This window comes from Podarcis bocagei (assembly GCF_964188305.1).
Source record: "Podarcis bocagei genome assembly, chromosome: Z".
NCBI lineage: Eukaryota > Metazoa > Chordata > Lepidosauria > Squamata > Lacertidae > Podarcis > Podarcis bocagei.
The window spans coordinates 3,176,918-3,320,258 of NC_138140.1; the positions used below are offsets into that span (position 1 = coordinate 3,176,918).

The 143,341-nt window shown below is 46.5% G+C and overlaps 2 protein-coding genes and 1 long non-coding RNA gene across 6 annotated transcripts in view; 1 reads left to right on the top strand and 2 right to left on the bottom strand.

Annotated features, from left to right (window-relative positions):
- Positions 1-7,269: 7,269 nt before the first annotated feature.
- ABCA2 (ATP binding cassette subfamily A member 2) lies at positions 7,270-113,358 on the top strand. Of its 2 annotated transcripts, XM_081179576.1 has the most exons (50): positions 7,270-7,387; positions 7,615-7,887; positions 35,287-35,380; positions 40,825-40,936; positions 42,187-42,353; positions 43,813-43,940; positions 45,596-45,694; positions 46,407-46,592; positions 48,584-48,802; positions 50,885-51,213; positions 54,418-54,577; positions 55,338-55,466; positions 56,741-56,908; positions 58,377-58,473; positions 62,226-62,399; positions 63,411-63,513; positions 64,626-64,740; positions 69,019-69,209; positions 70,581-70,731; positions 71,540-71,744; positions 72,531-72,695; positions 73,306-73,486; positions 74,615-74,827; positions 75,699-75,895; positions 76,944-77,126; positions 78,581-78,765; positions 82,113-82,233; positions 82,852-83,142; positions 85,906-86,118; positions 87,124-87,226; positions 87,828-88,156; positions 88,896-89,109; positions 89,734-89,839; positions 90,836-90,947; positions 91,525-91,585; positions 93,536-93,710; positions 94,441-94,556; positions 95,207-95,354; positions 95,870-95,993; positions 96,965-97,097; positions 98,922-99,039; positions 100,414-100,592; positions 102,520-102,661; positions 103,402-103,536; positions 104,759-104,862; positions 105,078-105,170; positions 105,764-105,866; positions 106,710-106,847; positions 108,542-108,748; positions 110,132-113,358. In XM_081179576.1, the coding sequence occupies exons 2-50, from the start codon at positions 7,822-7,824 to the stop codon at positions 110,165-110,167; spliced, it is 7,518 nt and encodes a 2,505-aa protein (XP_081035702.1). In that variant the 5' UTR covers positions 7,270-7,387; positions 7,615-7,821; the 3' UTR covers positions 110,168-113,358. The 2 variants fall into 2 exon arrangements, with proteins under 2 accessions (XP_081035702.1, XP_081035703.1); XM_081179577.1 differs by lacking the exons at positions 7,270-7,387; positions 7,615-7,887 and adding an exon at positions 22,218-22,492.
- LOC308579103 lies at positions 31,244-34,611 on the bottom strand. Its single transcript, XR_014004287.1, has 3 exons — positions 34,378-34,611; positions 32,576-32,652; positions 31,244-31,720 (listed from the first exon to the last, which is right to left on the bottom strand). It is a non-coding gene; the product is annotated as an uncharacterized lncRNA (long non-coding RNA).
- Positions 113,359-127,613: 14,255 nt separating the features above from the next.
- ODF2 (outer dense fiber of sperm tails 2) overlaps positions 127,614-143,341 on the bottom strand; it is a 33,519-nt gene continuing 17,791 nt past the window's right edge. For all 3 annotated transcript variants that reach the window (XM_081179713.1, XM_081179712.1, XM_081179714.1), the window contains 10 exons: positions 141,530-141,715; positions 140,590-140,699; positions 138,552-138,687; positions 137,465-137,575; positions 135,490-135,594; positions 135,055-135,213; positions 132,784-132,884; positions 130,630-130,792; positions 128,878-129,003; positions 127,614-128,555 (listed from right to left, as the gene is read on the bottom strand). In XM_081179713.1, coding sequence (XP_081035839.1) covers positions 128,382-128,555; positions 128,878-129,003; positions 130,630-130,792; positions 132,784-132,884; positions 135,055-135,213; positions 135,490-135,594; positions 137,465-137,575; positions 138,552-138,687; positions 140,590-140,699; positions 141,530-141,715 — 1,371 coding nt within the window. In that variant the 3' untranslated portion in view covers positions 127,614-128,381. The remainder of the gene's footprint in view (positions 128,556-128,877; positions 129,004-130,629; positions 130,793-132,783; positions 132,885-135,054; positions 135,214-135,489; positions 135,595-137,464; positions 137,576-138,551; positions 138,688-140,589; positions 140,700-141,529; positions 141,716-143,341) is intronic.

Sequence of the window (143,341 nt, forward strand, 5' to 3'; positions counted from 1 at the left end):
GGGGGTCATGTACACCAACTTGCACCTGTTGGAGAAAAAGGTGGGATATAACTGTGCCATGAATAAAGTAAGTTTCATGAATTTCAGACGTGAGAGAGAACTTGAATCACTGTCCTCAGATTAATCGCTGGTTCCACATTTTGGAGCAATATTTCCTCCCTGCAGCTGCCCTTGAAATGTTGACCATTGATGACGGTCCTGGTCAGGTCATCCAGATGAAGCAGACGGGTTTTTAATAGTAGAGTGTCATGATTCTTTTGCCAGTCACCGGCATTTCCTACCATTCCCCCCAGGAGGCGCTCTTGTTCCTGAATTTGGCATTCAGCTCTAACAAAAGTAAGCCCAAAGTGGCAAATTCATTGGCAAGAGCGCCACCTGCGAGAAAGAAGGGGGGAAATTCCCTGTTTTTCACAAAGAGTGCTAAAAACTGGGTCTGCATTTGTTCGTTTGCTTTGTTTACCCCTGATTTCCCTTGCACTGTTGTTTCCGCGGCGCTTGGATTTCGAACTGTAAGTTCCTGGGGCTGAGAACTATTCCCTTTTGCTCTGTTAAAAGGGTCATGTGCACTGATGGCCCTACAGCAACATTTTTTAAAATGACATTTCTGGGGGGTGCAGGGAGGAGGAGAGTATGTTTGCAGTGGCAATCCTTGAAAACTTGCTGGGATGTGCCCCTCCTTATCCTCTAGTACCATTGTTTAATCTCACGAGGGTGAATGCAATTTCTTCTTTATCAGATTCCCCAATGAGAACAAAAATGCTGCGCTCACGCTGACCCTTCTGCAGCCCTCCCCTCCAGAGCACGAAAAGCAAAATGCCACCGCAAAGCCACCACAGCTGGCCTTGCCTGCTGCAACATCCCGGCCATATCCATCATTCTCTGCCCAGGTGGGTCACTCCCCAGGGTGCCCACTCTCTGGTTCCCTGGAGGACAAGTCTCTTCTGCACATGATCTTTTACACCTGACCCAGCACTTCAGCTGGGCGCCTGAGCCCCCAGAGGGAATAGCAGCTGGGAGGACATGTTTTGTGACTGCCCTAAATTGGCTGCCGAAAATCTGGAGGAAACACGTGAAGGTCGTGTATGACCTTAAGATTATTTTTAAGGAGCGCCTGCCTGGGTTGGATCAAATATCCACCTGGTTTCCAGCTGCTGCCGGATATCTCCAGTCCAGAAAGTTCCTAGTCAAGGATTAATCAGACATCCATCCCTGCTCTTTCCTCCTAGCACCTGCTGTTTAGGGTATATTGTATAAGAACCTAGGAAGAGCCCTAGTGAATAGGGCTGAAAACCCACTGAGTCCAGCATCCTGTCTACACAGTGGTCAATGTCAAGCCAGCAAGCAGGACCTGCGCACAAGAGTCCTCTCTCCTCCTGTGGGTACCTGATACAGTGGTACCTCGGGTTACAGACGCTTCAGGTTACAGACTCCGCTAACCCAGAAATAATACCTCAGGTTAAGAACTTTGCTTCAGGATGAGAACAGCAGCAGGAGGCCCCATTAGCTAAAGTGGTGCTTCAGGTTAAGTACAGTTTCAGGTTAAGAACGGACCTCCAGAACAAATTAAGTACTTAACCCGAGCCTTCCAAAGAATCTGGGAACTGTAGTTTCTCCATCCACAGAGCTACAATTCCTAACATCCTTAATGAAGCACATACAGTGGTACCTCAGGTTACAGACGCTTCAGGTTACAGACTCCGCTAACTCAGAAATAGTACCTCGGATTAAGAACTTTGCTTCAGGATGAGAACAGAAATCGTGCTCTGGCGGCGCAGCGGTAGCAGGAGGCCCCATTACCTAAAGTGGTGCTTCAGGTTAAGTAAAGTACAGTTTCAGGTTAAGAACGGATCTCCGGAACAAATTAAGTACGTAACCCGAGGTACCACTGTATTCAGAAGCATTGCTGTCTCTAACAGTGGAGACAGAGCAGAGCTGTCATGGCTAGTGGCAGGGCTTTCTTATTTTTTTTTTTGCTGGAACTCACCTGGAACTCAGTTCTGGCACCTCTCAGGTGGGTGCTGTTGCCATTACAAGAGAACGAGGGGGGCCTTCATGCTGAATTCTGGCACCTCTTTTTTCTAGGAAAAAATAGCACTAGCTAACTAGTGGGCACTGATACCCTCCTCCTCTGTGAATTGGTCTAATATTCTTTTAAAGGCATCCAAAGTTGTTGGCCACTGCTGCCACCTGCGGGAGCAAGTTCTGTAGTTGGAATATGCACTGTGTGAAGAAGGACTTCTACCTGTCCTGAACTTCCCCTATTCAGCTTCATTGATTGACCATGGTTTCTAGCATTGAGAGGGAGAAAAGCTTTTTTCTGTCCACTTTCTTCATGCCACATTTAATTATATACACTCCTACCAGGTCACATTTTACTCACCTTTTCTCTAAACTAAAAAAGGTCCAAATTCATTTCCCCATAGGGGTGTCGTTCCATCTTCTTGATATTTTTGTTTACCCATTTCTGACCCTTTTCTAACTCTACAATAGCCATTCTGCGGTACCTCTGATCATGGACATGAAGGCCAAATAAACTGTCCTTGTTTGAAGGAACTGAAGGAAGGGATTGAAGGAACTGTTGTCTGCACCACAAAATACCCATTTCACAGAAGGAAAAATGGTGATGGCCAGGATGCTGTAATGGTTAGAGTGTCAGAGGATGACCTGGGAGACCAAGGTTCAAATCCCCACAGCCATGGAGCTTACTGGGTGACCTGGAGGGACCAGTCATTGCCTCTCAGCCTAACCTCCCTCACAGGGTTATTATGGGGATTAAATGAGGAGTGGGAGAACCATGTGACCACCTTGAGCTTGAAAAGAAAGTGGGATATACATGCAATGCAATGGTGCTCAGAACGCCTCCCTTACAGCAGGCAAAACACCCCCACACCCCCAAAACAAACAGACAGCAGCAAACACAGGGGAAACAATAACACCTTCCTCTCCCTACTCCCCCCCCCCAAAAAAGAGGGACTCAGGCCAAACCACACACCAACCTACTCAATTAAGAAGAAATAGTGTTGGGCAGAGGGTTTCGGTGGGTCCCCAAAAGCTATATGTGAGGTCACTGTGGTACCCAGTGGGTGCCACGTTGGAGGCTACAGAACTAGAGGCTGTACTTTGCTGTCACGACTAGTAACCACCTCAAATCTGGCAGTTCTCAACTGGGAGAGAGTGAATCTGTTTAATACCAGGTTGCTTTTCGTACTACAGACAGAGCTTGAATGTTCTCCCCCCACAACAGTGGGGGAGAGTTTGACTTTTAGAAAAGGATGCCAGCGTCACTTAGCTGTGAAGAGCCTCAAATGCCTCTGTTTTCGAAGTGCAAGGCAGTCCATAAATCCCCAAATGACAATAATATCAGGAACAAATAAAAAAACATGTTTTACCTTTTCCCTCCCATGTTAATGTTTATTGCTGAATTTTGTTCTTCCTCTCTGCTGCGTTGAGGATAAGCATCTGCAAGACGCAAGTGAGAAGCAAATAATGAATTGTACTAATAGATAGGAAGGCTTGCATGATGCTCACTGCGATGTTCTCCCAGGGCCTGGCAGAGGCATTCCCACATTTCCATTAGTCTGGTTCTTCCAGTGCAGTGTGAGCAGGTTGCAATCAGGCATTTGGATGCTACATTTATTTTCATGCTGGCTGGGATTTGGTTCTGCTTTCGGTTTTAAATTAATATTTATAATGGATGCAGTTTTCCAAAAGGTTCCCCCCCCCCCCGAAAAAGAACTCCCTTTTAGAGTATTATTAATTTAGAATTCCTAATAAAATAAACATTAACCAGTATTATAAATATAAATTATCATCCTTATCAATTAAACAACAATTGCAGGGGGTTGGACGGGATAATCCTTGGGTAAATTCAACTCAACAGTTACACGATTCTAATTTAAAAGTACAGCAACATTAAGAATGAGCTGTGCATGCAACACAGCTATATTTAAAAGTAAACCCACTGAAAATATATTTAAAAAAATTAAAAATTGTCCAGTAGCACCTTGTTGTTGTTGTTGAGTTGTTTAGTTGTGCCCGACTCTTCATGACCCCCTGGACCAGAGCACGCCAGGCACTCCTGTCTTCCACTGCCTCCTGCAGTTTGGTCAAACTCATGCTGGTAGCTTTGAGAACACTGTCCCACCATCTCGTCCTCTGTCGTCCCCTTCTCCTTGTGCCCTCCATCTTTCCCAACATCAGGGTCTTTTCCAGGGAGTCTTCCAGGGAGTCTCTTCTCATGAGGTGGCTTCAGGATCTGTCCTTCCAGTGAGCACTCAGGGCTGATTTCCTTCAGAATGGAGAGGTTTGATCTTCTTGCAGTCCATGGGACTCTCAAGAGTCTCCTCCAGCACCAGAATTCAAAAGCATCCATTCTTCGGCAATCCGCCTTCTTTATGGGAAGAAGGGAAACCATAGCTTGAACTATACCGACCTTTGTTGGCAAGGTGATGTCTCTGCTTTTTAAGATGCTGTCTAGGTTTGTCATTGCTTTTCTCGCAAGAAACAGGCGTCTTTTAATTTCGTGGCTGCTGTCACCATGGAACCCAAGAAAGTAAAATCTCTCACTGCCTCCATTTCTTCCCATTCTATTTGCCAGGAGGTGTTGGGACCAGCGGCTATGCTCTTAGTTTTTTTGATGTTGAGCTTCAGACCATATTTTGCGCTCTCCTCTTTCACCTTCATTCAGTAGCACCTTAGAGACCAACTAAGTTTGTTCTGGGTCTAAGCTTTCATGTGCATGCACACTTCTTCAGATACAGTGAAACGAAAGTCACTAGACCAGTGTTTCCCAACCGGTGTTCCGCGGCACACTAGTGTGCCGCCAGACGTTGCCTGGTGTGCCGTGGGAGGGAGGCGGGCGAGTCGGGCGGCGAGAGGCGGGGCGGCGGCAGCGAGGAGAGGCCGCCCAGCGCGGGGCTCTCGCCGTCTGCCTGCCTGGCTGCCTGCGTGGCGCTGACGTCCCGGGGCTGTAACGTGCCCCACATAGGCACACGCGGGGCGGCGAGCTCCCTCCCTCCCACATCCCATCGCCGGCTCTGCACCAGGCGGTAGAGCTCGGCGAAGTCGCCGCGCTGGAAGGCCAGCAGCGCGCGCGCCTTGGCCAGGCTCTCGCCCGCCTGCGCCTCCAGGCACGGCGCCTTGGCGTCGGGCGGCAGCGAGCCCAGGAAGCGGCCCAGCCGGCCGGGGTCGCCCGCCTGCAGCAGCGCCTCGCACACGCACGAGACCTGCTCCGCCGAGAAGCGTGGCGAGCGCGGAGGATCGGGCGCGGTGGAGGCCAGCCCCGCGCTTGGAGAGGACGCAGCAGCCGTCGCCAAACCCGATCCTCCTCCTCCTGCTCTGCCGCCGTCCTCTGGCTCTCGGCCGGGAGGAGCCTGCGGCGACGGGGCGGGCACCGAAGTTGGCAGAAGTTGGCGCGCCTCCTCGGCAGCGCCTTCGTCCTCCTCCTCCTGCCTCTGCTCTCCTCCGGCGGCGGGGGCGCGCCGCCCTCCCCGGCCGGGGGGCTCGGCGGGGCCCGCGGGGAAGGAGGCCATGTTCGCGGCGCGCGGGATCGCGGCCCCCCTCGCCCGCCTCCGGCCCGCTCCCCTCCCCCTGCGCGCTGCCCTAGCCGTGCGGGTCTCCTCCCCCTGCGCCGCCGTCCCCTTTCCACATCCTAGGAGCCACGGTCCGCCTTCCGCCCCCGGGCCGCGGCGCGGCTCCCAGCACGGGCTGGCCTCCGCCTCCTGGGACGCTCCCACCCCCGCGGCCCCCCAAACTTCGGAGCAACTCTCCAGACGCTTCTCCCCCGCCTCGGTCTCCCTCCTTTCCACTTCTCTTCCCCCCTTCCTTCCCTCTTTCTTTCTCTTTCTCTCCCACCCGCCTTTCCTTCTATTAACTTTCCTTTCCCCTTCCCATGTAGAACTGTCCCTGCAAATAAAAACCTAGCATATTTGGAAGAGGGATGCTAGCCTAACCATTACCTTCTATGCTGTTACTATTTTTTTATTTTATTTTTACATAAGTAAAAAGTGACCTTTCCCCATCTGGCATGGTGGTGTGCCTCGAGATTTTTTTCATGAAACAAGTGTGCCTTTGCCCAAAAAAGGTTGGGAAACACTGCACTAGACCCTTATATATAGTGGGAGGGTGGGGTGGGGTTTTTCTCAGGAGCGTAGTGGGAGATGGGTGATTGACTCAATGGTAAACCTGTTGACGACTGTTAAGGACTGCAATTAGTCCTACAGGAAAAAGCAAGGGATCGTATGCAGATGACTAGCATATGAGACGGGAATCCAAAATCTCTATTCAGACCAGGTCTCTCCATAGTTTTCAGTTTAGTGATAAGTTGTAATTCAGCAACTTCTCTTTCAAGTCTGTTTCTGAAATTCTTTTGTAATAAGAACCCCAAGTGAATCATGCCTATTCAATGGGTCTACTCTGAGCAACATTATCATGTACCGCACACCCAAACCTGCACAGAAGCTTAAATATGGATCTGCACATTAAATTCAAAGCACAAGTATCTGCTCCCCCCCCCCCGCAACCCTGGAAACTGTACAGTGGTACCTTGGGTTAAGAACTAAATTCGTTCTGGAGGTCCATTCTTAACCTGAAACTGTTCTTAACCTGAAGCACCACTTTAGCTAATGGGGCCTCCTGCTGCCGCTGCACCGCCAGAGCACAATTTCTGTTCTCATCCTGAAGCAAAGTTCTTAACCCGAGGTACTATTTCTGGGTTAGCGGAGTCTGTAACCTGAAGCGTCTGTAACCTGAGGTACCACTGTATGTGCTTCGTTAAGGATGTTGGGAATTGTAGCTGTGTGGATGGAGAAACTACAGTTCCCAGATTCTTTGGAAGGCGATGAGGAGTCCTGGTCCTTTATACAGGGGCCGTGGTTCTACCTCAACCACCTAAAAGGGTTCTAGCACCTTAAATGCGACCTCGTTCCCTATTAGGGCAGAAGCTTCCTTTTGCATCAGCCCACGCCATCAGAAGCAGGATGGGTTATTTAATTAGCAGATTAATTGTGACATATAATCTTTCAGGAGAGAGGGAGAAGCGGGCGGCGGAGCAGCGCGTATCTGCAGGAAATGCTTTTTAAACAGGGCTGCAGAGTGAGAGTCAATCTGTTCCTCTCCCGCCACCAGGTCTTTGTCGGGGCGGAGGGGGGTGACGCCGGCTGGTAATCCATTCGGTGATCCAGGAGCGCAAATCTTCCTTTATCCCTCTCCCGGAGTCCGCGCCCCCGCCCAGCTGAGCCGGAGCTGCTGCTGCGCTGCCTCTTTAAGAGGCCGGGGCCTGGCGCTGGGATAGGGGCGGGCTAAGAGGCTTGCAAGGCAATGCAGCGGCGGCGGCAGCAGCAGCAGAACACCGGAGACTGGCAGGCGCAGGCAGGCAGATGTGTGCTCGGTAATTCCAAGGGGAGATAGCCAGGGGGCCCGCTTCCTTGGGAAGCGAAATGGACCGGCAGTTTCTCAATTGCATGCTAGCGGGGTTGGCTGTTTGGGTTGTTGTTGTTGCTGCTGCCTTGCACCGGGTTGCAAAAGGCTGATTCCCAGCTCTCCCAGCCCCGCTCCATTTTTTTAAAAAAAGGGTGCCTGATAATATCCGCTTTCCTTCCCACCCCTGATCTGCAGGAGACAAAGCCGAAAGCTCGCCAGGCCGCCGCTATTGCCGCTGAATCAAAAGCCGGCTTTTATTTCAATTTCGGGCGGGGGGAGCCGGGGAGCCTCGGCTCAGAAGACCTCTCGGTAGGCCGGGCTGTGCCCCCAACTTCTCTCCCCACCGATTTGCCTCCACTGCCCGCAATGCTTTGCAGCTGATGCCTCGCCGGAGCAGCCAAGATGGGGTTTTTGCACCAGTTGTATCTCTTGCTATGGAAGAATGTTACCCTCAAGCGACGGAGTCCGGTTAGTAGAGGGGGGGCCGGGGGGTTGTGCGGGGGGAGTTGGCGGAAGGGTTTTCTTTTCTTTTTTTGGGGGGGGAAGAGTTATCTTCAAAGAGCTGGGACTCGAATGCTGGTGGGAGTGGGCGGGCAGGATTGGAACTCACCCCCCGCAACACCGTTCCTTTTATTTTTAAGGACCAGGGCTGCAAGGCCCCCGGAGGACCGGGCAGGCTGTGAACAAGTATGGTTTGCTTTTTTTTAAAAAAAAGACAATTTTCTACTGGGGTTAGGAAAGACCCTTCCCCTAAAAAAGCCACAACTCCATTAAGGCCGCAAGCGGGGTAATGGGGTGCTGAGAGAAAGCCGCCCCTTCTGATTAGTCTGTGTTTGGGACAGGGGTCTCTCACCTTCCGCCGCCCCCCCCCCCACTTCTGGTTTGACTACAAGAAATGAGATTTGTGATGATTCTTCCATCCCTACTTTGCTTTGGGTGCAGGAAAAGCACTCCTGTTTTCTTGATTAGGATGAGAGGGGGTGAAGGACCCCCCCCCTTAATTGGGAGGTGGTTAGGAGCTCAGTGCTGTTTTGGGTGTTGGGGGGGTGCTCCTTGCTTCCTCAATAGACCCTGCCCTCCCCACCACTAATTTTTAGTTATTTCTTGCAGTTGTTGCGGATTAACCTGCAAAAGGTTGGTTGAGGTTGAGTCTTCTAGTTTCGGAATGTGGTCATTCAACATTTCATCCACATCTGGGGTGTGATTTCTCCTTGCTCCCCCCCCCACACACTTTTCACCTCCTAAATGTGAGGCAGAAAGGTGAACAGGGCTGAAGAAGGCATTTCCTTGCCCCACACATTGTTAACCTGTGGAACAGCTTGCCCTGTGGTGCTTACGTGGCTCAAAAGAAGAGATAGATGGGGTTATTTGTGGGGAGGGGTATCTACTAACTGCACAGTTCAAAATGTATCTCTCTTAAAATATTTGTGGGTTAAAAAAATAAATAAACATATCCAACCATTTTTACCCCACTCTCCTATGTAAAAGGTATGAGAAGCATGTAATGAGTGCATTCCAGTTACTTAGCTCAGTTGGTAGAGCATGGTGCTGATGAAGAGTCTGGGCTACGCTAGGCAGTGTCTGAATGGGGCTCTTTGGGTCCCTTATATTGTCTTGAAGAATACTGGGGTGCACCATTCAGATAGCTTCACTGACACCTTTAAAAGTTGGGTCATTTTAGGAGGATGGAGGCTAAAATGAGATTTAAATCCAGTTTCCCCCCTGGATTGGGTCTATATTTAGACTCTCTGGCATGCAGAACTCCTTGCCACAGGAATTCTTGATTGCTTGTAAAATTCATGTGCCTCTTTAAATAAAGGTTAAAAGGAATAGTCATATCAGCAGCTTCTGGTTATGATAACCTTCCAGTCTCCTTTACCAGAGAGAGTAAATTTTCTAGTTACTAGTTGCTGGGCATCAACAGCAGCATGGGATGGATATTCCCATCATGCTTTGCTTGTGAGCCTCCCTGGGGCATTTGATTGGCCAGTGTCTGTTGGCAGAATACCGATCAGATGGACTGCTGATCTGGCTTAAGAGTGCCTTTTTTTAATGAGGGATATATAATTCTCCCTCTTTTAGAAGGAGTTGCCTGGCCTTCTAAATATAAAAAATATAAAAATATGGAGGCATAGGTTCTGTGGTTTCCTTTCCAAAAGTGAAGCACAACCAGCCCAGATCCCAGGCAGTTGCCCTGTCTCGAGACAGAGCAGGATAGCGCAAGGCTGTGGAAATTTTCCTGTGGCATGCCATGGTTGAGATTTTGGCTGTGATCTGTTTCCCTCCCTCTGACGGCACAGCGGCCTGGTGGCTGCTTGGCCTCCAAAGCCTGGCAGGTGGTCTATTTATAAACAATATAGGATAAAGAGTGGGGGCAGGGAGGCTGCTAGCACCCATCCATCTATCCATCCCAATCTCTGCTGTGGGCACCACCTTTGCAAAGGCAGTGTTCTGGTGCTCCTGCAGCTCTCACCTGGTGCAGGTGTGCCCCTCCTCAGATTATCAACATCCTCTTCCATATGTTGTTTGGAGAGAAATACTTTCTGTTGCTGCACAGATTGGGCTGGCTGTGACCAGCTGTGGGTCCCTGCTCTAGGGTGCCTCTTAACTGACTCATCTCCCACGTCCCACCTGCCCCAGCAGCCAGGTCTCATTGCTCCACCGCTCTCCCCCCACCCCCCAAATTCCCTGACTGTGACAATCTTATGTGGGTCAGGTCTCCCTCCCTCCCTCTCCATTTATTTTTAAAAATTTCTTCTTTCCCTACTTGTCAAACCATCCAGTCCAGCTTTGCTTGATGTTATATATGAGAAAGATTGAGAGAGAGGTGGGAAATGATTGGGGCTTTATCCTGACCCTTGCTAGATTCCTTCTTCCTTTCGCCCCCAAGTGTATGGATTCATTTTGAGAGGGGGGTCTATCTTGTCCCACATTACTTTAGTCGGCAACCAAATTTGCTGGAAGGCTGTTTTGAGAAGGGGGATTGTGGGAAGTGGGGTGGGGGAGACGAGGGACAATGCCCTTCCCAAACCGCCCCCTGGCAAAGTAGCCTGCCGAGGCTGCCACTTTTCATACTTACCTTGATACCTCTGAGTTGGCGCCACCAACGCCTTTTAAAGGGGCTGGATTTGTCTGAAGAGTTTATGACCTTCCATTTGATCTAAAGTATGGGGGGTCTCAGGGGTTAGGAAGAAGAGCTCTGTGCATCTGCACTGGGCACTCGAATAACAGGGAAGGGCTCAGCCTTGGTGTTTAAAAAGAGATTCTAAAGCTCAGGTGTTGGCCTTTCTTCCAGTGGTTTCTACCTGCGTCCTGTATGAGTCTGGGGTACTGCCACATTTCCCTAGTTCAGCCTTCTTGACACTGCGCTGGAATCCTCTGCTGAAGCGAGGCAGCAAGGGGCATTGATTTTCCTTTCTTCCCTTTAATATATGTGCATTCTAATGAAGGACTTTTGCAAGATGAACCCAGATCTTCCTAGGTAGCCAGTGTAATATTTTGCTTCTGGGGTGATTAACTCTGTGGAGAGCTTGTTAACAAAACAAAAGTAGACTGGGGCCAGGCCCTCAGGGTTGGAATCTGTTTCTGGGGCCTGGTGGTACAGAGAAAGTACCTCTGAGCATGTTCTGAGTACCTTGGTTTTGTCGTTGAATAACTCCACACAGCTAGAATGTGGAAATGGTGCTTGTGAGTCTGACTGCGGCTTCCAGGAGGGTTTGATCATAGAATTGTAGAGTTGGAAGGGGCCATGAGGGCAATCTAGTCCAACCCCCTGCCAAGCAGGAATCTTTTTGTCCAGTGTGGTGCTCAAACCCACAACTCTTATACTACGTCATGCTCTGCTGACTGAACTATTCCCATAATTTATTCTCTTGGAATAAACCAGTGGTCATAACTGCGCAGTGATGGTTCAAGCTTGTCTATGTTGTTAGGTAAAGAGGCATTATCACCGAAAGAGGCTCAGTTGCTGCTTCAGCTAAGAATACATGGTGGCCTTGTTGCCCAGAGATCTGATTTCTTATGATTTTTGACTTCTTCATAAACGATCCAGAGTTAGGGGTGAGCAGTGCAGTGGCCAGGTTTCCTGGTGGCACCAAATAGTTCGTGGTGGTTAAAGCAAAAAGGAATTGTGAGGTGGTCTTATCTCCAAACTGGGTGAAAGAGTAGCAGAATGGCAAATACAATTCATTGTAAGCAAGTGTAAAGTGATGCACATTAAGACACACAAAAATTACCTAATTTCACTTACACACTTGTGGGGTCTGAAGTGGTGGCGACTGACCAGGAACGAGACCTGCCAGTATTAGAATTATATAAATCTATATAATTGCACTTGGAATGCTGCGTACAGTTCTGGTTGCCCTGCATAAAAAATGAGATTGTAGGTGCAGGAAAGAGCGAGCAAAATGATTCAGGGGAATGTTTGACGCTTTTCGGTTTAGGTGTGGGGTGTAGAATGTTGAGTAAGCCTGCGGTGGAGGGTTGGAGGTGCATGATGTAAGTAAAACGATGCATTGTGTGGAGAAAGCCAAGAGGGGTAATATTAAAACCTAGCTGGGGCATCAATTAAATCAATTAGCAGTCAGTTCAGGACAGGTGAGAGGAAGTTCCTCTTCACACAACACATAACTACAAGTAGAATGCAAAGATGCCCTTTTGCCCACATTGTGTGTTTTTGTGTGTATGGCAAGGTGTATTTACCAGCATTAGCTGCAGTGTAGAAATTGAGCCTTCCTGTGCAACACATTGCCTTTGTGGGTACAACAGGAGCCTACTGCTATATTGGGTTTTCTGCCTATTGGTAGGTTTTTATTCTGTTTGCTGACTTGGTGCGTTATTGCATCCGCGAGAGGTGGTGCGCTCTCTTTCCGTGGAGGTTTTTAAGCAGAGGTTGGATGGCCACCTGCCATGCAAGATCTAGTTGAGTTTTCTGCATTGCAGGGGGTTGGAACTGATGACCCTCAGGGTACCTTCCAACTCTACAGTTCTGTGGTTCTGTTCTTCCTCCCTCCTGCGGTTTCCAGGAACTGGCATTCAGAAGCGCCACTGCAGGGGTCAGCAAACTTTTTCAGCAGGGGGGCGGTCCACTGTCCCTCAGACCTTGTGGGGGGCTGGACTATATGGGGGGGGGGGAATGAAGGAATTCCTATGCCCCACAAATAACCCAGAGGTGCATTTTAAATAAAAGGACACATTCTACTCATGTAAAAACACGCTGATCCCCAGACCGTCTGCGGGTTGGATTGAGAAGGTGATTGGGCCGGATACGGCCTCTGGGCCTTAGTTTTCCTACCCATGTGCTACTGCCTCTGACTTCAGAGGCAGAGCGCAGCTATTGTGGCTGGAAGCCATGGCTAGCCTTCTCAGTGAAATTGTGCAATCCTCTCTTACAACCGTCTGAATTGGTGGCCTTCACTGCTTCCTGTGGGAGTTCCATCGTTTAACTATGTGCTGCGTGAAGAAGTCCTTTCTTTTGCCTGTCCAAGATTCAGTTGCTTCATTGGATGTCTCTGAGTTTGTGTGTGTGCGTGATTGCAGTTTGATTTAGGTGCTAATTAATTTCTGTGTGAGATATTTTTGCTGGTTTCGCTAGCAAACATGTGTGGTGGAGTTAGCATTGCAGGGTTGGGCGCTAGCCAAGTAACAGCTACACCCCAGCAGGGGGGCCCTTTTTGCAAGAGTCCCTGGGATCTGCTTCAGAGAGCGCACTGACCCCCAGGGAGTGGGGCCTCTTGCAGGGGTCCTCCAAGCATGAGTGAACAGTGTTATGCAGCAGCAAAAAAAGGCCAGTTCTATTCAAGGCTGCATCAATAGAAGTCTAGAACCCAGGACAAGGGAAGTAATAGCACTGCTCTATTCTGCCTTGGCCGGATCACACCTGGAGTTCCATGTCCAGTTCTGGGCGTCGCAGTTTAAGAAGGATATTGACAAGCTGGCAGAGGAGGGAGGCCAGGATAAGCAAGGGTCTGGAAACCAAGCCTTAAGAGCCACGGTTGAGGGAGTTGGATTTTGTTTAGCCTGGAGAAGAGGAGACCGAGAGGCGAGAGGATAGCTATCTTTAAATATCTGAAGGACTGTCGCAGATGGAGCAAGCCTGTTTTCTTTTGCTACAGAGGGCAGGACCTGAACCAGTAGATTCAAGTTAGAAGAAAGGCAATTCTGGTTAATCAGTAGGAAGAACTTTCCTACAGTAAGAGCTGTTTGACTGTGGACTCCCTTGGAAGCTAGTGGCCTCGTCTTCATGGGAGGTTGTCAGTGATTCTTTGGCTGTGAATTCTTGCATTGCCAGGGGTTGGTCTAGATGACTCTGTGGGTGCCGTCCAACTCTACACGACTGTATGGAATGCTGGAGCCGCCACTGGAAAGGAGCCAGTATGCCCTGAGAGCAGGTGAATGTGATGGGGGCGCTCCTGAGAGAGCGCCTGGTTGCAGCGGGGGGGGGGGGGGGGGAGAGTCCAGCCTGTGTTTCTGATGCCTTTTGAAGGGAACACCTGGGGCCTGGCCTGGCCCTGCATCCCAGAGGTGAGATGGCTGTGACCTTGCTGTGCTGTCACTGTTTGTGCTGCCTCCTCTCCCAGAAGGACCCTGGGGCTCACTCCACAGTGGATTCAGCCACGCATCCTGCTGCGACAGCCGTGTCCTCTCTCTCTCCTCCAGCACCGAGGTGCAGCACTGAATGCATCAGGACAGGACAGGCTGCAGCAGCAGCAACCAGGCCGCACAGCAGCTTCAGCTTGGAGACTTTTCAGGGGTTTCTTTATACTTGAGAAATCAGGGAGTCAGGACGCCTGATTTAAGTGCAAGAAGAGGAAGTAGTAGTAGTAGTAATGGAATAACATTTTTAAAATAATTTTTATATTCCTGTTTCAGAAAATACCAAAGAAGTTTACATTAGAGCAGCAAAGAAGTTCAAATAAAAGCAAAAGGTCTTAATAACACCAAGGGCGATGGCAGAGGTTGGGTGGCCATTTGCCAGGGATTCTTTAGTTGTGGTTCCTGCGTTGCAGGGGGGTTGGGCTAGATGGCCCTTTGGGTCCCTTCCAACGCCACGATTCTGTGATTTTAGGAGCTTGCAGTAGTGGGTCAAGGGGAAGAACGCTGGTTGAATAGAGGAGGTTTTAGTGGGTGGCTAACCACCCAGCTGTTGGTGCTGGCTGAATCCCAGCACGGAGTGTTTTCTATGTTGCAGGGGCCACAAAAGACAAGGCCCTTCTGCAGCTTCCCACCCCGTGGACATCTGCTTAGGCGCAGTCAAGGAGGGCACCTGCAGACCGTAGTGGATAATTTAGTCTTACCCTCTCTCACTGCTCCTACTCTCTAGAAGTTCTCAGCATCATGCAGAAAAGAAGGGGCATGCTGAGAAGTGTCCCTGGAGACCAGAGAGCGATTGGAGGCTCAGGGAGCTAAGTGGGGCTACGCTGCGTTTGGTCTGGAGGCTGTAGCAGCTGGTACAAAATACAGAGGCAAGGTTGATTGTGGGGCCCTACTATCACCAGCATAATAAACCATTGCTTGTGGATTTTCAATGGCTGCCAATTTGTGACCGGGCCAAGTTCAAGGTGTTGTTACTAACATACAAGGCCCTAAACAAATCAGGTTGCTTGAGAGAAAGGCTTATCCCTTTATGCACCCAGTGAATTGCTGTGGTCTGTGGGAGAGTCTCTCCTGCAAGCTCCAAAGACCTCAGGAGCCAACTTCGCAGTAACTCGGAGCAGGGCTTTTAGTGTGGCTGCCCCTGTCCTGTGGAACGGCATTCCTGTTTGAGATACTGCAGGTGCCCACTATCTGCACTCACCAGAAGAAGTGGGACAGATTTTTGTTCCATCAGGTTTTCATCCCAGCTGCATGAATGGGTCTTCACCATGAGTGTCCTCCGCTTATGGTTTTAGCCTTGGTTGAAATGTATTTGTTCTTGTGTTTTTAACTGTTTTTAATAATCCCATGTGTTAATTCAGACATGTCCTAATCCGGTCCGCCGGTCGATTTAATCTAGCCCCCGTGGCAGTCTACCTCCTGGGGTAAAATCCTAAAAAAAGCTTAAGAACTTTGGTCGGCCCTCATGCATGTTCACTTCATCAAATCTGGCCCTCTTTGAAAAAAGTTTGGGCACCCCTGTGTTAATTACATTGAGAAGTTTAGAAAGCCATTATTAAATTAATTGTAATAATAGCTTTTAACAGGAGCTACAGGGAATGGCAAATGTGCCTTCCTGACTCTTAAAATCCCTTTCTCTCCATAAAAATAGTAATCAGCTATATCCCTGACCTTGCCAATGGCCTCACACACTCCCACTTTTAAAGTGGAGGGCGGCACTATGAAAAGATACGTATTTCAAACTCTAAGATTAAGGAGTTTCTGCACCATCTGCTTTTGACTTTGATAGGGGAAGCTGAGAGCAGGGTCTTGGTACAAACAGCCCCTCCACCCCACTCAGTGTTCTTCTCCTCCTTCTCTTGTTCTTACAAAGCCTGTTTTTATTCCAATAGTCAGGGTTTGGTAAGCTGGTGCTAGATGTTTAATAAGCTTGGGACCCAGGACCATGAAACAGATTGGTTTTGAAAATGTGATTTTGCTGGTTTAGATGAAAAAATAGGTTGAATTTTGGGGAGGGGGGTAAAACCAAGATCTGGCTAGCAGAGCTTACTCTGATGAGATGCCAAGAGGATTTTCTGGACCCAGTATGCCGTATGTGGTGGATTGGGCCCCCTGCCCCGCGGTCACTCTTTTAGCCAGAACTACTAATTACATCCACAGACTTCCTCTGGGCAATCCAGAGGTCTCAGTGGGCATCACTTTTCATTTGCAATGCATCTAGTTACCCTGGAAGCACCTCACAGATGCCCACCCAACCTCTGTTCAAAAGCTTCTAATGAGGGAGAATTCACCACCTTCAAAGCACCAGAAAGTTCTTTCTACCATTTAGTCAGAATCTCTTTTCTTGTCATTTGAATCCATTGGTTCGGGTCATACCCACCAGAGCAGCAGGAAACTAGCTTGCTCCATCTTCCATGTGACAACCTTTCAGATATTTGAAAATGGCTAGCATATCACCTCTCAGTCTCCTGTTTTCCTGGCTAAACAGACCCAGCTGCCTCAATCGTTCCTCTTAAGACTTTGTCTCCAGACCCTTGATCATCTTGGTTGCCTTCCTCTGCACACCTTCCAGCTTGTCAATATCCTCCTTAAACTGTGGTGCTCAGAACCAGACACAGGACTGCAGGTGGGCCTGACCAAGGTGGAAGAAGGTGATACTATTTCTTCCCTCGGAAGTATTTGCTTTCTACCTGAACGTACTTAGGGATTAAACCTGGGGTTCTTTGCATGCAAATTGTATGCTCCTCCAATGCACATTGGCCCTTATACGTCCATGTATCTTGCACTTTGGCCCTTGCACGTCCATGTATGTTATATGTTGCTGTTTTGCATGCAACCTCTGAAAAGTGCCCTAGAAATAAATAGCAAAGATGGTGGAGATTTGAAAGCATTCGCCAGCTTGAAATGAGTCCCTTTGTTTGGTTATTGTTTTTATGAAGGTGTGTGTGCGGGTGTTTGCTAAAGTTGGCTTGGCAGCAAGGACAAAAGAAGATTTGTTTTTACTTGAGGCAGCAGTAACTGCAGCAGTGGGTCCTGCCCAGTTCTGCCAGGGCAGCTCGTGTGGGTTGTTAAAGGCACACTGTGTGTTTGTTCCGTGGGCTCTCTTCCCAGTCAGAAAGCCGAAAGCATGAGGCTTTGAAGCCATTAAGTGGAGTTTCTCTGTGTGGTTGCTGCCTGGTGAATTGTTATTTATCTAAGGGGTGTTCGAAATTAGCCAGCGCCAGGTGCATTTGCGACAAAGTGAAGATGCCTGGGTGTCAGGATGGTGCCTGACATCTCCACCATCTGGGGATCATTGGATCTGGACTGTTTCCAAACACTAGCGACACATGCTGTAGAATTCTATCAGTTCTATTTTATCTGTACAATCAGAATGAATTTTTGGAACCAAAATGCTTTTTCCGTGCAGCCTGAGCAGCAGCAATCACCATTAAGAAAAAGAGGTCGGAATAGGCCAATATATATGCAGACTGGCCCTGGATCAAGTGACTTTTCTTTAAGTTCTCAAAGTTCTCAGCCTAGCTCAAGGTTGTCATCTGAACTAGCCAAGTGTTTAACTCAGTACACCGAGCATCAGAAACAGCTCTCTGCCCTGAGGAGCATCCAATCTAAGCTCTGGTTTGAGGTGGGGGCGGGTGGGGCAAGTGCAAAGTCGTGTTGCATCTGAGGGTGATGAATATGGGATTAATTCATTGTTCCCCTAACTTTTTCAGGCCATCAGCCTCTTGGTTCCATGAGCTCATCCCTAATGTCCCTACTTTATAAAAAGCGTTGTTCAGAATACAGTCGTACATTGGTTGACGAACGCCTAGCGACTCAAACGTTTTGGTTCCTGAACGCCGCAAACCCAGAAGCGAGTGTTCCGGTTTGCAAACTTTCTTTGGAACCCGAACGTCTGACACGTTGGTTTCCAAACATTTTGGAAGTTGAACAGACTTCCGGAACAGATTCCGTTCGACTTCCGAGGTACGACCTTGCCTCTTAGCCCCTCAATCCCCCCCCCCCCCGCAATTATTCCCCTGCCCACTTTGGAAAGCACTGGATTAACATATGTACAGTAACTGTCTTTAACCAGATCAAGCCAATTCACTTCTTTAGCCTGGTATTTTGTACCCTGACTGGCTGTGACATTCCAGGGCCACAGGCAGAGAAGGGTCTCCCCACCCCCCACCCCCGGTCCAATCTTTTTACCTGGAGTTGCCAGGAATTGAAACAGGGACCGTCTGCTTGCACAACAGGTGCTCTGCCACTGAGCTACAAGCCAACTTCCTTACGACCACATTTAAAAGGTGGGGGGTTTTGAAGCAGGAGAAACAGTGGCGAACCATTTCTGGTCAGTGCACAACTGGGGCAGATAGCTGGTTCATTCTCTCTCTCTTTCCCCCTGCAACCCCCTTCCCCAATTGCAGGAGCAAGTCACACCAGCATTGGGCCCTATTGCAGTCTGAATGGTTTGACTTTCCTTGCTGGTAATGAGCCAGAAGGTTGAAGGCAGTTTTAAAAACAAACAAACAAAGGAATTTATTCATAACTCTTGGAGAGTTGATTGTACCAATACTTGGTCCCTGTGAAATAGAGGCACTGAGTTCTGTGTGGCATACGTGTGTGATGTCACACATGCAACATGTGTGATGTCACACACATCAGAAGGAGGTTGTGAGGCCCAACAAGTCCCTCTGCTGCAGCGGGAAGGCCCGACAGGACCCGGCACCTCAAAATTTGGGGTGGGCTCAGCCCTGTCCCCACATACTAGGGGAACAGATAGACTGAGCTGTCCTCAGCCCCATAGAGTTGGCCTGTATGTTGTGAAATGCCCTTAGGGCTCCAACTGAACTTCCTTTGTTAAATTGCTAGTGACACCCTTCTTGAGTTCAGCTGAAGTTGGTAGTCAGAGGGGTTAGAGAACATTTCCTGAATGGTTTTGAAGACTGGAAAGCAGTGCACAGGACTGACGTGGGCTCTGGAGCGGGGAAGCTGCCTTATACCAAGTCTGACCAATAGTTTACACAGTGTGCACCAACTGCCGGTGATTCTTAAAAGGTTTCAGGCAGGGTTCTCTCCCAGCCTGGAAATGACTGGGGTTGAAGCTGTAACCTCCTGCATGCAAAGCAAATGTTCTACCACTGTACCACCTAAGAACACAGCCTGGCTGAATCAAGCCAAAAGGGGTCTATCTAGATGAGTATCTTGTTCCCACAGTGGCTAACCAGATGTCCCAATGGCAAGCCCACAGGCAGGACCTGAGTGGAACACAGGCCACATTCACACCATTTACATAATGCACTATGTTGCCCCTTTAAACAGCCATGGCTTCTCCCAAAGAATTCTGGGAGCTGTAGTTTGTTGAGAGTGCTGAGAGTTCTTGGGCGACACCTGTTCTGTTCCCAGAGCTACACTTTCAGAGTTACCCACAAAGAGAGATTGATTGTTACACTATTCTTCCAAACTGGAGTCACCAAACAACTCTCAGCACCCTTAACAAACTGTAGTTCCCATAATTCTTTGGGAGAAACCATGGCTGTTTAAAGTGGTATCATAATGCTTTGTAAATGTGGTCCCAGAGGGGAGTATAGTCAACTGAGTGCTGCTCACTGAAATTTAATGGATCTAAGTTGGCCATGCCCATTACTCAAGAGGTTTGCTCTTGAGTAGGACTCGCACTGTTTGGGCCAACCGCTTTCTGCTTTTGCACAAAAGAGCCATTAACTTTTATTACCATATTGGCCCAAATATAAGCCGCACCCAAATATAAGCCGCAACTTTAAAATTGTGGGTGGGGAGGGGGGGAAAAGAAAAAATACCTAAACTCTTGGCACTGTTTGCCCCACACTCCTACCTGCATACTGTAAGGTTGCAAATATAAGCTGCATTTTAACTTTCCATGGTCGGAATTGGGGGGAAAGTGAGGCTACAAGCCAGGCCAATACAGTACTTTAAAAACCCGGACTGTTTCTAGGTCGGGGTTCCAGCTAAAAGGCATTGAACACCTGACTTGTTCAGAGGAACAGGTGGTCTAGGGTGGGCACTACTCTCCCCATGCTGTTCCCATGGAGATGTGAGAGGGAGTTTTGGAAAAAAAAACTGTCACTTAGTAGATGTCCACCTCTTCTCCTCCCTTCTGTGTGGGAGCTTTGAAACCATTTCTGCACCTCACAACAAAAGTGGAACAGGTGCCGACTCTAGGCGTTGGTTGAGGGAGCAAAGGTGATGTTGTTTTGATAGGAGGGGGTTTTCCCTGGGCGTGAACTGGCATAGGAACAAGGAAGGGAATGTTTATCACAGCCCTGTCTGCAAGCGAAACGGGGTGAAAAGGCATGCTCATATTGCAAAAGGGCGACCTTTCTCCGAGTAGAGGTGACATATTGAAAATCAGGCATTTGCCTTTGCCATGCATGTAACATCCACTAGAAAATACTTAAACGGAAACAAAAACCACTCAGCTGGATGAGACCAGCATATCTTGTTTCTCACTGCTATGAACTTTGAACCTCTGGGGAGCCCAGAAGCAGAGCAAAAAGGCATCGTCTCTTTTCTTGCTGTTACCCTTCTGCAGCTGGCATTCTGAAGTAGACCACCTCTGAACCTGGAAGTCTCATTTTCTCATCACAGCTATTTTCTTGTCTGTATCATTCTTTATAGAATTTATATCTCACCTATGCTCCTCTTGAAGGCACACAACTATTACAAAGCAAAAACAAAGCAAAATCATTCTAAAACAGATCAAGAGGTTCTAAAAGCAGTTACAGATATCAGTGTTGGCTGGAACATGCTTTTTCAGCTACCAAATGCCTGGGAGTGTTTTTAACACTCCACTCCTGGAAGTTAATGATGATGGGGACAGATGCGCAGACCTCACTAGGAGAGGGCATTCCACAACTGGGGAGCCACCACTGAACAGGCCCTGTCATGGGTCAGTGACAACCTGGCAGCCTCTAGTGGTAACTCCACCAACAAGGCCTCATCTGCTGATTGAAGGGTCCAAGGCGGTTGGTATTGAAAAAAGTACTCTTTTAGGTATCGCTACAGATAAAGACTTCCTCCTCGGTTTGAATGTGTCCTGCTCCTTTGCCAAAGCAGTGTGTTCCGTAAGTGAATTGACTGGAAACGTCTTTCTCTTGGTTTGCCCTAAATCTACTGCAGGTAAATCTTTCTGGTGCTGAGACACTAGTTACAGTATTGCAAGTTTCCCCAGGTGGATCTGTCTGGCCCTTGATGGGGGACGAATGCAGAGCTGGATAAGCTTTTGCTTTAATTCCAGTGAATTACAGTACTACTACTATTATTTAACCACAGAGCCACCCTACCTCCTGTAGCCTCGGGGGGGGGGGAGGCAGAGGAAATACCCCAAATCCTGCTATTTTCCTCCCCACCTTTCATTTTGTTTTGTCTTCAGAAATAGAATCCTGTCTAGAAGGGTTTCATCCTGCACCACCTATAGGGTTGACAACTTTTTACTGGCCACTGCTCCTGTGTACTTAAACAGCACCTCAATCTACAGCCATTATCCAGGCATGGTGGCATCTCTCTATGTGCCAAGAACAGCTTCACCTGATTTTGCACAATTCAAGCAGCTGTTGCAGGCACAAGAACAAGCCTGGTCAGTAATTCTTTTGGTCAGTTGGCAACCGTGCCCACCACTCTTCTCTGCCCTCCTTTTTTTGCCTTATAGATTTTTTTGGTAGTCTAATACCAACTTGACACACCATGTGATTTCGTGCGTGTGTGTGGTTGTGTTGTTGGTGATGAGTGTTGTGTGCTTGTGCTGCTTGCAATTCTAAACCGGATTCTGTTGCTATGGAAACGCAGCAAAGAATATCTTCTTTATAAGGCTGGGGCTTGTTTTGCAGTGGGAGCCAGCAAGAAAAAGGGCTGGGGGGGGGAATTGGTGGGATGGGGAAGAAAACAGGGTCAAGAGTTGCTGTGACCTGAAACACTTTTTTTTTTTTGTCTGGAAGGTGTATTTGTGTCCATTCCCTGCCAAAACAGTTTCACTTGAACATAGACAGCAATTATCAAAGTTAATAAGATGATGAAAAATTCTTAGCTTTGGGTTTATGCAAAGCTCTACTTTTTCACATTTAAAAAAAATATGAAAAAGTTTCCATTCTCCCTCCCCCCTGGTTTGGGTCCTTGTAGTGCAGGGTTTTTTTTTGGGGGGGGGGGTGGTCAAAGAAGCCCAATTCCAAACAAACAAACCCCCAACCAGACAAAGATCCCAAACACATCTAAATTCCAAAAACACACCTTATGTGTTTGTTTCTAGAAGTAAAATATTTATGGAAAGAACTGCACAATGTGGTGTTTTTCTTTTGTTAAAGCAGCCTTTATGAAAACTTGACACACATTTTGAGGGTGGCCTACTTGTTCTCTCTCTCTCTCTCTCTCTTTTGGTGCAGTGAAATGGCCTTTGTGGAGAACTGACATGTTTTCAAACATGGGTCCTAAACTGGCAATCTTTCCATGTAGATTTATGGGGTGGGTGGGTATTTGTACATATGAGTGTATCCACAAGTCCAGTTTTACCACATGGGTTTTGAAGGTTGGATTTGCCTCAGGGTTGGGAATGTGGTTGGGAACGATTGCTCCTCTTCACAGTTTTTTTTCTTCTCCCCATCAATGGTTGTGATAAGCCAGTCCTCAGGCATCCATTTTAAGGTGTAAAAATCATGTGAAATTAAACACATACATGAGCTGCGACACGGTTTCCACATCCTGTGGAAATATTGCCTTGTGGTTTCTTCGCTGTTTTGGTTGCCACTTCAAAAATCATACCTGAATCCTCCGCATTAAGAATGCCACAGATTTAAAACTGATTTAATAATCATTTCTTCTTCTGTGAGAACTGTAGCTTTTTTTGGGGGGGGGGGAGATTTCTGCCAGAAGAGTCTCAGCAGCCTCATCACGAGGGTTGCCTTCTCCATTCCCAGAATCCTTTGGGGTGGAAGCCATGTTTTCCTCCCTCTTTTTATTTGTTTGACACATGGAGACATTGCTTTATGAGGGGTCCCATAAATATGAAAAGTGCCATTGGAGCTGGCAAGGCATCTTTTGTGACCATTTTGGCAACTTGTTTTTCACTGCCCATGGCAGCCATTTTGTGCTGGCACCCCCACCACTTTTATCAATACATGAGTACTGGCAACTCAAACCCCCACCCCCCCAAAAAAGCATAGGGAGCCTAGTATAAAAATTACTAGCACCTCATAACTACAACCACTACTTGTATTTTAATAGATTTGTTTGTGCCTAGTGCTTTGCCAGCAGAATTTTATCATGTGCTCGTTAAAAGGTTGACATAGTTAAAGCGGGAAATGCTGTATCAATATATTTAGTTATATATGGACGGGGTCAGATAATAAAGTTGTTGTGAAGAAGACAGAAATGAATTGGACAATGTGAACCATAAATAGCTTTCTGTATAAACTGTTGCTTCATATAAACATTGTTTAAATTGATCATGCATCTGTGCTTAACAAATCTCCCCATAGTCATTAGATCCAGCAAATTGTTAAGCTTAAATCTATATTTTTCTTTTCTTCCTGTATGGGGGGGGGGTAAAGGATAAAAGCTTAAATTGTTTTAAATCTCTAGATGTGTTAAATTTTCCCTTCTCTGAATCGCAGATAAATTATGTCAGTCCTAAGCACTTCATTTCTCTTTTCACTTCCATGTAACTGGAATTTTTCAAGTACTGAGTTGATATTATTAAATGCTCAGCTTGGTTATCTCTGTTCCTTGCTAGGATGTTGCAAGGAATAGAGATATGTGATATGAGGCCATGATTATCCCCATATCACAGCTGAGGCTGACCCAAGAGGGGTTTGTGCCAGCAAACACACAGATTCAAGGCCTTTGCAGGTCATACTGCTTTGCAACTCCAGCTCTGGGGATGCAGATCAAACCTTGCTTGCCACGTTGGAGTATATGGCAGATGACCCCATGGGAACTGTAACTACGTACACTCTGGGAAGTGTGCAGTTGGTTTGTTGATTTTGTTTATACCCCACCTTTTTCCAAGAACCGGGTCTCAAGGAGGCTTACAAAGAATTAAAACGAGCATGGCTAAAACGCAGAAAGCCAGAAACATATAAAAGATGGTCGTTTAAAAGTAATTAAGCTACAGTGGAAGTAACATAATGTAAAGCCTGCCCCCCACAAATCTACAGTGGTACCTCTGGTTACATACTTAATTCGTTCCGGAGGTCCGTTCTTGACCTGAAACTGTTCTTAACCTGAAGCACCGCTTTAGCTAATGGGGCCTCCTGCTGCCGCCGTGCCGCTGGAGCACGATTTCTGGTCTCATCCTGAAGCAAAGTTCTTAACCCGAGGTATTATTTCTGGGTTAGCGGAGTCTGTAACCTGTAGCATATGTAACCCAAGGTACCACTGTATTAAAATACAGATAGCGAAAACAAGTGGTGGACATTGCTTTAGTGACCATCTGCAACAACCAACATAATCCGCTCCAGATGAATGTTTATTTATTATTTATTCGTTGCCTTTATAACCCTCCTCGTTCTCCAAGGAGCTCAAGTTGGCGTACATGGTCCTCCCCCTCCTTGTTTAATCCCCCAACAACCCTGTGAGGTGAGTTAGAGGCTACCCAGTCAGCTTCATGGCTGAGTAGGGATTCGAACCCTGGCCTCTCCCAGGCCCTATTCCAACACACTTAACAACTGCACCACACTGGGCTACAACTCCCATTAACCACTGCCATTATGATCTATTGCCGGGGGGGGGGGGAGTTGCAGGCCACTGAAACTTTCTCTGTCCTTCCAATATCATTTTCGTGTCCAGATTATGGTTCCTTGTGGGAGTGTTGCTGGGTGCTTTCAAGACATGGGAGCAACATGCCTGTGGCGTATTCTAGTTTATATGAGAAGGTGCAAGTTTCGGCTGAAGCTTCTATTTATTTTTATTCCATAAAATTTATATACGAATTGATAATAACACACGCAAACACTGACCGCTGCCAGAGAAAACTCCTCAGAGTGGATTATGGAAAGCATTTCAGTGAGAGAGAAAATGAGAAACCCTGGCCTGTTGCTACCAGCACATACCATTCAGTGGGAGGTGCTTTCAGGATTTTCTAGGTACACTGTAGTGGATCGGGCCCTCTGCCCCACCCGCAATTTGTTGGCAAAACCTGTTCCTTATGCGCAAGTTAAAGCTGGAAGTCTTGCCTGGCATCTTAGCATGATTCCTTTCTCACTCAAGCTCTGCCTACCCCCTGCACCCAGCTTTTGCACACTCAGTATTTACAAGGCTCCTGTGTACAGCAACCACAGACCAGCATGGCCAGAAAGCAAATTTAGGTGGTGTGCAGTCCAGCCACCTTGTAAGCCATGCTGTTGTTGCTTTAAAAGTTGAGGGGTGAAGGGACAGGATATCCAGAGCTCCACACAAAAGAATGGGGCACCCCCTGCATTGGCCCTGTCTCCCTGCATCTTGTGACTGTGTAGTGAATTGGCTCCTCTTCCTTATACACCTGCCTGGACCCTTAAAGTCAAAGAAGGTAGGAGGTGGGGGAGGGCCTTTTCAGTAGTGGCCCATGGTTACAGGGTGGCCTCCCCAGAGAAACTTGCTTGGTGTTCACATTGTGGTCTTTTGGGTGCCTGGTGAAGATTTTTGTATTCCACCAGACATTTTACTGAGGGTTTTTTAAAAATTATTTGCACTGTTCTTGTTTTCTGTTTTAAGATTTCACAGGGAACCTTTTGTTAATGAGTAATGAATAACAGTGTGTAGGAAGAAAAACCTCTTCGGTCAGTGAATGAGGCTGTCCTTATGTGACTAATCACAGATACAGCCACTGTATTATAAAGGATGGTGTTTGCAGTTCTGGTGACTAGGGGTAACCTTTTCCCAGTTATTCTGTGCTCTCTGTCTGTAAAATATTGGTCTGCCTCACAGGCTTGTGGATAAGTCGTTATCATTATTAGTCTTGGTAAAACCTTCTTTCTTGCTTTTTCAAAAGCTAGAGCAGAAATACTAGTGACATCTCTGAAATCTCAAAGCAAAACAAGTTTACCCCACCCTGAACTTGACACTGCCTGGCAGAAGCTGGCAAAGGAAATGGTTGTTAATGTTTCATGGCACAGAGTGGCAATTGTCAGAGAACTCTCCCCTCCAACAACAAGTAAACAAGGGGACGGGCAATCTCCAAGAACAATGGTTGACACCCAAGCTGGGCTGGTTGCAGAGAGGAGCGGATTCTGCTTCCCTGGAGGAGACTTTGGAAGGAGTTTGCCTCTTAGGATGAAGGCCAGTTTAACAATTATGCCAGCCAATCTGCATGACTTCTGAGTGCAGTTTGCTCCAAAACTAACATAATGAACACCAATAGGTACAAATGTAAGGTTCTATATTTAGGCAGGAATAACCGGCTGCACAAATATAAGATGAGGGACACCTGGCTTGACACCAGTGTGTGTGAAAAGGATCTAGGGGTCTTCATTTTTCCACCTTCGCCACATCAAGCAGTTGGTCCCTTACCTTTCCCGCCCTGACCTGGCCACAGTGATCCATGCGACGGTCATCTCCAGGTTTGACTACTGTAATTCACTCTACGCGGGGCTGCCCTTGAAGCTGTCCCAGAAACTCCAGCGGGTGCAGAATGCAGCAGCGAGGCTCCTCACGGGGTCTCTGCCATGGGAGCATATTCACCCAGTGCTTTACCAGCTGCACTGGCTCCCAGTGGAGTACAGGGTCAGATTTAAGGTGCTGCTTTTGACCTTTAAAGCCCTTCACGGCCTAGGACTCTCGTACCTACGGGACCGCCTCTCCCGGTATGCCCCACGGAGAGCCTCAAGGTCCATAAATAACAACACCCTAGTGGTCCCGGGCCCTAAGGAAGTTAGATTGGCTTCAACCAGAGCCAGGGCCTTTTCAACTTTGGCCCCGGCCTGGTGGAACACTCTGCCTCATGAGACCAGGGCCCTGCAGGATCTGATTTCTTTCCGCAGGGCCTGTAAGACAGAGTTGTTCCGCCTGGCCTTTGGCTTGGAGCCAATTTGATTCCCTCCCTCCCTCTCTTTCTTTTTTCTTTTCCTTCTCCTCCTGCAATGAGGCTACATTTTAATATTTTAATGTTCAATTATTTTAATGTTGTATTTTATTTTTGTTTTTAAGTTGTAATCATTCAACTTGTTTTTATTATTGTTTGTAAGCCCCTCTGAGCCCGGCCTTGGCTGGGGAGGGCGGGGTATAAATAAAAAATTATTATTATTATTCATAGATCATAGTCTTGACATGAGTCAACAGTGTGATGCAGCAGCAGAAAAAGCTGATGCTATTCTAGGCTGCATCAACAGAAGTCTAGTGTCCAAATCAAGTAAAGGAATAGTATCACTCTCTTCTCCCTTGGTCAGGCCATACCTGGAGTCCTGTGTCCAGTTCTGGGTACTGTAATTTAAGAAGGATGTTGACAAGCTGGAAGGTGTGCAGAGGAGGGAGACCAAGATGATCAAGGGTCTGGAGACAAAGTCTTAAGAGGCATATAAGATGGGGGAACACCTGGCTTGTCAGTTGTACATGAGAAAAGGATCTAGGGGTCTTGGTGGACCACAAGCTTAACATGAATCAACAGTGTGATGCTGTAGCAAAAAAACCCATGCTGTTCTAGACTGCATCAACAAAAGTATAGTGTCCATATCAAAGAAAGCAATACTACCCCTCTATTCTGGTCAGACCACACCTGGAGTCATGTGTCCAGTTCTGGGCACCACAGTTTAAAAGGATACTGACAAGCTGGAAGATGTGCAGAGGAGGGAGGCCAGGATAATCAAGGGTCTGGAAACCAAGCCTTATGAGGAATGGTTGAGGGAGTTGAGGATGTTTAGCCTGGAGAAGAGAGGACTGAGGAGATATGATAGCCTTCTTCAAAACTGAAGGGCAATCCCATGAAAGATGGAACAAGTTTGTTTTCTGCTGCTCTGCGGGGTAGGACCCAAACCAATGGATTCAAATGAAAAGAAAGATTTCAGCTAAACATTAAGAAGAACTCTCTGATGGTAAGAGCTATTCAGCAGTGGAACAGACTGTCTTGGAAGACTTTCCTCAATTGGAGGTTTTTAAGCAGATGTTGGATGGGCAGCTCTCATGGATTCTTTAGATGCAATTCCTGCATTGAAGGGGGTTGGATTAGATTACTTTTGGTATCCCTTCCAGCTTTACAATTCTATAATCATATTCTATAATTATTCTATAAATATATTCTCCATGCACACATCTACTTTGTAATCCCCTGGATGCACAAAACATTTCCTCATAGATGAATCAGGAAGAGTTGGCTTTCTTGCAGCATTCTGCCCTTGCCCTTGCCTCCCCTTGCCCTCTGGCTGAACCTCGCAATGATTTCATCTGTGTGGAGGGCAGCATATAAGATAATGCATCCCTTCCAGGCAGGAGAGGGAAATCTGCACCTGTGCGTTGCATCTGCACATGGGAGTACGAGGTCAGGGCAAGGAACAAAGTCACACGCAAAGATTCCACTAGCTGCTAATCTTGCAGATGTTTCAGAACAAGCATGCAAGGCTTTCTGGTAATTTATCTTCCTGCCTCTGGCAAAGTCCTCTCAGATAAGAGATCACAGCACTTCTGTTGTCTTCCAGGATGGATAATTCCTTTACTCCCTCACAAGTACTGACTCAGAGGATGGGCAATGTGGTTTCCTGTGCCAGCTGTGTCAGGCTCCCACATTTGCCATATTGTTGGACATCTGCCTTTCTTTACTGTCCATCTTAACAAGTGCCCCTTCAACTGCCTCATGAGACTTGGCCAGATAAGAAAATAGGAAATTAATTATCCCTCTGTGTTCTATTGGTTTACACATTCCTGGAGTTTAGATGGCAAATTATTGCAGCACCTTATACATAGGGCTTCCTTTGAAGATGGTTCAGAAAGTTCAGCTAGTGCAGGATTTGGCAGCCAGGTTTCTCACCAGGGCAAGACGGGTTGAACATATGACACCGATCCTGGCCTGACTACACTGGCTACCAGTTAGTTTCCAGGCCCAATTCGAAGGTTTTGACCTATGAAGCCTTCAGTGGCTCAGGACCACAGTACCGCAAGGACTGCGCCTCTCCATGTGAATCTACCCAGAACCTTCAATCATCCTCTGAGGCCCTTCTTTGTGTGCCCCCTCCCTAAGAGGTCCAGAGGGTGGCAACATGAGAAGGGATCTTTTCACCACTGGCTCCCCATTTGTGGAATGCTTTCCCTAGGGAGGTTCGGCTGGCGCCTCCATTGTACACCTTTAGGCACCAAGCGAAAACATTCCTCTTTAACCAGGCCTTTGACTGATTAAACAGTCTATGGACTAGGGGTGGGGTGTTATTGTTTTTATTTGTTATTATGTTACATATTTTGTGATTTTATATTGTAAACCACCCTGTGAGCCTCTGGTGAAAGGTGGTATAAATTTTTATTATTAATAATAATAATAGCTGTCACCTGTCAGCAGTCATTCCTTCAGCTCTGCTGAAAGACCAGCTCCATCAGACACCTCCTTCCCCCGATCTGTTTTTATACCACCTGTTCATTATAAGTACTACTGTTTAAGAACTGGAGCCTGAGCTTGCTTTTTTCCTCTTCCTTCTCTGCTCCCTTTTCCTTGTGTGTTATGCTGCTTTAGATTATAAACCCACAGGCAGGGAATGCCTTGTTTTAACTGACTACACTTTAAGCCACTCTGAAAGCCTTTTCGACTGAAGAGGGGGGAGGCGTGTTGGCTGACTCAGTGTCTCTCCTGAGAGTACCTGTAGGTGTATGGGAGGGGATGCAATGTCTTGAAAAGAAAGCTATCTTTCAAAGTTAATCCAACAACCAAGCCTGGCGAATCCCCCAATGTCTCTTCACCCCACACACATACATATTTCCGGAAGGCATCTTAAAATCACCACCTGCTGGGGAAGTGGAGCAGGATTGGGAGGGGTGGGAGAGAACTTTCTGTATTAATTACAGCAAATAATTCTGTGGCACTCTTAGAGACAAAAGTTTATGCTATGATGAAATCTCTAAAGACTGCTTCCCAGCTGCTGCTTCTTTGCAGGTTGGATTCAAACTCACACCGGCAAAATCAGGTGCCCAGCTGAAGTGCATCAAGCACTCTTTAAACTAAATCCATTATTTTTTAATTTGCACTTGTAACAGAAAAACCCCTAATATAATAATTGTGATAAAAATAATGATTGACAAAAAGCCATTACCAGCTGATGTTAACCAGAAAATGTTCCATCAGTTACATGAGAGCACTAGAACTTTTGAGTTGGAAGGTACTCAAAAAGATCGTCTAGCCCAATGCAATGCAATGTAGGAATTGCAGCTAAATAATCCCTGATAAATGGTGGTCCAATTTCTGTTTAGAAAGTTCTAAATAGGAGAGTGCATGACCTTCCAATGTGGTCTGTTCCACTGCTGAACAGCTCTTACGTTAAAAAGCTCTTCCGAGTCTCAATTTTCTTTTCTTTTGTGTGTGTGTGTGCAGGAAATTGGGTTTGGGAGGGTGCAATTTAGAGGCTCCATTTTTCAAATGAATAGAGAGCAGTAGATGTAGAAAACACACAATGAAAACAAATTTTTGTCGTTCAGTGTGGGAAGAGAGTTTTGTACAGTATATATGAATTTGATGTGTAAGAAAAGAAACCCCTCCAAACGGCTTAGAAATGTTCTGAGTCTTCCTTACCCTTAGAAATGCGTGATTGGTGAGTTGTTTTCATTGCAGTAAATCAGAGTCCACATATTCTTGCACTGCACCGAGACATTTTAAAGTCCTGCAGTGCTTTCCAATTACGGAGTGAAGAGGTTCTCTCATTATAGCCAACACCCACGTAAGAAGTTCCTTAGGAACATTGCTGTTTGATCATCCCACAAGTTGAGAAGGGCAAGTTGTGGGAGGCTTGAATGGGGCATGTAAAAGTTCATGATACCTCTTCAGAAACAGCAGCCCAAAATTTGCCTGCCAGAGGACATTCTTTCCGTAAGTGGAAACGTCTCCTCTGCAGGGAATCATTTTGTCCAAAGCAGCACCCCTTGCATTTAGAAATCAGAATTCTGAATCTCAGTAGGCCTTGATAGGAAAGTATTCTGGATTGCAATGCAGAGGTGGAGAACATCCAAATTTATCAGGTTGACATTCCTATGCCAGGGATTGGTGTGAACCCCCACTCCCAGGGCATATATACGGTAGTTGTTTTTTAAATGGGGAAAAAAATACTGGTACTCCTGGTACGCTGGTACTCCTTACTTGGTGAGTACTGTCACAATCTGGATATATGGTGGTGGTTCTTTGACTCTGTGCCTTGGCAGCATGAAGTGATTTGGATAAATGTGCTGAGTCATCACGGCAGTGCTCTTTAATGTGTCAGGATATTCTCCTCCCCCGCCTTCTGCAAAACATGCTCTGAATTATTTGGCCTGTGCCACACACAACACCTCGTTTACTTATTTATTTAGAAAACGCGTTCTTCCCCCCTCTGTTGCGACACTAGCTTCTCTGTTGTGGCTGGGGAGGGCCCCAAAACTGACCCACTTAACCATCCATTTAAAAAATCACCCAAGATTAAAAGGCAGCACAAAAGGCACATGGCCAGTGCCAAAGTGTAGGTCTTTTTTTCTTCTGTGTTTCTTCTTGTCCAGTACTGTACACAGCTGGAGATACCACTGAAGTCATGGGCATCCAAGGAAACAGAATGGATGGCTTGGATGGCTTTAAAAGAGGATTGAACAGATTCTTGGATGAGGGTAATAATAATAATAATAATTTATTTATTTATACCCCGCCCTCCCCAGCCAGAGCCGGGCTCAGGGCAGCTAACACCAGTAAAATTACAATGAAAGCATAATAGGGGGGGAAGGGGGGCAATTTAAAATACGGGTTAAAATACAATTTAAAATGCAGCCTCATTTTAATAGTATCCCATAGAACAAAACCATAAAGGGAGGGAAGCATAAGGGTCAGACTGAGTCCAAACCAAAGGCCAGGCGGAGCAGCTCTGTCTTGCAGGCCAGGCCCTGCGGAAAGATGTCAAGTCCCGCAGGGCCCTAGTCTCTTGTGACAGGGCATTCCACCAAGTCGGGGCCAGTACTGAAAAGACCCTGGCCCTAGTTGAGACCAATCTAACCACCTTGCGACTTGGGACCTCCGATGTGTTGTCATTTATGGACCTAAAGGTCCTCTGCGGGGCATACCAGGAGAGGCAGTCCCGTAGGTACATGAGTCCTAGGCTGCATAGGGTTTTAAAGGTCAAAACCAGCACCTTAAACCTGACCCTGTACTCCACCGGGAGCCAGTGCAGCTGGTAAAGCACTGGATGAATGTGATCCTGCTGCAAGGACCCCGTAAGGACTAGGTGGGAGATGGCGTGGTGACATACTGTGCACTCTTGCCATTGCATGTTCTTGGTGGGATGCAAATAGGGGTGATTCATTGCTGGCGGAGTTTAGGAGTGGTTGTGGCGATGCGCTTACCAAGCATTTTAATTTTGATAAGTAAAGGAAAGAAAGTAAGTTGACAAAGTTTTCATTTTAGCTAAAAATGAAAGCTTTCTATCTTATTGGTTACCTTTGAGTGTGTTGATCTTGCTTTGGGGCTGTGTAAACGATATGTCAGAAGCTTCAGGCTGGGAATTGAGATGGGATCTGTTAATTACAGCACAATTAAAATTAGCACTTAAGTGGGAGCTTCTGATGGTCCCAGCGGCTCAGGGCTAGCTGGCGAAGCTCGGTAGATGGCAAAAGAAGTGAAATCAGAACCACTGAGTTGGAAAAAGAAGAGACCAGGGTTTGATTGTCCTTGTACTGTGCGTGGACTTAGCTGCATCTGTGGGGGCAAGGGAACCTGGGAGGCTGCCTTACACTGAATCGGAGCATTGGTCAGCCAAGGTCAGTATTGTCTACACGGAGCGTCCATAGCTCTCCTAGGTTTCAGATGAGGAGGATCTCACAGTCCTACTTGGAGATGCCAGGGATTGAATCGGTGACCTTCTTCATGCAAAGTGGACATTCTACCACTCAGCTATGGCCCTTCCCCATAGGAGGGGCTTGCTTGCTATAGCAGCCACCATAAAGTTAAGGGAAAAGGGTAAAGATAGCAGATGGGTTCACCAAAGGTCTGTCTAGCCCAATGTCCCATTTCCCGTAGTGGTCAGCCAGTTGAGTTGGAGAAGACAGAAACTGGGCAGGGGAAGCAACAGCCCTTTTCTCCAGCATCCGCTATTAGGGGATAGACCGCTCCTGAAAAGGAAGGCTCCATGCAGCTGTCAAGCCTAATACTCACAGATAGATCCTTCCTCCCTCCCTCTATGAATTTGTTTAATTTCTGTGAGCCAAAGGCCTTCACCATGACTTATGTCACTGAGTTTTGCAAGTTAACAGTTTGCATTGTGTGGAGCAATTCAGTGGTTTACTTAAAAAAACAAAAACATTTTTATTGGTTTTTAAACAAATACAAACCACTTGTATTAAACACTTATCCAGCAGTACATCTAATGATGCTTGTTCTATCCATTTCCCCCCCAAAAAAATATTCATTTTATAACACAAATAAAAAACACAAACAGAAAAGACAAACCATACAAACAAATTATTATCATAACCTTATTTTTCTAAACATTGTTAGGTGGGCTTCCCCAAGTCCCACCTATCTAATTTTCATTTTACTTCATCTTTAGCAGTTTACATATGTCATAATTTCTAACTATCTTTTTTTTTTAATCACACTTAAAATAACTTCACATTATATCACTTACAAATAATACCATATCTTCTACTTCTAACCCTACAGCCTATATCCACTTCCAAAGCTATTCTAAGCTTATTCTATCCATTGGCTTTGACATACACATTCAATATTCAAAGATATTACTTAACCACTCCACTGGAGGAGGCGAGTGGTCCAGATCCCCTCCCATTTGTGATCTTCAATTGGGTGGCCTAATTCTGTTTCCCGTACAATTCAAAGGCCATGAGCACCCGCCGCTTCATGATCAATTAGATTGCTCTATATTAGGAAAGTGACTTCCTTCATAAGGATTCAAACAAAGCAAGTGTTCTAGACCACCTCCCATGCTCTCTAAACGCTGTGCAAGAGAATGAGCCTGAGCTACCTGAACCCAGGTAGTATGAGTGCCTTTTAATTTACCTTGTAGTTCCTCTTTGGAAATTGCTTTCCCTTTGGGAAGCAGGTCACAGATGGTGTGAACGCCTATGTCTTCCCAATTCTAGAACTGCTGATATTTGTCTGTGTGTCTGAAAGCTGGATGATTCAGGAACAAGAACAGTGGTAAAGGGTCAGGGACCAGTGTTTCTCCATGTTTTCCATGCCATAACCATTGATCTTGTAAACAGATTGTCTGCTTTCCTTACCTCATTCAAGGACAAATGTGAGAGTGGGTGGCCTCTTATTGAAAGTGTGGAAGGGACCATTTTGAGTTGAGCCCAATAGTCCTCTGTTCTTCTCCTGAGGGATGGGATCAAGTATATTTGATTTGAAAAGCAGCATAATATAACATTAAGTTAGGCATTCCCACCCCTCCTTTTGCTTTGTCTATAGAGAGTTTTGTTGCTTATCCTAGAATGCAATTGTTTACTTGAGATATTGTTGTTTAGTCGTTTAGTCATGTCTGACTCTTCGTGACCCCATGGACCAGAGCACGCCAGGCACTCCTGTTTTCCACTGCCTCCCGCAGTTTGGTCAAACTCATGTTGGTAGCTTCGAGAACACTGTCCCACCATCTCGTTCTCTGTCGTCCCCTTCTCCTTGTGCCCTCCATCTTTTCCAACATCAGGGTCTTTTCCAGGGAGTCCTCTCTTCTCATGAGGTGGCCAAAGTATTGGAGCCTCACGATCTGTCCTTCCAGTGAGCACTCAGGGCTGATTTCCTTCAGAATGGAGAGGTTTGATCTTCTTGCAGTCCATGGGACTTGAGATATAGGTATCTGCTATTTCTGGGGTTTTTTTAACTGTTTTTGGTTCCTGCATCTTATGTGTAAATCCCCTCTACAATTAATAAATTAATTGTTAATAGTAATTAAAAATAATGAATGAATAATGCTTTCCTTTGTCTTCTTCCAGGCAGTTTCACTGAATGGAAGTTCAAATACTATATATGAGCTGGGGTTGGGGAGAGAAAAACCTGACACTCTTTGGCCGTGTCTCTTTTGTACAGATCTGTGCTGGTGGTGGTTGGGGGGAAGGCCCTGGCAAAGTTTCGGGTGCTGCTACTCCTGCTTCTGGGTCTCTCTGACTTATTTCACCTCCTCCTCCTTTCCTCAGTGGGTGCTGGCTTTCGAGATCTTCATCCCTTTGGTCCTCTTCTTCATTCTGCTGGGGCTACGACAGAAGAAACCCACCATCCCTGTGAAAGAAGGTAAGCAGACCTCTGGTGCTGGGGTCAGCAGACTTTTTCAGCAGGGGGGCCGGTCCACTGTCCCTCAGACCTTGTGGGGGCCAGACTATATTTTGAAGGAAAAAATGAATGAATTCCTGTGCCCCAGAAATAACCCAGAGATGCATTTTAAATAAAAGCACACATTCTACTCATGTAAAACCACGCTGATTCCCGGACCATCCACGGACCAGGTTGAGAAGGCGATTAGGCCGCATCTGGCCCCCGGGCCTTAGTTTGCCTACCCATGCTCTGTGGACCTGGAAAGAGACCCCCACATGCCAACCTTGTAAGGTTAACCACCCCCATGTGGAGCCCATCATCCTCAATGAATTTGCAGTGAAATTTGAGGCTTTTCCATTTTCTCAGATCCAGCTGATCCCTTAATCCACAGGTGCAGTTTGCCTTGAATGTAACGATGGATAAATCAGCAGGATAAACCTTTCTCACCTGCTTGCTGGAGGGAGATGTGCACTTCATGGCTCCTTTGTGCATATGCAGTGGCGCTGTGCCAAAGTTGCCTGGTTATGAGAGCGAGATATTTGTAGGAAGTAACAGAAAATACTGGGCTGTAAAAACAACCACCACCCGAAATAGCATTGTTAGCAGCTGCTGGAAGCCCAAACCTTTGTGCTCGGGTCCTGCTTGTGGGTTTCCCATAATGGGCACCTGGCCGGCCACTGCGAGAACAGGGTGCTGGACTAGATGGGGCATAAACCTGATCCAAAAGGGCTCTTGTTATATGTTTGTTCTTTAGGTATTTTCAGTAGAAACAGCCAGAGGTTTATGATGGGAAATGTTTAGTGGATTACATATTCACGGCAGCAAGAATACAGATGGTTGGAAATTAGTGGGGGGGCGGGACACCAAAGGCTTAAAATGTACAAATAAAATGCTACTATGTAATTTGGGAGAGAGCACTTTATGTGAAACTGACTCAAAAACTTCATGTGGCTGTAGGGCAGAAAAGCTTTTGCGGCTGACTTGTGGCCGCTTATCCAGCATGCAAACAAAGACTCTGCAGGACAAACTACACCTGCTGCATTGCCTAATAGATGGTTGTGGTCATGTCTTCCTTTATATTGACATCAACAGTGTTCAGGTTCCCTCCCTGTGAAGTTTATTATTATTATTATTTAGATCTCAAATATGCCTTCAGATTGGACAAAAGGGTGGGCTGTTTGGTCATTTTTCTTTTTCAATATGTAACTCAAAGCGGCGTGGGTTTTCTTGCAACCATAAAACTCAATAAATGTATTTAAAAAGAAACTCCAGGGGTAAACCCTTTTTCACAGCGCTACCTCTGTGAAATGTTTCACACCTGTTCAGTGTTTGCCTGCAAAAGCCCAAGTTTGCCCAAGGAGGGGAGAGGAGGTGTCAGTAGCAGCCTGAAGACAGAGGAGCTTGCGGGTTCCTGAATTTTGGTTGGAGAGGCGTTCTCAGTCTCTCTTCTGGAATGCTAAAACTGATGAAGCACCTCTCTCTGCACAAGTTAAGGGCCCTGGGCCTAGATACTGAATAGAGAAGAGTGGGCAGCAACTCACACAGAGGCATAATGATCAGCCTTCTCCAAGAGCGGCTTGTTGAGCTGGTTGAACGTCTCATCATTCCACAGAGGGAACAGAAACACCCACTCTGCTTGAAGTGGACTGGAAACTGAGCACAGAGAAGGCGTGAGAGGAGCCCTGCAGCTTGAACAGGCCCAAGGCCTCCCCTACTGTGGTGCAGGAAATTATTAAACTATGCAAGGCAAGGAGAGAGTGGATGGATAAGTTTTTCTCCCTCTTTCACAACTTCATTGTTAACATCCAGTGAAGCTGAATGTTGGAAGATTCAGAACACTTTTTTTTTTTTAAAGGACTTATTAGTATAGTGCATAGTTAAATTATGGAACTCACTCCCTCAGGAGGCTGTGATGGCCACCAGCTTGGATGACTTTAAATGAGGATTGAACAAATCCATAGGAATGTGTGGTTCTTGCCGCCTGGTATGTTTGCAGACCACTGGAGCAGTTGCCAGACCCTCATGTCTGTTGCTTTCAGAGACCATAACATGCCAAGAAGCCAAACCAAATCGTGGAAGGTCATAACCAGCTGTGCAGGCCCTCCACTTAAAAAGAATCTCATATAGCAGGTGATCCTGAGGAGCTCGGAGCTTTTGCCAGCTGAAACTGATCAGATGCTGGACCAGAAGAGCTCAGAGGTCTGACTTCCCAGAAAGAGTCGCACATCAGTAGAAATCTCTTCATGTCTCAAGATCAGCATGGTGGCAACCACAGCTGTAACGGTTGTCCTTACATGGAGTTGAAGGGACAGGTTACCCCACCTAGGCCTGTGTAGTCGTCTAGGCCTGTGTAGTCACCCCAACTAGGCCCAACTAGGCCCCAAGACTTCCCAATTCCCATGCATTTTAGGTTTGCATCCTCAAAGAAAGAATTTGGGAAGTCTTGGGGCCTAGTTGGGGTGACTACACAGGCCTAGGTGGGGTAACCTGTCCCTTCAGTGTAAGGCGCCCCTTTGAGTTTAAGTAACCGCTTTGCAACAAATCTTTTTGGCACTACCTTCCATGCTTCAGTTGCTTGGAGAGCTGCTTTGCCAGAAAGCTACACATGCAGATGCTATGAGGTCAAGTGGGAAGGCTAGCTAATATCTCATAAGGTAGAACCAGGGTTCAGTACGACCGTAAGATTGGAGGACTGGGCCCAAAAATAACAAAATGAATTTAAATAGGGACAAATGTACAATTGCACATTAGGATGGGGAGTTCCTGACTTGACAGCAGGATGTGTGAAAAGGATCCAGGGGTCTTAGTAGACCATGAGCTTAACATGAGTCAACATTGTCATGCAGCAGAAAAAAGGAATACTATCCTAAGCTGCATCAACAGAAATCTTGTATCCCAATCAAGTGTAGTAATACACTTAATACAACCAAGTGTAGTATTACGTCTGCCTTGGTCAGACGACACTTGTAGTACTGTGCCATTCTATTTTTCTAGAAAAAGAGGAGCTGGAACTCACAATGAACACCTCCCTTGTTCTCTTGTAATGGCAATGCCGCCCACCTGAGAGGTACCGGAACTGAGTTCCAGTGAGTTCCGGCTGAAAAATATCCCTTGTACTGTGTCTCATTGTGTGCACCACAGTTTAAGAAAGATATTAACAAGTTGGAATGTGTGCAGAGGAGGGCGACCAAGATGACCAAGGGTTTGGAAACCAAGCCTTAGGAGGAACAGTTGAGGGAGGTGGGTACGTTTAGCCTGGAAAAGAGGAGACTGAGAAGAGATACGATAGCCATCTTCAGATATCTGAAAGGCTGTCACATCACATGGAAGATGGAGCAACTTTGTTTTCTGCTGCTCCTGAGGGTAGGACCTGAACAAATTGATTCAAGTTACAAGAAAGGAGATTCCGACAAAACTTTTAAGAATAACTTTCTTAGAGTAAGAAAGTTTAAGAGTGGGATGGACTCTCTCGGAAGCTGGTGGACCCTCCTTCCTTGGAGGTTTGTAAGCAGAGGTTGGAGGCCGTCTGTCAGGGATTATTTAGCCATTGCTTGCATTGCAGGGGGTTGGAATAGATGACCCTGGGGTACCTTCCAGCTCTACAATCTATGTTTCTAAGCAGCCATTGTCACCTTTCAGTTGTATCTCCATAAAGCCATTATTGTGATGTTTATGTTTTAGAATGTTTTACTTTATCTCATACATTTTTTTCTCTCCTCCCCACCCTCATTTTTTCTTTCTCCCCGTCTTTGAAATATGCTTTGTGTCTCCTCTAGTCTGTAAGTTGAGTTTCCCTTTTCTTTTTCTCTCCTCCCCCTCCTTTTGCTTTGCCCAAATTATTCTGGGGAAATGTTGCCATATTGACTCAACCCAGCTTTCACCAACCTGGTGTTCTCCAGATGTTTTGGACTAGAACTCCTATCAGCCTCTCCACGCACACCCATGCTTCCAGCATCATCTAGCTGTGCTGCCTGAGGCTGATGGAAGTTGTACTTCAAAACATCTGGATGGCACCAGATTGGCATAAGCTCATCTAACCCCTTGGACTTCTGCAACTAATATATAACTCAATTTAACCCTCATTTTTCTCACCCTTCCACTTCCTTCTTAACTTGTTGGGATGCTATTGAAATCATAGTGCTGTAAATTGTGCACCTAAGCGGAGCAAAGATCTCTGCAGATTTTAATCTGCAGCTAAGCCAGATTCAGTCATCTGTTTGCAACAGTTTGATACCAAAGAGCCTTAAAAGTCTGAGTTGATGGGATACCATCAACAATGGTATCCCACTGTTCACAATATGGTTTGCTCACCATACTCTAGATCCACCAGCCTTTTAGTTCCATTTGTGGCTTAGCTTTCCTTCCTCGCTTTGCATTCCCAATCCTCGTTTTGTCTCCTGGCTAGCTGCAGTTTGGGGAACTAAATACATATACAGATCTACAAGTGATGGGCCAAAGGCTATACGGAAGGCATAGGGTGGTTTGTGGTGTGCTTATTCGTCTCTTGCTACTCACCAACCTTCTTTCTCTTTCCTTCTAACCTACCTTCACCCTAGGATGTTTTTAACTGGCCAGCCAGAGATTAATGCTCATTTGAAAGGGATGGAAGGTCATTGGTTGCCTCACTCTCCACGGAAGCAAACAGGATTTTAATTCATTAGGCTTCAGGGATCTTTTTCTTCTTTGAATTTAAACCTAGAGAGTAGCAAGTAAACTTAGTGTTGAGCTCCTAAACACGCTCAGTCAGAAGTAGATGCAGGCTGGAGCTACCAAACTTGACACCGTCAGTGGTGTCTGGTGAGTGGATCTGTGCACATTGGCACAATGGCATCCCTTAATCCTCCTTTTCTTCCTTTGCGTCATGCTTGCTGGCGTCATTTGGCAGTTTGAGGATTGTGTGCTATTAGTTGAATTGCCCTGTGGATGCCTATAATCCAGCAAGTTTTTAAAATAATCAGTTTTGACATCAATTTCAAACATTTTGGGGCTGCAAATACTCTTCCATTATGACTCAGAAATAAAGAGGTTTTGGAGAAATGTTAACCTTTGAAATTTGCAGAGCAATGGGCTTAGCATCTGAATAAGCACTGAATTCTGAAATGCAAGGGAGAATTTTGTCTTGATTCTATGCCCCACTTTGTAATGAGTTTGCACCGTCACGCCACATGGCTTTTGTATGTGGGTGTGGGTGCAAATAGCCATTCCGTATCTGTCTGTTGACTTTACATCATGAGCTAAGTGGAGAGGATGACCTCTGACCCTTCAACCCTCTGAGCTGCACTCTCTGAATACTGTTTAACTTAACTGAATAAACTTAACTAGCTGGTACTGATCCAGCACGTGCGCTACTCTCTGAACTACTTGTGGGTCTCCCTGCCCTATAAATTCCCGCCTCCCCTCCTCTTTCTTCTCCCCTTCTCTAGCATACTACACAGCAGCCCCTCTCACCTCTGCTGGGATCTTGCCAGTGATGCAATCCCTGTGTCCCGATGGACAGCGAGATGAATTTGGCTTCTTGCAATATTCCAACTCCACGTGAGTCCACCTCTTTGTTTCCTAACCTACGCGGGAATCGTCTTCCATCTGAAGGAGGCACCATGTTGGCAAAGACTGCATTATACAGTGGCCTGCTCAAATAAGAGAGAAAGGCTTCATATATACAGCAAATGCACCTTCTCTGATGCCAATAGGCAGGGAGTTCCAAAGTTTGGGTGCTGCCGCATTAAAATATTTGATTTCTTACAACTGCAGGACCTGTGTGTCACCTGTAACAGTGTCTGTTCCACTGATTTATACATTTGAATGGGGACATAGCCAATAAGGTTATCCTGCAATGATGGTCTTTTAGGCGGGGCATTTAAAATTCCATGTGCATAATGCAAAGTCTGTGTGCATACACACACACGCGTTTTAGAGGAGTATTGACATAAGCAGCTAAGTGTCTGGTAGGTAGCAGCAGAAGGTTTCATGGGCATGGACTTTGTGCTACCAGATGCAGGGCCTGTTTTCCTAAGCTGACACATATGGGTGCAGAAGGTGGAAAAATCATAAGAGGCAGGATTAAATGATGATAAAAGGCAATGGTGATAAAATGTAAACAGCACAGTCTGTGCTAATTTGATGAAAGGTTAAATGCATGCAAATTAAACACAGTGATGATTCGTAACAGCAGTTCTTGGAAGTAACATTATTATTGCTAAGCTGATCAGCACCTGTAATCAGCGGCGTAGCCAGCAGCTTGGGCACCTGGAGCGGCACACATGCCGGGCACCCAGGGGCCGCTCATGGGGGCGATCAGTGAGGCGATCTGCGGCAATCCCGGCCCAGGGGGGATTTTGTCACCCCCCTCAGAGATGGCACCCGGGGCGCACCACACCCACCGCACCCCCTTTCTATGTCTATGCCTCTGCCTGTAATGGAGCAGGAAGTCACTGGTGTTTTTTATCCAGCGGTAGCCCTCCTCAGAGTAGACCCATTGAAGTTAATTGGCATCACTAAAAGGCTCATTAATTACAACAAGTCTACTCTGAATGAAATTTAGTCGCATGCAACCCATTGTCTCAGTTCAGGCCTGAACACCCAGAACAAAATTTTATCATTCTTAGTTTCAAGCCAGCTGAATTCCTCTGTTAAAGAAAACTGCAGTGTCACAAAGAGTTGCAGCCCAGCTGATTTGCTCCAGGTGCACCTGTTGGAGGTGTGGTGTTGACACTTCCTCCTTCCCCGCTCAGTGCCCCCTCCTTTGCAGCTGTGATAACTCTTGGTTGGTTGGTCCTTTCTCTTAGAGTAACACAGTTGCTGGAGCGGCTCAACGAAGTGGTGGAGAAGAGTAACCTGTTTGATCCAGATCATGCTGGCCTGGAGGAGGAGCTGGAGTCCTTACGGCGCCACCTGGAGTCTCTCAGCAGCAGTGAACCCAACACCATGGAGACTCATTTCAGCAACCGGGCAGGTGAGGTCCAAGGCTGGACCTTGCAGGGCAAATATCTGTAGCTCAGTGGCAAAGCACATGACTGAACCTAGAGTACTGTTACATGTTATTAGATTTTGGGAACTTCTGCTAGTGCAGAATTTGGCAGCCAGGTTGCTCACCGGGGCATGATGCTTTGAGCTAATTGCACCAATCCTGGTCCGATTGCACTGGCTTCCAGTTACTTTCCAGGCCCGATTCAAAGTGCTGGTTTTGACCTGTAAAGCCTTAAAGAGCTCAGGACCACAATACCTGGGGAGAAAATAGTAAAGATCTGATGAAGAGAGCACAGCAGAGGTAATATTTTCTGAGAATCCTACGGAAAAAATAATCTCTCAAAGGACCTGTTGATGGCATTTTACCATTGTACGGTTGAGAGTATTAACTTATGGTCTGTGTGTGTGGTTTGGGAGCTGCACGGTCAGGGGAAAAACAATGCTGTCCAGGGTTGTAAAGACTACGGAGAGAATAATTGGGTGCACTCTTCCCACCTTAGATCAAATCTATGCTTCCAGGTGTCATAAGAAAGCTGCAGAGATTGTGCAGGATAGTGCTCACCCCGGAAATGATCTCTTTCAGCTTCTGCCTTCTGGAAGAAGGTACAGGGTTATAAAGACTAGGACTAGCCACCTGAAAAACAGTTTCTATCCAAATGCGATTTTGGTTTTAAACGCAGTGTAAGGTAGTCTTTATAGGAGTACAGTCATACCTCGGGATAAATATGCTTCAGGATAAGTATTTTCAGGTTGCGCTCCACGGCAACCCAGAAGTAATGGAGCGCGTTACTTACGGGTTTTGCCACTTGCACAAACGGTCAAAATGACGTCACGCGCATGCGTTGAAACGGCAAAACGGGACCTGCACACGCGCAGATGCATCTTACATTCCATTCGGGATGCGAACGGGGTTCTGGAACGGATCCTATTCGCATCCCGAGGTACCACTGTATATTGTATTTAATTATGGGGTACCAGAGTTTTTAGGGGGTTAACCAGGCTGGGATAGCTGGGTTAGCAGGCTTGTTGGTTTTTGAATGTCTGATGTAGATTTTTTTGGCTGGTTAACATTCTATGGCCTTTTAAATGTGTTGTGGAAAATGGGATTATTGGTTTGTGTTTGTTCTTATTTTTATTGTATATTTTGTGTTTTTTATATTGAAATTTTTTGTGGTGAGCTGCCCTGAGATCTAAGGATGAAGGGCAGAATATACAAATATAATAATATATAATAAAATAACAACCTGAAAAACCTGCAGGTTCAGTCCCCACCATCTCCCATTAAAAGGGTCAAGTAGCGGATTAGAGGGAGGTGCTTTGGGGTGGAACCCACGATGCCCTGCATACAATGCTGGTGCCCGACAGCTGAGTGGCAACCCACTGGTTACAATCCCTGCCTTCCCTTCAACTTTATCATTTTTGCTTTTCCTCCCCTGACCCTGCAGCCCCCGGCTTCACGCTGGACTCAACTGCCAAGGACAAGCTGGAGTTCCAGCGGTTCCTCATGCAGAACCTTTCTCTATCCAACGAGACTGCTGAGCTGTTGGCAGGGTCCAAAATTAACCTCAAAGAGGTATGTCATTATTATTTGGCAGTGGGTGGGGAGGAGGTACCTGGGGGGAAGTTGCAGTTCCTGAAACCAGAGCTTGACACAGTGTTTGGCTGCATGTTAGGGTTGGTCAGGCAGTTAGAGCTGCACCTTAAATTATTGGTTGTTGTAATTATCCAATGTGTTCATGTCCCACATTTCTCCCAAGTTGGGATTCAAGGCAGCTGGAGAACATTTTTTAAAAGGTAATAAAAACAAAATGGTTAAAAGCGATAGTTAAAATGCATTAAACACATACATTAAAACATTTAGGTGGGTATATTTCTTCTTTTCTTATACTCTCTTTTTTCTCTGATCCCTTGATTTGAAGTTTTGTTATCCCACCCTTGTTTGTTTTGGTTGTTTTGCTATTCTTCCATTGGTTTGATTTGTTTTACTTTTACGTACATTATACACAATGATGTAAAAACTTAATACATTAAAAAAGGCGTTCTGTTTAAAAACAAAACAAAGCAAACATTAAAACACATTTGGAAGCAGAATTGAAATAGAATTTGGCCTGACAGCAGCCCAGTGGTCAGCATGGTCTGCACCTTAATTTTCAAACACCTGTCTGAATAAGAAGATCTTGGACTGCCAGACTGAGCTTTAGATAATTTTTGGCTCTAAATTTGGTATATTTGTGGCCACCCCCTTAGCTTACTTTGCTGCTGCTGCCTACATTATGGCCCTGCTAGGAATGGCAGACATTATTTTCTCTCCTCCCCCAGGAGTTCCCCCCTCCCCAGCAACCTTCTCCAACCAGCTGCAACTCCAGTCTGTGGTCAGGGATGTTAGAAGTCAGAGGAAGGGCCTGTGATGATAGAGTGTTGGTTCTGAACACCGTCTAAGTGAGAGTGGTGCTTCCTGCCTTCACTCCAGGATGGCCAACAACCTTCACTCTAGGATGGCCAAAAAAACAACAAGAAAAAGGGCAATTGCCACAATTGTCTTCCAGGGAAAGCAAACTTTATCCAATCCATGCCTGGGAATTTTGGCTCAGCCTTATTTTCTTATTATTACTACATTTATATCCCACCTTTCCTCCAAGGAGCTCAAGGTGGTGTCTGTGGTCCCCCCTTTCTATTCTACCCTCACAACAACCCTGTGAGGTAGGTGAGGCCATGCTGTGTCTCTAGAGTCATGTCTCTGGAGCTGCAAAATTGATTCCATGCTCTCATCTTGGACACAGATTTTCTGCCAGAGGAGCAAGAACAACAGTTGCAAACCCCAGAACACACTGAGGTAGCAGTGGAAGGCGCAGTGTACAGAACAATTCCTGTCACCCCCTAGAGAAGAAAGAGACATGTGGTGGTGACATGTGACTCTCTTCAGAGGGAGATGGAGGCAGCAGTGTATGGAGCAGCAGTGTATTCATTGTTTCAGTTTTCTCTATACTAATGCACAGCATATGAGAAACAAACAAGAAGAATTCGAGCTCTTAGTACTGGATGACAAATATGACCTAATAGGCATTACTGAAATCTGGTGGAATGAAACTCATGAATGGAATGTAGAAATTGAGGGGTATTACCTATTCAAAAGGAGGAGAGAGGAGGGGAGACTACCCCTGTTGGAATGCCAGCTCTGTCAAGAATGTAAGGTGCCAGAATGATCAGCTAACTATTTCTCCACTTCAGGTTTACCGACTGTTTTTTGGCACCTCTCCGGTCTCCGCAGAGGGTTTCCATGAGCCATGGGACCAATTCAGCACAGCTGAGAAGCTTCTTCACTTGGAGGTGAGATGGTTGCCCTGTGGTCTGGTGTAGATAGGAACAGACCACAGTGGGTTGCCAGTTGATTTTGGATGAGTCACATTCTGCCTGCCAGCTACCAGGGTTCTTACATAGAAGGTTGGGCTATCTGGGCCCTTTGGGGCCCCTCTGGGTGTCTGAAGCGTGTAGCCAAGATCCACTCATTGCAGACTAGCTGTGCCTTTAACTCAGTGATGGGGAACTATTTTCAGCCGAAGACCCGCATTCCATCACAGACAAGCTTCCAGAGTGGTTGCATGAGTGCTGGGTGCGGCCAGAGGCAAGAATGGGCAGGGCGAGAGGCAAAAATACAAACAGAAACAGATGTGGCTCTTAACCATATTCAGTAGCCTGCATTTCAGCCATGCAAAAGTCAGAGCCATCTCTATCCAAGCAAACAAGCTACTTGTTCACAATTGAAGGGCCCATTCCAGCAAGGCAAAAGCTCTCAAGGATGTTGTGGAACAAGGCCGGTGAAAAGTGTGGTCCTGGGGGCCAGATAGGGAGGCTTGAATGGGACCTCATTCAGTCCCTGGGATAACCCAACAGCCTCAGCTCTTGCAACTGGAGTCCATCCGTCTGTCCATCTGTCTGGGACCCTCCCTCCCCAGCCAAGTGAAGAGGAACAAGCAAGGCAGGGAGCTTTTAAGGCTTTATTCTTCTTGTTAATCTCCCTCGCCTCTTTTCTCTTTACCAGGAAAGTCTTCTCGGCAGCTGGAGGACCGTGGAAGATGGGCTGGTCCGCCAGGCCTTGCGCCATCCTCAGAAGGGCTCCCACAAGCAGGCCTTCCTGCACCTCCTTTCTCACGCCTTGGGCCTTGCTAGCCCTACCACAGAGTCTTCCAGTACCTACAGCCCCCAAACCTTTGTAAAGGACATGGAGGTGAGAGACTGAGGCAGGACTTTGTGTTGGTTGGTGGGAAGTAGCCAGGGTGGGGGCTACTGGTACCTCCTGGGCAGGATAACCCAACAACCTACCATGGGCTGGAACTGAGTGGTGGATCCAAGTTGGTGGTTTCTATTTGGGGCATAATCCATATAATTCAGTGTAGTTTCAGCTACATCTTGTAAACTGCTTTTTCTTTTGCATGGGACCTGTTGCAAGGCCTTCCTTCCTTGTTTGTTTGTTTGTTAAGGTGCTTATTTATACCTTGTCCTTGGGCTCCCCAATTTGGAGGTGCTCAAGACAGCTTTATGTGAGAAACTAGTGAAAATGACAGCAAAAGAAATAAAGATCTGACCCCCTATAACTTGCGACTGGTTTTGATTTATCTTCCTCCAGAACAGAGTAAGATCAGTTTTTGTTTTCAAGCTTCCTGCATTTAGGGAACTTGAAAATCAGTTGTGTTTTAGTTGAATACACAGAAAGGACAAAAGAGATTCCTCTGCAAAAAATGTCATCACTGTAGACACACCTTTGTTTAAAGCAACCTTTTTCAACCTGCTGTCCTACAGATACTTCGGAGTACAACTCCCACCTGCCCCACCTTCACACACAGGCCAGGACTGATGGGAATTGTAGTCCAAAGCTTATAGAGAACACCAGATTTGGCAAATGCTACTAGACAGCCAAATAATTGCAATAAAAAAATAAAATATTTGTTGCTCTATTTTTACTATTACTGTATTTTTATGGGGGGGGGGTAATTGGATGGTATGCAGCTAAGTTTTACTTATTGAAATTAATGGACCTAAACATAGTCATGCTCATTAATTGCAGTGGGTCCATTCTGAGTAAAACTTCGTAGAATACCACCGCATCTATGGGCTCTTTGCAATGTAGTCACCCACTGCTTCCATACACACGAGTCCTGCTTACCCAACACAATGTGTTCCTTTGAAATGGTTTGTTAGAAGAGCCTTCGCTTAAAGAATTGACAATTTCCTTTTATTCTGATGGGGAAATTTCTAATGTGTTCCCAACCACACAATTTTAGCCCCAAAAGAACACACCCAGGAAAACCCAGGGAAAAAAATGCTCTCTGATTTGTCTGATAGTTCCCCCTCCCTCCCTCCATTCCTCAGCCAGCCAGCCAAAAGCAAACAAGGAAGTAAGAAATGCTCTCTCTCTGAATATCTGAATCTGTGGTGTGTACTGTATCGTGAAGTTTGGATACTAATTCATCATGTTCGGAGAAGTGAATTTTAACTTAGCAAACATTTATAAAGCAGGATCTGGATGTAATTACTTAATCATTCATTCACATTGTTTTCATTACATATCTAATTACTTTTTAAACCATAATCTTTTATATGTCATTAGTTCTGCGTGTTTCATCTGCATTTCTTTTAATTTTTCTTAACCTGCCTTGAGTCCCAGTTCTGAGAAAAAGCCAGGCTATCAAGAAACAATAAATAATTTATTAATGTCCCTCCTTTCTCCCAAGCTGGGACTCATAGCAGCTGTTCTGTAAGCCTTCCCTGGCTCACCCTTCCCCAAGTTTAAAAAACTTCACTGACATTCTGCGACATGACTGACATTCTGTCAGGGCGGACCCTCCCATTGGGTAGAGTGGGATAGCTGTATCAGGCAATAGACATGGGAGTGAGCAGGGATCAGCTGCAAGGTGTTGGGAGGATTAGATTTGCGCGTGCCATGCATCTTCTGTTACTTATCTCCTAAGCTAGCATTATTTCTGCCTTTGGGTGTGACGGAGGGCACTGTCCTGACTCCAGCACTGCCATTCAGCTGCTTCTGTATACTGGCAGGTTAGCAACGTGGGCCAGCCCTGAATCCTACTATTGTCTTCAGCTGAGGAGTTAAGGCCCAGGTTGTGTTGAGGGCTCAAAGTGGCATAATGTCCAAGTGGGGCAGACCAGAAATCATTGCCAGCACTGCAGGTAAAGATGTCCTTCATCTCTTCCCTTCCCCAGAGCATCCTTTTCACGGCAGCTGTGCTGGAGAGCCTCACCTGCCAGCAGAACCAGGATGAGCTGAGGCGCATCCTGATTGTTCCAGAGAGCCGGCTCCCCCTTCTGCGAGCATACCAAGCCACCGTCTGCAATAAGAGCACCAGCCTGCGCAAGGAGTATTTTGGACAGCTGGCTGCCGAGTTGAAGGAGCAGCTGGATGCTCACAAGATCATCAGCCAGGTGGGTGCAGGATGGAGAGGGATCCTCATACATACACCATCCCAGGTTTCTGGCAGCAGTGACAACATGGGTCTGTGTCCCCTCGTGGATGAGGTGCTCAGTGTTTGGTATCTCATGCAACTTTTCTGCTTGTCAGCTCAGATGCTTGATTTCCAGTGTGTTTCGTCAAGGGGGTTGCCTTCAAGCTAAACTGCAAACCACTGGGAAATTGTTAAGATCTGTTAGCTTGATTCTTGTTCCTGGCAGCCACTGGCACTGTGGTTCAAAGCTCTCCAGGTTTCATGCATGCGCATTAATGCTCTATTTAAAAATAAACGTGTGCTGCGTGATTGGGCCAGTGGTGATTGGGCTAGTGGCCTATCTTGTCTGACACCCTTTTTTCACACAGGCCAAACAGATGCCCCAATGGGAAGCCTGTAAGCAGGAGCCAAGCGCAACAACACGCTCACTTCCTGTGGCTTCCAGCAACTGGTATTCAAAAGCATTGCTGCCTCTGAATATGGAGGCAGATCATGGTTATTGTGGCTAGTAGCCACTGACAGCCCTCTCCTCCAGGAATTTGCCTCATTATCTTTTAAAGCCACCCAAGTAGGTAGTTATTTCTGCCTCCCTGTGGGAGGGAGTTCCATAGTTTATGCACTGCGTGAATTTTCCACTATTCAGTTTCATTGGATGTCCATGACTTCTAGTGTTATGAGAGAGGAAGAAACTCCTTTTTCTATCCACTTCTTCTATGCCATGCATAATTTTATGAATTTCAATCATGTCGCCTCTTTCCCTCAAACTAAAAATTCCCAAATACTGCAAGCTTTTTTATAGAAGGGTCACTATATCCCTCTCAGATGCTGCTTGACTCCTATCCACCGTGGCCAGCATGGCTAATGGGCAAGGACTGCAGGAGTTGCAGTCTAATTTGGCTAATCTGGAGGGCAACAGATCACCCACCCCTGTTTTACACTATCCAGCAGGATATCCCTGGGCAACTCATGAGCAGGGCATGGAGGCAGCAATTTCCCCTCCACATACCTTGTTCCCAGCACCTGGTGCTTGAAGGTATAATGTTAGCATATGTGGAAGTCCCATTAGCTCTCACAGTTAATAACCACTGGCTAGAAATCTCCTAAATTAATTTGTGTAATACTTTTATATCATATATGGCTTTATATCATATATGGCTTGATTGTAAAAAAACAAAAAACCTCAAAGCAGTTTACAAAAAGAATTGAATGATAAAATTATCAGTGAAAACAGTTAAAAAGAACTGGTTAAAACATTCAGAATACAGTGGTACCTCTGGTTGCGAACAGGAACCGTTCCAGAGCCCCGTTCGCAACCTGAAAGGAACGCAACCCGCATCTGCGCATGCGTGGGTTGCGATTCACCACTTCTACGTATGCACATGTCATGTGCATGCGCGAGTGGCGAAACCCGGAAGTAACCCTTTCCGGGACTTCCGGGTTGCTGCGGGACGCAATCTGAAAAAAGTATCATGAAGCAAACATAACAAGAGTTATGACTGTATAATTAAAATCAGCGATAAACTAAAACAGATTCAAATGCACAGCAGCATTCTGTATGCCTGGGTAGGCTTGTCTAAACAAAAATGTCTTGGGCAAGTGCTGAAAAGGGTTACAGTGAAGAGTTTGCCTGATGTCAGCAGGCAGGGAGTTCCAAAGTGTGGGTGATGCCACACTAAAAGATCAATTTCTTACAAATGCAGAACAACTATTATGTGGCACCTGTGCCAATATGCCAGTTAACATAAATCAAAGCAGTCTAGTGGGCACACATGGGGTAAAGCGATCCATTGACAGATTTGTGAAGGATATTCCCATCAATGGCTATGTGGAACATCCCATGTTTAGAGGCAGTCTATTGCTAGGGCACTGGCAGAGGCTTAAAATAGTCCTGGTTACGGGCTGTCTGTCAAGTGGTGGTGGTCTGTGGGTAATGTCTGCTGCTCAAGAGGGTCCCATAAAGCCCTGCTGAGCTCTTGTGGGATAGAGCGGGGCAGGAATCTGCTCTGTGAAAAGGCCAAAATCCCGTGGCGATGCTGACTCCTCCCTTGCCCTTCTCACGCAGCTGAAACTTGACGAGGTGAACAGCACGGCGGCCAGGAACCGTCTCCACACTGTGCTGGAGGACCTGATGGAGATGGAGAACGTCTTGAAGGACGTGGACATCCTCTCGGCGCTTGCCAAGCTCCTCCCCAAGGGGGCCTGCACCTCCAAAGCACCCACCACCACCTCCAACAGCACCAGCTCCACCGGGAACTTCACCTCCAGCACCAATTCCAGCGCTGAGGAGGGCAAGGGGGAGAGTGAGGCACCCACAGAGAACCCCCAAGGGCAGTGCTCGGCCTTCGTCCAGCTCTGGGCTGGCCTGCAGCCCATCCTCTGCGGCAACAACCGGTAAGGCCAAGTGGCCCGGAGACTGGCAAGACTTTTCACAGGCTTCTAGAGGATCTGTAGTTGCCGGTGCTTCAGCCCCGCCTGTCAGCTCAGCTGTTTCGTTTGTTTTATTTGCAGGGCAATTGCAAGTTGTGCAAGGTTTACGTTATATCCCCAGGGGTTGCTCGTAAAGGAAAGTCTGAACAACCCTGGAAAAGCCCTTCTATACTGAACAGCCCAATCTCGCAAGACCTCAAGACAGCCCCATGAGATCTCACAAAAGCCTCCCAGAGCCTTTGGATGACTGTCCAAAGAACCTCATAAGCAAGGCTTAAGTACAGCCCTTCACAGAAGCAGGTATTGAAGCCCCTCTGCCTTACTTACCCAGGCTCTGGGACAGTTATGCAAAGCCTTTGGAGGCTTCTGCGAGATCTCATGGGGCCATCTGGGATCCTGTAAGAGTCTCCAGAAGCCAGTAAGCAAAGTTTTCATACCCCCTTTCTGTTGATCGAGTGAGTGATGATCTGTGTAAAGTTGTGATTACGTAAGTACAGTGGTACCTCGCAAGACGAATGCCTCGCAAGACAAAAAACTCGCTAGACGAAAGGTTTTTCCGTTTTCGATTTGCCTCGCAAGACGAAATTTCCCTATGGGCTTGCTTCGCAAGACGAAAACGTCTTGCGGCTTTGTTTCCTTTGTCTAAAAACAAAGACATGTTTTGTTTATAAAGTTAATTTATTTTCCCTTCAATTTTTGAACTGCTCTTTACAGTATGTGTGACTTTAAAGAGCAGTTAATAAACTGTTGTTGTACCAAATTTGGCTTTGTTTCGACTTTTTTTGACCATAGGAACGCATTAATTGATTTTCAATGCATTCCTATGGGATTTCGTGCTTCGCAAGACGAAAAATTCGCTAGACGACAAAAATTGCGGAACGAATTAATTTCGTCTTGCGGGGCACCACTGTAAATGCATTTCATAAAATTTAAATGCCACTTGATTATAAAAGGAGCAACCTCAAAGTGGTTCATGAAACAGAATAAAACAATGACATTGTCAGTTTAAAAAAGAGTTAGATATTTTAAAGCATTAAAAGCCACGTCTGTTAATTTCAGTGGTTCTGCTCTGAGTAGGACTAACGTTGGTTACAGCCCTTAAATTGTTGGAACCTTCTGGGCTGTGATATGCCGCTGAAATTGCTGCACACACGTATTATTATTATTATTATTATTATTATTATTATTATTATTAACAATTAATGTATTATCCACCTTCAAAACCACTGTCTCAAGGCGTTGTACACGTAAGGTAATTAAAACACTGTTATCCAGTATGGCAACTATTTCATTTTCGCTGCATGAAGACCAAACAAGAAAGCCACCTCAAACTCACAGGAACCTATGGAGAGATCCACTGGATTAAGAACTCAGGTTATTATTGTGTCTGCCTTTTACATGTCTATGGAGATACCAGGTTGCCTATTGTGATATTCTCAACAGAATGCACAATCAAGTCACTTCTGTTTTGTTACATGGTTTGTGCTTATTTGTTATTGCACATATGTGAGAATGCAGCAGCAACAACAACAGACGCTCCTGATAAAGACCCATTCATCCAGCTGGGATCAAAGCCTGTTTGAACAAAAATGTCTGCGTCCATAAAATACAGTTAGTGGGTGCCTGCAGTAGGGTTGCCATATTTATGGGTTTTCCTGGACATGTCCTCATTTTTAGGGCCAGCATCCCATCCGGGGGGATTTTTTCATTTTAGATGAAATGTCTGGGTTGGGGGGGTTAATTCTTTAAAAATAAATTTAGTGTGGCACAGCGCATGTTTGGGAGGGCCCTGTACCCCAGAAGCAGAAGTGCTACAGCAGGACCTTGGAGCAGCCTGCCAGGAGCTGCTCTAGTCCTCACATTGTCTCCGGCAACCACTGTGCCAAGCTAGGCCTTGCACAGTTGCCAGGGCTGTTCAATGCCTCACAATGCTTCTGCTGGATGCGCTAGGCCTTGCGCCGTTTCCACTGGGTGCAAGGCCTCCGCAGCCGAAGACAGCAAAAGTAAGAGGGGGGTGAGCAGGGGGATGAGGACGGGGTCACTGGCAGGGAAGAGGCAAGCGAGGGAGATGCAGCATGGTGGTGGTAGGGGTCCAGGTTTTGACTCTTTTTAAAATATGGCAACCCTAGCCTGCAGAATCTCAAACAGAAATATCATTCCACAAGACAGGGGCAGCCACACTAAAAGCCCTGCTCCGAGTTACTGCGAATTTGGCTCCTGAGGTCTTTGGAGCTTGCAGGAGAGACTCTCCCACAGACCACAGTAATTCACTGGGTGCATAAAGGGATAAGGCTCTCTCTCTCTCCAGCAACCTGAGTTGTTTAGGGCTGGCATAGGCAGACTCGGCCCTCCAGATGTTTGGGGACTACAACTCCCATAATCCCTGACCACTGGTCCTGTTAGCTAGGGATGATGGGAGTTGTAGTCCCAAAATATCTGGAGGGTCGAGTTTGCTTGTGCCTGGTTTGGGGCCTTGAACTTTGTCTGTAACAAACTGGCAGCCAGGACAAGTGCCACAAGCAAGGTTTATAAGCTGGCAGTAGTCGGACCCTGCAAGCACTTGTTTGCAAATCTAGGGTACAGTACAAACCAACCATCAGAAACAAGGCAATAAAGTACACACAAGCCTCACCACCCACCCGCTCATTATCCGCTAATTTACTTATCCAAACACAATGAATTATACCCAAACCTCGCTACGTGTATGGCTGATTCAGATATCTGAACAGCCAGCGTTTGCGCACTTCCTTGCTTGTTTGTTCTTTGCTGCTCAATGGCAGCCGTTTTCAGCAACCATAGAGAGAAGGAGTGGGGAGAGAGATTGGGCAAAGCTGTTTTTTTATTCATATTTCTTTTGCTGGTTGACGTAACAATTTTCAGAATAAGCCATGACAGGAGGGGGAGAAATCACAGATTAGAAATCACCGATAGGAATCAGTAGAAATCGTTGACTTATTAGGCAAACGCTCACTGAGGAATGCGTTTTGTGCGGATAATGGAACCTGCATGTACAGCTTAATTTGCAGTTCTGGGGGAATAAAATGTGAATGCGTGGTAAAAATGCGACAACAGCAGCAAGGTTCCCATGGTTTGCCTCCGTTTTCCTCCTTTGCAGCACATTTGTCAGGAAGAGTAAATTCCGATGTCTTTTTCCTCTTCCCTGTGCAGGACCATTGAGCCAGAGGCCCTCAAACAGGGCAACATGAGCTCTCTGGGATTCACCAGCAAAGAGCAGCGGAATCTGGGCCTTCTCGTTCACCTCATGACCAGCAACCCCAAGATCCTCTACGCTCCCGTGGGCACAGAAGTGGACAAGGTCATTCTGAAGGTGAGGCTGTGAGAGAAGCTGGCATTGGGTGTGCTACTGAACGTCCCTCATTTCTTCCCCTGCCCTTTCCTTGTTAGGAAGCCTGGGGCTCATCTGCACTGTGAGCCTGCATCGCTTACATCCCAGTTTAACTGCCTTGTGGCTTTCCCCGAGAAAATCCTGGGGAATTTGGAATTTGGCCAGGGTGCTAGCAGGCTGTTCTTACATGGCAAAATATCTGGAGTTTCCTGGATCTCCTGCCTCCCAACATGGCTTAACAAAAGTCTTATTGGGACTTTTGTTGAAAAGATGAAAGAAAGTACAGTGGTGCCCCGCAAGACGAATGCCTCGCAAGACGAAAAACTCGCTAGACGAAAGGGTTTTGCGGTTTTTATGCTGCTTCGCAAGACGAATTTCCCTATGGGCTTGCTTCGCAAGACGAAAACGTCTTGCAAGTTTGTTTCCTTTTTCTTAACACCGTTAATACAGTTGCGACTTGACTTCGAGGAGCAACTCATAGAACACGGTGTGGTAGCCTTTTTTGAGGTTTTTGAAGACTTTGGTGATTTTTGAAGCTTTTGCAAAACTTTTCTGACACCGTGCTTCGCAAGACAAAAAATTCGCTAGACGAAAAAACTCGCGGAACGAATTAATTTCGTCTTGCGAGGCACCACTGTACTTTTTCACATGGAACTCATGGGGCGTGTTGTCTTTAAACACCCGGCTGTGGTGCACCTCCTTTTCCTTTGCTTACTCTTTGCTTACTCTGGTTGTTTTGCAGGCCAACGAGACCTTTGCCTTCGTCGGGAATGTGACTCACTATGCCCAAGTGTGGATGAACATGTCAGCGGAGATCCGCAGTTTCCTGGAAGAGGGCAGGTTGCAGCAACGGATTAGCAGGCTGCAGCAGGTACGCTGTTAGAGGGTATGAGGTGGGACAGTGGAACAGGCAAAAAGTGTACCCACTCCACAGCTGGAGCAACAACGTTTAAAAAGGGCTAGACCCAGATGAGAGGACAGAGCAGCTCAGGGGGAAGAGTGATGCAAGCACTGCTGCGGTCCCAGGATTCTGGTGCAGCTTGTAGAAAAAGGTGCTTCCTCCAGGGTCTGCATAGGTTTTATCACTGCAGCCACAGGCAGGTCTGTGAAGGGGCTGGTTTGTCCTCCTGCGTGTGTGTGTGTGTGTGTGTGTGTGTGTGTCTGTTCAGCCTGCTCCCACTTTCTGCATCCAGTCCTGGGATATCTGGGAAACCTTCTGGCACTCGGTTGCATTTCAGACAGTTAAAAGGAAAAGTTGTCACCAACCAATCAGAGTAGACCCATTGAAATAAATGGATCTTAATTATACATGTAAAACTCAGTGGGTGGAACTAATGTTGGAATGTACCCTGAGCTACTAATTTGACTTCTGCAGATTCCAAGCTCCTCTATGTTGCCAGGAGCATTGGAAGCTGCTTTCAACCAGGGCAAACTATTTGCTCTTTTAGCCCTGTTTTAACACTTGTCTGGCAGTGGCCCTTTAGGGTCTCAGGAAACGAAAGACCTTTGTCGCCAACTTGCTGCTCAGTCCTTGTCACTGGAGAAGCCAGGAATTGAACCTGCGACCTTCTGCTTGCCAAGCATCTGCTCTGCTCTGTTGAGCTACAGTCCTTCTCCAATAGAATCTCTTCTGAGATACCAGATGATGGACTCCAAGTACCTGCAGGGAGTCTCTCCCCAAAGGATGCTACTGTTGGAGCCTCTACAGGGATTGGGCTTCATGCTGTGCTTCTGAGTGTAGCAGGGGTGAATGGGAGCGCCAAAAATGCAAGTGCAGCCCATGGCAGTGCTTCTCATAAGCCCCCTGGTCAACCAATGAAGCTCTGCTCCCTGTGCTGTCATTTCTAGAGACCAGGTTGTCCTCTGCTAGGAGCAGGGCCTCCTCTGCAGTGTCACCAGGACTAAAGGATCAATTGTCATCCCACAATGACACGTGTGTGTATGTGCAAGCACCAAAGTCTAAGAAGCATGCTGCTCTGCATCTACATCATACTTGTCCAGATGTCGTTGGACAGCAATTCCCACCACCCCATTGGCAGTGCTGGCTTGGGGCTGGTGGGAATTATAGTCCAACAGGACCAGAGTGGCAAAGGCTGGCCTAGAGGTGGAAGCTCCTCATCACCCCTCTCCTTCTGTTACCCGCAGATCGCTGCAGATCTTCGCAAGCACCCCGAAATCCTGAACGTGTCAGATGGTGACCTGCTTCACAACTTCTTGGACAGTAACTTCTCTTTGCCCAACGCCAGTGTGCTCCTGCAGCAGCTGGACACCATTGACAATGCAGCCTGTGGCTGGATTCAGTTCATGTCCAAGGTGAGTGTCCCTGCTGCCCTCTTGGGAGGAGAGAGAAATGGCAGGAACTCGGGGGGCTCATGGAACCCACTTCTTCCAGATTCCGCTCTGGACCTTGAAGTTCTGCTTAACCAGAGCAGTACCTAGAAGTGTTAGAACCCAGGGGCTTTCAATAGATAAATAATTTTTAGGACTAAAATCTCCCTTGCTTTTCATTTTTAAACTTTAACAGACTGACTTCTCAGAAATTGCACAATTAAAAAACAACAACCTGGTGGCTGTTTATCCAGTACACAGACAAAGAGTCTACAAGACAGAGGCAGTACCTGCCACATTCCACAATAGATTATTGTGTTAACATCTTCACATCAGCAAATTCCAGGCTCTCTCCACCTCAGCACTCATACAAACTGTACTATTGTTATTTAGAATTGTAGTATGCCTTCAGATTGGGCAAAAGGGTTGGCGGGTGGAACATTTGTCATTTTTCTCTTTTAAACACATAACTCAAATGTACTTTTTTCTTTTTTTGCAACTGTAAAACTCAGCAGATATATTTCTTAAATTTTTTTTAATACTATTAAATACCAGAAGTAGAGCATTTATTTCTCCATTTAAAAAAAGAAGAGTGGTTTTTTTTCCCCTTTATCAAATGATCAAAGTGAGGGAGCATGCATACCATTCCTTACCAACATTGCAAAATCCATTGTTCCTGCCAGCATTCAAACAGGCTGGAACTGAAGAAATACTGGAAAGTTGGAAGAGCAGCAGAGTGGGACTGAGGCAGTCAACCATAGAAATGTAGAATCGGAAGGGACCACAAGGGTCATCTCGTCCAACCCCCTGCAATGCAGGAATCTTTCGCTCAACATGGGGATCAAACCCACAGCCCTGAGATTCTTGCTGTACCAACTGAGTATCCCACGTACCTCAAGCTGGATCCACGTAGCCTGGTCCCCAGTTTCTCTTGCGCTAGCTACTCTCCAAGGCAGCCACACACCTGAGATTGTCACTTGTTAGGAAAATGGAGGTTCTACATTATAGAAGCCACTAGGAGATTTTCAAAAATGCTTTATACAGTGGTACCTCAGGTTATGTACTTAATTCGTTCCGGTGGTCCGTTCTTTTTTTTTAAAAAAAAATAATTTTTATTATCCGGTGGTCCGTTCTTAACTTGAAACGGTTCTTAACCTGAAGCACCACTTTAGCTAATGGGGCCTCCCGCTGCCACCGCACTGCTGCTGCACGATTTCTGTTCTCATTCTGAAGCAAAGTTCTTAACCCAAGGTACTATTTCTGGGTTAACGAAGTCTGTATCCTGAAGCGTATGTAACCTGAAGTGTATGTAACCCGAGGTACCACTGTATATTGTTTATAAATGCTTTAAAATAAATAAACCCACGACAGAAGCAGGGCTTAAGATGAGAGGATGTCTGCAGTTCTAGGCTGCTTTCCCTGATGAAATCTCTCTCTTTTTTCCCACCACCAGGTCAGCGTGGACATCTTTAAGGGCTTTCCAGATGAGGAGAGCATTGTCAACTACACTCTCAATCAAGCCTACCAAGACAACGTCACTGTTTTTGCCAGTAAGCTTCATTTTTTTTAAAAAAAACCCACATTTTATTACCGTAATTTTCGCTCCATAACACGCACTTTTTTGCTCCTAGAAAGTAAGGGAAAATGCCTGTGCGTGTTACGGAGCGAATGCACTCGACCGGAGCCATGGCTGCCGTCAATCAAGCAAAGGAGCCGCTTGCAGGGCTTTGCACGGCTCTAGCTTTGCTTGCTTTACAGCCAGGAGGAGGGGGAGGAGCTGAGGAGGAGGGAGGGAAGGAGAGCCATGCCAGCAAAGCGGGCAGCAGCCGCTTACACGCGAGGAGGGACAGACGGGAGCCATAGCGAGCCGGAAAAAGTGCCGCGTAGCCAGCAACAGCTGCTGCAGCCTCAGCTAGCAAAGGTCCGTGCGCTCTCTAAACGGAGCATTGAGGCTGCAGAGGAACGGCAGGCACAGGAGGGCTCTGAGCCACGAGCGCAGTGAAAATCAGTAAAAAAGTTTTTTAAAAGGCTGCTGGGGACAGGAGGGCACGGGATGAGGGAGAGGGGGAAATTACAATTCTCCCAGCGTCTCAGCTGATCTGCTGAGCAGGACTTGGGTTGCAGGGGATTTGCCATTAGCTGCGTAAAGCAGCAAAGAGGGAGAGAAGGAGGAAAGCGGGAGAGGAAAGGAGCTGCTTACACTGCTGTAAGTGGCTGCTGTCCGGTTGGCTCCTTTAAAGCAACAGTGCTCTTTCCCTCCCCCCTCCCCGCTCAGCTCTCCGAAAAGCTCCTTCTCCACCCACCCCACGCGAGCTCCTTTTCCCCTTAGACCCCTCTCCTTCATCATTAGCCGCATCCTTCTCCACCCACCCCACGCGTGTTCCTTGTCCCCTTAGATCCCTCTCCTTCATCATTAGCCGCATCCTTCTCCACCCACCCCACGCGTGTTCCTTTTCCCCTTAGACCCCTCTCCTGCATCATTAGCCGCATCCTTCTCCACCCACCCCACGCGTGTTCCTTGTCCCCTTAGACCCCTCTCCTTCATCATTAGCCGCATCCTTCTCCACCCACCCCACGCGTGTTCCTTTTCCCCTTAGACCCCTCTCCTTCATCATTAGCCGCATCCTTCTCCACCCACCCCACGCGTGTTCCTTTTCCCCTTAGACCCCTCTCCTGCATCATTAGCCGCATCCTTCTCCACCCACCCCACGCGTGTTCCTTTTCCCCTTAGACCCCTCTCCTGCATCATTAGCCACATCCTTCTCCACCCACCCCACGCGTGTTCCTTGTCCCCTTAGACCCCTCTCCTGCATTATTAGCCACATCCTTCTCCACCCACCCCACGCGTGTTCCTTGTCCCCTTAGACCCCTCTCCTGCATTATTAGCCACATCCTTCTCCACCCACCCCACGCGTGTTCCTTGTCCCCTCTCCTGCATCATTAGCCACATCCTTCTCCACCCACCCCACGCGTGTTCCTTGTCCCCTTAGACCCCTCTCCTGCATCATTAGCCACATCCTTCTCCACCCACCCCACGCGTGTTCCTTGTCCCCTCTCCTGCATTATTAGCCACATCCTTCTCCACCCACCCCACGCGTGTTCCTTGTCCCCTTAGACCCCTCTCCTGCATCATTAGCCACATCCTTCTCCACCCACCCCACGCGTGTTCCTTGTCCCCTTAGACCCCTCTCCTGCATTATTAGCCACATCCTTCTGAACACACCCCACACGTGTTCCTTGTCCCCTTAGACCCCTCTCCTGCATTATTAGCCACATCCTTCTCCACCCACCCCACGCGTGTTCCTTCTCCCTTTAATACTTTTCCTTCCCTCCCCACTTAAAATGTGGTTACAAAGCACGGATCCAGATGGATCCTCAGGATTTTTGCACTGGGTCACCCCAAGTTCACCATCAGATCATATAGCATATGCATGGCTACAGCCTGCACCAAAACACACACACACACCCACTGTTTCATGGGGCTGCAATGGCGCAAAAACATGGTTACAAAGCATGGATCCACATGGATCCTCAGGATTTTTGCATTGGGCTACCCCAAACTCACCGTCAGATCACGTCTGTGGCCACAGCATGAACCACAAAAATCATACATCCACTGTTTCGTTTAGAATATTTTTTTCTTGTTTTCCTCCTCTAAAAACTACGTGCGTGTTATGGTCAGGTGCGTGTTATAGAGCGAAAAATACGGTAATTTCCGAAAAATAACAAAAACAAAAAAGGAAATAACACCACAAACCAATTTTTGAACCATAATTTTCTGGTTGAAAATTCCCCCTCTTGGTTCCATTATTTAATCCTTGTTCATGCACGTCCATAAAACTTTATATTCTTAACAAGCCAGTTTTTAAACCTTATTCATCTTTTTACAAATGGGAGTTTTAAAAGTTACACTAATGTAGAAGTCTATACACAAAGCTTGAAGAATATGCAGTAACCTTTACCCCTTCTTCTTGGGTTTCAAATTAGCTAATTTGTCCTGCATATCAATAATTGATTTTGCCAGTCTTCTTCTTCTCTGGCGGAGGTTTCTTCCTTCTTAGGAGCTAGCTGGCCTTGGCCTGGGCCAGTAAACTTCCATCCCCTCTGCATCTGTTCAGACAGGGTCCAGACTGGTGCTTAGACCACTACTGCTTTTTGCCTGACCTGCTACTCTGGAGGCAGCTCCCAGAACTGTATAGGTATACTCTTGCACACATTACTCTTATTTTGTATAGTTGTGCAAAAAAAAAATTAATGGGACTTTGCATATTTTATACCTTCTTTGCTATCCTGAGTGAAACATGGATGACTGCAAATATTTTTCACCCAACCCAACAGGCATTCGTTGCCTGCACACTTTCCATCTTATCATTGGGATTAAAAATTATGGGTTTAAGGGCTAGAATCTTGATTTTTCTTACAAAAACAGTAAGTTCTGTGTCCAACACCATATTCTGTGTTTTTCCTCGGCTCCTGCAAAGATCACAAGCCCTTGTTTTGAAGCAAAATTCACGCAGAATTTCAAGCCATTAGGACTAGAAACCTGACATTCTAAGCAATTTGCACCCTGGTCCAGTTGCTGGAAAACCACAGTGGGAGAGAAGGCTGTTACACTCATGCCCTACTGGGATCCGGGTGGCCACTGTGAGACACAGGTTGCTGTCTGAGATGAGCCTTTGGTCTGATGCAGCAGCCTGGCCCATCTCATGTACCATGCAGCCTAGGACCCACGTACCTACAGGACCACCTCTCCTGATATGCCCCGCAGAGGACCGTAAGGTCCACAAATAACAATACTTTGGAGGTCCTGAGCTTCAAGGAGGTTAGATTGGTTTCAACTAGGGCCAGGGTCTTTTCAGCACTGGCCCCTAAGTGGTGGAATGCTCTGTCACAAGAGACTAGGGCCCTGCGGGACTTGACATCTTTCCACAGGGCCTGCAAGACAGAGCTGTTCCGCCTGGCCTTTGGTTTGGACTCAGTCTGACCCTTATGCTGCCCTCCCCTTATGGTCTTGATCTATGGGCTACTTTTAAAATGAGGCTGCATTTTAAATTGCATTTAAACCTGTATTTTAAATTGGTTTCCCCCCATCTTTTTCCCCCCTATTATGTTTTTACTGTGGTTTTTATTGGTGTTAGCCGTCCTGAGCCTGGCTCTGGTCGGGGAGGGCAGGGTATAAATAAAAGTTATTATTATTATTATATTAGTCTGGTCAGATGTATCACTGCTGGATTTTTGTGGTTCTTATTATGCATTGTTTTCTGTCCTGTCATCCCCGTCCACTCCCCCCCCCCCCATAAAGGTGTGATCTTCCAAACAAACAAGGATGGCACCCTCCCTCCTCACGTCATGTACAAGATCCGGCAAAATTCCAGCTTCACGGAAAAGACCAATGAGATCCGCCGTGCATATTGGCGGCCTGGTCCAAACACCGGGGGCCGTTTCTACTTCCTTTATGGCTTTGTCTGGATCCAGGGTGAGCACATTCCCAGCCTCCCTATTTCCCATTCCCATCCATGCTTGGGCTGCAGATATGCCCCGTTCTCTCCTCTGTCCTCAAGCAAGGCAGCTTCTCATTAGATCATATGCCCTGTGCGTGCGGCTGCAAGGTGATGGTGGCGATTTATATCTCGCCCTTCCTCCCAAAGGAGGTCTCAGGGCAGCAAGCCCATCACTAATAAAATATAGCTTAAGAACTGATTTATTTATTATTGCATTTATAGCCCACAATTTTCTCGTAGGGAGTTCAAGATGACGTACATAGGTATTCTTCCCCTCCTCACGGCTAATAATTTCAGGGTTGCCAGGAGCAAACCTTTTGGACATCAAATGCCCGACTCAACATAGATTTTTTAGGTTTTTTCCTGAATAATGAGGGTGACAGACTCACTTGGGGAGGGCATTTCAGAAACAGGGAGCCGCCACCAAGAAGGCCCTGCCATGGATCATTGGCAACCTGAAAACGCCCAGTGGCAGGACCACCAACAGGACCTCCGCTGCTGCCTATAAATCAACAGGAGGGACTGGCTCACTGAAGCTTTGCTTTGTACTCTGCACCTTGAAGAGGCAGTCCACTTCTCTGGGCCAGCTGCAGTGCAGACTGCCTTTGTCAGCAGCAGAAGTAGCCACGGTGGAAATGGCAAAACAGAAAACACAACATTTTTGGATGTGGTCAAGTTTGTGTGATGGTTGGGCCACAGCCTCAAGAGACAAATGCAGAGGGTCAGGTGAAGCTGCACTGGCCCCTTGACACCACCTGGCCCCAATATTGCCCACTAGCCATCTGCAGTGGTGTGGCTTTATGCCAGCAGACCAGCAGCTCCTGCCCCCTGGCCAAGTGGCCACAATGGTGGTCTCCCTGCCTGAATCCCCTGGATGCCAGGACCCCTTCCATGTCTTAAGCATGGCTGGTATGAGGTGACAGCTGAGAGATGGCGTGAGCAAAGTGGGTGACAGATATTTGGGGTCTTTCTCTCTCCCTCGCTAGATATGATGGAGCGAGCCATCATCAACACCTTCGTAGGCCATGATGTGGTTGAACCCGGAAACTACGTGCAGATGTTTCCATACCCATGCTACACCCGTGATGAGTGAGTCCTTAGAAGTGTGTTTGTGTGTGAGCAAAAGAGACAGAGAAGTCCGTTTTGTTTTGTTTTATGTTTATTCTGGCCTCTTAACAGAAAGAGCCAAATCTCAAACTTCCCCCTTGCCATCCCATCAGAGATGGCCTTTTGGTCTTTCCAGGGCAGGCTGTGTGTGTCGGTGTGTGATCTCTGAATAGTTGGTTCTGTATGTACAAGGGGAACGGTCCAGATCGCCCTCTATTGGCAGAAGGGCCAAAGCAAAGTTTGGGTCCAGTGGTTGACCAATAATGTTGGAAACAATGTCATAAATGTCTCATACTCGCACTATCAAGGTATGAGGGTCCCTCTCTTCTTACGGCACTGGGATGAAGTTGCAAGGGTGATGCTAGAGGTCCTCTTATCCCAAGGTCAAACTGCAGCCTGACTTTCTTCCTAACTTTGGGAGAAACTTTGAGTAGAGTCAGGAGGTTGTGTTACCCTGAGGGCAAAGTCATAAGCTTCTGCTGCTGGCTTGACTATAGCTTTCCTATTATTATTATTATTATTATTATTATTATTATTATTATTATTATTATTTTATTTTGCTATTATTAAACCGCTCTTCACCTTAAGGTCCCAGGGTGGGGTATAACACTAAAATACAATATAAGAAACAGTTTAAAACAGCTCACAATCAACAAAATAAGATAGGTTCTAAAAATATGCACCCCTCAAATATCAAAAGCCAGGTTAAAGAGCTGCATCTTCAGCATTCTCCAGAAGCTGTGCAATGACGGTTCCAGATGCACCTCCATGGAGAGAGTTCCGCAGATTAGGAACTGCTACAGAGAAGACCCTCTCCTGACCTACTGCTACCCTCAAAATTCAGAGGGGAGTACAAAAACCAAGAGGGCCCTTACTGCCAATCTTAGCGCCTGAAGGGTCTGTAGGGAAGGAGGCAGAATTTCCTTGACCAACAGGATACCTTGAGGACCCTTTTCCTGCTTTTATGTGTCAGGCTTTCCCAGCCTGGTTCGCTCCAAAAGTTTTGGACAGCAACTCCCAGTAGCCCCAGGGAAGGCACCCAGTTGGTGAAACCTGTGGTAGGTTACTCTCCCCCTTCTTCTTCCTCCCTGCAGCTTTCTGTTTGTCATTGAGCACATGATGCCCCTCTGCATGGTCATCTCCTGGGTTTACTCAGTAGCAATGATGATTCAGCATATTGTGGCAGAGAAGGAGCACCGCTTGAAAGAGGTAAGCACACGGGGCTTGTTTCTCTGGCGGGTGGGCTGTGCCTTTTGCCAGGGCCTGGCCCCAATGGTAGCCGTAGCGGCTAATACTGAGCTTACATGTTCAGAAGCAGTGTACCTTTGTCCACCAGATGCTGCGGGCAGTTGCCTTCACTCCCTCCTTGTGGTCTTCCAGGTAGCATCTGGCTGGCCAATGTGGAAAGCTGCGTGCTAGGCTCAGTGAGTGTTTTGGTCTGATCCTGCTCAGCTGTTGCATTATTTCCTATCTGCTCCAATATAAAAAAACATATATAGCATCCCCCTCCACAGGTATCATATAAATTATTGTTATCAATCCACAAGTCCAGCATATAATGTCCCAGGACCAGCACAAAGACTTTTCCTTATCCATCACAGATAGCTGTTCCGAGAGAAGAATATAATTCAAGACGTACTCTTCAGGATAGCGTTTTCTGCAAAGATGCTTGGGAGAGTTTATACAGTTTCATTTATATATTGAATAAATGGCCACTATATTGCTTAAAACCTGTCCATATTTTCCCATTCCATGAATCACTTCTAAGCTATGAGTTATTTTCTCATCAATAGCCAATCTTATTTAGGCATTCAATAAACACATCAGGGGCTGAGAAATCCACAGGGCACAAAATTACTTTGGATGCTTCTGAGGAAACCAGTCCCCAAAATGCTTGTTTTCGTGTGGACACGAATTAAACTGCATCAGATCCCCACAGTTGGCTTTAGCCAAAGTGGACTTGCTTCCTTTTGGCTTCCATCAGGGATGCAGAAGAGTAGAGAACAACTCCCAAATTAGCCAGTACCTTAGCTGACTGAGCACATGGAATCCCCTCCCCCCCTCCCGCTGCCCCGACTGAGTTTCCAGGCCTGGTTCCTGGCACTAAAATCACTCTGAGCATCTCTGTCTTTCTCTGACCTATTCTTCAGCACCATGCCCACCTCTCTACCAGGACCCTTGCCTGCAAGAATGTCGCAGCCTGTGCCAAAACCTACCTGCAAGCAGCTTCTCTGTTCCTTATCCTGGGTGTTAGCAATACCACTCTCTTGGGCAGTTGCTTATCCTTAGATAACACCTAAGTTTAAAAGATTGCAAGAAAGAGGAAGAAGAGAGGGCATAAAATTTTAGGCCAATTCCTTAATAAAGGAGGATCTGTTGTTAAGTACTTTTGTGTTGTTGTTGTTGTTAAATCATTTTTATTAGTTTTCCAATAAAAACATCCAGTTAACATATCAAATCGTAATCCAATTAAAATAAAAAACTAAATTAAAAAAGACCAAATTATCATTCAAATTATAATTATTAATTTTTCAGGGCTTCCCATAGTCTGGACCTTGAAGCATATCGCCAAATCTCAATCCTGCCTCTCCTCATTGTTTCCATGTTTTCCACATCTCGATTTTAACGCTTTAAAGTTCTCCGTCTCTATGATTCTCAATCATGTCAGACACCATATATCCTTTCATCCATCGAGTACAGCTTTATTTGTATATATATCTTTTTTCAACTGTCTTTTTGCCAGCTCCATTCCAATCCAGGCTGTTATCCAACTCTGTTATCTAAAGTTTCTGAAGTTTGATGACGCAGCAACTCCCAAATCTTTAATCCTTCCAATCCGGGCTGTTGTCCAAACCTCCTTTTGAGCTTTGATGTTAACATGAAAGTGGTTTTCTCATAAGGATGTGTTTTTTAAAAGAAAGAAAAAAAGAAATCCTGCAACTTAAGACAGCAGAATAAATAGCACCATCTAAACAGACCTGTGAAATTGTGGAAGCCTTGGGCTACAGAGAGACAGTAGTAGGTTGTTGCTTTTCCCAGGGGCAGTTTGGAAGGATTGCTCTTTGCAGTGTGGGCCCTCCTCCCACTCTTGTCTCTGGAGAAGCATATTTGGCAGGACTCTCATCTTCTGAACCAGGGAGGGTGGGTACCAGGGGTCCTTCAGCATCTTCCTTCATCCCTGACCATTGGCCATGCATGCAGGGGGTGGAGATGGGAGCCCAACAGCAGCTGATGGGCCTCAGAAATCCTGCACCCCTGTTTTCAAGCCACTGTCAGTGCCCCCAAATAACTCTTGGAGCAGTAAGTTCAAGCAGGTTCTCTGTGGCTGGCAGTGAAAACATCCATCGAGGCTGGTTTGTTTTTGCAGTATATATGTCCTATTTTTATGGCAAATGCCAACTCAGCTGTGCTCCAGCAGAACATCCCGTCTCCTGCTAACGAACTGCTGAGCTCAGCCACTGGAAGAGAAAATTAGGTGAGATCAAGAAGGGGGAGGTGGCAGACACGGACGCAGGTGGTCAGTATAACAAATGGTAGGTTAATGGCCTAGATTAGGATTTTTAGACAGCATTTCCCTTGGGATGGCAGAGCAAGACTGAGCTGCAAATGCAATGCTGTGGCTTACAAATCTTGCTTCCTCCTGGCCAAGAAAGTCAGGGATGCCTCGCTGGTGATAGCAGCACCCAGCACTTGCTTCACAGATGTTACATGTCTGTTCCTGCAGCAGCCCTGGTCAGTATTACTATTCCCATATTACCTATCTGGGGGACTAAGGTTAAACAGAGCTGCTAGCCTAAGTGTGGCTCTGCCTTGTTACGGCTAAAATCTGGGTGCGGGGTTACTCTGCCACCCAGCTCATCGGACTAAGTCCGTGGGTCCCTGCGGAAGAAAATGAGCTCAGCCGGACGCAGGAGCAAACTGCAGAAGATCCAAGTTTATTGCGCAACAGGTTCAAGGCGAGATTGAACAGAGAGAAAGGGGTGACATGAACTTTTGAAATTTCCCTCCATATCCCAGAATACAGTGCATGAAACGTCACGAATACATTATGGGAAGGTTGGGTTTCGCAAGTTACATCATGAATATACTTTACACGTCATGAATACATTATGAAAAGGTGGGATTACATTAATTAGCAATTTCGGATGAGGGAGGGGGGACATGCGGAGCGGGAAATATACATAGATACACATTTATTGAGTACCGGTGGTGGCAAGACAATGGGTCAGAGATATGCATCGTCTGCCACCTAATATTGCCTAGAGGAAAGGTTTGGGGAAACGATCTGACAGGATTAAGAAGTTCCTGCGCACGTGACCTGCCGCTTCGGGGATTATGGAAGTAGGGATAGCATCATGGAGTCCACGGGGAACTGAGTTGAATGACACCGAGAGCGAAGAAATCGGAGTTACGGTTGATTTTATATCAATTTCTAAAGATTTCAATGATTTCAAACCCATTCTGTACTATAGGGCAAAAGCAGAAACAGAATGGATACATTGTAACAGGATTTTGACAGTTTTACGAGGTCCCTGGTTTCGGATCCATTGTTCTTGCCGTGGGGGGCCATGAGGCGTGCAGGAGCTCCCTGAGCTAGCTTCTGCAGGACGAATGCATGGCTGTGATTGGCTAAAGCGGGGCCATAGGAATAAGCGGGGCCTCGGATGTTCCTAGAAGGAAGGGGGAAAGGAGCCCCCCCCTTCCGTTCCGTATCAGCCTCCTTCGTGAGGAGAGAGTCTTCCTTCTTCAAATGCTCTCATGTGGCACCTACTCTAATCTCACTTCGGCATCCAGCAAAAACCTTCTTATTCTCCTAGGCTTTAAAACAACCAAGCAAACAAAACTGCTTAAAGCCACCATGGGAGTTGCGTGTTTATCTGTTGTGCGGTTATTTATCATCTTTTTCTTGCTGTTTTTCGGTTTCTTAAGTTACATATAACTGTAATAAATGAATAGTTATATGATATATCTCAACTCTCTTCCAAGGAGTTCAAGGTGGCATACAAGGTTCTGTCCCCATATTATCTTCACAGCAACTCTGTGAAGTAGATTAGGCTGATGAGAGAGGGATTGGCTCAGGGTCACCCAGCAAACTTCAAGATTAAGCAGGAATTTGAATCCTGGTCTGCCAGGTCCTAATCCCAACCCTCTTAACCACTCACACCATGCAGGTTGATTTAGAATCAGCGCTCCCTGGTGGTGAATATACATGCCTGCTGCCACATAACTGGAAGGTGCAGAAAGTGGCATGCAAGAATTAGAATGCCTAAGCAGAATAATAAAGTAAAAATCCAAATTATAATAAATTCAGTTAAATACCAATATTGCAAAAAATAACTGCTCTGGTATTGCACACATATTGTGTGTGCGCAGTACATGCTGTGTTTCACTAAACAGGAAAGGAAGATAAATGGTGGCTGTGGCTCCTATCTAGGGGCCATGGAAGCTGCCCTCTGGGGCTGACGCTGTTACCTTTCTTCCTCACAGGTGATGAAAATGATGGGGCTGAACAACGCGGTTCATTGGGTGGCCTGGTTTATCACAGGGTTTGTCCAGCTTTCCATCTCAGTCACGGCGCTGACTGCCATTCTCAAGTACGGGAAGGTTCTGATGCACAGTGACGTCTTCATAATTTGGCTCTTCCTTGCCATCTATGCTGTGGCCACCATCATGTTCTGGTGAGTTAAGGGAGGGAAGGAAAGCAGAGGCGGAGGGTGAAAAATAGATTTGAACAGGAGGCTTCCTGATTCACAGTTGTGTTTCTCAAGTGGGCAATGGGACATGACCAGGTGGGTCGTTTTCTACCACTTGCTTGAAGGAGGCCGAAAAATGACCAGATGTGGGCTCCTCCCCTACCTTGGGGGCTCAGATCGTTTTTCTGCCTCGCTTGATGCTGGACGTGTTTCTTCTACCACTCTTCTGGCCTTAATAATAAAAATCCCTATGCATTTAAAAACTAGCAGACTAGGGAGAAGGTGATATGCTAGTTTTCTATAGGCAGGTGTGGTTTTTCTTATGAGGTATGAAGAAGCTTTTAGGCATGAAAGTCCCATGCACAGTCAAAAAGTGGTGTGGTCCAGGCACCTCAATAAGAACGAGGCCTCTCCCAGTACGCCACACTTGTTCTCAACCCTGTAACCCTGGTGAGGCTGATCAGGGCTGCTGATAGTTTAAGAAACTATGCTTCAGAGATCTTCATACAGCCCTTTGACATAATATGTGAATGTGTGTGTATATATTCTGTGTGTGTGTGTGTGTGTGTGTGTGTGTGTGTGTGTGTGTACGTACGTACACACACACACACAATTTGCACAAGTAACTTCTACATTTTAAATTTTAATTGCACAAATTTATCCATGTCTTGAATTCACCCCATGGTTTGTTACGTCCTGGCATGGCCACTATGGAGAGGCAGGGCTGGTGCCTCAAGTGGGTGACAGGAGCTCCAGGATTTCAGCTAGGCAACTCCAGTCAGGCCCCTTAACCTGGGCATGCAGGTGGAGAGTCCCTTTCTGCTGTCTTGGGCATCCTTTCTAAAAGTAGAATCAATGGCATCTTCCTTGGGACATCTCAGAGGTGTACCTAGGCTCCCTTGCACCCTTGGCAATGAGATATATCAGCACCCCCCACCTTGCTCCTTCGCCAGAGGGGCCTGCATGTGTCGCCCACCCACCCAGAGCAGCAGAGGATTGGCCCAGGGAGTGCGTGGACATTCAGGTGGGCTGACTCCTGGCCACACCGAGCCAGAGGGGGGAGGCATGATTTCCCAGGACCAACCTGACCAAGCCATAGTTATGCCCTTGGGGCACATGATGAGATCCAGCAAGTGCCCAGCCTCACTTCCTTTTGAGGCCAGCCTCAGCAATCTCAGGTGCTCTGCTGTGCCACGCAGGGTGCTGGAACAGGGGCGCAGCTTTGCCGCCCATTCGGATGGCTTGGCTCGGCTTCTGTGGCTGGTGAACCATCCCTGAGACTGTTTGCTTGCCGTTTCCCCCCTTCAGTGGGAGAATGCAGATTTGTGTTGCATGCCCATCTTTTTCTTCCCTCAGCTTCCTGGTGTCAGTACTGTATTCCAAAGCCAAGCTGGCTTCGGCCTGTGGCGGCATCATCTACTTTCTCAGCTACGTCCCTTACATGTACGTCGCCATCCGGGAAGAGGTGGCGCATGACAAGATTACCGCGTTTGAGAAGTGCATTGCTGTGAGTAGCTCATGTGGTAGCCTCCCAGATAGGGGTGGTGGCGATGGTGATAGCATCTGTGGTCATGTAACTTGCTGGCAGGCAACCAGGGGAAGGGAAAGTGAGGCACACATATTTATGCCTGACAGCCCCATATGTTCTGAGAATGCCTTTCTAGTTGCTGGCTAGATTCGCAGGCCATTGTTTGCTATGCAGGACATCTTCCAATTCAGACAATTTTTATTATTTGGGGGGGGGGAGTATACAGGTGTTTGTTCCTGGCCAGCTTCCTTATTTCTTAAGGAATTACTGTCCTGTTTTCCAAACCTGACCTTCAATCAGATTTTGATGCTGGCCCCAGTTATTTTGTTTCTTGAGAACAGCTTTGCCATCATATTCTTTTTAATTGGTTTTCTAACTCTTACGATGGTGAGATTGAAATCTCTGTGGCAACTGCTGCTGAAACCTGCTGAAGAGTGGGACTGATCTGTATTTCCAAAAATTCCAGGCCAGGGTGGACTTCAGTGACCTCTTTACTCCCTCTCCAGAAGCATAAAGAGGAGGATTAATTATGCAGACATGTGCATGATTTATGCTGGCTTCCACATTTCAGTTTTCAGTGCTGGTGCAGAATTCTGACTATAGCATGGGTGCAGCCTAGCACATCATATATCCTGGCTTAGCAGATGCCCCCTAACTCATTAATTGTTGTGAGTTACTATGCGCTCCATTTAGTTGTTGGGAAAGCAGCATGTAAATATTTAATCCAATAAAACCCTGCAGCATCTCTTTGTCTCTTCTCCCTCTTCCCTCCCCTGTTCTCCTCCAGTCTCTGATGTCCACCACTGCCTTTGGTCTGGGCTCTAAGTACTTCGCCCTCTACGAGGTGGCTGGTGTGGGGATCCAGTGGCACACCTTCAGCCAGTCGCCCGTGGAGGGGGATGACTTCAACCTTCTCCTTTCCATGATGATGTTGATCATTGACGCCGTAGTGTATGGGGTGCTGACATGGTACATTGAGGCTGTGCACCCAGGTATGTGCGGGGGTGAGGGGTGGGGAGACCCGGTTTTGCTGGGTTGCCCAGTCTCCTGCTGAGAGGAGGGTTGAGATCTTTCAGTCTCCTAATGCAACTGACTTAGGCTAACGTACAGGCCCACTTTCCAATCTTCCTCTGTTCATCCCGTTTTATTGCATTTGCCCTCCACCATTCCCCCCCCCCAAGGAGCTCAAAAAGGTGTGCTTGGGCCCCGCCCTCCCATTTCCCCACACACAACAATCCTGTGAGGTAGGTTAAAGGTAAAGGGACCCCTGACCATTAGGTCCAGTCGTGGCCGACTCTGGGGTTGCGGCGCTCATCTCGCTTTATTGGCCAAGAGAGCCGGCGTACAGCTTCTGGGTCGTGGCCAGCATGAATAAGCCGTTTCTGGCGAACCAGAGCAGCACATGGAAACGCCATTTACCTACCCGCCGGAGCAGTACCTATTTATCTACATGCACTTGGATGTGCTTTCGAACTGCTAGGTGGGCAGGAGCAGGGACCGAGCAATAGGAGCTCACCCCGTTGCAGGGATTTGAACCGCCGACCTTCTGATCAGCAAGCCCTAGGCTCTGTGGTTTAACCCACAGCGCCACCCGCGTCCCATGTGAGGTAGGTTAGGCTGACCCAAAATCACCCAGTGAGCTTAACAGCTGAGAGGGGGTTTGAACTTGGTTCTTCTCCAGTCCTATTCTGGTCACATCTCCATATCATTCTGCAGCACACAGTTTCTGCCCCAATCCTAGCTCCAGTTTCATGCCAATTCTTCTTCCTTCCCTATAGGAATGTATGGACTTCCCAGGCCCTGGTACTTCCCCTTTCAGAAATCCTACTGGCTGGGAAATGGGCGCACAGAGACATGGGAGTGGACATGGCCCTGGTCACGAACCACCCGCCTGAGCGTCATGGAGGAAGACCAAGCTTGTGCCATGGAGAACAGGAGGCTGGGTGAGACAGAGAAGCAGAACTGTCCCATTGGATGTCTGGGGACAGCGTGGAAACATAGAATACAGTACAATCACAACCTCAGCTTATGCAATTTAACTTGCATGGTTGAAGGCCCATCAGTTGAAATTGCACAAGTCAAATGTGTGCAGAGAACTTAAAAACCATTTCCATCCCAGGGAAACCTGGCGCTAAAGAGCTCTTAAGCTCTCCACCTTGCTTATAAAGCAAGGTCCTCTCAGCACACCAGTTCTGGAAGATTTTACAGAAACTCGGATCTCGCAAGAGCCTATGTGCTGAGTGGGCCTTGCCCAAATAAGCAAAGTGGAGAGCTCAAAAGCTTCAAAAAGTAAGGATGTTCGCTCAGGGGTGGTTCCAGGGCAGGGGGCTTTGGGTATATGTGTTTTTCAATATACATATCATCCCTGAAACATAACCCCCGCATAAAATGTGATCGTACTGTACCAGCATCTTCATAGGCTAGTATTATTATTTTTTTGTAGTTTCTATTTGCAAGCTTGCAACTCATGTTGGGGTGGTCTTAGCACTCTGTGTTTTGCGGCATGTTGGCTAGTAACCAGCACACACACTAACGTTTTGGCTTTGCATGCAGACGAGACTCGTGGGATTGAGGAGGAGCCGACCCACCTTCCACTGGTGGTTTGTGTGGACAAACTGACCAAGATCTACAAGACAGACAAGAAGTTGGCTTTGAACAAGCTGAGCCTCTACCTCTACGAGAACCAGGTGGTCTCTTTCTTGGGCCACAATGGAGCTGGCAAGACCACAACCATGTAAGTGAGTCAGCTTGGATTTTGGTGGGCACCAAAATCACAGAACTGCAGGATGGCTGGGGCCGAGCAGCGGGGAGGGGGCAAAGTGCATCAGACACCTTGCTAAATCTGGGCAGATTCTGCCAGTGAGAAAGGAAACTGCCCCAATTATCTTTCTCCTCCAGAGACCCTTCACCAGCGTGGCTCATCTCTGCCCCTTAGCCTCCCTCTTCTCCTGCTTCAGCTTCTGCCTCTGATTCTGGACTCCTCTCTGCCACAGACTCTCACCTCTCACTAAACCCTGTTACCCCTTCAGCTTCCAATACTTGCCCTTCCCTCTTTTTTCTCCCTGTGACCACTCATTGTTGTCCTACCACCAATCCCTGGGCTCTAAGCCTTCCTCTGGTGGTTCCCCAGCTGGTTCCTGTTAGGGAATCATTCTGCCAGAAACAAGTAGAAAGGGTTCCAGAGTTTTCCTCTACATATGGGAGTGGCACTCTGAGCCTAATTAGCATCAGCTGGAAGTGCCAATAAGAAGAAGACCACTCAGCTTCGTTTTTGCAGACGCCTGATGGCAGATGTCTGACGATAGAGTGCTGCCTGTAAAATCTGTTGAAGGACTGTTCTTGTAATTTACGACTAATTGCTGTTTATTTTAACCCCCGAAAATATCTTTGCTACCATAATGCTTGTACCCGGTCTGGGAATAACAGCTCTTGACCGAGACTTCACAGAGTTTGTGAGTCATCTTTAGAACAACTTTTGTTATTGTCCACTGCTTCTGGGAAGATTCCAGGAAGTTTAAAAGAGGTTTTACCTAACCACCAGTATCTGTGCAGCAAAACTGTGTGGACAGTAACCTCTAATAGTTCCTTCCACCACTCCTGCATCTAACCAGTCCATGACATGCAAATACCAATAATAACAACAATATTAACAGCAGTAGCCCTTTCCAGTCACCTCCCAAAGGCCTGTTGAAATAAAAAGGTCTTTACCTGCCTGCAGAAGGACAGCAAGGAGAGAGCCAGCCTAATTTATCAAATACAATGAAATGAAATGAATCGCCTTGTGGCCCCTTCTCTTTGCCCCTGTGTTGATGGGCAGTAGGTGGGTGTGGCTTATGACGTCTCTCCCTCCCTTCCATCTTAGGTCCATCCTGACAGGCCTCTTCCCTCCAACCTCTGGCTCGGCTACCATTTACGGCCACGACATCCGGACGGAGATGGATGAGATCCGGAAGAACCTGGGCATGTGCCCGCAGCACAACGTGCTTTTTGACAAGCTGACTGTGGAGGAGCACCTGTGGTTCTACTCGCAGCTCAAGGGCATGGCAGAAGATGAGATACGCAAGGAGATGGACAAGTAGGCAGGCTCAGCCCATCCCTCTCCTCCGCACCAGACACTTCCTCTGCAGTCAACAGACCATTATAACATTTTATAGCAATTAATATTTAATAAAAATTACACATTAATTCAACTAAAAATGATAATAATGCTAAGCAGTGTGTGTGTGTGTGTGTGTGTGGCAATCATGGATGGTCTAATGATAATGGCTGTATCCAAAAACATTGCCACTTGCTCTGGGATTGGCTAATTGCAGCAGAGCGAGCCTCAGAGATTCAGCAGAGCAGTAAGGGAGGGAGTATGTAATGGGATATATATATAGACCTTAGAATTCCTATAAGACTAGATGACCCTTGGGATCCCTTCCAGCTCTGCAGTTCTATGATTCTATCTCATGTATAGCAATCGACCTTGGCAGGGGAGGGAACCCCAATGGCTGGCAGGGGCAATGTCACATGGCTATGTAGATTGGGGTTGAAGACTTGCACATGCAACCAGAATTCAGAAATGGTGTGCATATGGTTAACCTCATCCTCAGGTTTCCAATAGTATTATTTGTACAACCCCAGACATTAATCCTGCCTGCCCCAACCCAGTGCCCTTGATGATGACGCATATGTTTTGGCGTGCCATTCCCACCAGCCAGTTAGCATGGCCATTTTGTAGTCTGAAACACCAGGTTAAGGGGCAGGGAGACACAGACCAGGTTGGGGTAGGCGCAATTAATCATACTTTGGGCTGGAGAGAGGGGAGGCCAGCGTTTGGGAGAGGGGCAAAGGGAATGCTATCCTCCTCTCATCCCTTTGTGGAGGAGCCCACAAAGTTCTAGGGTCGGACTTGGCCACTTTGGAAGACTAAACCACCCACCCATGTCATTGTGTTCCTCCAGGATGATTGAAGACCTGGAGCTGACCCACAAGTGCCACTCCCTGGTGCAGACGCTGTCAGGAGGGATGAAGAGGAAGTTGTCGGTGGCCATTGCCTTTGTCGGAGGGTCCCGGGCTGTCATCTTGGACGAGCCCACAGCTGGCGTGGACCCCTATGCACGGAGAGCTATTTGGGACCTCATCCTCAAATACAAACAAGGTAAGCAAGATAAATGGGTGCTGCCTCACTCTGCTGGGGCTTGACAGGGTGCACCAGCTACCAACCCACATCGTTTAAAGCCCTATGCAGCCTAGGACCCACATACCTACAGGACCGCCTCTCCTGGTACGCCCCGCGGAGGACCTTAAGGTCCACAAATGACAACACTTTGGAGGTCCCAAGTCACAAGGTGGTTAGATTGGCCTCAACTAGGGCCAGGGCCTTTTCAGTACTGGCCCCGACTTGGTGGAACACTCTGTCACAAGGGACCAGGGCCCTGCAGGACTTGACATCTTTCCGCAGGGCCTGCAAGACAGAGCTGTTCCGTCAGGCCTTTGGTTTGGACTCGGTCTGACCCTTATGTTTCCCTCCCCTTACGGTTTTGATCCATGGGCTACTTTTAAAATGAGGCTGCATTTTAAATTGCATTTTAACCTGTATTTTAAATTGTTTTGTTGTCCCCACCCCCCATTATGTTTTTATTGTAATTTTACTGGTTTTAGCCACCCTGAGCCCGGTTCTGGCCAGGGAGGGCGGGGTATTAATAATAATAATAATAATAATAATAATAATAATAATAATAATAATAATAATAATAATAATTATTATTATTATTATTATTATTATTATTATTTTGCCTTCCCTTGTTTCAGTTCGGCTGACCTTTCTGGAATTGGGGGGGGGGAGCCAACACTGCAAAGCGGCTTGGCACTGCTTTAAATGCACAGTGTGAATGTGAGCCTTGGGGTGGACAACTAGTTCATCTTTGTGTCAGTAAGGATCTTAGAGTCAATCTTAGAGTTGGAAGGGACCCTGAGGGTCACCTAGTCCAACCCCGTGCAGTTTAGGACTCTCAGCTAAAACATCCCTGACAGATGGCCGCCCAACCTCTGCTTAAAAACCTCCAGCGAAGGTGAGTGCATGATGCAGAAGATTCTTTCCCCAGAACATTGTGGTGGAGTAATGTGTCCTTTTGTGAGGGGCTGTTGCCCTGTCCTTCGTGCCTCTGTGACAGCCCCTTTACCTAACCCTCACCCTTTTCCCACAGGGAGGACTATCCTCCTGTCCACGCACCACATGGATGAGGCTGACCTCCTGGGTGACCGCATCGCCATCATCTCTCATGGGAAGCTGAAGTGCTGCGGGTCCCCCCTCTTTCTGAAGAGCACCTACGGTGACGGGTACAAGCTTACCGTCGTTAAGAAGCAGTCGGACACCCGAGCCAATGCTGGTCAGTGTTGGGCGTCGTGGTTTCAGGGGCTCCAGGACCAGACAACTGTTCTCTGTTTAAAGAGCAATTTGACTCTGGCCACCCTTGTTTGTTTGTGCTCAGTTTCTAATACTCTGGTGCAGACTGCCCCTGTACATGGAGGTTCCATATAGCGGTTTGCATTAATGGTTGTTGATAGGCTCTTCCTCCTCATCTTCCTGTCCCATATCTTTGTCTAGTTTCCACTTAAAGCCACCTCAGACGGAGGTCTTTATTGGACCACGCAAATCCCATAAGGCTTTTCTGTGTTGTGTGAGGAAGTACTTGTTTTTATCTTTCCTGATTTTACATGCCATCAGGTTTTTTTTATTGGGTGACACTCCCCAACTATTCTGGGCCCGGAAAGCCATACTTGGGATGGTTAACTATCCCTAAATATAGGAAGCCTTCCTCTTTGGCCAGGTTTAATTGATTAGATGGAAGATGCAGCAAAAACCCAATGGCTGCTGCTCTTGTGACAACTGCTCTATCTAGCATGTCCATTTCTACTGTAGTTTCTGTCAAGGGGCTAGGAAAGGCCTGATACATCCCATCAAACACTCCCTCCCTTGCTGCTCTGCTGAGTCTCTTATGGTCACTCTGCTTCAGGGTCAACAACAGTGCAAGTGACAATGTTTTTTGATACAGCCATTCTCATTAGAGAAAGTGAATAGAGAAGTTTTCTCCCTCCCTCATGACACTAGAACTTGTGGACATCAAATGAGGTTGAACGTTGGGCCATTCATGTCGGAAGAAAGTACTTATTCACGCAGCACATCGTTATAAACTGTGGAACTCCCTCCTGTACGGGACAGTGATGGCCACCAACTTGGATGGCTTTAAAAGAGGGTTGGATGAATTCATGGAGGAGAGCAATGCTATGAATGACTACTATAGAGCCAGTGTGGTGTAGTGGTTAAGAGCAGTGGACTCGTAATCTGGTGAACCGGGTTCGCATCTCCGCTCCTCCACCTGCAGCTGCTGGGTGACCTTGGGCCAGTCACACTTCTCTGAAGTCTCTCAGCCCCACTCACCCCACAGAGTGTTTGTTGTGGGGGAAGAAGGGAAAGGAGAATGTTAGCCGCTTTGAGACTCCTTCGGGTAGTGATAAAGCGGGATATCAAATCCAAACTCTTCTACTAGCCACAATGGCCCTGCTCTGTTTCCATGGTTTGAGGCAATAAATGATTCTGAATCTGAGGGCTCCAGTGCTCATGTTTTGCTTGCGGGTTTCCCATTGAAGAATCTGCTTGACCACCATGAAAACAGGATGCTGGACTAAATGTGTCCCTAGCCAAATCCAACAGGCTAATCTTATGTGCTTATGATATGCATATGTGTATTTTTGTTAATGTTCCTGGTTGTAAACTGATATTAAGGTGACAGCAAATAAATTATCTTTTTCTCTTCTCTCCCGCCCCCTCCTCTTTGTTTAGAGTCTGGGCAGACCCACAGCTCTCCCTGCCAGTCTTCCATCAGCCCTTGCTCCGAAGCACGAGTCACTCAGTTCATCAAGAAGTATGTTGCTTCCTGCCTCCTCATCTCTAACACCAACACAGAGCTCTCCTACATCCTCCCCAGTGAAGCAGTCAAGAAGGGCTGTTTCGAAAGGCTCTTCCAGGTACCAGGCAGTTGGTGAATAAACAAAAGGGGGGTGGGCAGGACTGGTTGGCTGGCATCCATCTGTCTCATGAGACAATGGAGGAGTGCTCCTTTGGGGGTGAAGTCAAACTGTTGAAGAGTTACAGCGCCTGCTGTGGCTGTGGAGACTGATATGGGAGAGACGTGTTTTGTTGCAGCTGGGGCAGAGGAAAGCATCCGGTTGTGCTGCTGCGGATGCACCATGGCGTTTATTCTTTCTGTGTTCCTCCCAGCTGTCATTCCTCCTCTGGACACTGCTGTGGATGCACGACCTGATTGTCTGTCTCCAGGCACTGCGGTCGTTTGCAAGTGATTCCTATATATGGGGGGGGGGCATTAATGTTGCCAGCCTTCATGTCCCATTTGCAGACATCTTTAAATTGGGGCCCAAAGGGTTTGGTTTAAATTTTGGATCTGTAGTCACACCCTCAAAGGCCTGGGCATGTGAATTACAGAGCTTTGACGGTTGTTTGGTAGGCACTTAAGAAACATTTTAAAGCAATAATGGATTGTTTGTTTGTATTCTTGTTTGCTTATTGCATAAAACCTAGACGCCGCTTGGTTGCAAAAAAAAAAACGCCCCTCAAAGCATTTTTTTTAAAGATAATTATCAATGAGAAAGATTAACTGCTATAAATCTTTTTTTAAAAAAATAATATTTATTAAAGTTTTAATAGTTACAGAAAGAAAAAGCAGAAAACACATTTTTAGACATAAACAATACAACACATCACAATAAAGAGAAAAAAAGAAAAAAATCCATTAACAACGCAAAAAAGAAAAATACAACACATCTTCCCATAACTTATCTTTCATTAGCTTATTTCCTTGACCTCCTCACACCTCCCTTTTTTGTATTCTAGTTCAATTATCTGTTTCAGCAAATCCTTTCCATCTTTTCAAATTTTTGTCCTGTAATTTATCTTAATATAATGTAACTTTACTTTCCCTCCTTTCACCAATTAACAGTCAGTTTTTCCCAAGTTCTTTATAACATTTCTGCTAAAGCCACATAACATCATTCCAACATCCTTCTAACATTCATTAATTTTGCAATGTTTCTGTAAATAGACTTTAAATTTCTTCCAATCTTCCTCCACCGACTCTTCTCCCTGGTCTCGGATTCTGCCAGTCATTTCCGCCAATTCCATGTAGTCCATCACCTTCATCTGCCATTCTTCCCGGGTGGGTAGATCTTGTGTCTTCCAGTACTTTGCAATAAGTATTCTTGCTGCTGTTGTGGCATACATAAAGAAAGTTCTATCCTTCTTTGACACCAATTGGCCGACCATGCCCAGGAGAAAGGCCTCTGGTTTCTTCAGAAAGGTATATTTAAATACCTTTTTCATTTCATTATAGATCATCTCCCAGAAAGTCTAAATCCTTGGGCACGTCCACCAAAGGTGAAAGAATGTACCTTCAGTCTCTTTACATTTCCAACATTTATTATCTGGCACATGGTAGATTTTTGCAAGCTTGACTGGTGTCATGTACCACCTGTATATCATTTTCATTATATTCTCTCTTAAGGCATTACATGCCGTAAACTTCATACCTGTGGTCCATAGCTGTTCCCAGTCAGCCATCATAATATTATGTCCAACATCTTGTGCCCATTTGATCATAGCAGATTTCACCGTTTCATCCTGAGTATTCCATTTCAACAGCAAGTTATACATTCTTGACAAATTCTTAATTTTAGGATCTAGTAATTCTGTTTCCAATTTTGATTTTTCCACCTGGAAGCCAATTTTTTTGTCCAAGTTATATGCCTCCATTATCTGGTAATAATGAAGCCAATCTCGCACTCTGTTTTTTAATTTTTCAAAACTCTGCAGTTTTAATCTGTCTCCCTCTTGTTCCAAAATTTCCCAATATTTTGGCCATTTGGCCTCCATATTGAGCTTTTTCTGAGCCTTCGCTTCCATTGGTGACAACCACCTTGGGGGTTTTATTTTCAAGCAAATCCTTATATCTTATCCAAACGTTAAAGTGCTTTTCTAGCTATAAATCAAAGCTTTAAAAAAGTTAAAACAGTAGACTAGAAACAGAATTAAACTCACCTCAACTTTCTAAACATATGGTGAAGGTGACTGATCTCCGTATTCCTGTGTTGTGATCTCCACTCCTTTCTCCATCAAACAGAAATTTGCCTTCGAGATTGCCTTGTCCCATGCCCACTCAACCACTTCCATCTGCAGAACCAGCACAGTTACAGTTCCCACATAATATCCATTCAGCACTTGCAAGAAATTGATCTTTTAATGTGGCAGCACCCACACACTTCGGAACTCCCTGCCTGTTGACATCAGGCAGACTCCTCCACTGTACTTGTTTTTGGCACTCACTAACATATTTTGTTTAGGCGAGTCTACCCACATATGTAGAACACTGACATGTGTTTTAATGCAGTTTTTAGAGTATCAGTGATTTTAATTATTTTTTGAATGTTTCAAATAGATGTTTTATTCTTTTTGTGAACTGCTTTACAAGCTGCCTATGTGAACCCAATAATTAGGTCATGGGCAATAGCTTATCCCCTCTGTTACTCTCCCCAGCAACTGATACTCAGAGGTAGACTGGCTCTGAATGTGGAATACTCTATAGCTATCATGATGAGGAGCCATTGATAGCCTTCTCATCCATGAATTTTTTTTAGCACTCAGTGCTTTTTTATAGAAAAAAGGTGCCAGGTCTCACCATGAAGGTGTTAGAGTAAGTGCCCACCTTTAACATGGGGTGGGGGTGCATACCCTCAAGTACCCCCAGAAGAAGAAGAAAAAGCACTGCTAGCAGCACCCTTTAAATCAGTGGCTATAAGCACGTCTTGGGGCTGTGAATTCCAAAAGGTAGTTGTGCATTGTCTAAAGAACAAGGAAGGCAAGATCAGGGCCTGCTCCAGTCACGCTTTCCCCTCTTTCTGAAGGCCAGCTGCTACCATATTAAATGTGGAAAGGAGCATCTGATGGCAGCCAACACCTGCTTCAGTGTTCTCTTTTGTGAATGTGTGATGCCTGATGTATCTGTTGCATTTTTCCTAAATGTAGTTAGCTGCTTTGGAAGACTCTAGTTGAAAAGCAGGATACGAATCTATTAAATAAATGAATGTGTAACTTCATTTTGCCCATCCCAACAGGACAGGTGTTCCACCAATAACATCATACCATGAGACTTTGACACGGAAACCTTGTGCCTGGGTGTTGTGCTCAAAGAGGGATGCTCTTGGCTGAATATTTTGACTGTTAGCAGTGAGTGGTGTCTAGTGGAGGTTAGATGGACACACCTGTGTTGATTCCCCTCTGGTTTCCTCCCATTCTGTTTCTTTAGCACCTGGAGCACAGTTTGGATGACCTAGACCTGACCAGTTTTGGGCTGATGGACACCACCCTGGAAGAGGTTTTCCTCAAGGTCTCAGAGGAAGACCAGTCTCTGGAGAACAGTGATGTCGGTAAGAATCATAGCATTGTAGAGTTGGAATAGACCCTGGGGGTCATCTCATCCAACCCACTTGATGCAAAATCTCAACTAATGCATCCATGACAGATGGCCTCAAAACCTCTGCTTAAAAACCTCCAAGGAAGGACACAACCTCCCGAGGGAGAACGTTCCACTCTGAGAACATTAATCTTATTTTCTTATCTGGCTTTAGACTGAACCTCTTCATGTTTCAATGTCACATCCAAACACATACTGTGGACCCGTAATAGCAAGTCTCCACCTGATGCTTTGCTTTGTTTTGTTGTAAAGCATTTCAGTTACTTTGTGAACTTAAGAAAGGTTTAAGAAAAAGGAACCTGCTCATTTTGAACAAACTGTAAAACCAAATAAAAAGGTTACTGAACTGTAGCTCATAAAATTGACTACGTACGTACTGTTGGGCTCAAACCAAACCCTATTTTCCACTACTCCGCTGTAATCTGAGCTTTTTTGGTTGCTAATCCATCAGAACAAACTTTGTCTCTTAAGGGCAGGGAGGGAAGCGAGCGGTTGTCTTGAGAGCCTCTCGGGGCATTCTTCTGTGATTGCACTGAATAAATAACCTTCACTCTTTCTCCGTCCCTTACAGATGTGAAAGAGTCCCAAAAGGACAGCTTCCCTCTGCCCGACTCCCAACTGGGCCCCAAGGCTGAGGCTAACGGGGAACTCCTCCTAGGGGCAGAGACGCTCAAGAAGCCTGAGGCAGACCAGGGGAACCTGCAGGCCTGCTCCCAGCTCACCCAGTCTCAGACATCACTGCAGTCGTCGTCCTCAGCCGGCTCTGTGAGAGGCGATGAAGGTGGGGCTTATTCGGAGTTCTATGGGGATTACTCTCCGTTGTTTGATAACCCGCAAGACCCTGATAACGCCAGTCTGCAAGGTTTGTAACACGTGAGAGACCTTGCGTGTTCCCCACCCCGGGAGGAGGGCACCGTGGTGTGGCGGGGTGGGGGTGGGGAAGAGATCCTACACTGTGGCTGCAGAGGTGTGAGGGGAGAATGTCTCACCTGGAAACCTTAAGGATTTGGAGGCCGTGGGCTTAGAATCATAGAACCATAGAAGAGACCCCAAAGGTCATCCAGCCCAACCAATGCAGGAATCTCAGCTAAAGCAATGGAATTTTCCAGTTAAAACTTCAGCAATATACATAACAGGCATTTTCCATTTCAGTGTCCATTAAACCATTATACTTAACATGATGGGACTCAGCTACATGTGCTTTGACCCTAACAGGGTGTGGAACTAGCACTTAGAATCATAGAATCGTAGAGACCCCCAGTCATGAAGTCCAACCCCCTGCTAAAGCATCCCTGACAGATGGCCATCCAACCTCTGCTTAAAAACCTGCAAGGAAGGAGAGCCCACAACTTCCCAAGGGACACCGTTCCACTGTCTTAACACCTCTTACTGTCAGAAAGTTTTTCCAGATGTTTAGTCAGAATCTCTTTTCTTGTAACTTGAAGCCATTGGTTTGAGTCCTACTCTCCAGAGCAGTAAAATGAGCTTGTTTCCCTCCAAATTCCATCTGATAGCCCTTAAGATATTTGAAGATGGCCATCATACCTCCTCCCAGTCTTATCTTCTCCAGCTTAAACCCAACTCCCTCAAGGAACCACTAATAGTGGTTTGGGTTTGGTCAGTAAACCAGCTACAAATCCACCTAACAATTACCTCATGCACCCCACATTTTACCAGCTTCCTTGCAAAGATATAATGGGGGACTTTATCAAAATCAGGATTTTGAAATCAAGATACACTATGTACACAGCATTCCCCTGATCCACCAAGTTTGTAACTCCATCAAAAAAAGAAATGAGAATCGTCTGGCATGACTTGCTTTTGAGAAACCCATGTTGAAAAGCATCCCATGCTTAGAAAAGCATCATTTTCTAAGTGCTCACAGACCAAATGTTGAATTATCTGTTCAAGGACCTTTTCTGGTATTGATGTCAAGCTCACTGTTTGGTAGTTATCCAGGTCTTCTTCTCCCTTTTTGAAAATGAGGGCAACATTTGTCTGCCTCCAGTCTGCAGGGGCCTCACCTGTTTGCCAAGAAGTCTCAAAGATCATAGGCAAAGGCTCTGAAATTACACCTGCAATCTCCTTTTGTGTACCCTTGGGTGCAGCCAGGGGTGTAGTTCCCGGTATGTGTGTACGCCCCCCTGGCGGGAATGGAGGCCACCATTGGTCAGGGCGTGGAACAGGGCACCCTCAGTGCCCCATCAACCTCTGTGCCATCAGCCAGTGGGCAGAGGGCGAGGCTCAGGGTGTGAAAAGCACCCTCCACACCCTGCTCCTCCCTTGATTGGTGCTCAAGAGCCCACCTGTCAGAGGCAGCGACTGGGTGAGCGCAAGGAGGGAGACTGAGGTGGGTCTGATACTGTTTTTTTTAGAGGAAGGGATCTGTAAGATAAGCTAACAGATTGGTTTGTGAGGCTGCTTCTGCTTGCTCCCCCTGCTGGGCAGGTGGGGGAGTGTTGGTTATTTATGGACACCAGACTAACTGAAACATAAAAAGCCCAGACCTCTGCCCCAAGGGGCTTCCAGTCTAAATATACGAGAGACCATTTCCTGCCCTGCAGACCCTTCCAGGGGCTGAGATCAGCAGAGGTGGCCCTGTTGGTAGTTCTACTGCCCTCAGAGGTTTGGAGTGGTGGCCCGAGAGAGGGTCTTCTCTGACCCTGAGCTGTGGAGTCCCCTCCCCAGAAAGTTTGATCTGGCACCCTTGCCATACAGCTTTTGGGGAATGCTAAAGGTGCACCTCTGTACCCTGGCCTTTGACACCTGAGATGTGTTTCTTCAGAGCCCACCCTGTTTATGTAAATGCAAAGTACTTCAACTGTCTGTGTGGTGTGTTTTTTATTCCGGATTTTAAATTGCTGTAATCCACTATGGGGCCTGCTGGCAAATGCTGGGTGATAAATAAATGTAATAATAAGAATAATAATACAACCAACTCACATCTTATGCGGGGATTACGTTTCAGGGATGGCATTTAAAGCCAAAATTGTTTAATATCAAAGTACCCGCTTGGAACTGACCCTACACAAGCAAACTTGCCTTCTGGAGTGACCCAAACAAGTCTTACCCTCCCCAGCAAGACATGTAGCTTTTAAGCTCCCTGCCTTGCTTACTGGGCTCTTGGAGGCTCTTACGGAAACTCAGATAGACCCATGAGATCTGACAAGAGCCCACCATAGTCTGGTAAGCAAGGAGGAGATCTTAAAAGCTCTTTCTACGCTGGGAAAACCCTGCACAAAAAGAGCTTTTAAAGCTCTCCGCCTTCTGTGCATTTAACATTTGTGATTTTGACCGGTCAGCCGTCCACCGCATAAAGTTGAAATTGCACGAATTAAATGCGTGTTAAGTTGTATTAAGTAAATCATTTTGACAGTGGGGAAGACTGCAGGAGGTGAGGGGGGGCAGGAGAAGGCACAGGACTCAAAGCACCACATGAACACCACTCTGTGGGGTACCACTCCTATAGGCCCTGTGTCTCTGGGACTTCCATGTGGGCTCCTCTTCTGCCTGTTTTCGGTAGGTGGGGGTCATATATCTGCCTGCATCCTGTTGTTTTTGGACCCCACCCTACGAGAGAGAGAAAGAGAAGCCTCAGTCTCCCCTCTGCTCTTTCCCGCTGCAGACCCAGAGGCGGACCTGAATGAACATGCGCTGGTGGGGCAGGGGAGCATCAAGCTGGAGGGCTCTTGGCTCAAGCTGCGCCAATTCCACGGGCTCATCGTCAAGCGGTTCCACTGTGCCAAGCGGAACACCAAGGCCCTCTTCTCCCAGATCCTGCTACCTGCGTTCTTCGTCTGTGTAGCCATGACAGTGGCGCTCTCCGTGCCCGAGATAGGTAGGTGCACTTCGTTCTGAAACAGGCTGTTCCTCCAGCGGTCTCCTAAAATACAGGCCAGATTATTAATTGATTGATTATTTCATTTAGTTTCATTTCATAATATTTATATTCCGCTTGATTGTAGAAGACCTTAAAGCAGTTCACACACACAAAAAAGAATAGAACACAGTAAGTTTCTTTAGTAAAAACAATTACAACATTATTATTTTTAATAAGCATACCAGCATTCTAAATCTCTGACTAGGCTTGCCTAAACAAAAATATTTTTAAGCAGGTACCAGAAAGGGTACAGTGGCAGGGAGTTCCAAAGTGTAGGTGCTGCCACACTGAAGATTAAGCCTGGTATACTGTTGAGATGAGAGCACTGGGCTGTTTTAACAGTGGCACCTAGACTGTGGATCTCAGTCCCTTGGAGTAATATAGCTTCCGTTGTTCATATTTCTTTTTGGATCTGTTTCAGTTTGAGAGGGGCCTTTGAGTTATTGCTACCCTGGTTTTCTAGTTCAGCGGCATGGTCATCATATTTGTTGTTTGGATTCTGGAATTTGAAACACTTTTACATTGTAAACTACTTTGGAGGTCTTTGGGACGCGTGCACAGTGTATCTTCTGTTAAAACATCTGCCCTAGATCCCGATATGCTCCTGGGCCAGGTTCAAGGTTCCTGTGTTCTTGATATACAAAGCCCTTGGGTCCAGGGTCCCTTGAGCACCACCTGGCTGCCAAATTCTACACCAGCTGAAGTTTCTGAACCTTCTTCATAGGCAGCCCCACATAGACTGTGTTGCAGTAAGACTGAGAGTTTAAAAATGAAAAGATGGTGTGCTTTGTGGAAAAACTGGAAGAGATCAGGGAGGGACCAAGAGGTGTTTAGGGGTGGAGGGAATCCATAGAATATTGGGGGAAGGATTCATATATCCCCACCCCATGCATTTTAGTGCTTAAATTGGGGGTATCTCTTAGAGCTTCAAAGCAGCTGTAACAAATGTTGTTTGTTTCACAGGAGACCTACCTCCTCTCATCCTCTCGCCGTCCCAGTACCACAACTACACCCAACCCAAAGGCAACTTCATCCCATATGCCAACGAGGAACGACGCGAATACCGGTGAGAGCTCTGTCATTCCACCTTTTCCAGATCTGGAGAAAGAAGCCCTAGGGACTCTGGTTACACTTTATTTTTCTGAAAGGTTGCATGCAGAGAAAGAAGAATTTTTTCCAGCTTCAACTTTGTTTGTGATGGGAAAAGAAGCCTGAGTAGGATTTCCCATGGGAGTCACCAAGGCAGTAAACGTTCCGAGGCCAGAATATCCAACAGATATTCGCTAAATTTTTGTACATCTTAGATAGTCTTGAGGAGGTGAGGTACCATCTGTGCTGCATCTTTAACATATTTTCCTTGATGTTATAACACGCCGTAAATTTCATATTTGTTCTCCAAAGATTTCCCCATTCCGTCATGATTATTGGGCGGCCAATATCCTGTGCCCATCTAATCATTGTTTTAAAAGCTCTTCAGCTCTCTCCCCCACCCACCTTGCTTTCTAACTGATATTACTCTTTTCTGTGAACTGCCCTGAGACCTCTGGGTACAGGGTGGTATAATAATAATAATAATAATAATAATAATAATAATAATAATAATAATAATAATAATAATAATGGTGATGATGATGATGATGATGATGATACATACCCTCCTCTGGCAGGTTCAAGCAGTCAGCAGATGCGAAGCCCCAGCAGTTGGTTGAGACCTTCTACCGTCCCTCGGGAGTGGGGGCCACCTGTGTGCTCAAGACTGCTTTCAACAGCACATTGGACCAGCTGGTGCAGTCCCTCAACCTCAACAGCAACGAGTCGAAGATGCTGGCGGCAAAGTACTTTGATGCTATGTGCGTGGATTCCTTCACCCAGGGCCTGCCCCTCTCCAATTTTGTGCCGCCCCCTCCGTCACCTGCCCCTTCTGACTACCCCTTCTCCCTGGACGAGGACTTGCTGAGGGCCTGGAACTCCACCACTTACCCCTCCACTGTCAGAGGTAAAGTTTGGGAATCTGCCATGTTGGGTTGAAGCTTTGGGTTGAAAATCCAAATTGAGCGGTAGCACTATTAGGGTACCTGGAAGCAGGAGTAGAAAAGGGATTTCAGAGCATGTTGCCAACTGCAGCTAAAATGCCTTACTTACTGGCAAGGCCAGCTCTGGGAGATCTTGTGGGGCCATGCCAGAGCCAAAACGCCATGAAGGTCTTGCTCAGTAAGCCAGGCTAAGCTCTTAAAAGCTCTTTTTGTGCCGGGAAGATCTTCCATGGATTTAATTTGCACGGTTTCGACAGCCTTGAACCGCACAAGGTTGAAATTGCACAGGTTAAATGCTCATAGTTGTCATCGTACTATATAGATACAGATACAGTGGTACCGCTGGTTGTGAACGGGATCCGTTCCAGAGGCCCATTCACAACATGAATAAAACACAACCCGCAGCGGTGCGTCTGCACACATGTGGGTTGTGATTTGCCGCTTCTGCGCATGCGCATGACGTCATTTTGCACGTCTGCGCATGCGCGAGCGGCGAAACCCAGAAGTAACCCTTTCCAGTACTTCTGGGTCACCGCGGACGCAACCTGAAAAAACGTATCATGAAGCGGACGTGACATGAGGTATGACTGTTGGCTATTTTTAAAAGAATGCATGGAGGTCCCTTCGTTCTTCAGTTGGGACACAGCACAGGAAGGAATAATCCTTGGGCTTAACCCAGCTTCTTTGCTCTTCCCCTCACAGAGACGGTCACTTCTGCCCCATCACTGGCCAGCATCATCCACGAGCCCATCAAGTGCACTTGCTCTATGCAGGGCACCGGCTTTTCCTGCCCCAGTGGAGTCGGGGGCCACCCACCACAGAGGAAGGTTGTGACGGGCGACATTCTGGTGGACATTACTGGGCGCAACGTCTCAGAGTACTTGCTGTATACATCAGACCGCTTTCGGCTGCATCGGTAAGGGTGGGTGTGTTGGGGAGGGAGGGAAGTGAGGCAGTTGTCTGCCTCAAGACAGGGCCTTTTCTGTGGCTGCTCCCATATGGCAGGATCCCCTTCCAAAGGAGGCCAGATTGGCTCCCTCCTTGTTATCCTCCCACCTGGCAGGCTAAGGTGTTGACAGTCAGAGCAAAAAGCATTTAAATGCTGGTTTTAAATGTGTTTGAATGTAATTTAAGTATTGTTTTGGCAAGTGTGCTTTTTTTTGCTTTGCATTTTGCAATGATGTTTTTAAATGCTAGAAGGCACCTTGAATTCCAACTTAGGAGAAGAGTGAGGTATAAATGCAATAAATAATAGTAATCTGTCTCTGCCATTTTGTTTTGGTTTTCTCAGTCTGAGGGCAGCCTAGGCAGCAGCCTCATGGAGGCTGGTCCACCAGCTTTAGTCTGCCCTCACCTAGCTCCTCACCTGCCTGCCTTTTTACAACTAGCCAAAGGGTCGTTTTGGCCCCGGCTTTACCACTTTTGATCGTACCAGTCCCAATGGGCCACGTGGCCCCACTGCGTCTCGGTTTTGCAAAATTTAAACCCTTTGTACTGGTGTGAGCTCTGCATTTCTTCTCTGCTGTCTGTTCTCGTACAGGTACGGAGCAATGACCTTTGGCAATCTCCTGAAATCCATACCAGCATCCTTTGGGGCCAAAGCTCCTCCCATGGTGCAGAAGATTGCTGTCCGGAGAGCTGCCCAGGTATTCGCTTTTTAAAATATTAATATTTCTATAGCCTGTCCTTCATCGATACAGATACTCGATAAAGCAGCAACCACCACCATGAAATAAATAAAGCAGCTGCAACCAGCAGAGCAGGCTAAACATGGGACCAAAGGTAGGAGACCCTAGTTGTCCTTCTGTTTCATTTTGATCAGAATAGAGATCCATCTTCAGTATAGTAGATAAGGATGTTGGGCCAGAACCTGGTGCCCCCCCACAGAGGTTTTGGACTACAACTCCCAGGCAGCACAGCCATGCTGGAGGAGGTAATACAGCTTTGCTTGTTGGAGGGTGATGGGAACTGTAGTCCAAAGGCTCAGGAGGTCATCAGGTTGGAGAAGGCTGTAGTAGTGCATGTGTGGTTTGGGAGCTGCACGGCAGGGGGGGGGGAATGCTGTCCAAGGTTGTAAAGAGTGCAGAGAGAATAATTGGGTGCACTCTTCCCACCTTGGATCAAATCTATGCTGTCAGGTGCCATAAGAAAGCTGCAGAGATAGCGCAGGATAGTGCTCACCCCGGAAATGATCTCTTTCAGCTTCTGCCTTCTGGAAGAAGGTACAGGGTTATAAAGACCAGGACTAGCCACCTGAGAAACAGTTTCTACCCAAATGCAATTCTTGTTCTAAACACAGTATAAGGAGTCTCTATAGTATATTGTATTTTAAAATGGGGTTTCAGAGTTTTTAGGGGGTTTTGAATGTCTTATGTAGATTTTTCAATTTCATTGTTCTGTATGGGACAATAACAATAAAGATATTGTATCGTATCGTAGAGCCAGGATGGTTTGGGTTCAAATCTCAGATCAGCCATGAAGCTAATTGGGAGGCTTTAGGGCAATCACAATATTTTGCATAACCTACCCCTCCAGATTGCTGCGTAGATAAAATGTGGCTGCCGGTCTGTGCTCCTGTTAACAGAAGAGCAGCTTTGCTCAGAAATATTTAATCTCTCTCCCCCATATCTCTCTTTGGCCAGGTTTATTATAACAACAAGGGCTACCACAGCATGCCTACGTACCTCAACACCCTCAACAATGCCATCCTCCGTGCCAATCTGCCCAAGACCAGGGGGAACCCCGCTGCCTATGGTGAGCCAGTCAGCCCTTGTGTGTTGAAATTGGGGAGTGGGTTGAAAGGCAGAAGATGCTCAGCACTGTATCTAAACTTCTGGACGTAGCTGGATTTCGTTTTATTTGTTGATTTCCACTTAGTTGCTCTTAACACTGCGATGGTGAAAGTCTGTTTAATATTTTAGGAGGCCTCTTGCAAGTGTGCCTCTCTGCTCCCTACATCGGTTTTGGATGGTCCATCTGTGGAAGATGCTCTTTGATCAGAAATATGTTGGAAAGAAAAGATTCTAGGAAAAGAAGCTTGTATCTGCAGGGGCTTACGCAAATGGCTCTTATTTTGCGGGATGGGAGCACCATGTCAAAGGAGTGTCTTGCTTGTAGGACTTCCACAGCCTGGTGCTCCCCCCCAAAAAATGTTTTGGACCACAGATCCCATCAGCCATCCAGAATTTCCTGGTTGGGGCTGATGGGAATTGTAGTCCAAAACATCTGAAAAGCGCCAGATTGGAAATGACTGGTTTTGGCTACAGTTTCTTGCCATTCTGGAGTGCAAAGCAGTTCATCCAATTCCTATTCTTCTCCTCTTACACTCCAGGTATCACCCTGACCAACCACCCGATGAACAAAACCAGTGCCAGCCTCTCCTTGGATTACCTGTAGGTATCCATTTATTTACCTTTGCTTCAAATTTTAAAATGAAATTGGGAGTGGGTTTGGTTCTTTGAACCGATACTGTGCTACATGCTTTTTCTTTCCTTTTAAAAAAGAGAATAATAATGTTATCATTTATACCCTGCCCATCTGGTTGGGTTTCCCCAGCAGAATAAAATAAACAAATGGGTAAGGGGAAGAGCTGGCAGAGTTGCCTTCATCCCCTCCTTTGTTTATATTATTCTGCAGCTCCTCACAGCCCTAGTCAACATGGCTGTGGTCCCCCATATTATCCTATGGCCATGTTGGCTCATGGGGGTTGTGGTCCAAAACATCTGGAGGATACTAGGTTGGGAAAGGCTGGATTGAAGGAGTCAGCTCAGGAGTACACATGCATTGTTTGCAGAAGGACATAGGTCCCATCGCCAGCAAAGTATCTTGGATAGCAGGCAACAGGAAGACTCTTCTTTCTTCCTGAGACCTTAGAGCAGGGTGGTTCAATCCATGAGGCCTTTTTTTGGCAGCTCTTGGTGGGTGTGGGGGACTCCCTGGTCCTGAATGGGGTAGCTGTGCCCTTGAAGGACCAGGTGTGCAGCCTGGGAGTCATTCTGGACTCAGAGCTGTCCATGGAGGTGCAGGTCAATTCTGTGTCCAGGGCAGCTGTTTATCAGCTCCATCTGGTACGCAGGCTGAGACCCTTCCTGCCTGCGGACTGTCCCGCCAGAGTGCATGCTCTAGTTATCTCTCGTTTGGACTACTGCAATACGCTCTATGTGGGGCTACCTTTGAAGGTGACCCGGAAACTACAACTAATCCAGAATGCAGCAGCTAGATTGGTGACTGGGAGCGGCCGCCGAGACCATATAACACCGGTCTTGAAAGACCTACACTGGCTCCCAGTATGTTTCCCAGCACAATTCAAAGTGTTGGTGCTGACCTTTAAAGCCCTAAACGGCCTTGGTCCAGTATACCTGAAGGAGCGTCTCCACCCCCATCGTTCTACCCAGACACTGAGGTCCAGCGCTGAGGGCCTTTTGGTGGTTCCCTCGCTGCGAGAAGCCAAGTTACAGGGAACCAGGCAGAGGGCCTTCTCGGTAGTGGCTCCCGCCCTGTGGAACGCCCTCCCACCAGATGTCAAAGAGAAAAATAACTACCAGACTTTTAGAAGACATCTGAAGGCAGCCCTGTTTAGGGAAGCTTTTAATGTTTAATAGGTTATTGTATTTTAGTGTTTTTTTGGAAGCCGCCCAGAGTGGCTGGGGAAACCCAGCCAGGTGGGCGGGGTATAAATAATAAATTATTATAATAAAAAACATCTTAAAGCCTTAAACATTTACTTTTTTTGTCATGTGTTGTTAACAAAGCACATACATCTGTTTGTGCATCAAATTTGTTAAATAATTGATTATATTAAATCTATTACTTGTGTGTTTAGTTATACATATTTAATTAAATATATTGTGTATATTAAATAATAGTAAATATATTGTGAACACTTTAATTTACAATATGGAAGTTTAACTCAGTGTGTGGCCTCTGCAGGTTCTATGTCAAAGTATTCTTACAGCCCACTTGGTATGAACAGTTGGACCGCCCTGCCCTAGAGAGTTGCGGCCAGTCAAAGTAGATAATCATGGGGTAGATGGACAAATAGTCTGGCCTGGTCTAAGGCAGCATCTGGTGTTGCTTAGCAGGTTGGCCCCCATCAAATAAACTACCTTTAGTCTGCAGTGCCAGTCACACTTGTTGGAACTCATTGGGGTTTGCCCCTGAGTTGACGGGCAGGGCTTTGCACTATAGATTTGTCCTCCCAATTAAGCGGATCAGAGGCCGTCACACTCATTTAGAAACACATGTTTCTTGCTACCTAGACCCCATAGCCTATAGCAGATTGCATAATGGTGCCTGGATTTATTGCCCTGTGTCTTTCTCCTCCTTTTTCTGGCCATCCATAGCCTCCAGGGCACCGACGTGGTTATCGCCATCTTCATCATTGTGGCCATGTCCTTTGTGCCGGCCAGCTTCGTGGTCTTCCTGGTTGCAGAGAAGTCCACTAAAGCCAAGCACCTCCAGTTTGTCAGCGGCTGTGACCCAGTGATCTACTGGCTGGCCAATTACGTCTGGGACATGGTATCTTCACAAAGCTTTTATTATTGTTGTTGTTGTTGTTGTTATTGTTGTTATTTTAAATCTGATCCAGAAAAGCAGTTCGTGTTCTCACTTGTTTGTTTGGTTGGTTGGTTGGTTGTAGCATTTCTACTCTGCTGTTCAGCCATAAAGGCTCTTTAAGTGCCTTATATACAATCAGTTGAAACAAGAAAGTCCCTGCCCCTGCAGGCTTACAATCTTAAAAGGGGGGGGGAGCACAACACACGAGGGTAAAGGGGCAGGGAGAGAAGGGGGGGAGGCCAGAGGCCAGTTTATAAAATGCAACACAAGCGTTGCCACATAATATCTGTGCAGCTTAAAACCCAGGGCAATTATATAAACACAATTTATAGCAGTAAGAAATGTATAGTGAAATACAGATTCTCTTCAAAAGCAGCAGCATAAAAATTAAGGGATCAAAATCAGCAGCAGGGTATCTAAAATGCAAAAACAGTTGCACAAATACATAATCTCCTTCCTATGCAAAAGTGGCTCTTGGTTCTGGCTGCCCACAGAAAACGAGAGACCCTCCCGGCCTCTCACCCTAGGAAATCTTCACTTCCTTGACTCAGAGTCCTTCCGCTTTCTGTCTGCAGTTTTCATGTCAGAAAACGCAGGATTGAATAGCAGGGGTTGTGGTGGTGATGCAAAGCCTCTCCTTCTAGAGACTCTCTGTTCTCATGCTTTCCTTACCTTTTCTTCCCTCCTGCAGTTGAATTACCTGGTCCCAGCAACCTGCTGCATTATCATCCTCTTTGTGTTTGACCTGCCAGCATACACCTCGCCCACCAACTTTCCAGCTGTGCTCTCTCTCTTCCTGCTTTATGGGTACGTTGGCACAAACAGCAAAACTGTTGTGTTGTCCTTGTGGGCACCCAGAATGATCTTCAGAGAGAGGGAGGATGAGGGGTTATGCCTGTTTCCTCTGTTTTGGTGGCACTGCCATGTTCAGGGGCAGTCTACCTTAGAAAACCAGATATTGGGAACATGCTAGGGAGGGCAATTGCCTTCCTGCCTTGCTCACATGCTTCCCATTGGGGCATTTGGCTGGCCACAGTGGGAAGCCCGATGGACTTGCTTTGGTCTGATTAAATGGTGCAAATACTTAAGCTTTTTGGCCAGACTCTGCCTCTGTATATATGATTTCCAATTGTACAAAAATATCATAACGACCAGATTTCTCTGGCTGCATAAACCAAATGTTTATCAGATTATCTGAGGGTCTGCAATGAATAAAATCATCAACAGTGATTTAGATTGAATCTCCTTTTTCGATCCATTAAATGGTGGTGATAAAAACAGGGCAGACACATATGCAGTCAGCTACTTTCCTATTTCAGAGAGTTCTTTATGGGCCCAGAAAGGCTGCATACAGTGGTGCTCCTGCCAGAGGTGAAAAATTGCCTCCTTAACGGCACCACCTCTCAATTTGCCTCTTAATGATCTCTCTCTTTCCACTCTGCCCCACCCCCCTCCAGCTGGTCCATCACCCCCATCATGTACCCAGCATCCTTCTGGTTTGAGGTGCCCAGCTCAGCTTACGTCTTCCTGATCGTCATCAACCTGTTCATTGGCATCACTGCCACCGTGGCCACGTTCCTGCTGCAGCTTTTTGAGCACGACAAGGTGAGCGGGACTCAGGCGAGAGGTGGTGGAAAAGTTATAGCCTTGGCTCTCCCATGAGGCTGCCTTGGGGAGCCATTTTGAACAGGGAAACTCTGATCTTCTCTCATGCTTGCTCTTCATTTGTAAGAAATTGATCTTTTAACGCAGCAGCACCCAGACTTTGGAACTCCCTGCCTGTTGGCATCAGGCAAGCACCTTCATCGTGCCCTTTGGTGCCTGCTAAAAACATTTTTGTTTAGGAAAGCCAACCCAGATATGTAGAACATTGATTGATGTGTGTTTTAGTTTTAGTTTCACTTTATCACTGATTTAACTTTTTTAAAGTTTTAAATAGTTGTTTTTAACTCTTTTTACTGGTAATTTTGTTCCTTTGTTCTGTTAATGAATTTTATGAAATGAATAAATAAATAAATATGCAAAGCATGATGGGTGGCTTTAAAAGTTATTGTTTATGGATTAGATATGCATTTGGTCTGACCCATCTCTGGGGACCTTCTTGTGTCTTCTTTCCGTAGGACCTGAAAGTAGTGAACAGCTACTTAAAAAGCTGCTTCCTGATTTTCCCAAACTACAACCTGGGCCATGGGCTGATGGAGATGGCCTACAATGAATACATCAACGAATACTATGCTAAGATTGGTAAATTTCCCAGCCTGCTTAAGCACCCTTTGCTTAGTTTTTTTATATGGATTAGTCCAGCCTTTGCCAACCTGGTGCCCTACAGATGTTTTAGACAATAACTTCCAACAGCCAGCACCCAGTGCAGGCATTGTGGGATGATGGGAGTTGTGGCCCAAAATGCCTGGAGGGTCAGCAGTTTGCAAAGGATGGCTTGGCACCTCTTACAGCCATGATTTAGTCCTGGGACATGTGGACCTCTAGTGGAGGGGAAAAGAGTTTATGAACAGGTGCAGAGCAGCTTGTCTACCCGCCACCAATCAAGTCACTACAACCAGCATCGAAAGAGGGGCTTCCCATGAGCACATCCTTGGCACTGATTGCTTTTTAAGGAATAAAGCAGGGGGCTTTTGCTAATCAAACCCCTAAACAGGTCAGAACAGTTGTTTGGCTTGAGAGCGGCTGAATAGAAACAGGAACTGCTATATCTGGTGTTACTCAGAAGAACATAAGAAAAGCCTATTGGATCAGGCTATCTAGTACAACCAGATGTTTGTGGAAATGGGCAAGTAGGACCCAAGCACGAGGCCCTCTCTCCTCCTGTGGCAACTGGTATTTAGAAGCATTCATCATGGCTACTAGCCATTGAAAGCTTTTTCTACATTCCCCCACCCACCCATCCAATGCTCTTTTAAAGCCATCCAGTTTGGTCGGTGGCCATCATTGTCTCCTCCGGGAGTGAGCTCCAAAGCTTTAGCTATGTGCTGTGTGAAAAGAAGTCTTTCCTTTTATCCATCCTGAATAAGAAGTGGACCCATTGAATTGGGTGGGCGTGTCTAACTTAGGACCATTGTTTTCAGTAGGCCTTGAGTAAAATTCAGTTGGGGATAAACCAGTGAGTGTTACTTCTCAGATGATTGTGTCCAGCAAGAGGGAATTTTTTGGTGCCTCTTCCGCCACTAGCTCTGCTTTTGTGTGTCCTCTCACCTTAGGGCAATTTGACAAAATGAAGTCACCATTCGAGTGGGACATCGTGACCAGAGGCTTGGTTGCCATGACAATTGAAGGCTTTGTGGGCTTCTTCATCACCATCATGTGCCAGTATAATTTCTTCCGGAAACCACAGTAAGCATGAAGGCGGGGGAAGGGCCACTGGTGGCATCATCAGTATGCCAAAGGTTCTTTTGCTGGTACAATGGGACATCACCCATAACCTGTTTGGGTTTGTGCTAAGCAGGCAAACCACCTATTGGGTTTCTTTACAGCTAAAACTCCTGTCTTTGGGTCCAGCACGTTTCCAGACACCCAGTTAAGCAGAGTAAACACACAGCAGCAAAACGTGTAGGAGCTTCCAAGTCAGACATGGAGCAATAATTCCATTTCAGGCAGGAATACTTTTAGTGTCGGTTTTTAAGCATAATGGTTGCAAGCGTCTACCGGAGACCCTGTAGAGGTCCTCTTTGAAGTTGCAGGCCTTACCCTAGAGAGCTTCAAGGCCCTCCCCTGCCTCTCTTATATCCTTCCCGTTCAAGAGACAGGATGAGACTAAATATCTCAGTCCAGTCTGGGAGTTGCACGTGTGTACGAACAGTTTTCACAATATTGACTTTGACACCTGCAGTAAACAGTTCAGCATTCTGGCAGCTTCTGGAATTTTCACAAATGATTGGATGACACTCACCCCAACACTTATGGGACATAATAGTTAGAGCAGGGTCCTGCCAGCTAGGGGTGATGGGATTTGTAGTCCGACAACAGCTGGGGACCCAAATTTGAGAAACAATGTGTTAGAGTGTCGGACTAGAATCTGGGCAACAGAGGTTCTAGTTCCCACTCAGCCATGAAGCTCAGTGGGTGAGCTTGGGCCAGCCACTGCCCCTCAGCCGAAGCTACCTCACAGGGTTGCTGTGATGATAAAATGGGAATAGGGAGAACCATGTTCACTGCCTTGAGCTGCTTGGAGAAAAAGATGGGATATAAATAGAATCAGTTTTGCATTTTTATGTGACCCTATCAAATTTCTATTCCCCAAGCCAATACATGAAGCTGTCCTTTGAAATTTGCACTTCTGAAAACTGTGTGGTATAGTTCTCAAACCTGAAAGGCCTACACAAAGTGCAGGTGAAAATGCCTATATTAGGATAAGTGCATATGGTAATTGTCTAGATAAGGGTGCAAGAAGCTGAACCCTCTCCTAAGTCATACTCATCTGGACACACACACCCTGATTCACTGTTGCTGGCAATTATTATTATTATTATTATTATTATTATTATTATTATTATTATTATTATTTATACCCCGCCCATCTGTCTGGGTTTCCCCAGCCACTCTGGGCGGCTTCCAACAGAATATTAAAATACAAAAACCTATTAAACATTAAAAGCTTCCCTGAACAGGGCTGCCTTCAGATGTCTTCTAAAAGTCTGGTAGTTGTTTTTCTCTTTGACATCTGGTGGGAGGGCGTTCCACAGGGGGGTGCCACTACCGAGAAGGCCCTCTGCCTGGTTCCCTGCAACCTCACTTCTCACAGCGAGGGAACCACCAGAAGGCCCTCAGAGCTGAACCTCAGTGTCCTGGCAGAACAATGGGGGTGGAGACGCTGCTTCAGGGATACTGGGCCGAGGCCGTTTAGGGCTTTAAAGGTCAGCATCAACACTTTGAATTGTGCTCGGAAACATACTGGGAGCCAGTGTTGGTCTTTCAAGACCGGTGTTATGTAGTCTCGGCAACTGACGTACCCACAGATTTGGTCAATGAAAAGAGCCTTATCAACAGTTCCTACTCAGTTTATGCTTTTAGCTGCTGAAGGCATTCCAGCCCACACTTTAAGAGTGGCTTTCTCACTCCTCTGTCTCTTTCTCTGAAAAGTGTAAGGACCATTTTTTGCTTTGTTCACCCCCCACCCTGAGCCTCATTCCACACTCTCTTCCCTTTCCTCTTATCCAGACGCCTTCCTGTGTCAAGCAAACCTGTTGAGGATGATGTGGATGTAGCCAACGAGCGCCATCGAGTCTTGCGGGGAGATGCTGACAACGACATGCTGAAGATCGAGAACCTCACCAAGGTAGGGGACGCCTTTCCTCCAATCCTGTCAGGGGCTGTGGCGAGGATTGGCTTCCAGGATCAGAGAGGGATTTAATTGGGCAGAAGTTGCCATAACACGAAGGGATCAAATTCCACAAGCAGCAAACAACGACTGCTGGGATATTCAGGACAAGTACAGGTGAAACTCGAAAAATTAGAATATCGTGGAAAAGTTTCAGGAATTCAACTTGAAAGGTTTCAGGAATTCAACTTGAAAGGTGAAGCTAATATATGAGATTGACTCATGACATGCAAAGCGAGATGTGCTTCTACTTCTCAGAAGTCCAGTCTTGCTCGATTTGCAATCCTTGTTTTGCTAATTTCTTTGAATATTCTAATTTTCTGAGATGGTTAATTTGGGGTTTTCATCAGCTGTACGCCATGATCATCACAATGCTCGCAAATCAAGGCTTGACATATCTCGCTTGGCATGTCACGAGTCTATCTCATATATTAGTTTCACCTTTCAAGTTGAATTAGTGAAATCAATGAACTTTTCCACGATATTCTAATTTCACACAGCACAGAGTTAAACTGTGGAACTCATTTTCACAGGAAGCAATGATGGTCACCAACCTGAATGGCTTTAAAAGAGGATTAGGCAAATTCACAGAGGAGAAAGCGATCAGTGGCTGTTAGTCATGATGGCTCTGCTCTGCCACTGTGATTGGAGGCAGTAGTGCTTCTGAAAACCACCGGAGGAGAGAGTTTTTGAGTTGTTGTGAACCGAACATAAGGGTCGGACTGAGTCCAAACCAAAGGCCAGGTGGAACAGCTCTGTCTTGCAGGCCCTGCGGAAAGATGTCAAGTCCCGCAGGGCCCTAGTCTCTTGTGACAGGGCATTCCACCAAGTCGGGGCCAGTACTGAAAAGTCCCTGGCCCTAGTTGAGACCAATCTAACCACCTTGTGACTTGGGACCTCCAAAGTGTTGTCATTTATGGACCTTAAGGTCCTCTGTGGGGCATACCAGGAGAGGCTGTCCCGTAGGTACGTGGGTCCTAGGCCGCATAGTGCTTTAAAGGTCTTTAAAGGTATACAAATATAAGATGATGATGATGATGATAGTAATTTGTGTGACTCTACAAATTCAAAATCCAGGAAGGAGAGCTGCTGCTGGATCAGGTGAATGGCCCATCTAGTCCAGCATCCTGACCTTGCAGTAGCCAGCCAGGTGCCTGTGGGAAACCAGCAAGCAGGATTTGAGCTCAAGAGCACTCTCCCCTCCTATGGTTGCCAGCTAGGAAAAACAGGCCGTTTTGCCAGTTTGCTGCAAGCCTTGCTAATAGTACACCAGGTTGCACGTTGAGGGTTCAGCGCTTTCACTGATGACTTCACTCCTTCACCGGGTTCCAGGTGTACAAATCCCGCAAGATTGGACGTATCCTGGCCGTGGACCGACTGTGTGTGGGCGTCCGCCCAGGAGAGTGCTTTGGCTTGCTGGGCGTCAATGGGGCCGGGAAGACCACCACCTTCAAAATGCTCACAGGGGACGAGAGCACAACTGGAGGGGAGGCCTTCATCAATGGACACAGGTGCGTCCATGAGGCAGGCGGTTGGGGGGTAGGTGGCGCTCGGTTCTGGCTCAAGGTTGCTGCGCCTCCTGTTCTGTTGTAAGAGCCAGGCAAAAAGTTGCATTTGGTTCTGTGCAAGCCTGACCCGTTCATGTACACTTGTGTGAACATTCCCAAGAGGTTAACAAGCACTGCTCTTGGGGAAAGAAAACTTGCTTAGAGCAGCTTCTCAGTTGCATCTCGCCCAGATAGATTAGGTAAGATATGCCCAGCTTGTACTAATAAATGCTGAGGTTCAGTTCAGTTAAGGCAGACTTCCTGCATCTGTTCTGGAGGACAGCATGTGCAGGTGTTTCGGAAGGATAGCCTACATGAAATTAAATAAATGATGGGATATGATGTTCCCTTTGACACCTTGGGATACTTAAAGGGGTTGGTAGACTCGTATTGATAAACCCTTTACAGTGGGCGCTCAGGTTGCGAATGTGCAGGAGGCACGTTTGCAACCCGCAGCGCCATGTCTGTGCATGCGCGGGTTGCGATTCGGTGCTTATGCGCAAAGCACGATTTAGCACTTCTGCACATGCGCGAGCACCAAAACCCGGAAGTAACCTGTTCCAGTACTTCTGGGTTTCGGTGTGTCTGTAACCCAAAAACGTGCAACCTGAAGCATCTGTAACCCGAGGTATGACTGTATTTGCAATTGCAAGCATTTTTATTGCTGGGCCCTCACCCATTCCAGCCCTCTTGGAGTGATTAAAAACAAGAAAAATCTGGGATACTGTTTTGTCAGTTGAAACAAACTTGACTTCCTATGAAGTTACAACTAGCTGCTGATTCTAAACATGCTCTGGCATATTTTAGTTATTGTTTTTAACTAGTTTGTTTTTATTACTTTGTGTTTTATTACATTGTTTTAAAAGTGGGTAGAGTGCCAGACTAGGGCCTGGAAGACCCAGGTTCAAATTCCCACTCTGCTATGAAGCTCACGGGGTGACCTTGGGCTGGTCACTCTGCCTCTCAGCCTACCTCACAGGGGTGTTGTGAGGATAAAGTTTGTGCCATCTTGAAGGGAAGAAGGTGGGATATAATTGCCGTTAGCAGCAACAACTTGGGAGACAGGCGGGAAATAAATACATTAAATGATAGCAATAATTGGGTGTCAAGGACTGGCTGAGAGTAGTGGAATGGTGGGAGGAACCAGCTGAAAAACTCTCAGGGGAGGAAAAGGCTCAGAGCCCGGGGATTGGTGCTAGAATGATGATGAGTGGTCAGAGGGAGAAGACCGAAAGGAGGAGATGTCAGAAACTGAAGAGGTAACAGCAGTGGCGTAGCGTGGGTTGTCAGCACCCGGGGCAAGGCAAGTAATTTGCGCCCCCTAACCCGTGGATTTGCGCCCCCTAACCAGTGGATTTGCGCCCCCTAACCCTAACCGCCAGATGTTGCGGCCGGGCCCCCCCTTCACCCCCCACGCTACGCCACTGGGTAACAGGGCCTGGTGAGCAGAGAGAGTTTGTGTCAGAGAAAAGTCCAGAATCAGAAGCTGATGCAGGAGAGCAGGGAGAGCAAGAGGCAGAGATTAGTCCAGCTGGTGGAGAGGTGCAAGTGTCTCCCCATTATCCTGCAACAACACCCTCTCCCCACTGGGTCTCCCAGAACCAGAAGAGGTATGAAGTGGGAGGGGCAAAAACAGGCACGCAGGTGGGGTGTCAGATAACTTGGGGAAGCCCTGGAGAGCAGGCGACTTCAGTCTCTGCAACTGCTTCATAGGGGCAAGACGTATTGAAGAGTTCCTACACGCATTAGGCCTGACACTCCTGTGTCTTTCTAATAAAGAGTTGACTCCACTCACTTGGTACAATTTACTGCTGGCTCACGCCTGACATCAGGGCTCCTCAGAGGAACTGACTTCTTTGCTTTGTCCCATTGTTCCTCTCTGTCTCTGTAGCATCTTGAAGGACATTCTCCAGGTGCAGCAGAGCTTGGGCTACTGCCCACAGTTTGATGCTCTCTTTGATGAGTTGACGGCGCAAGAGCACCTGGAGCTGTACACCCGACTGCGCGGCATTCCATGGAAGGATGAGGAGCGGGTGAGCAAGCAAGTTGTGGAGGGGCTGCTTCCTCTGGGGGCAGTAGCAGAGAGGAAAAAGGCCGGGGTGACTCTGGCCTCTTCTTTCCCATGGAACTCTACCGGGTGGCTGGTTTGCTGGTCAGCCTGGACTGCTAATGACTGGGGCAATGGCTAAGCTGTGCATCACAGCTTTGAGCAGCAGTAGATTCGGGGCAAACAAGGAGCTGCTGCCGCTTCGTACAATGCATAATTAACTTGTGGAACTCATAGCCACAAGATGTGGTGGCAGCCACTGGTGCAGATGGCTTTAAAAGAGTGTTGGGGGGATTTACAGAAGGGGTGAGAGGTTTGCTAATGGCTATCGTCATGGCCCTGACCATCAGTTGTTGGTGGCGGAGTGTGGGGTGGTGGGAACCAGTGTTCACGCCTTGCCTAGGAAGCTTATGGCTGGCCAAACAGGATGCTGGGCCACGTGGGTGCTTCCACCAAATCCTGCAGGATGATTCTGATATTCTTAGGGTAGCTAAGAATGAAGCCTCCATGCCCAGATACAGTGCGTCTCTTTTATCATCAGTTAGGCTGAGGAGGAGGAGCCTGGGAGGGCCATTGCCTCGTTGCCCTGCTGAGGGGGCTCCCTGGAGGCACCTGGCTGCTGGTTTAGGTGAACCTTTGGTCTGATCCAGCAGGGCTCTTCTCATGGGGTTACCTTCTCATGGGGGTACCAGTTGTGTGCAAGCAATTTCCTCTTTGCCTTCTCAGGTTGTGAAGTGGGCACTAAAGAAGCTGGAGTTGGCCAAATATGCTAACAAACCTTCCAGCACCTACAGTGGCGGCAACAAGAGGAAGCTATCTACAGCCATTGCCCTGATTGGCTACCCAGCGTTCATTTTCCTGGTGAGGAGAGGAGGTGGGGTTAGGGTGCGTGGCACTCAAGAGCAACCACAGCTTCAGTACTGTGTAATGCTTTTTTCTGTCCCTAGGTGCTGCTATTGTGCTAGTGTGCTCTCTCTCTCTCTCTCTCTCTCTCTCTCTCTGTGTGTGTGTGTGTGTGTGTGTGTGTGTGTGTGTGTCAAAGCCTATAGTCCTCTAGCAGCACCTAGCAACAGAACCCTGGCAAAGAAGCCAAACCAAGTCTCCAACCACAAAAGATGACCATGTAAATTGCAGGAAATGTGTGTTCAGTTAAATTGGGTTTCCTGGGTCCCTCCTTCCTTTGATGATTTATATTCAGAATCCATGGCAACTGACAATAGGCTTGCATGGAGCCAACCCGATGAATTTTAACAGGGAGAAATGTAAAGTATTGCACTTGGGCAAAAAAAATGAGAGGCACAAATACAAGATGGGTGACACCTGGCTTGAGAGCAGTACATGTGAAAAGGATCTAGGAGTCTTGGTTGACCACAAACTTGACATGAGCCAACAGTGTGACGCGGCAGCTAAAAAAGCCAATGCAATTCTGGGCTGCATCAATAGGAGTATAGCATCTAGATCAAGGGAAGTAATAGTGCCACTGTATTCTGCTCTGGTCAGACCTCACCTGGAGTACTGTGTCCAGTTCTGGGCACCACAATTCAAGAAGGACACTGACAAACTGGAACGTGTCCAGAGGAGGGCAACCCAAATGGTCAAAGGCCTGGAAACGATGCCTTATGAGGAACGGCTAAGGGAGCTGGGCATGTTTAGCCTGGAGAAGAGGAAGTTAAGGGGTGATATGATAGCCATGTTCAAATATATAAAAGGATGTCACATAGAGGAGGGAGAAAGGTTGTTTTCTGCTGCTCCAGAGAAGCGGACACGGAGCAATGGATCCAAACTACAAGAAAGAAGATTCCACCTAAACATTAGGAAGAACTTCCTGACAGTAAGAGCTGTTCGACCATGGAATTTGCTGCCAAGGAGTGTGGTGGTGTCTCCTTCTTTGGAGGTCTTTAAGCAGAGGCTTGACAACCATATGTCAGGAGTGCTCTGATGGTGTTTCCTGCTTGGCAGGGGGTTGGACTCGATGGCCCTTGTGGTCTCTTCCAACTCTATGATTCTATGATTCTATGACGGTAAGGCTTAAGGATGCCCCTGTGGGCAGCTAATTCTGCCATTTGCCCCCTTTTCCTGGCAGGATGAACCAACCACTGGCATGGATCCAAAGGCCAGGCGTTTCCTGTGGAACCTTATCCTGGACATCATCAAGACGGGCCGCTCAGTGGTTTTGACATCACACAGGTTGGCGGGGCCTTGGGGTGCCTTTTTCTGCTTCATGAGACCCAGGGCAAGGGGGCGGGGCATGAACTGAGGCAATGGATGGTTCGCTGGAGTAAGGGCTTGTGATCGCCTGCTCACTCTGTATTGGGAGAAGATCATGTGGGCGACTCAGACCCAGCGTGATCTACCCATCCAGGCTGGCTTTGTGCTGAGGCCCTCTCCTTTGTCTCCCTCAGCATGGAAGAGTGTGAGGCCCTCTGCACGCGCTTGGCAATCATGGTGAACGGGCGCCTGAAGTGCCTGGGCAGCATCCAGCACCTAAAGAACAGGTGAGCGGGGAAAGGTCAAGGGTTCATCAAAGGGACACTCTTCCAACCCCTGCTCATTCGCGTGAGAACTGGGCTGGTTGCTGTGAGGCTGGCTGTGGGTGCAGATCCCACGGGACAGGACCAGCTCTGTAGTTGAAGGCGTTCTGGCTAAAGCGACTCCCCTTCCTCTGCCATCAGGCTTACCTGCCTATGGAGGCAGTGTCTTCAACTGCATGGGGCAGCTGCGACCAGTCACTCTCATGACTTCCCACACTGCCCCAGAGGTAGAGCAGAAGGGCATTGTGGGAAATTAAAGGAGGGCTGGATGCAGCCACCTGGTCCTGCTCATAGGAGGCCATGGCAGCTTCCCAAGGGTGCTGGATCTGGCCTAGCCAGGAGGCCCTGCTTCCATGGGTACCTGATCTGAAAAGGGTCTGGATCAGGCCGTAAGTTTCCGCTGCACTAAACATCACTTTGAAAATTGCTTGTAAAGGTGCATCATGGTTGCAAGCCAAGGTGTGAGAAACCAGGGCTAACTTTTGCTGGCGAGGGGCGTATGAAGAAAGAGAAATGAGAGTGGCATGGTTGGTTTCCTGATCCCTCTGTTCCTCTAGGTTTGGAGACGGCTACATGATCACGGTGCGGACCAAATCCAGCCTGAATGTCAAGGAGGTAGTGCGGTTCTTCAACAGGAATTTCCCAGAGGCTGTCCTCAAGGTTAGGCTCCTCCCAGCGTGAGAATGCCCAGAGGCCCTGCTTCCTGCAAGCTTGGCCCCTGGCTGCCTCTGTGGTGGAGGGAGCAGATGACAGAGTTCTCTTTAAAGGGGGATTTCATGTCTCTGTTCCTGTGTAGGGGAAATTAGGAGGTCCACTTATTGGAGGTCAATAATAACAAGATAATTAATTCAGTAACATTGGTTGATTGAACCTGCAAAGAAGCAACCTCACCTGTGGAAGTTGCTACCTTGCAACCAATAACTGTTACTGAATTCAGTAAGGGAAGTTCCTAGTTTCCCCAACACCTTTCCCAACCTCTTTTTGGCAATGCATCTCTAAAATCCTGATTCCCTCCCCCACCCCACCCGTGACATATGATTGTTATTATTCAAAAAGTGAACTATTCACTTGGAGGAAGGCTAAAAGGCCAATAACTGTTAATAACTCATTCTTGAATTGCCCCCCTTAAAAATCAAATTGCCCCCTATGGGGCGTGTGCCCCACATTGGGAACCACGACCCTACACCTAAACTGCCAGTAAGAGAACATAAAAGGAGCCTGAAGAAGTTTGTGTGGCATTGAAAAGGGAACTGTAATGAAATGATGTTCAGAGGGAGATTCACCTGACTGCCCTGCCCACAATCTTGGTGCCAGATGAAAAATGTGAGGAGTCTAGGCATCATGCAAACTCTTCTGAGCTACTCAAGACATCTTGCATTCACTCATGCGGACATAGCACTGGGTATTAAAGTCCACCAGGAGACAGATTTGGAAGGGAATGGGGTGCGAAAAAGGGAGATGCCATTCTGGTGCTGTGCTGATGTTTTGTCTCTGTTTTCCAAGGAGAGGCACCACACAAAGGTGCAGTACCAGCTGAAGTCAGAGCAGATCTCACTGGCTCAGGTCTTCAGCAAGATGGAGCAAGTGGTGGACATCTTGGGCATTGAGGATTATTCCGTCAGTCAGACCACACTGGACAATGTGAGTGCTGGAGCCTCTCAGGACCATTCCCTGACCTCTTGAGGGTGGAGCCATCAAGAGCACCCGGCTGTGGGGAACCAAGGGGCTGATAATAAGTGGTTATGCCATGGAGGTTCTGTTTAGCTCTCATGCTTAATAGCCATCAATAAGGCCTCCTCCCTTGACTTCTTCTATGAAGCCACCTAAGCCAGTTGGCTATTTCCACACCTCTCAGTGGAAGAGCAGCTGCTTTGCATGCAGAAGGTCCAGTTTCAGTCCGTGGTTTCTAAGCTGGCAGGGGATGGGGAAGACCAGTGACCCAGAGAATCATGGACAGGTGGACAGACAGCTGTCCCGATAGAAAGCAACTCCTTCTGATACATCGTACTTCTTGGCAGCAAATTTCATATATTCATTATGCACTGCGTGACAATCTCTTCTAGGGGTATTGTGGGACATAATATGAAAAACTGGTTTCTTAAAAATAACAGCAGCACCTTTGAGGCAAATAGCAATTAGAGGCAGGGGTGAGGAGAGGTGATTTCCAGAAGGTGCCTAATGTGGGGTCCCAAGCCATACTGGGACCATTTGCCACATCAGGGTCCCAAAAGGCTGTCTTCATTAAATGAAAGTGGCTGTTGTCTCTCTCCTGAATATCCTTGCCAATCCATTTCATGCAGAGCGGAGGCTTGGGTTCTCTTGTTAGGAGAGAGGGAGAAAAACTTCACTCTGTCCCATTCATCATGTTGCAGACTTCTGCAATTGCACTCTCCCTTTTCCCTCTAAGCTAAATAGGTCCAGACTCATTATCTTTTCCTCTTAGGGCAGGTGATCCAGCTGCACACCAGAGATGTATGTATAGGGGCATTGCAATGCAGGCATTTGTATTTTCAATCCCTTTGCTAATAATACGCTAGCATGGAATTTGCCTTTCTCAGAGAAGTGAGTGCACTGAGTTGGCCTTCTCAATGAGTTCTCTGCCATGACCAGTTCGCACTTCTTACATCCCTGGAATTTCTGATTAAAGGGCTTTTGGGGAACAGGAGTGGAGGTGACTTCTATCCAAAATTCCAGAGATAAGTTGGTGGGGGTCAGGCAATTGACTCCTTGGCCTCTTTGTTGTAAAAGACAAAACAAAACAAAAAACCATCAAAGCAGTTTACAAAGAAAAAGAGCAAAACAAAACAAAAAAATCAGTAAAAATATAAAATATTCAAATAATAATTAATATCACTGATAATGTAAACATTCTACGTGTCTGGGGAGCAAACAAAAATGTTTTTAGCTGGTGCTGAAAGGACTACCGAGAAGGTACCAGCCTGATGTCAATAAGCACAGAGTTCCTAAATGCAGGTGCTGCCTCACTAAAAGCCCCATTTCTTCCAAGTGTGGAACAAGAATTATGTGTCACTTGTAACTAGCACATATCGAAGCGATTGAGTTGGCATATACAGGGTAAGGCAGTCTCATATATGGGGGGGGGGGTTTAAAAATTGTCCAGTAGCATCTTAGAGACCAACTAAGTTTGTTCTGGGTATAAGCTTTTGTGTGCTTTCACTTCTTCTTATACCCAGAGCAAACATAGTTGATCTCTAAGGTGCTACTGGACAATTTTTTCATTTTTCCGACTGCGTCAGACCAACACGGCTACCTACCTGAATCATATATATGGAGTAAGACTATCACTTTGCTCTTCTCCTCCTCCCCATCCGCAGGTGTTTGTGAACTTCGCTAAGAAGCAGAGTGACAACCTAGAGCAGCAGGAGAGCAGCCCGGCCTGTTCAATGGAATCGCCTCTCCAGCGCTTGCTGAACCTTCTGCGGCCCCGTGCAGCCCCAACTGAGCTGCGGGCCCTAGTGGTGGAGGAGCCCGAGGACTTGGAAACAGATGACGAGGGCCTGATCAGCTTTGAAGAGGAGCGGGTGAGAGGACTGCTCTCAAGGCAGCCATGATACTATTTTCTTTTTCATTTATTCTTATTTGAAGTTTACAGTTGCAAGAAGAAATGAATTGCACTTCGAGTTATGTATTAGAAAGAGGAAAAAGATAAATTAAGCATCATTCTCCCCCCCCCCCCCCCGTATAGGTACTGATGAGAGAGTCCCTAATTTGCTGGTGTTTACAGTCTGAATGGGACGCAGGTGGTGCTGTGGGTTAAACCACAGAGCCTAGGACTTGCCAATCAGAAGGTCGGCAGTTCGAATCCCCGCAACAGGGTGAGTTCCTGTTGCTCAGTCCCTGCTCCTGCCAACCTAGCAGTTCAAAAGCACGTCAAAGTGCAAGTAGATAAATAGGTACCACTCCGGCAGGAAGGTAAACGGTGTTTCCGTGCACTGCTCTACTGGCCACATGACCCGGAAGCTGTACACCGGCTCCCTCGGCCAATAAAGAGTAGGTCATGACTGGACCTAATGGTCAGGGGTCCCTTTACCTTTTTACAGACCGAGTGAGAGGTGTGAGCTTGCTTTGGCTGAGTAATCTCATTTTTATTAGGTCTAATTTGAGATAAAGTCTCGTCTCCTCATCAACACAAATAAGCCTTTCTCTTTTCTCATCTTTCATATTGACAGCATGATGTTATACTCTACTCAATGCTTTTTTCTGATGCTACGCAATGGTACACAGTGCCAGCTCCCCCACCCCCAAATCTTACAATAATGTGGATGGAGGGTGGGGAGAGCCAACATGCAACTGTGGCTAAAAGGAGGGTTGCAAAAAACAGGAGCCTGAGGCGGCAACAGCAAGTAAAAGGTGGTCCTTGTTTGGGCTTGTAGTAGCTGCTCTCAATCAACAAGTTGCGCCGTTTTCCTTCAGCTGCCCTGCAATACGCACTCTCCTCTTGGATGTGCTGCTATGCTGCTGCGAGCAGCTGGGTGAGCATGAGCATCACTTCCCTTTCATTTCTGCTCACTCTTTCCATGTTGGCAGGGGAGGAGAGAGGAGGGAAGAAGAGAGATGAAGAAGGGGAGGAGGCAGCAGCCTCTGCTGCTAGCACCACCGTCCTCCTTGAATCTTCCACCACACTTGGCATCCTCTCCTGCCACTGAATTAAAGGAAGGCATTAATGCAGCCATCTCTTATGGAATGTGGCAGCTGCCGTTGGTCCTGTGATTCTTACCTGGCAAGACAGTTGGACTGCAGCATCTGGTGGATAAATGGCCATCTGTCAGCTGTAGATGTCCCTTGTGTTTTTCTTTTATTTCCCCCCTCCCTCTAGCCCAGGGTTTTGCACCAGTTCTTGCAGAAAGTGCCGTGTCCCAAATCATACCGTACTATTTTTGTACATCTTCCTTGTCTCCCCACAGGCTCAGCTCTCCTTCAACACCGACACGCTCTGCTGAGGAGTGGAGAAGATGCAACCCCTCCCTCGGCTTTTGGAACCACCATGGACTCCGCCTCCCCCCACCCCCTCCTTGACATCTACCTTCCTTGGCCCTCCCCCACAACCTCCATCAAACCTCTGTCTAGCGGTAGTCGACAACTGCAAGAGGCAGGTGGTGAGGGGCCCACCACACAAGCATCTGATCTGGGCAACTTGCTCTGGGCGGTTCCGTGTTGGCGGCTGGCAAGACCTGCACAAAAGGAACTGGCCCAGTTGTTGGGGGTGGGAAGACACACTGCCTGAGTTGTGTCTGCAAGGAGAGCAGGAGGGCTTGCGTAAGGGAGCGTTTTTCCAGAAGCAGGAGAAGAGATGGAGACCCCCTGAGCCCAGAAGTTGTCAATTGGGGCAGAACTTTGGTGTGTTTCTTTTGGTGGCGGGGGGGGGGGTGTCGTTAATGGAGGGGTGTTTCCTGACTCTGAAGCAGCCAGCTAATTAAACAACTTGCCTCTGGGATCTCTGGAGGATGTTTTTCGAAGAGGGCTAGCTGTTGAGGGGAGAAGCTTCATCAGAATGGCACTCCAAATATGAGGGCTGTTTGGGTGGACTGTGAGGGCTGCTTTCTTGCAGGGCTTATTTGTCGGGAAGACCCTCCTTCCCCCTCTTTCTTACTTTGTCACTTAACGCGGGACAAAAAAAGGGATTGGTGGCACCACTTGCTTCTTACAGAGCTGGCAAATGCTGTTGAATCAAGGGCGTGTGTGCACAGGATCACACACTCCCTCTGTCTCTGCTCACTCTAACTTAGGCCTGGATTCTTCTGGGTTTTTTTACAAAATGAATGATCCTGCCGTGCTGCTCTCTACAATACCCACCTGCCCGAAGCACCCAACTAATACTGCTACTCCTCCTGGCTGAAAACCACCTAAAGCTTTCAAAGGCAGAAACCTCCAGTGTGGAGCTTTGCATAGTTGAGTGCTGGGGGTGCGGAGAGAGGGCTTCTTCTCAGCTGAACTTGGGCTCTGGGTCCTTTGCTGGAAACGCCCCTCTGCCTGCAGTTTTGTCTTGGGGTTTGTAGGGAGTCCTCTAGTGAACGTACTCTTGAGCTGAGCCTGAGCTACACACTCATTGTGGCAATAGAGCACAGAATGCAGGAAGTGTTGGACCAGCAAGTTTAGGAAGAGTTGCTGCTGGCTGTCCTCCCAGGTCTGGCCTCTCTCACAGTCACGACTTATCAGTTGGAGTTTGCCTTTGAAGGATTGCAGTCCAGCCAGCTGAGTGCTGCATATTCTCTGAGTAACCAATGACACGCACACACACACACACCAGCTCTATCACACACACACACACACACACACACACACACACACACACACACACACACCAGCTCTCTGGTAGTGTGGGCCGTTTTATCTTGGCCAGCTTCTTGTAGCCAATCATTTCTGGCCTGATGCCCCTGGAAAGTTCACAAGCAAGGGTACATTTGAAATAGACTGCCCCAACCATGGGGGCTTGGTTGAACCGCCATGTCTCATAGCTATTGTCTCCTGTCTCCTCCATGAATTCTTCATGCCCAGTGAACCATCACCGCATCCTGCCTGCAGAGGGAGTGTGAGGTTCCCTTTAATTAAAATTTTGGATTGGAATAGCGGTTGACCATACCAAAGAGGGTTGAAATAGCAAATTATGCAGGGAATATTTTCCACCTCATCCCTCGCCATGTTTAAGTGGACTTTGAAGACTGAAAGTGGGCTTCAAAGCCCTCTTGAACATGGCAAGGAATGAGGCCTGCTGCATCCCCAAAGGGGCAGAGTTCCACTGCTCTGGGGCCAACACTGAAAAGTCTCTTATTACAGCTGGCAATTCACCTGGTAAGTCTTTTTAACATGTAGATGCCTTAGCAAAAAAAGACAGGTAGATGATGCCTTAGCAAAATCTCTAGATTGATATATATAAATAGGTTCAGGTAACATCAGGGGATGGGAAAGCCCCATCTGTTCCTGAAACCCTGAAGGGCTTCTGGTCAGAGTATGTACTAGGCTAGAGGGATAACATGGCATAAGACACCTTCCTGTAAAACTCTTTTTATTAATAGTTTAGGCGAGCACTGGAATAGAGCACATTGGGCAATACTGACTTTACTATAAAGGCACTTCATTTCCTCCCCCAAATGCTGCCCACGGAGTCTTTACTCTCTTACACACAGGCACACACACACACACTATGTCTTTCTGGTTGGAGTCTGATGGCCATCCTTTGGTACCTGACAGCTTGCTGGTTCCTTACTCATTATTCACACGCATACACACGTGCATCTGTCTCATTTCACTGTCCTTTCATTTTTGTCTGGTAGACAATACTGGAGAAGATGGATGGGCAGTTGGATCTGGTTTAAGGCAGCTTCTTATCCTGACTCCCCCCCCCCAACCCCCAAGCAGCTGAGCAGAATTTGCCAAATTGAGCCACTTGACACACGGGATGTGTTGATTTACAAACTGCATTTTGAAAAATCTGAGGATTTGGGGCGTTGATTTTTATAATTTATTTTTAGTGTATGTTGAGCAAGTGCAAGGTTTTTATTTATTTGTGTTAGGGTTTTGTGGAAGTTGTGTGTGTGTGTGTGTGTGTGTGTGTGTGTGTGTGTGTGTGTGTACACAATCTTGGCTAGATTAAGGAGGGAAGGAAGATCCAAGGAAAGGGGCCAACTGCATGCATGAGAGTTGGGAAGTGGGGCTTTTATTGCAGGTTCCCAAAACCTGAGTAGTTTCAGCTGCTACAGCTCAGGCAGCTTTTGGTTAACAACCTGATCCCTGGAAACTTCTGTTTTTGAGCTCTGCCAAGAATGCACCTTGGAAGTCTGGAGCAAAACGTGAGACTTTCACCCACATCCATGAGGAGCAGGCGAACTGAGAGACTCCTCCGGATCCAGCCCTGGGTGGGTCTGCGCTCCTGTGATTGTTGCTCTCCGGTGCTCTGCCTTAACACTCTGGGCTATCTTCTCTTTCAAGTCTCCCCCAGCCCCTTGACATGTGCCACCTTTTCATGTACTGTGCCTCACCGGGCTGGAGTCCTTCCCTTCAATTGGTTTGCGTGGGAAGAACTGGCTGTTGGCGAGGGTCTTGCAAGAGCCTGTATATTGCAAGCAAAAAACAAAAAAACCAGACAAACAAAATGTGAATATAATGTTTGTTTTAATAAAAATATAATAACCAACTGGTGGTTGATGCGTTCTTTATAGCAGGGATGGGCAGGTTTTAGGCTGGCGGGAATATGCTTTGCTTCTCATGAGAACCCTTGAAGTCTGCCAGCTGGAACTGGCGTTCAGCTGATTAATTAACATTCTACGGCTTTTTAAATGGGGGGGTTGGGTTTTTGTTTCATTATGTATTTTTTATCTTCGTTCCATATTTTTCTGTTGTCAAGCTCCCTGGAATTGTCGCCTGAAAGGTGGTTAACAAATTTAATAAATAATAATAATTTGATAAGATAAAGTGGCCCAGAAAGGTAGACAGTTGCAGGACAGGTTGCCTGCAAGCACACATTTAGCCCATGAATTTGTTAGTACCAGAACTGAAGCACACTCTCCCTCCCTCACACACAAACACACACACACATGACCCTACTTAAGTTTTTTCCATTCTCTCTTCATTTCAGCACAGTGCAGAGGTTGCCCTGAAGTCAGTGCTTTTATCACTTGAGTAGCATGCTGGGTGAGGAGAAAGAGGTCCCAGTGTTTCCCATGATACTCTGCAATTTTGGGTGAGACACACACAGAGACAAACACACACACCATCAACTCCTAAACAACAATGTGGTGATCAAGATATACAGTACAGTGGTACCTCTGGTTACAAACTTAATGCATTCTGGGGGTCCATTCTTAAGCAGAAACTGTTCTTATCCTGAGGTGCGCTTTCGCTAATGGGGCTCCCACTGCGCGCATCTTCCACACACGATTTCTGTTTGTATCATGGGGGAAAGCTTGCAACCAGGAGCTGCTACTTCTGGGTTAGCGGAGCTCATAACCCGAAGCATTCGTAACCAGAAGCGTTCGTAACCAGAGGTACCACTGTATGCCAGTGCAAAATAATCACTAAAATGTTTACCTGCTCAAAAGCAACTTAAACAGCTACAATTGGCATAGAAAGGTCCGCAAGAGAGATTACACACTGAGCTGCCTTCCTCTCCTATAGAAGGAGCTCCTTTCTCACCTCATGGCTGGCTGGCTCCCTCCTTGACCTAGCTGTGCTCTGCTGTCCAGGCAGAGGGACGGATAATAATAATAATAATAAATAAATTTATTATTTATACCCCGCCCATCTGACTGGGCTACCCCAGCCACTCTGGGTGGCTTCCAACAAAACATTAAAATACAGTAATGCAACAAATATTAAAAGCTTCCCTAAACAGGGCTGGGGGCGTGTTGCTAGTCAGCAGAACAGGCTCTATGGCGGGCTGGCAACCACAAGCAGCCCACGGGGGTTGTTTAAACAGCCCACAAGCCGCCCCCGAGCCAAGCTGCCCACTCGGTGAGTCCCCATGCATTGCGCTAAACCGGTGGAGCGGGGACTTGCTTCCACAGCGCCAGAAATTGCATCTGCACATGCACAGACATGATCCTGCCCACGGAGCGATCTCTGCGGGAGTGAACCAGCCCAGGCGAGGTAAACCTTGCCGACCCCTGCTCTATGACCCTAGTGAGGACCTGTTTGTGTGGCGAGTTCCCGCCTCCCCTCGAGGAAATAAAGACGACACAGGACACAAGAATTCAGGTTAATGGGTCAAATTAGGCCACAACTTTATTGATTACAGGAATTGAGCGGTATTGGCTTAGGCATCGGTCCTAACTACTAACCGGCTTGTAAGCCGGAAGGGTTAACCACCAGTGGGAGGAGTTCTGCTGAGGCACGTCAACTAGGACCTCCCCCCCCCCGTCACCGCGTGGGGCGTGCCATGGGCCCACACCTCCTTAGGCTTAGGACAAGGCCACGCCCCCCAGAATCCTTTACCGGACTACCCTTGTTTGGGGAAGCTGATGGCGCTCCTTCCCCCTTCATTTGCATAACAATAGGACAGCACTCCCACCGATGCCTAACCGCCAGTACCGAAGAGTTGTGACCCAACTGTAGTTCATAGCAACGTCAGGGAACCTAGCCTAAAGAGGGTGGGACGGGAGGGAAAGTCGGGTCAGCTGCAGTGAAGGAAAGAGGAGGAGCCTCAGCTGCAGCAGGTTTAAATAGCCGAGGCCCCGCCCCCGGAGCCAGCCAATTGGTTGGCCCGGGGTAATGGTGCGGCCGGGGATTCCCTCTGCTATAGTGGGGGCTGGAGCCAGCCCCCGGGAGAGTGGGGAGGGGCTTGAAGCCCACAACCCCACCTCCTATGTGATCGTGGAAGTGGCTTTCTAAAGCCGGGCTTCTCCCTCCCTGCTCAAGAGGCCGGTCCCTGATGTTAGCAGAAAAGGGAGGCAGCGTGAGGCTCCTCACAATGTGTGTGTGTGGGGGGGGGGGGTAATAATGACTTTTTTAAAAAACCCCACAGCCAATTCTAACAATTGTAGGTTAAGGTTACCAGGTTTTTTTCAATGAATCCGGGGACACTTCAAATAAATAAATAAATAAATACAACACATTCTGGACGCTGATGTTGCAGAGGGGCAGCTGTCACCTTGACCTCAACTGCTGTGTTTCCCCTTCCTCCGAGGCTTCTATCTCCTTTCTTCATGACCCTGGGCAGCCCCTGAGTTGTTGGTTCTTCGGTGGTCCTGGTGGGAAAGTGGTGCAGGGTCAGCAACCTTTTTCAGCCGTGGGCCGGTCCACTGTCCCTCAGACCATGTGGTAGGCCGGACAATATTTTGGAAAAAATAATGAACGGATTCCTATGCCCCACAAATAACCCAGAGATGCATTGTAAATAAAAGCACACATTCTACTCATGTAAAAACACCAGGCAGGCCCCACAAATAACCCAGAGATGCATTTTGAGTTGTTACGGCTAAAATCTGGGTGCAGGGCTACTCTGCCACCCAGCTCGTCGGACTAAGTCCGCGGGTCCATGCGGAAGAAAATGAGCTCAGCCGGAAGCAGGAGCAAACTGCAGAAGATCCAAGTTTATTGCGCAACAGGTTCAAGGCGAGATTGAACAGTGAGAAAGGGGTGACATGAACTTTTGAAATTTCCCTCCATATCCCAGAATACAGTGCAAAATACATCCCAGTTACATCATGAATACATTAAGAAGAGGTTGGGTTACACAGAATACATTAGGAAGAGGTTGGGTTACACCGGATTAACATATGGAGGAGGGAGGGGGAATATGCAGAGAGCTGGAGATATGGAGGAGGGAGGGGGGAATATGCAGAGAGCTGGAGATATGCAGATAAGCACATCCTGAGAAGATAATGGTCCATGTATGCATAGTCTGTCACCTGGCATCGCCCGGAGGAAGGGCTTGGCAGAGCGATTTGACCGGATTAGGGTCTTGACACCTTGCTTGAGGGATTATGGAAGACGGGGGGGGGTCATGGGGTCCTAGAGAAATTGAGCAAATTGGCACGTGGATTTTCTATGAATTTTATAGATTTTAGTCCCTTTTGACATTGACAGTTGGAAATAAATGGATATATTGTAGCGAAGAAGGAGGTGAAGAAGACATGCCCCCCCCTTCCGTATCAGAGTAAAAGGACAGATTCTACTCATGTCAAAACACACTGATTCCCGGACTGTCCACGGGCCAGACTGAGAAGGCGATTGGGCCGCATCCAGCCCCCAGGCCTCAGGTTGCCTACCCCTGCTGTAAGGCAGCCTGACTCCCATCACCCACCATCTATTTTCCAGTAGGACAGTAGTTACTGTCTATGCTTCAGGGTCCCCTTGATCTGGGGGGGGGGGGCCTTCCTTGGCTGCAGCCTCCGCTCTTCAAAAGTCAAAAGAGGGTCCACCAACGGCTTACGGTCTACCCAAGTGGGCTTTGGGTGGACATGATTGATTCCATTAGACTGGTCATTTGATCTGGGTCAGCTGAAAAAACTGGGCATTTGATACTTCCAGTTGAAAAGGTTTGTGCTGGAGAACAGGACGTGAACCCATGTCAGTTGTGCCTGGAGACCTGCAGGCATTTGCCTCAGAGGGTAAAGACTCTGTGGAGTTGATGTCAGGCTTCTCCCTTTCTCATGCTGCCTTTTTAACAACCTGTTTTCTTACATCAACTAAGGCAGTTCCCAATTCATCCCCATCCCTCAGAGTAGAGGTCTGTGGGTGTCCCCCCCCCCACTTTCTCCAAATTAGCAAGGCCTCTGCTCAAATCCTCTATGCCACAATCCAGCAGGGAGATTTCAACCTCATTGGCCTCCCCTAATTTGGCTTCTCCACTGTAGTTAAAAACAGCAGGAAGAGCGACACAGCGGCCACTAGTGGAAGAAGAAGTCATAACAGCCAAGAGACATCATCCCTCTCTCACTGCCTCCGTTTCTCCCCCTTCTATTTGCCAGGAGCTGATGCGACCAGCGGCCATTTAAAAATAATAATTATTATTACAATTATAAGTCGTGTGTCCTTGTTTCTTAATTTAATCTTTTTACATTGTTTTGTATGATTTGTGGTATTTTAGGTATTGTGGTTTGCTGCTATTTTTGTCGATTATAGATGAGTAATTCTTCATTGTAATTGATAAGTGTAAACTGTTTAATTATTACCTGCCAATGTTTAATTTTAGTGTTTGCTGTTGGATTCTAATGCATTATTGCATACTGCTTTATTTGGTATAAGTTGTTTATCTTAAAGTTATTGTGACTTTTCATGTAGGATCTGATTGTTGTTGTTTAGTCGTTTAGTCTTGCCTGACTCTTCGTGACCCCCTGGACCAGAGCACGCCAGGCCCTCCTGTCTTCCACTGCCTCCCGCAGTTTGGTCAAACTCATGCTGGTAGCTTCGAGAACACTGTCCCACCATCTCATCCTCTGTCGTCCCCTTCTCCTTGTGCCCTCCATCTTTCCCAACATCAGGGTCTTAGAATCATAGAATCATAGAATCATAGAGTTGGAAGAGACCACAAGGGCCATCGAGTCCAACCTCCTGCCAAGCAGGAAACACCATCAGAGCACCCCTGACATATGGTTGTCAAGCCTCTGCTTAAAGACCTCCAAAGGAGGAGACTCCACCACACTCCTTGGCAACAAATTCCACTGTCAAACAGCTCTTACTGTCAGGAAGTTCTTCCTAATGTTTAGGTGGAATCTTCTTTCTTGTAGTTTGGATCCATTGCTCCGTGTCCGCTTCTCTGGAGCAGCAGAAAACAAACTTTGTCCCTCCTCTATGTGACATCCTTTTATATATTTGAACATGGCTATCATATCACCCCTTAACCTCCTCTTCTCCAGGCTAAACATGCCCAGCTCCCTTAGCCGTTCCTCATAAGGCATCGTTTCCAGGCCTTTGACCATTTGGGTTGCCCTCCTCTGGACACGTTCCAGTTTGTCAGTGTCCTTCTTGAACTGTGGTGCCCAGAACTGGACACAGTACTCCAGGTGAGGTCTGACCAGAGCAGAATACAGTGGCACTATTACTTCCCTTGATCTAGATGCTATACTCCTATTGATGCAGCCCAGAATTGCATTGGCTTTTTTAGCTGCCGGGTCACACTGTTGGCTCATGTCAAGTTTATGGTCAACCAAGACTCCTAGATCCTTTTCACATGTACTGCTCTCAAGCCAGGTGTCACCCATCTTGTATTTGTGCCTCTCATTTTTTTGCCCAAGTGCAATACTTTACATTTCTCCCTGTTAAAATTCATCTTGTTTGTTTTGGCCCAGTTCTCTAATCTGTCAAGGTGGTTTTGAAGTGTGATCCTGTCCTCTGGGGTGTTAGCCACCCCTCCCAGTTTGGTGTCATCTGCAAATTTGATCAGGATGCCCTTGAGTCCATCATCTAAGTCGTTGATAAAGATGTTGAATAAGACCGGGCCCAAGACAAAACCCTGTGGCACCCCACTAGTCACTCTTCTCCAGGATGAAGAGGAACCATTGATGAGCACCCTTTGGGTTCGGTCAGTCAGCCAGTTACAAATCCACTGAGTGGTAGCATAGTCAAGACCGCATTTTACCAGCTTCTTTACAAGAATATCATGGGGCACCTTGTCAAATGCCTTGCTGAAATCAAGGTAAGCTACATCCACTGCGTTCCCTTCATCTACCAGGCTTCTAATTCTGTCAAAAAACGAGATCAGGTTAGTCTGACATGACTTATTTCTCAGAAATCCATGCTGACTATTGGTGATCACAGCATTCCTTTCTAGGTGCTCACAGACTGTTTGCTTAATGATCTGCTCCAGAATCTTCCCTGGTATTGATGTCAGACTGACTGGGTGGTAATTATTTGGGTCCTCTTTTTTCCCCTTTTTGAAAATAGGGACAACATTTGCTCTCCTCCAGTCTGCCGGGACTTCGCCTGTTCTCCAGGAATTCTCAAAGATGACTGCCAGTGGTTCTGAGATCACATCGGCCAGTTCTTTTAATACTCTTGGATGAAGTTCATCTGGCCCTGGAGACTTGAATACATCTAAACTAGCCAAGTATTCTTCTACTATCTCCTTAGTTATTCTGGGCTGTGTTTCCTTTGCTGAATCATTTGCTCCAAATTCTTCAGGTCGGGCATTGTTTTCTTTATCGGAGAAGACTGAGGCAAAGAAGGCATTGAGGAGTTCAGCCCGTTCTGTGTCCCCTGTTTGCATTTCACCATCTTCTCCTCTGAGTGACCCCACTGTTTCTTTGTTCTTCCTTTTGCTACGAACATACCCATAAAAGCCTTTTTTGTTGCTTTTAACCTCTCTAGCTAGCCTGAGTTCATTCTGTGCTTTAGCTTTTCTGACTTTGTGTCTACACGTGCTGGCTATTTGTTTGAATTCCTCTTTGGTGGTTTCCCCCCTTTTCCATTTTTTGTACAGATCCTTTTAAAATCTTAACTCAGTTAAAAGTTCTTTAGATAGCCACCCTGGCTTCTTTAAGCACCTTCCATGTTTCCGTCTCATTGGTATTGCCTGACGTTGTGCTTTTACTATCTCCCTCTTAACAAACTCCCAGCCATCATGAACTCCCTTTCCTTTTAGTATTGCTGTCCATGGGATCTCACCAAGCACTTCCCTAAGTTTTATGAAGTCGGCTTTCTTAAAGTCAAGAAATTGAGTCCTAGTATGCTTGGCTGCTCCTTTCCGCTGTATAGTAAACTTCAGAAGAGCATGATCACTCGCGCCTAATGATCCTTCCACTTCTACCCCACTAACCAGGTCATCAACATTGGTTAGGACCAGATCTAAAATGGCTGTTCCTCTTGTTGCTTCTCCCACTTTCTGGATAATTAAGTTGTCTGCAAGGCCAGTGAGGAATCTGTTTGACCTTATGCTCTTGGCTGAGTTTGACATCCAACAAATATCCGGGTAATTGAAGTCCCCCAGGGAGTCTTCTCTTCTCATGAGGTGGCCAAAGTCTTGGAGCCTCAGCTTCAGGATCTGTCCTTCCAGTGAGCACTCAGGGCTGATTTCCTTCAGAATGGATAGGTTTGATCTTCTTGCAGTCCATGGGACTCTCAAGAGTCTCCTCCAGGACCAGAATTCAAAATTCAATAGTTACTATTAATGTTTAATGTTTTATTATTATTTTTGTGTGTGTTGGAAGCCGCCCAGAGTGGCTGGGGGAACCCAGCCAGATGGGCGGGGTATAATAATAATAATAATAATAATAATAATAATAATAATAATAATATAATTAGAGGGAATAGAATCATCCTTGAAGAAAGGCCTGTCAAGAACATGCCCAGGTCCTATCGACCTAAGCTGATGCCCCCTTCCCAGCCCCACTCCCTGCTGAGGCCAGCACCCCACTTCGAGCCGTTACGGAATTTCTGTGGGGGGGGCACAGTTGTGTTGTGGGTCTCGCCTATCCCAGAAACGCTCCCCCACCCCCATACTTAGGGCGCAAGACGATGAGCTCAAGAAAACCCTTTCCATACACTGTTGCACCAAGCACCACTTACTGTATATTTCATTAATAAAGACTCTGTTTCCTTTTTGTTTTTGAAACCCCTTATCAATATGAACAAGGACTTGTGAATGAATTCTGTGTTTGCATACTATTGCGTATAGACCAATCAAAAGCGTCGGATTTTGACAGCTAGCCAATAGCGATTAGCGGATAGTGGCCTCTAGTGGACAGAATCTCTTCCCACTCAAGCTGCCTTTCCCCTCTGCAAGGTGACTCAGCTCGACCTTTTGCGCGCTTGTCTGAGCGGCTGCCCGCTGAGAGAACAATGGATTCAGTCTATTAAAACGTCATTAGCTAGGTTTTGATTGCTAAGTTGATACTTTGTTGCAATAAATGTGTCAAAGCCCCTTGCCCATAGACTGTCAGCTTGGAAAAACCTTAAACCTTCAGAAAATCATATAAAATAAGTAGTTTGACCAATTCTCTTCATTCCAACGCCATTTTGGCCTTAAGAAAAAGGACTTCCTTCCCCACCACTTCCTGCCATAATCTCTCAAGCGTGAGGGCACGTACACCCCCACCCCAGGGAAGTGCCCAGAGTGTCAACTGCTGAGCAGTTAGCTGACTAAAGAAACCCAGAACCCACCACTGAACTTGCCCCCAGGGCCTGGGTGCGCAAAGGGATTTATAACGTACCTTTGGATGGTGTGTACTTAAGAGGCATTGAGACATGTTTGCCTATGTCAATCTTGTACCTGGACATGTTTTGCCTATGCTAATTTGTAAATCCCTCTGTAACCCTCCCCTTTCATGACATGTCAGTGATGTAAAGATGACGTATCAATGATGCTGTACAAACTGTATTCTGGGATATTGTGGGAAGTTTTAAAAGTCAATGTCACCCCATTCTCGGGGTTATTGCTCCTGTAGGTGTTAAGTTGTGGGTGAACATATCAGACGACACAGCGGTTCTTCAAACAGCTCTTGTTTATTCACAGGCCAGGACAGAACTGAACTGAAGGGTTCAGCCAGCCTGCTTATATAGAGCTCCAGTACAACGTAACTGTAACAATTTTCTAAAACTATCCAATCACTGAATGTCACTTTCGATCCCTTATTTGCATAACTATCTACAGTATCCCCCAACTGGCCCAGGGTGAGAACTTCAGTACATAACAGTAGGAACCTGTTGCGCAACATTAAAGATCTTGGTCTACTGACCGCTATTTTGCTCTGGTTTGTGGCTGGGATTCCCTTCCTTTATGACCACAAGTACCCGCAGGCTCTGCCCAAGGAGCTGGGCTGTTGAGTAGCCTCACACCCCATAAATTTTCCCTTTCAGTGCAGAGACTGACACCCTGCCAACCCATGTGTATTATCCAGAACCATTGCCAAAACCATCAGGCTCACATTCACGTGGATGGCCACCCACCTCTCAGCTCTCCCTCCCCAGCTGGTGGAGACCAGTGCCCAGCATTACTGGGAGGGTACACTCTACCTTGCCAGCTTTGCCAGCTCATACCTCCAGGTTCCCAGACAACATGCAAGTGTGATAGGAATTTTGAGGTCTTAGGTATATGTTAAATGTTCATAAGTGTACCAACCAAGCACGTACATAGATCAGCACAGGAAGACCAACCTGGAACCATTTTGATTCCCAAACTGAGCAAATGTTTTCTCTGCAAGGCCAAAGTGGGAAACCTCCCCATTGTCTCTTTCCTCACAAATCCTGTCTTAAGGACACATTTAAGATAAGAATAGGGTGTGAGCCTGTGACCTGGCCCAGGAACTAAGTATTTATCATTACAAAAGACTGGCCGGGCTCCCCAGGCAATCCAATCTAGGAAGCAGGGTATCCAATCAAGTAACTTGCCAAGCAGGAGATAAACAATGATAGGAGAAAAACAGCACCAAATTTCTGTTTTAGACTGCCTTTTCTGTGATGTAGGTATGATGTATCTGGGGGTGGTCTTGAGCTACACCCCTTCTGTGATGTAGGTATGATGTTTCTGGGGGTGGTCTTGGACTCCAGGGAGCGAATTTAAAATGTCTATATAAGGGCAGGCACACTTTTGTTCTGGGTTCCTCCTCCCTCCTGCGTGTGAGGGGAGCACCCTGTTGCAACAGATCAATAAAGATCAAGCTTACTAGCTGCTTTGCTTCTCAATATTCTCTGGTTGGCCTCTGTTATTCTTTCCTACCAATAGGGAACCTATGTAAGGACTCTATATGTGCTCTTGGATACCCCATAAGGGGGAAAGGGCAGATTTTTGTTAACAACACAAGTTAAGACCTTCAGCCTCTCCACCATACAAAAGGGATACAAAAAGGAATTCTGTGCAGGATGCCTCCATTGCCAACAACTGAAGAACAACCGCCCATCCAAGGCGCAATGAAAAAGCAAGCTGAAGGAGGGAGGGAGGAGGCAGCACACTGGGTATCCGAAGGGAGGATAAAAATTTTTGTGAACTGAAAGAAATGAGCATATCTAGTCTCTATGGCTATCCATGGCATTACTGAAGGATCTATAGGTTCGATCTATTGACTAAGGCGAGTCATAGGCCATTGATGACAGTATTGTTTACTCCCCCCCCAACATATTTTCTAGGAATAAGAGTAAGGTTATTCTACAGCAACCTCACTGCTTCCACAGTGAGAGTTCATGATAGTCTGAATTACTCTAATTAAATTAAATAATTCTAAACATAGAAATGTTTACAGTAGAACTTGCCAGTTGCTTTACCTTGTAAATTTTAAGTTTTAAATATAGTTTGTCCATCTATCAATGAATAAAATGAAAATGAAAACATAAATATATAAAGAGTAAGACAGTATTGTAAATCAAGTATAAAAGGTGCTCTTCTAGCAGTGGGGTTATATATAATGAACAGAAATATATAGAGTAAACTACATCTTAGAGCTATCAAATCAGGACAGTAAAGAAATTGGTATGAAGATGAAGGTATCAAGGGGGGCCATCAATGTAAGTCTGCTGTACATATTAAATTACAGCTGTTCTCATTTTTAATAATGTTTTCACCCTGAGTAGCAGAGCTGCCACCCTTTGAAGTCAGTGTCCCAGGGACATTCCAGTGTTAAAAGCAAGAGCGAGATAATCAGAGTAGCGCTTGGTATGCTTCATAAATACTGAATTTGAGCTTCGGAGCATGGTGACTCTACTCATGTGAGGATTTTAAAGATCCCCCCAGGATCATTCAAATCACAGTCTGTGCCAGTGGAATCCTTTCTTGCCAGTGCACTAAGTGAAAGGACAGCATGCTTTAAGATAGCAAGAGATCACAAGGGCTGGGCAATATCTGCTTTCCAACATTGTGACTTCTCAATATGGCAGTGTATTACGATGTCAGAAAGGAGGTGTGGAGGAAGAAAGCAATTGCCAGCCACAGATGATTAACCTCACCATACAGAGCAACGGGCTGAGCTCCCGTTGCTCGGTCCCTGCTCCTGCCCACCTAGCAGTTCGAAAGCACACCAGTGCAAGTAGATAAATAGGTACCGCTCCAGTGGGAAGGTAAACAGCATTTCCGTGTGCTGCTCTGGTTCGCCAGAAGCAGCTTAGTCATGCTGGCCACATGACCCGGAAGCTGTACGCCGGCTCCCTAGGCCAATAAAGCGAGATGAGCGCCGCAACCAGAGTTGGCCACGACTGGACCTAATGGTCAGGGGTCCCTTTACCTTTTACACAGCTTCTGCCTAATCCTGGTGAGGCCAGGCGGTCAGCGCTGACCCGGGCTTCCTGGAACAGCCAGCAGTGGTGCATTCTGACAGTAGTCTTGCCATACAAGCAGCAGCCACCAGAAGCCACTGTTCCACTTGGAGGAAGCAGGCAGCCTACCAGCGCTCACACGTCCAGGGAAAGAAACGAAGGCGATGGGTGGCCAGTGGGCAAGCAAGCACCACTCCCAAGGCCAGCGGCTGGGCTGCAAAGGGAGGGAGGGAGTGGGGTGGCCTGACTGAAGGGCACAATGCTGGCCGCGAGCAGGGCCGGGGGTTTGTAACACATCACTTGGTTGGGAATTCTTAAATCACTCTCAATATTTTAATTTTAAACCAGTTTCAGGCAATATATCAATACATCACCCAGACCCACAGATAATGGTAAGCTTTGCACAGACATTATGTAAAACTGCGTTAGATATGCCCCTCCACCCACTCAGTGACTATAAGGTGAAATAAAAATGGCTATAATTGTTTTCCTTTTCACAGAAGCAGATAAAATATGCAAGCATACCTGCTGCTGTAAACCTGCATATAGACCCAGGGATTTTACAGTGTCTATCAGAGATGGATGCTGTTTGTAGGCATAGCCATCCCTTCTGAGTAATTGCTATATGGTTACTCCACAAGCAGAAACTTTAGCATTTTGGGATAGGCATAATACAAATCATAGGCAGTGGTAGGAAAAAACAGAACATGGATTCTCAGCACAGAGCGAGCTACGAGATATGTCACTCCTCCCCACAGAAGAAAAGTTTTCACAGTTCCACATGAAAAACGATCAGTTTCCAATCCATCCCTGAAAACACTGAGGCAGCACCCTAGGGAAATGATTCACTTTGGACACTAAGCTATGTCCCATATCCATTCATGATGTGGCCAATGCTGACCATACTGCTCAACAATTAATCATATATCTATTGGTTGCTGCTCATCATGTGTGAAAGGATGCATCTTGTTACTCTATGGATGTATGGTTTAAAATAGTTGTTTGTGTTTGTTGGCATTTAAAAAAAACTTGACTCATACATTCTGCTAGGTGTGATTCGGACCTCTCTGACTTTGCAACTGCTTGGGGGCAGTTTGCGATTTATATGACCAAAGAATCTAATGGATGGAACATTCCCACCAAATAGGGGTTTATTTGGCAACATTCATAAATGGTATGTTTGGTACAAATAGGAACTTTGTTTTCTACTGTGGAAAAGATTTCCCTTCATTCTTTTTACGTGTTCGATGATTACTGTATTGGCCCCAATATAAACCGCACCGTTTTACCATGTGTCTGTTTCAGCAGCGATATCACAAAACCCAATTTTTGTAAGGTCACAAACTTAAGCTGCACTTTTAACTTTTAATGGTCGGAATGTGGAAGAAAAAGTGAGGCTTATACTTAGGCCAATACGGTAAGTACAGAAAGGGTGAAACTACAGAATCAGCAGTTTGGTGCAAACAGCCCTTTGGAATTTTATTCTCTGTGAGGGCCACTGGCTATTAAGGGCTGGTGCTGTAATATTTTTATTGTAACAATCTGTATGTGGGCTTTTATATAAATAAATAAATTGTCCATTAGCACCTTGGAGTCCAACTAAGTTTGTTCTGGGTCTAAGCTTTTGTGTGCATGCACACTTCTTCACATACACTGAAACAGAAGTCACCAGACCCTGTGGGAGGGTGGGGCGGGTTTTTTCTCAGAAGAGTAATAGTAGATGGGTGATTGACACAATGGGTATGGTAAACCTGTTGACGACTGTTAAGGACTGCAATTAGTCCTACAGGAAGAAGCAAGGGATAGTATGCAGATGACCAAAAATAGCTTTAGCATGTGTAATGAGACAAGAATCCAATATCTCTATTCAGACCAGGTCTCTCCATAGTTTTCAGTTTAGTAATAAGATGTAATTCAGCAACCTCTCTTTCAAGTCTGTTTCTGAAATTATTTTGTAATAAGACAGCTGCTTTGAGATCCTGTACTGAATGTCCTGGAAGACTGAAATGTTCTCCTACTGGCTTCTCTGTCTTGTGATTCCTTTTATATGTATATATTGTGTATGCGTATATTATAAAGTTATAAAAAAACAACAACAAAACATAGGCCTGTCCATCAAAATGAAAGACTCTACCCATCTCTCTTGAATTCTGGACAGTTTGACCAGTCAGCTTGGTTTCATTTCTGGAGGGCAGGAAGACAGAAACAGTCATTTTTCAAGGGGGTAGTTGGTGCTAAGAAGCCCATCCCAGCTCCCAGCAGGAGGCTGACTCTCTTGCCTAAGGTTGGGAATAATTCACACCCTTGGATGGAGGGTCCCCAGATGCTGAAGAGGACAAGGCTCCTCAATTTGAATTAGCAATGTGGTTTTACAGAAACTCACTCATGAGTAACCTAGCAAGCTCATGCCCAGGGGTCAGCAACCTAATGTCCACGGGCCAGAAGTGGCCCGCGGAGGTCGTTTGATCAGCCCACAAGCCACCCCTGAACCGAGCCGCCCACTCGCACTCTGCGCTAAACCACTGCAGCGTGGCGCAGGGACTTGCTTCCGCAGCACCAAAAATCGCGTCTGCACAGACATGGAAAATAGCGTGCATGCAATCAGGCCCATGAAGGGATCTCTGCGGGACTGATCCAGCCCAGACAAGATAAACCTTGCTGACCCCTGCTCATGCCCCAATGTAGTGAAGATCAGTATGTGCAGCATGGAAGCAGGAACAGAGATGTTATTCACCACATAAGGAAGCTAAAAATAACAGAGACACACAGAGCTTGAAAACAAAAAATCATGGGATATTTCACAAACAAAACATTACTGTTCAACACAAAAGTCACATATGAAAATCACAAGTGATCAGAGATATGCAGCTCTGGAAAAATGGATCCCAGGAACCTTTACAAGAGTACAGATAGTATGAAACACCTTTCTTTAAAAAACAGGGCAGGTGCTTTTCTCCTTCACATACACAATTACTGAAATCACACCTTTAAACTGATACTCACCCCTAGAAAAACTGGAATAATGCAATTAAAAGAAAAAGGAATGGTTTTCACACCAGCTATGTCTGGCCCAAGGCATGCTGCTAGCAGACACAACCTTTCATGGGTTCACAATTTTTCAGATGACGATTTTTATTATTATATAAAAAAAATCTAAATATTTTGTTCTGCATTCAACAAACATGATATTTGAAACTCATGGCATAGTGAGAAAATCATACATAAAACATTAATAAAATTAAAAGATGATTAAAACACTGCAGGTTACTTTCAAAACATGCAACCTCTGTAAGGCACTAAAAGACAAGAAAGGGTGGTAAATGTGCCCCTTGTTGGCCCGCTTTAACATGGCTTATGATACACAATGCAGCCCTTAATGCCACCACCCCACCAACATAAAGGGAGGATGAATCTCCCACGCCAACAATACGATGAAGATCCTGAGCTATTTAAGTTCCAAAATCAGATATGGCTTTGAAATAGGTCCACCCAGCTGAGCCTGTAGCAAGAGGGTCCTGGAAGTTAAGGAACAAGGTTTGATCACAGTGGAGATCGAGGACGAATCGGGGAGGTTGATAAGGCACTGTCTCCAAAGACGTTGGCGTAAGAGGACTTGAGGAGCTGCACGTAGCTTTGCATGCTTCGGTTGGTGCTCTCAGACTGTTCAAGACGATCCTTCAGGTCATGGAGGCGGCTTTCATACCGACACTCTGCCTGCATGAGGACAGGGGAAATGGTTGAAGCAGGGGAAATCACTGCCACGCTCACCCCGTTATGGATTCTTCATACAAGCAAGTAGCAGTTCACCATGCCAAGTGGAAATACCAGGCTGCTAACCCCTTTATCTTACAACTTTAGCATATATTCTATGCTCCCAGTTCCCTGTGCTCCATCCTACTAAAAACAAAAAACCAACCAACCAACCCCCCCCCCCTTCATCTACTTCCTTGCCTCCCTATCAAAACACAAGATGGGATGGACCTAAAAGTCATTAAGAGAGTTAAGAGAGCTGCTGCTGCTGCAGAAATCCACTCACATCATCTTTGCTCCGCCGCAGCTGATTCAGTTCCGTCTTTGTCCTGCTCAGTTGAGTTTCCAAATCTAGCATCTTGGACTGGGCTGTTCTCTCCCTTGCTGCTGCTCGTTCCCTTGTTTGTTCCAGCTTTTGCAGGCAAGGCAATAGAAACAAGACAAACCAATGGTTTGGGCTTTAGCAAAAAACAAACAAAAAAAGCATCCCTCAAGAACCTTTGGGGAAAGAGAGTGGCTTGACTCCAGTTTTCCAAAGCTTCTAAAGCCAGGAAACATTAAAAAAAATGTAACACTCACCTTCCTGTTGTATTAGAAACAGGGTTAATCTACATATGCAATGTTAGCAGGGGAAAGAGCAACAAGACAGGAGGGAAATTTCTGTCCTCATCCCCCCCAGACTGGAGTTGCTTTACAGTCAACACACGTTCTTCACACACACAAACATGTTCTTCAAAATACATGCCCACCTCTCTAGAGTTGCAAGTAAAGTAACAGGTGTAAAGACCCTGGAGAAGTAAAATGTGTGTATGCATGTATTGCGGGGAGGGAGCATTGATTTTACTTTAAATATCTAGAGACAATTCAAGTGATCCAATATATTATTATCTTTGCATTTATACTTCCCCACCAAGCTCACATTTCTAATATGAAAGACTAAGAAGAAAGAAAGAAAATCAAATCACAAACAAACACAGAGACAGAAAACATCCTGGGAGCCAGCAGGATATGTAATAGCTAAATGTTTTGCTTACACTGGAGAGAGCTGAGTGTGGGTCCCTATCCACCCACAATTTAATTGAGTGCTCTCTCTCAAGCTAAGCACATCTTTCACAGCTGTTATAAGGAGAAAAGAGGTTCCTTGCATGGGCTGCTCTCAAGAGCCCCTCAAAAGTAGGATGGGATGGAAGTGTATCAAATATACATGACCTCCTACTAGGGCAATAGGGAAGGGCTCTTTTCAACCCAATTCCCTGGTGGGAAGCCTTGGGGAAAGCTGTGGCAGGGCTGGCTCAAGACATTTGGCACATAGGCGAACCACAAAATGGCGCTCCTCTCCCACACCAGGGAATAAAGGTGAGTGAAGATCTATATTAAGAAGGGGGTCGGGGAGAATAAAGATCTACATTGGTGGGTGGGCGTCAAACCAACCTTACCAGATGGCTGAAGTAGGAATCAAAGGCCACTGTGGGGAGAGGCCTGTTCTGTATCACGCTGGGTGGGTGAAGAAGCCAGGAGAACCCAGAGGGCAGCCCTGCCATTTTCTCCCTAGGGACAGGAGACTAGTAGTGCCTCCTGCTCACCAGGAAGCTGCTGCTGCAGCAGCAACAACAGGAGACACATTCTCTGGAGGCTGAATCTGCTGCCCCTGTGGATCTTGCTGCCTCACCTCATGGGTGTGATGGCCAAGGCATGTGGAGGGGACTTTTGTACAGTGGGCTACATTTCCAGCCACAGACACCTCTGCCTCCTTCCAGGTAAGTGAGGCATTGCCACAGTTCAAGGACACATTCCTGCAAAGAACTGCTGAGCAAAACCATGCAAGGAGGACACTCAGAGCAGGGTTGGAAGAAGCATAGAGAGTCCCAAGGACCACATTTGGGATCCAAGGTTGAGATTCCCCACCCCTTGTACTAAAGCATCTTCTCACTGATCTCCTGAAGCTGGTCCTCAACAACAAAACACTTAAGGGAAGAGAATTCTGCTCCCACTGCAATCACAATGCTCCTTCACTCATTGCCCAGGGGGAGGTACCAACCTGCCTCTTGGCATCGCCAATTGCTATCTCCAGCTGGCGAGCCAAGGCGCCACATTCCCGGGTCTTCTCCTCTAGTCGCAGCTGGGCCTGATGGATCGACTCCTCCCTTTTCGCTATGACCTGGATAAATTCTATATTCTGACCGCTTGCTGCTTCAAGCTTCCTGAATTGCAACCACAAGGAAGATTCATGGGTATATGCCAATCAAAACAGGGCTCAACATTTAAATGGACTAGATGCGCCTGTAAATAAGTTTTGATAGGTGCTACTTTATACAGTGGTACCTCTACTTACGTTCACCTCCGGTTATGTATCCTTCGGGATACGTACACGGCAAACCCAGAAGTATTTTTCTGGGTTTTGCTGCGTGCACATGTACAGAAGCGCTTTACCACCATGTGCGCATGTGCAGAAGCGGTCCCTCCAGTTGCAGAAACCTCGGGATCCGACCGGAGCTCCATAACAGATCCCGTCCGCAACCGGAGGTACCACTGTGTGTGTGTGTGTGTGTGTGTGTATCTACGGTATAAGCTGAATAGCCAATGTAATGCCATCCAGGGGCTGGTGGACTCTTGAAGTCTCATCCAGTATGACCAAAGGTTGATGGGAACTGGAGTCCAGCAACATTTGGAGGGTATGATGTTGGCTACCCCTCCCTCATAGGAACTGCAGGTGGCCAGCACAGTCATTGTCGCTTTGCCAATAAGCAATTTTCTGGAAACAACAACAACTTGTTTGAATACAATGTCTGATCAAGCCACAGGTCTAGTGAGAAGCAAACAAGGGCCTATTGACAACACTGATATTGCAAAGGAATGTGTTAAGCACCAAGTCAGACCATCATTTCTGCCCAGCATCTGCTGCCGGCACTGCCCGCCTGCAGTTCTCCAAAGCCTTAGGTGGGAAAAGGTATTTCCTTCCCCATCTTTCCCAGCTACCATGATTTTTTAGCTGGAGATTTGATTTCCAGACCTCCTTAATGTGAAGCCATCAGCAAGCAACAGCGGCTTGCAACAGAACATTGCATTTGTTTTGCTCTATGTGTCTGCTTTAGTTAAAGTGCTTCTGAAGAGGTCTGGCTGAATGAGCTGTCATGAGAACTGATCACTAGCTGCTGCCCACAGGAGGAGATTGGTCCTAGGAACCAGAACCTATCTTAAGAGGCAGGTTGTGGAAAGCATATAGCTGCATAAATTACTACAGTTCCTTGACTCCTCCCTCTGGTCTCCCCCCACCCCACAAAAAAGTATAATGTATTGGCCTGAACATAAGCCGCACCCAAATATAAGCCACACCTTTAAAATTCAAAGGGGGTAGGGAGAAAAAACACAATACCCGAATATAAGCCGTTCCCTTAAAATTCCGCAGGCGCTCACACCCATTCCATTTTACCGTATGTATGTTTCAGCAGCAATATCGTAAAAGCCAGTTTTTGTAAGTTTACAAATTTAAGCTGCACTTTTAACTTTTCACGGTCGGAATCTGGTGGGAAAGTGAGGCTTATATTCAAGCCAATACAATATTAGCCTACATTTGGAATGCGAGAGGCCTGCACTTTTTGCCTTCCCAACACTGCCAGTAGCCTGGTTCGCATGTCACAGTAAGCGAATGCAGAAGTGCGGGGGCTCCTGAAAAGGAGATTGTGGCCATTTTGTTTCTCCCTTGTTGTTTTGCTGCTGCATCAACACTGAACGAAACCATAGTTTGGCTTAGCATGTCGTCCAAACCCAGGCTTGTAGCTTAGCTCTTCCAGGCAATCCACAAGCCAGGAACTAAAGGACAAACCCTAGTTACCGGCAACAGTTAATCTGGAGAGAGTTAAAGTCTGACCCCAGGTCCAGACTTACAAAGATCACTGTAGGCAGCAGCAAAACTCTGCTGTGACTCATTGTGAACTCCTGTCCTGAACTCCCTATGTCCGCGCTGAGCTATGATTTGGGCTTTGCATGGTGTGCCAACCAGAGCAACTGTCTTCCCCACCATCACCACCAAGCCCAGCATCCATGACAAGACTACAGAGTTCTGTACTCAACACTGATACAGCACCTGATTGATCTATACACACAGGAAAACATTTGCACAACACAGCCTTTCAGTTTTGATCACTCTGCTCCCATCCTTGACAAAGCGGCATCCTCCCCAATTGCTCCTAACCTCTCCAGCTCTTCAAGCTTGAGGATCAGCTGCTTGTTCTCTTCTTGGGCAGACTGATACCTCTCTCTCATCATCTCCATCTTGTCTCCCTGAAGCTCAATCTGAAATTTGATTTGACTTGATTTAATAGTTGTATTCCGGTTTTCCAACAGCAAATGTTCAGCTCAAAGCAGCTAACATGGGCATTAACAAAGCAACAAACATCGCAATCACTATAATATCAAGCACAGCATCATATAAATAAAGCAAACGGCAACATTAAACCATCAAAACAATTAACACAATCAATACAATTAAATCAAACCATAGTAATTCAAGATACGAAAACGAAAGATTGGTTTAAAAAATAGGAAGGGGGAAAGGTAGATAATGTGTAAAGTATTTAAGGCCTTCCCAAGCTACCAGTGACAGGTGCTGCTTATTTTGATGTCAAGATCTCCCCATTCTTTATTTCCTAGAGAAACAAGAATGGAGTCATGCAGAGAGAGACAGAAAGACAGACAAAGAGAGAAAAGGAGCAGAAAAAACTACCATGTTCAGGGCTTAAGTGGACCAGGGCTCATTTGGTGCTTATTTAATGTTACTATTTACATTGCACCTTTCTTCTTCCACCATGGAAGGTCATCCACATGTGGTTTCCAGGTACTGAGCAGACCCAAAGCTACTTAGCTTCAGCAAGGTGATGGCCTTGTGTGCTTTTGAGACCAAATCCCAGGAGCAGAATCTGATTTCAGTACCAGGAGGTGGGACAGCCTTCTGAGGGAGGTGTCTTTGCCTCACCAATAAACAACTATAATCAGCAACCCCTTCACATATACCCTCAACCCCACTGGTCAAAGGATGGCTGCAGGGCAGGGAAGAGCCCAGGCACCTCCTGTTGCACACATTAAGCACTGTACGTGTTCCTGTTTTTGTGGCCTTTTCAGAGCCTATTTTGATCCAGCATGATTTTTTTCCTTCTCAGCGCTGCACAAATGAGCCGCCAGCCACCTGCAAGCAAAGTGAAGCACACACAGATTGAGGCAAAAATCACAATCTCTCTCTCTCTCTCACACACACACACAAGCACACACAGAATGAAAGGTTTATGGAGCCGAGCAAAATTAACCATGGGTTGCTAAAAAGATGAAGTTGCCTTTGACAAGGAATGGAGGCTCAGGTGCTTGTGGTCAGGCGCATGTTATACTCATGCTGGTTTGCACCCCATACAATAAATAAATAAATAAATAAATAAATCCATGCAAATTAATATAAAAAACCAATATCTGATTTAATCCACCAAGAGCTTATTTCACATGGATTTACTGTGCATAAAGATTTCTGGCTCAAAAAGAAAGACTATAGAAGAAGAATTTGGGTCAGTTTGGAAGCACAGTACAGCAGCTGTAAAATTAAGGCCAAAACGGTCACACAGAGAGGCTTAGGGAACCAAGCATTGACTGTCAGAAAGACCAAAGGACTGGAACTTTAGCAAGTGTAACTAAACCAGTCACCATGAGCTGAACCACAGCAGCAGCTCCCCACCACCCACAGCCCAGGTCTTTGCTTTCAATTTTAGCACATACCACACTTAGAAGGATGTGTGCATTTCAAGACTGAACAACACAGGAGGAGAAACTGAAGTGAGTGCATCCTAAGAACTTCAGTTTCTATTTCCTTCTTCAAAATGAAAGAAAGCAATCCTCAATGGCATTACTTAAGTGTTCCATGCCTAGGTTGCACCTTCTCTCTCCCCCCACAAGATAAATAAATTATGCAAAACAAGCCAATATGTGCAAATATTCTGGTACGCAGTTCTGATTCCTCCATCCCACTCAGTGCCCAGAGACCTGCCTAACCATTTTCAAATTTTCATCCCTCTCAGTCATGAGGTCTAGAAATTTGACTTTTTGTTGATGAATTTAAGTTTCTAGCTTGAACTGCAATTACACAGAACCCTGGGAAACCTATGCATTGCCATATGAAGGAAGGACCCACAAATGAAAGCGGGAAGGGGGCTGGTGGATCTTAACAGCATGCTTTCACAAGGCTACCCATTTGTTAACTTGCCAGAGAAGGTGTTGGTGGACTGAGAAAAGCAGCAGACTTAAATGCAGATAGCAAAACAGCAAAACAAAGACATGCCACACGTCCTTTTATTCTGCAGTGCAGATGTTTAATCATTTCAAAAAGAGACGAGACAAGAGACAAAGATTGCATTTTCTTGATGCTAGAGGCTCATTTTGGTCCTCGGCTTGGGGTTCGTGTGGGCACCTTCTGCCAATCCCTTACCCGCTGACGGAGGTCTGTGATCATGGCTGACAGGTCCATATTTTTCTTCTCGTAACTCTTTAGCTGTTCCTGACACTCAGCCAGTTTAGACTCTGTGAGCTTCAAGATCTCAGGAAGCTTTTCTAGCTCAGCAACCTGACTCTGGAACTGCTTACGAGCCTGTGAGCAAGAATGCAAAAAGCAGGAATTAAAGATAACAGAGGGTGCTTGGCCACAAGACCTATTGATCTGATAACAATGAGGCTGAATCTCTAACATTGGTAGAAACTGATAAATATGATGCATAATGTACAAGCGGTATTCCTCTCATGTTTTTGTGAGGTACTAGTCTGCTCCTTCTCTTCCACACTCCATGAAAAGTTCCTGTGCAGGAGCGACAACACATGAAACCTCCAGATTTTTATGGCTCATCTACAGCTTAGACCAGACACTTACATTTTCAATCTCCTTGGTCATTTCTTCTTTCAATGATTTGTTCTCTTTTTCACAAAGCTCCAGTTTCACAGTCACCTCATCAGCTTCCATTCGCGTTTTCAGCACCTGGGGAAAATATGTTGGTGGGTTGTTGATTTTTAAGGAGAAGACAAAACATGTACAGCAGCTACTTTATCAAATGGAACTGAATTAATCATGTTTCAGTTTGGGTTTAGTGAACGCAACTGTGAGAAATCTGAAGAGAAAGTATTAAAAGTCTTGTTCACATAGACACTCCATTTTTTAATCAGTCCTCAAAATAAAAGTCATTGCAGTTATGTTCTCACCTAAAGGAGTCAGAACTCAGAGGGAGACACACCGACCTGCCCTGCTGAACTGCTTTTCTCCATTTGTGTTAGAACACATAAACTCTACCTCTAACCCAGGGGTCAGCAACTTTTTTTCAGCCGTGAGCCGGTCCACTGTCCCTCAGACCATGTGGTGGGCTGGACTATATTTTTTTTTTTGGGGGGGGGGAATGAACTAATTCCTATTTCCCCACAAATAACCCAGAGATGCATTTTAAATAAAAGAACATATTCTGCTCATGTAAAAACACACTAATTCCCAGACCGTCCGTGGGCCAGATTGAGAAGGTGATTGGGCCGGATCCAGCCCCCAAGCCTTAGTTTGCCTACCCATGCTCTGACCTATACAGGTGCCTTTGGTTCATATTTTAGAGACAATTTCCTCTCTAAATACCAAGAGTGGAATATAATTCTGAAATCCATACCCTACAGCTTTACTCCTCATAATTCCACAATGATGGGCTCATGACTGTAGGTTAATTCCACAGGGGCCATTGTTCTGTGAATCACTCTGACTGGGCAAGATACAAAGTAATGAATCCTCCCATTGTCTCTTTAAAGACAACACCACCACACACCCAGCAATAGAAAAGCTCTGGAGGCATGGGGGTCCATGATGAGCCATAATCTCCAGATTCCTAGCTTTTCTTTAAAAAAAAAAATTAAAATCTCTAGCATCTGTAGAACCTGATATATACAAGGCAAAATGTGCAGGGACCATTCTTCTCATGCTTCTGTGAACTACTCCTGCATGCAAGCCCTTTGAAAGAGCCCAATTTCACTACAAGGTGAGACAAACCCCTTTCAAGTGTGACAGTTCAGATAATAAAAAGGTACTCTAAATTAGTGGACAAGGCTTTTATACAGAAGTGCTCCAGTTTGTTGGCTTTCCTCTTTGTTGGCCTTTGCCAAGCTGGAGTCCTCTCCAGATGTTTTGGACTACAACTCCCATCATCTGCAGCATCATACAGCTGTGCTGCCTTGGTCTGATGGAAGCTGTAGTCCAAAGGATCTGAAGGGTCTTGGTAAATGTTGCCATTTATGAGCCTAGCCTAAGCCAAGGCATCTGCATCACCCAAGTCTTTCATTGCTGCCAAGAACAGAGTGAGAGAAGCTCAAAATCAAGTAAGAAAAGCCTTTGGAGACACCTGAGAAAACTAACCAGTTTAAGCCTATTTTATGTTCTGCAGCTCTCAAATCATTCTCTGTATTTGATGTGCATTTGTTTATTGCTTTTTAATTACTACCACAATTGGGCACCTCTCAGATTTTGAAATATTGTAATCTATCTTGGGTAGGGGTATTTTTTTATTTTTAAAAAAGATATATACTATTTCTACATTCAGTTTCCCGATAATAGAGGTCTACAAAATGAAACAGACCAACTTCAAATCCTTTCAATAACACAAAGGGAGAAGAGCAGGTGCTTATCAGGTACCCCCACCTCTTGCAAATATCTAGAAAGGAAATTGCCAAGTACTTGCTTAGACAAGAGACACAGAATGCCTGAAAACTAAAATGCACCTCTGCCCCACTCCCCAAGTTCCAGGGTTTAGGAGCTCAGCAGGGCATTCCTGCCAGAAGACGGAGAAGGAAAGAGGGTGCCAAAGGTCTTTCGAGAGCAGTACCTGGTTCTTGTAACTTTCAATTGTCCCTTCGTAGTTCTTGAGGGATGCTTTGAGCATTGCTATTTCCTGCTGAGCTTTATTCAACTTTTCCTCCACCGGCAGAATGCTATTCTGGAGAAAGCAAAAGAGAGACGTGTTCAGTCAGAAGAGAAAGGGCTGCTGGGCTGTACAACAAGCATCTCCTTCCTGGCGTAGGCAGTTAAGACTGTCAACTAGAACCTGGGAGACCAGGGTTCGAATCCTCCACTCGGCCACGAAGCTCACCAGGTGACCTTCGGCCAGTCACTCACTCACAGCCTAACATACATCACCAGGTTGTTGTGGGCATCAGAGGAGGAAGGGGGGGGGGACTTGGATAACAGCCCGGACTGGAATAGAGTCAGGGGAAGCTGCACTGGCAAAAAGACAGTTGGAAAAATATATATACACAAATAAAGCTGTATTCGATTGATGAAAGGATCTATGATGCTTGACATAATTGAGAATCGCAGAGCCAGGGATGGAGAATTTTAAAGAGTTAAAATCGGGGTGTGGAAAATATGGAAACAACGAGAGAGGCAGGACTGAGATTTGGAGATATGCTTCGGAGGTCCAGAGTATGGGGAGCCCCGAAAAATCAACAATTACAATTTGGATTATAATTTGGTCTTTTTAATTTTAGTTTTTTTATTTTAATTGGATTATGACTGGATATGTTAATTGGATGTTTTTTATTGGAAAATTAATTTTATTGGAAAATTAATAAAAATAATTTTTAAGAAAAGAGGAGGAATGGGGAGAAGCATCTACACCACCTTGCGCTCCTTGGAAAAAATATGGGATAAAAATGCAATAAAATAAACAAACAAATTCCGTTTGGAACATCTCCTGCACTATCTCCACTGAAATGATTGGAGGTTATTTAAAAAGGATGGTGGAGATGCCCCTACCAGAACTAGACCAGAACTAGACCAGTATATATGTTTTGGACTACAACTCTCAACAGTCCTAGCTAGCATGTTTGTATTATGCTGGGCTGATGGGAACTGTAGCCCAAAACATCTGGAAGGCCTCAGCATGGTGAAGATGAGAACTTTTCTCTACCAACCTTCAACCTCTCATTCTCCATTTTTAATGAGGTACTTTCTGTGACCTGCCGGTGCATTTTGTCCACCATGGCATCTCTGTCTTCCCGCATCTTGTCTTCCATAGTGGTTTGCTGTTCCATCAAGTCTGAAATACGGCTTAAATACATGTCAGGGAAAGAGACATTAGTCCAAGGAAGAAAGAAGCAGTCTCAGTTCAAAGCAGAATTTCACAAAGATGACGATCTTTTTAAGGCACATGATTCCCATATAGCAGAAGAGGGGAATCTGTGGCCCTCCAGATGTTGGCTGGGGCTGATGGGAATCTAACAACAACTGAAGGGCAACAGACCCTGTTAGAGACAGCCAGTGTTGTGTAAGGGTTAGGGTGTTGCACTAGGACTGGAAGAGATGGACACAGGTTCACATCCCCACACAACCACAAAGCTTGGGTGACCTTGAGCCAATCATTATCTCTTTGCTTTTTCTTGCAGCAAAGAGAAGAGATTAATGTTTATATATTTATCAATAATCTGGAAAAATTAGCGCAGCTTCCTAATACCACATGCAACCCATCCCCTTTCATTTGGCCAAGGAACTTGAAAAGAACCAGACCTAGGAATTCACACTAAGGTAAGTCCACCCAACTGTGCTACTATTCACATGGGAAGAGCAGTCTCAATCCCCCAATAGAGGTGGACCCATTATGTATGACAGCCAAAATATATCAAGCTTTGCATGTAAGGGGCACAGGATCTTTGGAAGACATGGGATTGGTTCACATCTAATGTCAAACTGAGATCAAATCCTAGTCTACCATCCTAACTTGAAATGCAAAAAAAAAAACCATGGTATGCCAGCTTGGATATTCTGAATTGAGCTAAGAAGGCTTGGTCACAATTTCAACCCAGGCCTCCAGGGGAGACCAACATCTTCTGACACCCCAAATGCCAAGAAGCTACTGGAATCATTTCACTTTGGATTTCCTAATGGATTCCCTTTTGCACTCAAGCTATCTGGACCCTAGGAACAACCACTGTGCAAGACTATTCCTTAGTTTTGGCAATCGTATAGCATACTTAGATTTGCTCAATATTAATTAATGCACTTGGCTTCTTTCATATTAGGGAATTTAAATCCGAGTCCACAGTCAAAAATCATACTGGTCTGTCTCATAATGTCAGTAGTGAAATACTGGATATTTTTATTTGCTAAGTTTTAAAAAAAGTAATTTCAAAGTTTCCATTTAAAAGAACATACCAAGAGTGGCTTACAAAATTTATAAAATACCTCACAGACATAAATAGAGATTCAACTTCTCTGTCTTTACTGGCAGTAAATTTTTTGTGCAAGGCTCTTACTTGCCTGTTTCACTACACTGGGGTGGTTAATGTCAGATCTGAGGGCCCACTGGCATCTCTTTCTGGCCCTCGGAACACTTTTCAGACCAGACTGTCCTCTCTGCAGGCAACTGTTGTCTTTCATACCCCGCACCCCGTTTCATAACCTGATCTCCTGTCATTCCTTCAGCCTTTCTGCAAAGAAGTCCACATTCTTTGCCAACTTAGGCCTTGAAAGCAGACTAAATGCAAAGAAGCCAAGACCAGCATTCTGTGACTTATTGCAAACTCGCACAATTTGAACCCCCTTTAGCACAGAGCACCAACAGGATTATATGCTGTACACAACACAGTTCTGAATGGATTTTTTTTTAAAAAAAATCCAAAAATCACAGAGCTGGCAGAATTGCAGTCACAAGTCATGGAGGAAACAGAAATGACAGAGAGCCAGGACATATGGCCGTCACCTTCTTAACTAACTAAAAAGAGAGTAATGCAGTGATGGGGAACCTGTAGCTCTGCAGTGTTGTTGGACATTAAATTCCCTCTACCCCAAACAACTGGCTATGCTTGCTGGGGCTGATGGAGCCCAGTAGCTTCTTCAGGAGTCCACAGTAATCTTTTGGATCTGAGTGTTGTGCTGCCTCCCATCCCTCCCATTCCATCCCTCCACACGAGCCGTTTTGGGAGCCAGCTCCAAATGGGACAGCACAGCTCTCACCTGTTCAGCATCACAATCTCGACTTCCAGATCACTTTTGTCTTTCACCACCTGGTTGTAGCGGCTTCTCCATGATTCCAAGGTGGACAACGCCTCAGCAACATAGTTGTCCTGCCAAGCAAGGCAACAGGCAAGGTTAGAAGAGCAGCCACATTGTTTGGCATAGAAAACAAGAACTCATCTGACACCCCACACTAATGACAAGTTGTACAAAGCAAATACAATGGACCTTTGGGTAACGTAACTTTTGGGCTGTGAACGTGGCAAACCTGGAAGTGTATACTTCTGGGTTTTGCCATGCACACATGCACAGAAGTGCTCTATCGTGCCACATGAGTGCGCAGTAGCAGCGCCTCATGTTGCAAACTTTTTGGGGTACGTAAGGACCCCCAGAACGAATTAAGTTCGTATTCGGAGGGTCCACTGTAGACTTTCACAGCAGCCCTGTACTTCTAGCCACCTTCATCCAAAGCCAAGGCAAGCCCAATACAGATCAAATGCTCCTCAATGTCCTAACCAAGTTAAGTGGTCAACAGCTTGCTCATTCCCTTTGCAGATTCTCCCCTTCTTTTCCTTTTCAGCTTTCACAAGGGTGGCACAGAGTTACATCTGCAGCGATGACTTTGATTATACCTTGCTTTAAATCAAGAATTAAAAGCTGTTTTGGTTGAGAACTAACCACAGTTGTCATTTATCTCCAGTGCATCATAACACTAAGCCATATTAATGTTGGACAGGAAGGGAAGGTGAGAAGAACAGAAGGAAGAAGAAGATGGGGAGGAAGTACATAAGCCTATGGGGAGCTCCCAGGTAACATGCTTCCGTCCTTATTGCTGGTGTCCTCAAATGAAAAAAATTAATGGTGTGGGGAGGCCACTCCACAAAACTTTGGCCCAATAGTAAGCGATGCCCTGGCATGGAGGCACCAGAGCAACCATCACCTTTTCTGCCAGCTGGGCATTCAGTTGATCTGCATACTCCTCGCTGCGCTCCGCTCGCTCTTTCTGGGCCTTGATTGCATTCTTCAGAGCGTCCTTGTCACGCTCAGTCTTCGTCTTCAGCTCTTTCAGCTGTTCCATGATATTTTCCACTTCTGCCTTGTGTTGAGCTGCAACACGCTCCAGATTCTGAAAGGAAGGCAATCAGGGTACGTGAAGAAATTAATTGCGGTTGAGGCAGCCAAAGACTAACTTTTCCTCCCTGCAAGAGCTGGGAGCAGAGCAAGGCAACATAGAGAAATGTCTCAGGCCAGTCTTATACTATCCAAAGACCTAGTAAAACTAGCTGTACACAGTCTTAGTTCTGCATCTTTTTCTCAGTTGGTATATAGAAGGAAGATGTGTTCTGTCACCCCTTTCTTCACACTTATTCCTACCACCAAATGTTTCTACTATAATCTCTAGCTGTCTGTCTATTTATTCTGGAGGATCTGGGGCAAATCACTGCTCTGGTGCAGGATGCTAGAACAGATGCAGAACCACTGTAGAACCCCAAGTTTCTGTACCCTTCTTTCCCTACTTCTGACCTAAATGATATTATAAAGGTAAAGGTACCCTGCCCGTACGGGCCAGTCGTGACAGACTCTGGGGTTGCGCGCCCATCTCGCTTAAGAGGCCGGGGGCCAGCGCTGTCTGAAGACACTTCCGGGTCACGTGGCCAGCGTGACGAAGCTGCTCTGGCAAGCCTGTACCAGCGCAGCACACGGAAACGCCGTTTACCTTCCTGCTAGAAAGCAGGACCTATTTATCTACTTGCACTTAGGGGTGCTTTCGAACTGCTAGGTGGGCAGGAGCTGGGACCGAAAGACGGGAGCTCACCCCGCCGCGGGGATTCGAACCGCCGAACATGCGATCGGCAAGTCCTAGGCGCTGAGGTTTTACCCACAGCGCCACCCACGTCCCTTAAAATTATATTGTTATATATATTGTCATTCATGATATGTCTGTTTCTGTAATTTTATTATTCTATCCTATTTTTCTTGCTTCGGGACCTTTTAGCGGGAAGTGATGCACAAATTTAATAAACCTAAAGACCAAAGTGGCTCAAGAAACTACTGGATTCTTTAGCAGAAAAAAACACCAGCTAAAAGTTTATAAGTAGCTATGTAAGAGGACAGGAAGCATCCATCAGCCTGGGAAGCACAAGTAAACTGAGTGAGACCAATGGTACATCTAGCTAAGTACTGTCCTACATAGAAATACAAAAGAACCACTGTTTAACTGGGCGGTTTTTTTATGAATTACTTCTAATATAAGAACTTATAAAAACAGCAGGCAGTAGGCACTATTTTAAGAGGCTCCCTTTTGTCTGAAACAACTTCCTCGTTCTGAGACCATCACTTTGAGAAAAAGACAGGGCTTCCACAGCCTGGGCAAAGCTCAACTCACATGAATAAATGAATTCCATGAGGGCACTGCAAAATCCAGGTTTTAGAATTTAATTATTGGGTGTGGTATGCATAGAGTCTGGGGAAACTGGGGTGCAAGTTGGGCCACAATGTGACTGTATTCATGGAACGTGGCAAACTGCTTCCATTCATCGAAAAGTTAACCATACCCCTGCTGGAATAAATGGCCCGTCCCCCTGTTTGCAGAATGCATAGAATTCTGTGTGTGACCCAGTGCCATGTCCCCATCCCCTCATTCACTACAATCTATTCTGAACTCGGGCCTAGTCTAAACGTGCAGCAAAATGAGGTGGCTGAATTTTGTGACGGCAGAATAAACTGTACCACTTTGGACTGTGCCAGAGAG

Bases quoted from the DNA above. Each gene is read 5' to 3' on its own strand.
- ABCA2 (XM_081179576.1), top strand. From the start codon at position 7,822: ATGGGGTTTTTGCACCAGTTGTATCTCTTGCTATGGAAGAATGTTACC. The intron at 43,941-45,595 runs GTATGTCATTAT...TCTCCACTTCAG, and splicing joins CCAAAATTAACCTCAAAGAG to GTTTACCGACTGTTTTTTGG. The intron at 89,110-89,733 runs GTAAGGGTGGGT...GTTCTCGTACAG, and splicing joins GACCGCTTTCGGCTGCATCG to GTACGGAGCAATGACCTTTG.